Source organism: Heterocephalus glaber, unplaced genomic scaffold (genome assembly GCF_053883595.1).
Source record: "Heterocephalus glaber isolate CG9 unplaced genomic scaffold, H.glaber_assembly_v1.0 deba00001444, whole genome shotgun sequence".
NCBI classification, from domain to species: domain Eukaryota; kingdom Metazoa; phylum Chordata; class Mammalia; order Rodentia; family Bathyergidae; genus Heterocephalus; species Heterocephalus glaber.
In genome coordinates, this window is record NW_028258297.1 from 21,493,735 (window position 1) to 21,637,913 (window position 144,179).

The 144,179-nt window shown below is 37.2% G+C and overlaps 1 protein-coding gene across 1 annotated transcript; it reads left to right on the forward strand.

Moving 5' to 3' along the window:
• The first annotated feature begins 23,286 nt into the window (after positions 1-23,286).
• Positions 23,287-113,468, forward strand: Slc15a5 (solute carrier family 15 member 5). The gene is made up of 9 exons (XM_004845816.3): positions 23,287-23,647; positions 28,948-29,170; positions 44,622-44,791; positions 63,599-63,816; positions 67,899-68,085; positions 83,350-83,538; positions 90,630-90,761; positions 108,091-108,199; positions 113,170-113,468. Exons 1-9 carry the CDS (start codon positions 23,287-23,289, stop codon positions 113,315-113,317), a joined length of 1,737 nt encoding a protein of 578 aa, XP_004845873.1. The 3' UTR covers positions 113,318-113,468.
• The last annotated feature ends 30,711 nt before the right edge of the window (positions 113,469-144,179 follow it).

The following is a 144,179-nucleotide window of genomic DNA, read 5'->3' on the forward strand; positions in this document are numbered from 1 at the left end:
TAGTTGCAACTTGACTACCGGCAGGACATCCATGTTCCAGCATGTGGGAAGGGGGAATGAGGTGTAAAGACAGCAATTTCCTCTGAGGAAGCAAAAGGGAGGTCATGTACATCACTTTTATTCACATTACCTTGGCAAGGATTTAATCACATGACCATTGATAGCTACAAGGATGACTGCAAAAACCTAATCTCCACTTAGGCAGCCATGTGGCTTGTTAAACTCAAGCAAGAATTCCTATTCCTACAGAGAAAAAAAAGGAAGAATTCAGACTGCATATAAAAATCTATCCTTTTCCATCCACCCTTACCTCAATTTCTTTTGCTTCCTCCTGAGAACGTTTTCCTGAGGTTAGCAATTCATATGCATTTTTCCAAGACTTTTTTGGGGGGACATAGTGGGGATTGAACCTAGGATCTTTGCCCTCAAATTTGTGATCCTCCTGCCTCAGCCTCCCACAGGGCTGGTATTATAAGCAAATGCTACCATTCCTGGCTTACTTTTTAACCCTCAAATGCATGATACCATGCTGGATCTATCATTCTGCAATTTTTTCCATTCAACTTTATGTTCTTGAGGTTTTTTTTCCCTTGTTATACCAATATCCCCACTGTATATTGTTTGTTACATAACTGTCATACAATTTTACAATTCCCCAGGTGGTAAAATTTTTGCTTCCAAGTTTTCTCCGAAGTCTGAGCTCAAACCAAAGATGTTAGTGATAGTCCAGGGTGGAGATAGCCCTGCTGTGAGCCAAGACCTATACTATTGTTATCGGATGGAGTAGGGACCAGAGTGTTTTCCCGCTTAGTGTTTGTCCCTGTCAGTGACTTGATTGGGATTATTGCTGAATGTGAAAGATTACCATTAATATTAGGGCAGAAATAAGCAAAAGGAGAAGAAGCACAAAAGAAGTGCTCAGGAAGAAAAAGGTACTTTGAAGGAAAAAGAGAAGATAACATCTTGTAAGCAGAATGGACCATGGCAAGAATGAGAGGGCAGTGGCCATGAAGCCACTTCTGGTGATCCTTTTATGTCTTCTTCGATAGTTGATCCAGGTGGTCCCACGTGATCTCATGCTAGTTGCCAGGCTCGGCGTGTTCTCTGATCAGACGTTTGGTACTGGGTGCAGGGCTCCGCTTGATCATGTGTCACATTCTGATGCTGCTGTGCCGTGCCCTTCATTAAGAAGTCTCCTCATTTAGTAGGTTGTGGCCAACTGCTCCAACCACAATGCCACACCTGAGCCTCCTACTACACGGTGACAATTTAAAAACAACAAACAAGATTTGAAAGAAGAGAAGCTTTTCTCTTTTTTTTTTGGTACTGGGGATCGAACTCCAGACCTTTTGCTTGCAAGGCAGGTGGCAGAACCACTAAGCTAAATCCCCAGCCCTTAGGGAGCTTTCTTTGAATCACCTGTACTGGTATTTCTTCCTCTTAAATATAACCCTAAGCTTTGTCCTTTTCTTTTTCTGCAGTTTCTCCTTACATAGTACCATGTGCCCCTGAAAACCACAGCACATGGCTACTATAGCAACCCAGGCTTCAGTCTTCCTTTAAGACTCAGACTCCCTCTTTGTCTCTTTTCCTCTTTCTTTCCCTTCTCTCTGCATCTCTTTAAAACCCAATTCTCCCCACCCAATTTACTCAAAAGAGCAATTCAGCTATTTTCCCCCATTACTCCTAGATTTCATTCTGGTTTTATTTTTTTTGTACTGGGGCATATCTTAAACATAAAACTGGAAAATCAGTATATGGAGGTTTGATTGAGTGCTTGACAAGTCCTCTGTATCTCCAGTCTGTGTGCATGTTTATTACTGTTGGTGATGGGATGCTGAAGTGGCTTGTGTCTAGATGTGCCCACAAAGCCTCATGCAGTCATAGGTGGGGCTTTTTGGAGGTGGCTGGATCTAGGGTGTGTGCTGCTGGGATCAAGGATGTGGTGCTGGGATGGATTCACCGGTGCTAGGATTAAGGGTGTGAGTGTTACTCACCCTAAGGGTAGCCTGGACAAGATATAAGGGACAGAAAGAGGATTGTCACTTGTTGCTTGCTGTTTGGATGCTTTGGGTGCCTTCTCCCTGCCACAAACTGCTTCTCCTCTATGATATCTCTCCGCCATACCACCCAGCTTGGAGCCAGCTGATTATGGACTAAACCCTCTACAAAATGTGAGCTGAAATCGACCTGTCTTGCTTTAACGTTGGGTGTCGGGTATTTTGTCTCAGCAAGAAAAGTATCTAAGACAGGTGGGGTAGAGGGGTGGAAATAAATGGTCACATTTCCAGCCACAAATGTGAGAGTATCTATAGGTTACATCATCCCTTGTAAATGTATGCCTGAAAACTTCTGTTGTGTGTCTTCTCTAAGCATGAATAAGCACTGACTGATATAAGTGCTTGTGTATTTCAGCTGCTTTCACGCTTTGAATTTTGGGCTTGAATATAGTTGACAGAGGTAGCACCAATTAATTAATGATATTTAATTTTGGATACCTACAGTAGAGCCTCATGGATATTAATGCAGATTTATGTAAAAATAACCAAATTAATGCTGCTCCAGCACTTCTTTTAATGGGATCAGAACCCGGTTCTGAACAGAAACAAGTTAAAGTATACACCTGACTTTAGAAACTATTTTCTTCAACCAGAGTTGATTTTGATTCTCTAGAATTGTTTAAACATATTAAAACTGTCTTGAGATATAATGTGCAATAAAAATGTAAAAGCAATGAGAATTCTTTTTCCTCCTTAGGAAAAAAATTAGCAAAAAAAAAAAAAAGATGGGATTCTTCTCATTAAATTGTGTCATAGCGTGACATACAACCCCCGTTACCGACAGCATTTTTCCAGGTAATCACACAAGATTAAAACCCACGGGCACGGCGTCCTTCCCTGAGTTTCCTACAGGACCCTGAGCGAGCTGACTTCCAGCCGCTGTGACTAGTGCTGGGCAGAAACCCACCAGGTTGTGCAGGGCCTGGGCATTCCTTCCCATGCACATACCATATGCCACCTCCGCACCCTACATCCTAGGGCTGATGGCCTTTTATTATGTGGGCATTGAAGGAGGGTATACAGTAATACAAAACAAAAATAAAGCTTTGGAGACCTCAAAAAATAAGCCTGGGGAATAACAGAAACTTGACAGATTGGATGATTTCAAATGGCAGTATGCTTCTATCACTTTTTACTTAACCTTTACATACTCACCCAAATATATACGCTTTGCTCATTTTGACAACTTCATTATATTATTATTTTTTTTTTTTTTGGTACTGGGGATCAAACTTGAGACCTTGTGCTTGCGAGGCAGGTGCCGAACTTCATTATATTATTGATCAATTAATTATAAATTAGAGAAGAGAAAAGGCCTCCAGACTACCAGAGTATAGTATGATACATTTTCATAGTTTTGATACAAACAGGCAACATTAAATGCTCCAAAGAGTATCTGAGAATATAGTTAAATACATTAAAAAACAAGTTTAAAGAGCTTGATAATTTGAGGGGATTATTAAAAAGGATATGACTGATCAGTAAGTGGATAATAATATTAGCAGTAGCAGTAGCATCTTTTTTTTTTTCCCCCAGTGGTACCTGGGATCAAACTCAGGACTTTGTGCTTGCAAGGCAGATGGCGGCACCACTGAGCTAAATCCCCAGACCAATAGCAGCTTGAACTTATACAGAATTTTCTATTTAATGCCATTCATAGTAATGTATCAATAATTAAATATAAAGTGTGCCTTGGTTTCCCATCTCTATAAAATGCATTAAATTCATCCCAGATGTTCATCTACATTTGCCAGCATGCCTTTATCAATCCATGTAGAATAGTCTTCTTAACAATAAAGAAAAGAAAACTAAATTTTATTGAGGGTTCATCCTGTGCCAAGACATGTTATATACACTACATCATTTAATCCCCACGATAATCACATGAGTATTAGAGTACCATTGCCAATTTGTAAATGAGAAATCAGAGATTTGGAAATGCCAAGTAACATTTTTAATGTTTCACAATGAGAAGGTAGGAGGATCAGTATTTAGATTGTAGTCCGTCTGGCTTCCACTCCCAGCAAACTTTCTTTCCTTTGTGTTAAAATCCTCATTAATGAGCGTTGTATGTAATTGTGAAGAGCTAGAATGGGAAAGGTTTTCCTTATCCCCCAATATGACTTTGGGGATTACCTTAATGGGGAATACTGACATCAATTACGATAGCAAAACCTGCCAGTAATAAAAGCCTCTGGGGAAACTTTGTAGACCCCTTACTACTAAGCCATTCACAGGCAAGGCCTTTCACTAAAATGCTGCTGATTGCAAGTGACTTCCAATTCCAAACAAACATTTTAAGTCTATTTAATAGATCAATACAGTAATTCGTTCCTGGGCCCTTGAAATCATTTGTTTAGACCTGAAGTCTATGTGGTCACATTAAGGTGTACACATGCAGGGAATTACACGAATAACTTGCAGTGAAAGATGTTAAACCAATTTAGATTGTGTGAAGGAGAAAGTAGTTAATTCATTTCCAAGTGACTGGGATTAAATGGATCATTATAAAGGCAATGCTTTCAATAAGCGTCACCAAGGAAAATAAACCCTTCAGCCAAAGGGTACACGCCATCATGTACAGATGCTTTGGAACTCAACTGAGCAGAGACTTGAAGGAAAACAGAGGAGAAAACCTAATATAAGTTGAGGGAGGTTTTTTTTTCCTTTTTCTTCTTTTTCTTTAAAAAAAAAATCACTTCTATTTGACAGTGAAAGAATCTCTCAGGGGAAATAGTAGAGGACCTGTTGCTTAATTCACTTCAACTCAGTGGACAAAACACCAGAGGGGAACAATTTTGCCTGAATTCCCCTGAGGAAGAGGCTCTATATGAAACTAATAATAATTTTCCATCTCTAATTTTGATGACACAAAAACCAGAGGTTCGTACTCATTTGATCCAGTGTGGATTGGGTTCCAGCAGCAACATTCCATCCCAACTGAAGCCTGCTAATTATGTGTGCTGGGATACCAGCCAAGAGACCATTACAATAGCCCAGAGGGAATAACATAAAAAGTTTTAGCATGGAGCCTTCCTTCAAGAGTACAGACTTGGCAGTATAAGGAAAATTTCATTACACCTGAGGTGTGATTCATTTGTCAAGTGTTGAAGTAAAAGAAGATTCTCCATAAGAAAAACAAAAGCGATGCCTTCAAAAAAAGTAAAAAAGAAGACCTTACGGATGGATAAATAACTTGAGTGTGCCCACACACGGAATGCTGATCACAGTGCTGTCTTATAAACAGTCATTTTTTTCATGTATTCCACTAGTCAACCAGTGTTTTATCACCAAGTATTTTGCCAGTTTCTGTTGATACAAAGGTGCAGGTCATGTATGCAAAACAGGAGATTTTGTGATGGAATATCAGGAACACAGAAAAAGCACGTTTCACCTGCCACAGACTGAAGTAAGAGACATCTTTCCAGTGGACAAGACACTGGAAATTAGTCTTAAAATGCAAATGGAACTTAGCCAGTGGGAGAGGGCAATATTCACCAAATAGCCAACAGCACAAGACAGATGTCATCAAGAACATATACAGTCTATTATATTGCTTTTCTGGTTTTTAGGTATTTTTTTAACCAGATAGCACATATTGTATGCTATATATAAAGTGCCTACATACACTTTGGATGATTAAATTTCAACCTAAATCTGCTAACCCTCACTGTGCTAGGCTTACTTTAAAGTCAGATGCCAAGCTAGTTCTATAATGCTCTTTTAGGCTGACCATTTCCTTCTCTTTAATTTTCTATCAGGGTCTCCAACATACTGAGGCACAATTGAAAGTTTCTGTCTAATCTGATCAACCTGCAGTACAATTCTGATAAGAATCAACATTTTTATTACATAAATCTCAATTTTCAGTTCAAACTACTAGAATATAAGGCATTATGTTCCCTGCCATTTGGAATCTCCAGTCATTCATAGTTTGCCTGTGAGTATGAGTTAGGAAACTGATAAGAATTGAAACATAATTTTGGTAGCTATTTGTACAGATGGAACAATGTCAACATGGCCTTTCTATTCTCATTTTTATGAATCTGTCCTACATATATATTTTTTCATTCATTTAACAAATATTTATTGTGCACTATTTGGGGGCCCTGGGAATGCTTCTATGAGGGTGGTAGAAAAAATTACTACTGTACAGAAAAATACTCAATTAAATATGTGTGTATGGGGTGGACAGGGTTGGATGAATGTAAAGAGAGAGATCATAAATATAGATAGGTAGGTAGGTAGGTAGATAGATAGATAGATAGATAGATAGATAATAGATTAAAACTTTTTTTAGGTAGACTAAGGGATATTGGACTGAGTTCAATGGAGTTCCAGAGATGAACTCTCAGTGCTAAAACCAGAAAATCCCCAGGTAAACTAAGGCACATATGTTATCCTCATGTGTGAAGTGGGGGAAATGGTAAACTATTATAAAGAAGAAGCTCATTGTAGACCTAATTGAGAAGACGGTATCAGAGTAAAGTCTTGATAGAAGTAAGGAGGTGAGTAATGTGGATCTCTGAGAGAAAAGTACTCAGGATAGAAGGGAGCTGAGGAAAGATTCTAAGTGGGGGAATGCTTGGTGTGTGTGTACATAGTGAAAGTTGTCTATTACAGATATACTCTATTTACAGGACACAAAAAAAGGTGTGAGTCAAAATAGTATTCAAAAAGAACAACAATCAAAAAATAATAATAATAATATTCAAGCCTGGATCTTCTATTTCACAATGCTCTGATATTTTTCACCTTTCCACACTCTCTAAGCGTATATTTTAAATACTGAAAAGAAAGAGATTAAATAATATTGGGTTTGTAGTGAATCAACAAACCAGAAGTTCTTGAACCCCAAATTTGTTGTACTTTTTCTTCACTACCCTCTGAGTCATTTAGACGTTGTCAATATCAATAAACTCAACACGAAACCAATCAATATAATTCTCCATCTACATATTTCTGGCACTTAGTTTCTGTTTTGCCTTAATGATAAAGTATAGGCCTAAAGAAGACTAAAACGTCCAATAAATATTTGGTGCAGCCTTAATAACCCCATCCTTAATCTGTACCAAGACTAAGTCAGCATTTCAGAGGCAAAAAAATAGATTCGTACTTGCATTTTCTCATTATTTTAATTCTTATTGGCAGCTTATTCAGATAATTCACTTCAAAAAAAATCTCTAGCTGAAAAGGACACTGTAAGAATTAGAGCTATTGTTTGAGTAAACCATTCAATTGTATTAAATTTCATATTCATTTTGCATGTTGTAGATAGTTTTCCTTTTCAGCTGAAGTGAACACCTCAAATAAAGCATTTTTACAAAGTCCTGATATTTTTTTGTGGTCATTTTCCACTCAAGGATATATTTTGGCTTACCAGGTACCAAATCACAACAGACATCCCTTTCTTTTCATTTTTTACCACATCCTAAGAAATTCCTCCAAGGACTTCCTCAGAGTTATCTGCAGATGGGAAAGGCAATTCACAATGCAATAAAATTTATAGCTCATAAAATTATGAATAAGCCAAACGTTAAAAAAGAAAAGTTAAACTAGGTTTAAAATGATTTTTATAATATCAACCACACGAATTGACACAGAAAATGAATTGCAAATGTAAGGGAATGCAGCAACTAAACGCTCTGTGTTCTCTGGGTGTTAAATGGAGACTGTCAGCACAGAGAGATCCAGGAAGCAGGCGTTGATTTCTCTCAGAAGAGGTGGTCAAAGTAAGGCCCAAAGTAGATTTTAAAGAACTCAGTGGGTGAGATTATAAGTATACAGGCCAAAAGAGAGGAGAGAAAGGAAGGAAGGGAGGGGGAGGGGGAGGGGGAGGGAGAGACAGAGAAAGAAAAAAGGAAGGTATCTAGACACTAAGCGATGAAGTGATATAAGTCCATTCTGATCATCACTGTGGTTTTTATGTAAGAAAAATCAAAATACAGCAAATAAAGAATTTTAAAACCTAAACTTTTCTTTCTCTTCTAAAAGTCGTAGAAGTTCTTTCTTAAAAGGGGTATTAGAATACAGAGTGGTGTAAAATAGCTCCCATTTTGCATTCTACTTCTGACTTATATGGTTATCCTGGGCAATGGTGTCGACAAAAAACAGATGCTGTACATCCTATCTAATTCAGAATCTTTGGGTCTCTCAGAAGGCTCTTGATGCTCTTCTTTTCTTGCTACACCTGCTGTTATGGCTTATAGCTAGATGTCCCCCCAGTGCCTCATGTACTCCTAGGTGGGGCTTTGGTGAGGTGGCTGGATCATGGGTGTGCGACATTGGATTGTGAAGGTCCTAACTGGATCAGTCCAGTTGATTTAACGTAGTTCTGGGTATTGTTCATGTGAAGGCCCACCTAGGGTGTGGGTGGCACCAACCAATAGGCTTGTAGCCTAGGTGTTGTAAAAGTGAAAAGGAAGGCTCTCTGCTTTCTGCCTCCTGCCTGCCACACCATAAACTGTTGCTCTGCCATGCTCCCCTGCTTGGGACCAGCCAACTATAGCCTGAAATCTCTACAAACTGCGAGCTATATAAACCTTTCCTCTTTTAACTTGTGGATATAGGGTATTTTGTCCCAGCAATGAGAAAATAACTAAAATACCCACGTTTCCTGAATGACCTTAGCTATACCATTGGTGGCAATGATTATCTGCACATTAATGATTCACCCAAAACATCACTATTGTCCATATTCTTATCCCCAAAGCCTGTATTTCTACTATTATCTGAATGTTTCCCATTACTTTTGACCAGTGTGTCCAAATTCATGCCTAATATCCAATCCCAACTTCCTTTTTTCCCCTAAATTCTCTATCCCCGATAAATATCATTCATCCAACTGTGTGGAGTAGGGGTGTGGGATAGTAGGAAAATGAAGTCACCATTTATAGATCCTGATGCACCCAATATTCTTAGCCCATTCCAATCAATTACCAAACATAGACAGCAACACATATGCCATGTGTATGGAGTGTATTTCCTTCTGCCCATTTCCAGTGTTAGTCCACTCCCAGCCTTTCCTTTCTTACTTGGCTGTCTGTCTCTGGGAGTCTAACTCTGCAAACTCGGTTTCTGAAGCTCCATAACCCATTGGGTTGTACTTCACTGGGATCAGTGGGTTCATACACAGAGACCTGGAGGCCTGCAAGAGAGAGGGAGGCAGGCTCTTCCTAGCCACATTAAAACCCGAATATACCGTGTTTAGGCCCTCTAGGCTTTGCCTGTGCTTTTTCTTTGGTGGAATTCATATTTTTACCATTTCTTTGACCGATTACCACTTTTTTTATGCCCAGCTCAAATATCACCCAGCTGTCTCCTTATCACAGAGGAATTAATCCCTTCCTCTTGCTGAGCACTTTGGAAACACCTTCAGGAGACCACTTAATGTATCAATGAAATTGTCCCAAAATGAAATTGTCATCAAAAATATCAATAGATACATTTGTCTCTTGTCATCTGAACGTTTTTATTATCATTTCTTTCTAAATCTGCCAGGGAATCCTACTCCTTCATTCTCATTTTTCTCCTCCATTTCCACATAAACAGCTGTTTGTGTTCTAAATATTGACAATTGCCAAGATGCTTTGTTTTGTTCTTGTTAACATTCTCCCCCTAATTGAGTAGCTTCAACTACTTTCTTGACTCCCTATACTTTCACTAAACAGATAACTCTTAATCTATATACCTGACCCAATTTTTTTCTCCTCAGTATCAGCTCTGAATATTCCAGATATCTTTCTTTATGTCCCATGGTTTCTCAAAAGCAACAGATCAAAACCTAGCTCATTCTCTCTCTCTCCCTCTCCCCCTCTGTCTCCCACTACCAATCTTCTCCATAAATCCACCTTGAGGAACAACACTGTGAAATTTCAGTCATCAGAAATCTAGGAGCCAAGATTTACTTCTCCTCCCCTAGCATAGATATTTATATCTGTCAGATTTTTTTCTCAATTTTTCCTCCTTTATGACTCACTAATCTGTAACCTGTTTTCTGTCTCCACTATCACGTCCACTAACAGGCTCTCATCACTGATCACTAAGATTAGTTCTATAATATCCAGTGTCTATAACCTTCTCTTCCCATGGCTGCTGGAAAAATACTCTTCTTTGTTTTCTAGACTGCAGTTCTGGCCGCATCAGTCCTCAGTTGGACTTTCTGCTGAGTCTAGAGTACAATTTAGACTCCTCATTATGACTTACAAGGCTGTCCTCAATGTTCTCCCTCTACCTCATCTCTCACCACACCTCCTCTTCATATTATGCTCCAGTACCAGCAGAAAGTACCTGAACTTCTCGAACTTTATTTGGTTTCATGTATCAGTGCCTTTGACTCTCTCCCCTCTGTTCCCAAATACACTCCCCTACCTTCTTGATCTTGACAATATTTCATCCCTCACACAGCCTGAGCCCAAACATGATTTCCTTTGGAAAGTAGAGTACTGTCTTATGAAGGTGTACCCCATCCAACACCCTATAGTGCCCTGTGTGAACGTCTATGACAATTGCCACTATTTTCTAACACTATTAATATGTATTTATTTCTGTCTTTGCCCTCAAGACCACAAGTTCTTTCAAGGCCAAATCTGTGTCTTTTTCTTTAGGTCTTCCCTACTTAGCATAGTGTTCTAGCATACAGTAGGTATTAAATATTTCTCAAATGAATGAAGTAATTCTATCATAACTATTTGTATACACATGACATTTCTAAAATGTATAACATTTATTGGAGTACATTGAAAATAAAAGATCAGGCCTTATTTACTTTTGAAAGCTAAGCATGTGCAGAGTGGCTGATATACAGCAGGTGCACAGTAAATGTTAAATTTTGATTGGTTCTGACTGATCTAGCTTGAGTGATTGGTGCTTGACTTTATTGGATAATCTTGCCAGCCCTCTATCTCTGACCCTATGCAAACTATTGCAAAAGTCTGTTGGTCATTTGAGGACCTATTTTGGGCAGAGCACTATGAAAAGATTAAAACTAGTATAAGCCTTGGTCTTTGCCCTCATAGAATTTTGCAGTCTATTATACACATAAATGCATAGGTAAACTTATTATCAGAGTCCATCATATGGAACAGCCTTATAAAATAGTTCACTCCCCCTCCTCTGGGTTTCCCTAGACTTAGAAGTAACACTGTCTCCTGTTGTATATGCTGCTTTATAATAATACAAATTTTTTGTATGTCAAGAGCTAGGAAAAGAATTAGAAGTAAATATCTTGGTCTATGAGATAACTTGTTCTCATTTCCTCATTAGTGAAAACAACATCATTACAAAGAATATCTGCCAACAATCTGATATAAAAAGTGTACATGCATCATGAAAAATAATTAGTGTTCAGTTACTACTGAATTATAAAGCCATTGTACAGTTGCAACAATGCAGATGCCTTGGAGGTCTGAGAAACTGCTTAGCTTAGGTAATTACATGACTTTGAAAAAGTCTCTAGGATAAAATTTGTGGAGTTTGAAGAAACAATAAAATCAGAATCACAGAGCTATTTATAACTACGTATTTTTAAATTTTCTGTTTTCTCTCATGTATAAATTTTGAAAAGCCTGGGATAATTTTTTAACTCTGTGGTCTAGGGTAGAGCAAAATGCAATAGCTTTTCCTCTCCTTTCCATCAGTGCCTCTCAAGTTCAAGGATAGTACTACAAAGATAGAAATCCATCCAGACCCACAGTAATTGTGTCTCTTCAAATAGTTAAATCTTACTTATGCCTTGTGCATAGTTTACATATATGAAAAGTAAAATTACAGGAGGGGCATTCTATTACTACTGTGGAAAAGATACACATCTTGCAAATCTCCTGAGTTTTTAGCAAGGAAAACTAGAGAACTAGGAGTCTTAAATATGATCTACTCCAAACACTCAGTCACTGCAAAAGAAACTGATGTCCTAAGAAAAAAGTACGAACTTGTTTAGGGAGTAAAAGTACAGGGTCTCAAAACAGTTCTACAAAATTACAGATTTGACCATGCATAATTTCTATCAGTCTAGCTCAATTTCTCCTTTTCAAGATATTCAAATTTAGGTCTGGGGATGTAGCTCAGTGGTGGATCCTTTCTTAGCACGTGCAAGGCTTTCTTAGCATATACAATTCCCAGTACAGTATTGAAACCAACAAAAAATCAAAATAAGCTCTAAGAGATGTTTTACCCAATTGCAAATCCTGTATAATTAAAATTGGACTGACAGCAAAGGGGCCTGAATTTTTTTATTAATTATATTGGTACACTTAAGGTATACAATATAATGACATTTATTGCAAGACAAGCTATTAATTAGTTGAGCTGACTTAGATGAGTCACTTTACCATTCATATCTTCAGTTAAAATAAGAAGCATGGTCAAAAAGCTCTCTTCCAAATCAAAAGTTGCATAAGTTTGAGATTAAAGGACAGGTGGTCTAAAATGACAAACTTAAAATCAGATGCTGCCAGTCCTAACTCTTTCCACCATCACCAAGCCTCCCTTCCCATGGTAACATGCCTTCCTTTAAGGGACATATCATTTTCAAAAAATGTCTTTTTAAAAAAATTGTATGTTTGTAGTACATGAGGTTTACAGTCATCTTAGGGAGTAGGTATAGGTACACAACACATCGTGATTCTCTTTTAATCTGCTTCCCCTTACCACCCATCTCCCTCTGTCCACCTCTCAATCTCCTTTTCCCGATTTCAGTAGCAGTAGTAGCAGCAGCAGTAATGGTAATAGTAGTACTTCATGTTCATGACAATGTTTACATCCATTGTATGTGTCCTGTATATGTACACAATACACCTTAAAATCTTTTTACTTTCCCTCTCCACCTTTCCTCACTCACAGTCTCCTTGACCCTTTCCCATTGGCAAAAGATTTATCTCTCTGTTTCCTCCTATCCATCTTTTATTTTGCCCTTGTACTTTGCCTTACTCAAAGGAGAGATACCACACAGTATTTAAGCTTATGTGTCTGATTTATTTCACTTAATATTATATTTTCTAGTGTATTAATTTTCCTACAAATGTCTCAAATGTATTCTTCTTTATAGCCAAGTAGTATTCCATTATATATAGACACATTTTCTTCCTTCATTTGTCTGTTGATATACATACAGGCTGCTTTCAGAATTTAGCTATTGTGAATTATGTTGCTATAAATATTGGCATGCATGTGTTGCTGTAACATGATTTTTTAAGCAAATAAATATTTTAAAATGAGGTTTTAGCATTCATCAATACTTTCAGTTTCCAAATGTCTGGGTATGTCACCTGGCACTGTCACTATAAACCATCAGACATGTATGGAGATAACTAGTACACACCCAGTGCTGTGCTAGATAGAAGAGAAACAGAGATGCACATGTAATTGCCCCTACTTGTGAAGAACTCATACTTAGCAAAGAAAATAGACAAGTTAATTAACTCCTGTATTATATATTTTTTAAAAGATGCACACAGTGTCTTAAGAGCACAGAGAAGATATACTTTGAGAACACTTCCTGAGGATGTTATGATACTTATGCTGAGGCTTAGAAAATGAAGAGAGGTTTCCAAGGTAAATGAATAACAGTGTCCCAAGCTGAAAAAATTAGTGTGTTAAAAAAGCACGCAGGAATTTTGTCAGAGGGGCCTTATGCGCCAGCACAAAAAAAAATTTTAACTAGATTCTGTAGTCGAAAGGAAGCATTCACAGACTTTAAGCGGAGGGACAAATTAAACAAATTCAGATTAAAATTAAAACTCTGGGGGTTTATGGAGGATTAAATAAAACCATGTTTCCCAGTATCTTGGAAACTGAAATGATTTTAAGTGACATGTGGTATGGGTATTTGGTAATGTGGAGTCCTGCAGTGAGAGTGTTTGTTTATGCATTATCTTTCAATCATTTTTATTATATTAAGGAAAAAGCATCTGCTCCGTGTAGGCACTGGCATCAGTCCACTTAAACGTAAGTCTCTGCTCTGATACTTATTAACGATCTTAAACAGGTTATTTACTTATTTACCCTTGCCTCAGTTTCCACACTGGTAAATGGAGCGCAGGAAGACAGTGTCTTCCTCATAAAGTGGTTTCAAAGACAAATGAATTCACACTTAGAGCCTGATACCCTCTCCCAAACAGCACATAGTTAATGTTAGCTATTATTTTAAATTTATATTATTTATTTGTTTTACCCTCTATTCATGGCTAATGATTCCTTCTATAGTAGTAACTTAAAATTTCCTTGCTAAATAGACATACTTGCCTATAAAAGGTAAAGTATTTTAAATAAGAATATTGAGAAAATAATATAAGAGGTGTTAAAAGTTCAGGACACTTGAAGGGACAAGATGGTATACTAGCTATGGTAAATTGATAAAAATATGTAAATGCCTGGGGTTTGACATACAAGAAAGCAATACCAGAAGCAATGATCCAAATGGGAGATGTTAAAGGGCTCAAACAAAGTGCAGGGTAGAGAAGGCAATGAACAAGAATGAATTTGTAAAATATTTAGAAAGTTTAAATGACTATAATTGCCTCACTCCAAAGACCAAGACAGTGCCAGGCACACGTTACATATTCAATTTGTTTTCTGGAAAAGGTTAAGTATAACAGAGGAAGCAATGAAGAAAAATTGTAGGACATCTCAGAGTTTTTTAACGTCAATATTTAAGTGGTTACATTTTAAGCCATAAGGAAAGTAGACAAGAGGAGAAAGATGTGAAAGAAGGTACCAAGGTAAGCTTAGGCCATGAGCTGAAAAGTCTGAGGAAGAACCTTGAAGAAGATCTCTACCATTTACCAGAAACTCAAGAGAGCTGTCTCAATTGAACATATCCATTTGGATACTGTGACGATTAAGCTGCTCTTTCTTTTCTTTCATGAGCAAACAGAAAAAAGAACAGGGGCATTATAGATAGTGCCTATATCAGTCATGGTTCTCCACAGAAAAAACCAATTTAGGCTGGCCCAGCTGGCAGACTGGATGCTCAGGAAAGAGTTGCAGTCCACTGGAAAACCAGGAGGAGCTGGATGTTACAAATGAATTGCAAGGTAGTCTGCTGAGATTTCACTCTTGCTCAACAAAGGACAACATTTTGCTGTAGTCAGGTCTTCAACTGTTGGATGAAGCAATCTGCTTTAGTCAAAATCTAGGCATTTCAATGGAGATATCATCCAAAACACCCTCACAGAAACTTTTAGAATAGTATTTGACCAAACATAGGAACACAGTTGCCCAAGGTTACACAAATTAACCATCTTAGCTTGATAATTCTGTCTTCCTTTCTTTATACAAATAGATCTTTTATGCAGAATTTAACACAATACCAAAGTTCAGCTATCTTCAGAAAAAGAAGAAAACATATCATTAGAGAAGAATTATGAGTTTAGAGAAGAATTACGAGTTTGGCACTGCACAAGGAATTATTTACTAGGAGTAATTTTCCTTCACACTGGACAGAAAAACCACAGCATATATACCATATAATTTTCAGAGCCTCTTTATAATGGAAGAGTAGAAGTTTACCCAGAGAATTCCTTTCTCATTAAAAAAAAAAATCCCAGAAGTGGTAGTCCCGGGACACTCACCGTGACATCTCCACTCCGCCCTGAGGAAGGTCTACATCCCTCACCCCAACCCCATCAAGCAGTGTGCAACTGGTTCCAGGCTGAGGTGATTAGAAAGCTGTGGGACTGATCCATGACAAGCTGTACACTACCCCCTCCTGGTGAGAGCCCCTGCAGACGCAGGTGGGAAAGTTGTGTGTGGTCTTCTTTTGTGATTAGCTTGCATGATATAATGTCAGCACACACCAGTTATAAACTCACAGAAGTGATTAGTGTGGTCAGCAATTCACGACCCCTGACTATCTCAGGCAACACCAAAGGATTCACCAGCAGATGCCAGAACCTGCAGACCTACAGGCCAGTAATAGAGAGATGTATTGTCATCCTCCTCCTAGCCTTTAGGTCAATCTCCTGTGCTCCTTATTTTGACTTCTCTCCCCAGATTGTTGGCTCTGACTACTTGTCTCTTAGGAAGGTTCAGCCATAGACAAAGACAGGGAAAGATTGGGAGGCAATTTTGAAACCCAAATGAAACTTTGGACCCAGTCAGGGATTCCTCCAGATCTCAAAATCTGTCTTGGATGTCCTGACCTGCAGCTATCTATTTTTGCCACCGTTAGCCAGATGGGAGGAGCTTTGTTTGAAAACTCTTTATCGCATGTCACTCCCCAGCCTGAAACCTGTTAGTGGTGCTCTTTGCCTGCTAGATAAAATCCAAGTTCTTTATCTTGGTCTTTTCCAGTTTTCAGGGCCCGATTGTATTAAAATCCTGAAATTATGATTAGATATGTGCTCTTGAGATGTTTCTTTGATCACTCTGCCTTGTTTCCTCCTCCAGAACGTGAGAAAAACCATATTGGCCTGTGTTATGCCATATGTACCACATCAAATCCTCTCTGGCACTTACCATCCATGCCCTAACTTCCGGTCTGCTTCTTCCCCTCACTTCCTGTCCTGTATGGAATGTCCCACCTTGCTCATGAGATGGCTGCTAGAAGCCTGGAAGTGTAGGGGAGTTAACATTCATGCAATAAAATTGTATTATTGGGAAGTAAGACACAGAAGAGAGCCAGGCAGATAAATTGTGTTTTCTTCTCTACCTTCCATGAATTTCCTTGCGCAAGATATCATTTCTCCAAAACAGGACGAAGTATGGGGAGACCCCCCAAATAGCTGGTGGACTCACACGCTATGCCTGTCAAAGTTCATCATGGAGCAGTGCTCAGCTTGGAAATGTGTCACCATGTGCGAACTCCATCCTTCCCTGCTTACTTCCATTTCTCGCTCCTAATGACTTGGGTTTGCACCTCACAAATGAAGCATCGATATTTAGTCCTTGTTTTAGTCTGTTCTCTAGTTGCTTTAGGGGCAGAAGGAAGAAGGACATTCAAAGGGTACAGAGGGAATAAGTACCACTGTAATATCTCCTCCTTTTCCTCCACCTGTCCAAGAACCTGGACCATCAAGAAGCAGCTTTTAAGGGGCCTATCCTACCTCACCATTCCTGAGGTTGAGGGGATGATGACCACTGCGGCAACTCAGCCAAGGAGTTTAGAACTCAGTTTCTAGGCTCAGCAGTCCATTTCCCTTTCCAGTAAGTTAACAATGAGAAAGGAACTTGGCTAACCTCTCAAGTGGTAGGCAGGGGAGATCTCAGTCAGGATCTGTCTGTCATACCAGTAGACCTCTTCCCTAAGAGATGGTGCCTTCTGTAGGTTTTGGACTGAACCTAGTCATGTGCTAAGAACTGCCAAGTGATGGCCACAGAGAGAGGAATCAAGTTTGCTTCCTAAACTCAAGGAACCATCTTGTTCTAAAAGCAGAAGGTCTATCTAAGTATGGTATCCATGGAGTAGAGGAGCCCCTAAACATTAAGGTCAGAAAGGCCTTCTGGAGGAAGTAATCTTTGTGCCCAGATAGAGAGTTGCATCTTGTAATCCTTTAAATGTTGAAATACACTGAGCACGTGAATGAAGAAGGAAGAATATTCTGGATAAGAGAAAACACTGTCAAGTTCTCAGGAGAGTCAGTTTGCAAACTTCCATAACACGAACAGCACCAAGACACTCTGATGAGACATGCAGAGAAAACTCAAGAATGTTTCTGGGGGAAACCAAACAAACAAAAAACTTTTCAAGGAGGTGCCTAAGTCAGACTTGAGGGGCTCATGGGAGTTCATGATCCCCCCATTTCCAGGACATATACCTGGATCATGCCTTGTGCTGAACACTGAAGACTCCGGGGTGCATAAAGGTACCCTGGCTCTGTTGTGGAGAAGAAAACTCGTGGACTAAAATTCTGAATATGCTCAGTATGGTCAAGAAGTAGAGCCAGACCCAGACCCCTGTACGCTCAGACTTATGCTGGGCCCCTGAAGAAGTGCACTGGCCTTGGCTGGGTTGGCCTCAGTCCTCACACACTACCCAGACCCCATCCTGCCACCCTGCATGACTTCTTTGGTCCATACTGCTGGTGGCTTCAGCATACCTGCAGTGGGCATCTATGCCCCCTTTATTCAAACTCAAGAGGAGTGAATGTGATGAAGAAAAAAAGAAAGAGAGACAGAAGGGGAAAATTCTTGACCTAGTCACTGGCTCCAGATATTGAGATCTCTGATGCTGAAAGTCTCTTTCATCCCCATCTGGACACCAGGTCCTTGCCATGGAGCAGGCCGTCTTAGATTCAATGGGTCACACCTGATCTCTGCCCCATGTCCCACCTCGCTCACACACAACTTTCCAGGTTAGTCCAGCAGGCCAGATTGCCTGTTGGGATGCACAGTGACAGGTCTGGTTGGAGACTCCTCACTGAGTACTGGAGATGATGAGGAACCAGGGAAAGCAAGGGTATGTCATGTGTGCTACAATGGCGGCCTGAAAGACCACTGCCTTTGTGGATGTCACAGTCCAGTGGAGGAGGCATGTTATCAGAAATAGTTTGTGCTACTATAAGTAACAGAAGAATTGATGAGCATTATTAATTAATTTTTTATTTTTATGACACCTATACATGCAAAATATTTTGTATTTATGAAATATAAAGAATGATAATAAAATAAACAGTTCTCTTCTAAATCAAGCGAGGAAAAGAATTTACTAATCCATTTGAAGTCTTTGAGTCCCCTTTCCTTGTCCCCAGAGGTAACCAGAACTGTATCCTGAATTTTGGTTAATCTTGCCTTTGCTATTTACAAAGGCAAGACATTGTCATATATGTAATGTTTTATATATTTATATATATACATATACATACACATTCCTAAACAATACAATAATTAGTTTTGCATGGTTTTGATTTTATATCTAATTTGATTGGGGCTCATTGACTTTCTTTAATGTGAAAGTTTAATCTTAGTAAAAATTGGGAAAAATTTTTAATTAAAAAATACCCAAAATGTATCTTTACCTTTCCATTTTACACTTTGAACAGTGCAGCAAAATATTTCACTATGATGTTTTACTACAACAGCCCCATGTCCTTGACAAAGTTTTCAAGTCAGCTACCAAACCTCACTGACAGTAAAATTAAACGGAATCAATAGGTTTAAAAGAATAAATGTCTTCAACTGACCTTTGTGTATACTATTTACAGAGTATTATTGAGCTAGAAAAATGTTCTTCCCTTAACAAAACTTTTGTCTTAAAAATGCTTATTAAATGCTTAGAAGAGCTCTGAAAAGTTATTTGGAAAATACATATAAGAATTGTAAAATGTTGCAGAAACACACTAAAAAATTTTAAAAGTCATTATGGCTTTTTCAAACTTTATAATCATCCTGGTGATATCTTACAGAGAAGCTTGTAAATGCTGCTATTTAAAAATAGCCTCCTTAAAATAGAAGTTTTATTTCTGACATGTTCCCCAAACAATCCTTATTAATCAATGCATGCATGTTCTGGATGGTCATCAGTAAACAACATGGATGAACATTAGTTCATCACATGAGCTTCTTACTAATTTTCTCTATTGAATTAAGAAAAGTTTCTCAATACATACATGTTTGACTTGTGAATTTACCCAATGAAGAATTCTAGTGGAATATTCCTGAAGAATGTATTATAATTAGACATTATATATTCAAAAGCCTAAAACCCTTCTTATATCCTTGTTTTGATTTTTGAGACAGGGTCTCCCTATGCAGCCCAGGCTGGCCTCAAACTCACCATCCTCCTGCCTCAGTGTGGGATTACAGGCATGTACCACCACACCTGGCCTTTTCTCACCATCTTAGAAGTGTTGCTTCTGAAAAAGTAAAACAAAACAAAAACTAGCCTAAAGATATAACCTGAGCTAGGGAAGATTGGAGGCACACATACTTATTTCAGCATTATTATAAAGGTGCTTTTTCTTTTAATTGTGAGTTCATGGTCAAAAGTTAGAGAAAGATTGGCTTATAACTGATATTAGATTTAAAAAATAACTAAACAACCATGGAAAGATATTCAGGTAAAATAGGCATAGTCATGTGTGGCTTAGCGACAGAGATTCATTCTGGGAAACACATCCATAGAGGTGTTCGTCATTGTTTGAACACCATAGAGTGTACTTATAAAGATTAAGAAGGCTATGGCATCTCTAGGTGATGTAATCCTGGGGGACCACTGTTGTACACACCCTCCGTTGGTGACTGAAATATTTTTATACAACACATGGCTGTACCTATCAATGCAACCATAAAAATTATGCTTGCAAAAAGATCATAATAGCGTGTTGAAATGCTTGCAACAGTATCTACAGAAAAGAAAATCTATTACAAAATAATTACACACTATTATATAATTTAAACATTTAAAATCTGTTAATAAAAATAATCATGAGACTACTTTCAGATGTTCATTTTAATGTTCTGGGGCATCAAAAGAAACTCAGAAACTTTCATTATTTGTTGTTTCTTCTATTTTTAGATACTTTTCAAATTGTGTCCAATGTACATATATTGCATGCATTGCTGATATAAGAATGAGAAATATCACTTCATTGCAGAGAGAAGGGGACAGGGAACAGAACTAGCCTGGGGTTGGGGGAAAGTTGCATAAAGTTAAAGTATGCATAAAGTTCTCACTCAAGGACTCAAGTTTGTTGATAAAGATAATGACATTTACTATTCCCTGACAAGTATTATCCTCAAATGGGGTTGGCGTTTGTTTCTTTGAGCTCTGAGTATGACATTGGGAATCGTAGGGAAGAGACAAAGAAGGTGTTTACCTATTGCTCCAAGTCTATTCCGCATAATTCAACCCTCCTAACCTCTGCCATTTGTGCTAGAATTTGGAGATGGTTCCATGACATTTCTCTAGGACTCATTGGTTAAAGTAGCTGGATAATGCGGTATGGGAACAATTAATAACAAAGGAATTTCCAAGTAAATCCTTGACATTTTATCAGTTATTTTCCAAACCAAGCCTCAAGAGTGCCCTTCTGTTACGAGCTTTCTTTCCTGTTTGTGTTGTGCAGTTGATATCATGGATTTATAGACACAAAGGAGCTTGCAGTAAGTAACAAAGGGGCAGGATTATAATTCAGTTATCCTGCTCCCAATTCAGTGAATGGCTTTCTTGCTAATTATTTTGTTCTTTCATAATACCATTGTCATATTTGTTTTCCCCCATATGAATAACTCAAACTTTATTTGTAAGTATATGACTCTTAAGGGTTACCACACAGCCCCTTCAAAACAGGCAAATACTGGGCTAGGGATGTAGCTCAGTGGCGCCGTGCAAGCCTGGCAAGTGCAAGGTCCTGAGTTTGAGTCCTGGTACCAAAAAAACCAAAAACCAAACAAACAAACAAAAAAACCCAACAGGCAAATGCTGTAGTTCTCACTGGCTCAACTACCTCAAGCCAGAGGCTCCTGTTACCTATTCTTAGAGCAAGAATACACAGAGCAGCCAAAGAATTCAAACCTCCTCCTCTTCCTCCTCAGACCATGGGAGAGGCATTCCTGCCCTGCTTGGGAAATGGCTCTGCAGGAGCATTTTGTCCAGACTCCCTGCTCAGCTGGCTAGAGGCCCCTTGCATCCGGGCCACACAAAAACTCAGGTACCACTTAGGGCTTTGAAAGCTTCACAGACCAACTGTGGCTGAACTGAGCAAACAGATCATGACTCCTGAAGGGTGAGAACCAGGTAGGCACCGATCCTCATGGGCAGTCCCTTCTGGGTGCTACCATCTTTACTACTAAGCTTCCAACAGGTTCATTCTGAGTCATTCCACATAAGATCAGAATTGCCGAGGAGAAAGTAAAAGGTCATTGTCAATGTCCTTGGTAAGATGAAAAATGACACTTTAACACAACCATGATCTCATGCAACTGCTGCCTGGGAGTCATTCCCCAAGGGTAGGTCAGCCTAATGTTGGAGTGTGTTCTGGACAGACCTAGTTTATAGCCACTTTTCAGAAGTAACTATAGTTAACATGTTTTTTCACTCACAAGTGTGTCCAGGTTTGGGTAGTAAGTTGGATGAACACTCTACATGAGGGAAAAATAGGATATCATTGACAAAGAGGGAATTAGTGACGTTGAGCAGGTACAAATAGTTACTGGTACAATAAGACTATTAGAAGGGGCCAAGAAAAAATATCTCGCTTCCAGTTTTTCAGAACAAAAGATAAGAATCAGGGCCTAGAGCCTTTATCAGTCTTTGGTTTGGGCACCAACATGATAATAACATTTCTATGTTCAGGTGTTCAGTTATTATGACTGTGACCCAATAGTTCGATTCCCTTGTCTTCCTATGTCCTAGCAACTAAACCTCTAAATATTACTCCTTCACTGCTACTTTTTTCAGCTTAATTGCTATCCTCCTGCTTTCCAAAATAGAACGCTAACATCCAGTCAGCCAGTTGGAGGGTCAGGGTGATTCTAGACCCAATATTCCACAAAACATGTGTAGGCTGCTTGCTGTAACTCTGCTTGCTGATTAATAATAAGCAAGTCAAATGGAGCATTTTGATTCTCATTTCCTCTGAGAGGCTGGTCTACAAGCATGAGGTCAACTTAAAGGAAGTGAGATTTTGTTTAATATTTTCTCCTTTCATTAGTGTGCTTGAATTACTTTCTTGTAAACCCTGCTTGTTACCTAAATGTAGTAGCACTTTTCTTACCTAATTAACTTTCTTATCAGAATTCCAAGCAAAAATAACAAGAAATGTAATAATGATAAGGCGTCCTGCCCCCTCAAAATAGATCTCCTTTCATGCTTTATCTCTTGGTACTGTTCTGGCTTGTTTAATTAAAATATCAGAAATTATTAGGCTCAAATTATTTCTTGATCTAGTGCTCAAATTCTCCTGAAGGAAAAAAAAAACGAAACTGCTTCTTCTACCTCAGTATTTAAACCTTTATCAATGTGAGGCAGATGAGTTTCTACATGTACGCAACTGGATTCATGTAATTCAATATAATTTCCGAGGAAGAGCCTAATTTAGTCTTTAAGTAATTAAACAAACAAATCAGATTTGGCTACACTACTTTTCAAACATGCATGTCTCTCCTGTGCTTCTGCATCACCAAAATGAACAACATTAATGTGCAAAAAAAAAAAAAAATCCTCAGGAATTTTAGCATGGAGATGTGAAATTCAAACCAACAATCTTACTTATCTTCTCATTAGAGGGGTAGGGGTAAAACATCATCAAGCCCAAACTACTAATGTAAGTTGTATTCAAGGAAGGTGGTCATGTCTGTTACAGACTTTACAATGACTGATGAGAACATAGCCGTGAAGCTCAGTATTAAGAAGGAGAAAACAACAAAACATCACGGTTGCTTTTTGTCATCATATTCCATGACAAGAATTCAAGTTGGGATCTGTTTGCTGCTGGTGGAACTGTGCGAGAGATTCATTTTCTTTGAAGTTGTTTGCAACATGCTTCCCTACTGCACCGTGAAGCTCGGCTATCGTAATTACCAAGCAGCCATTCTGAATCTGTGCTTTATTGGAACTTCAGTGCTCACCCCTGTGTTTGTGGGGCGGCTTGCCGATGTCTACCTAGGAAGAAACAAGATGGTGTGTGTTTGCTTATTTCTACATTTCCTAGGTGAGTTCCTCCCTGACTGGATTGTTTTGTAACTTAATCAAATAGATTTGTTAGAATTTTTAGTTTATGTTATTCCCTGGGTATATATGTTATATCCTGTTCTTAGCATAAAATGCAATAAATAAAATAAGAATATTATTTCAATTTATTTCATTCCATATATTATTTAGGATGCTATATGTGCATGTGTATGCGTTAGAGGATGCTTCGATACCTATAGCAGTGCATGTACTATATTTTACAGTAATTGCTTCTTTACACCAATCTTGTGTACTCCTTAGAATGCTTTTGTTTTTCCCCAAACCAAACTTGTGACAAATTCCATGTGAAACATGAAATTCATTTGCTTCACAGTTAAGATCAAATGTGCTAAAAGGGTTTTTAAAGTTCATGCAGAATAATTATGGAATACTTTTATCAAAATGTGGTCTTTTAATTAATTATATAGCAATTAACATGCCATATGAAGACATGACATGTATTTTTAAACTATGATTGCATGTTTTTAAAAATTAGTGAATTTTGGGGCCAGGGATTTAGCTCAGTGGTTTCTCTGCCTGCTGCGTATGCACAAGGACCTGAGTTTGATCCCCGGTACCAAAAAGAAAAAAAAAAGAAATACAAATTAGTGAATTCTGACACTACACTTCTTCTTTACATAGAGAAAAATAAATATATTTGAAAAGTTTTGGCAGTAAAAAGACTGAGAAATGTTGGGGGAAATCAAGATAGTTTGATAAGGGATAGAGAGGAAGTTGAATTAGTAGTCTAGAATTTTAAGCTGAAACATTCAAGTTATTCTTCATAGATAAGAAGTCACTGAAGACGTATGATGAATTAACATCCACGAAATGGTTTTTTTCTACAAACAGAATGAAAAACCACTGTGAGAGGCTAAATAGAACCAGCAAAACCTCAGAATGGTGGTCTAAGGAGTAGAGAAGTACAAATGCAGGAGAGAACATGCAGAAACGAATTTGGCCACTAAATAAACGCATAAATGCAATGGAGGAGCCAAAGCTGCCTCCAAGGTTCTGAGCACAAGATCTTGGGACCGTAGTGTGCTGTTCGCCAATGGTGAGAAGTAAGCATGTTGCCGGGGAGCAAATGAGGAATAGATGGGTAGATATCTGGTGATCTACATATCACAAGATTGCAGGCAGTGGTAAATTACCGTGTAGGAAAAGGGTAAGCCTGTGATTCACACATCTGAATCGTCATTGCTTACATTTGTGAAATACAAACTAAATTGCTGAGCTGGGCATGGTGGTGCAGGCCTGAAATCCCGGCACTCAGGAGTCTGAAGCAGGATTGTCAAGTGTCCAAGGACAGTCTGGGAGATACAGTGAGGTCAAGGCCAGCCTAAATTACACAGGGGACTGTCTCGAGAAAAAAAATACTGAGTTGCTGCAAAGGCAAATATTCATTCAACATTCAGCAAGTATTTCTTTTTTTATTGGTATATGTTTACAGTGCATAATACTTACAATCCTTGTCTGGAACTAGTACATGCACATAACACATCTTAATTCCTTTTTCCCTCCCTTTTCCCTCCCCTCCCACTACCTCTCTCCACTTCTTGATCCACTTCCCATTTGAGAAAGATCTATCTCCCTGTTTCTTATTATCTAGCCTTTATTGTGCACTTTATTTATTGATTTCTCTGTACCAGGTATTTTTCCAGGGTCTGGAAATGCAACCCATGAAACAATAGCCTGTTCCTGTTGAATTTGACTTTCAGGTGACAGGAGAGAGAATAAATGTGCGAATAGATGTTATGTCGGGGGTTAATAAGCATTATGATGAAAAGCAGAGCTGGGGAAGGGGACAGAATGGAATGGACAGGGACAGAATTGCTGTTTTCTATCAGGAAATGCTTTCTGATAAGGAGACATTTAAGCAAAGACACTAATAACTTATTCTCCTTGGCTTGGTAACAGGACACACCAGTAGTATTAGCTAACTTCTGCTTAATATCATAATTCCTATCAGTCTACATTCCAGAGTAAATCACCTTACCAGGGCAGAAATCTTTTTTTTTTTTCCTTAAATTCTTTTATTGGTACTTTTTAGGTATACAACACCATTACATTTCTCATTGGGAACTTGTACCTGTACATGATGTATCTTGGTTCTTATTTTTTCCCCATTCCTAGCCCTCCCTTCACCCCCTCCACCCTTCCCTATTTACAAAGACTTTATTTCCATTTCTCAGCATTTTTCCTTTCCCTTCTTTCCTTTCCCCTGCCCCTCCCACTACCCCTACCCCTTTGGGCCTTTTCTTCCTATTTTCCATTATCGATTATTCATTCTAATCATGGGTACATTTTAGGTATACAATATAATGACATTCATCATTGGAAATTTGCACCTTTACATAGTCTCTCTTGGTTCTTATTTTTCACCCTTGCCCAGCCCTCCCTTCAACCCCTCCAGTCCTCCCTATTTACAAAGATTTTGTTCCTATTTTTCCATTTTCTCATATTAATCCCATTCCCTTCTTTCCTTTCCCCTGGCCCTCCCACTTACCAAAGCAGAAATCTTAACTTTGGAGCTTAGCAAAGGAAAAACCAAAGTCAACTTTATATCCATTCATTTCACTAACACAAGTTACTTTTTCATATCCCACTCACAACTGCCACCAAATTCTAACTTGCCACTCAACTTCAGAGGTTCTGTCAGAAAGGAATTAGTATAAACTTAGCTCAAAAATGCAACTTTCTTCTTCTGGACCATGGGCTACTTTCCAGGCTGTAAGGTCACCCGCAGTCTGCTTATTATTCCACCAACAACATTGACTTTCTGTGAAAATAAATCTATACATTGGCTCTATTACCTAAACCCTAAAACTCAAGTTTATTCATTTATTCTGCAAGAACCTTTAAATCCACACCATGCTTCCCTCTCCAGACCCCTCTCAGTATGCAGCTCCACCATGTTGAACTTTGCCTCGACTACTTCCCTGCTTGTGTCATCTTACACATGTTCCCTCTGCCTGAAATTGTTACCTTCTCCTGTCTTTTCAACCCATATCCAAGATTATAAAAGTCGAGCTGTCCTTTCGAGACCACACAGTGTTCGCTGGCAGCTCCTCTGTGTATAACCACACCGCGATCATACCTGTATGATTGCATTTACCATTTTAATGCAATTGTCCACCCTGACAAATTTCCATGATGGATTCTTTGCCCCTGGAGAAGACCCAGGGGTCCCACCGCATACTGGGGAATATGACACAGCCTAATGCCTTATAGACAGTTGCCTTATATACAGGCATGCTAACTATGTAGGACACAGAACAAACCAAAGAAGCAACATTTTATCATATATGTCGTAGATTTGTGTTTTTATTATTACACCAATTTCACCACAGACGTGATGTTTTGATCTAACAAAATCAATATGTTACAACATTTTCTCAAAAGGTGAAAATGAAGTGCCTTTCTAACTTTTGCAAAGACACCACATAAACTAAAAGTGTTATGCCCTTAAATGGCTGCTGCAGGAAGTGGTTTCTCTGACCTAGCCAGGCTTCGCGTCACACTTCAGACTGAGTAGTAAAGAGCGAATGGTTAACTCCACATCTGGCTGGTCAGCCCTTGAGGTAAATCACCTGCTGCATAACAGTGGAGCAGATATATCTTTCACATTCTAAAAGCTACTGCAGGGAAGAGGAAATATTAGACCTCATTTTAATCTGGAAGGAACATATAGTCTATTTGACAAAACTAACCACACAAAATAACTATATAAAAAATTCATACCAAAGAATATTAATGTCAAGATAATAAAACAAAAGACAAAACTAACATGGAGAAGCCATATTTTACTAGTCAAATTGACAAAACAAAAAAATCGGTGATAACTAATATTATGAAAGCCATCTCCTAATAGTAGGAGATTAAATTGCTCCATTTCTAGGATTATTTATCAGTGGTATTAAAAACACATAAAACTATGAATGCCTTTAACTAAGAGCTTGGGCCCAGGAAATAAAGATGTGCAAAAAATGTATGTGTCAGAATATTTTTACAAAATCCATTCACAGTAACTGAAGAGGGATTTTAAAACAAATAATAATCTCACATCATCATTAGAAATCATGTTGGAAAAGAATATAATAGAAGTACTAAAAATTGTTCATATTAGTTGGTTATGTTGGAAGAGCTAATAGTGTAATCTCAATCTGCTATTTAAATAAAATCTGTTTGTAACAGTATAATTAATGGTAAAATTTATCTCTAGGTCATGAGATTATGGACTTTCATTATTTTGTGTGCTTTTCTATTAACTTTAAAATTTCCTGAATTAAGAATTATTACCTCTGTAATATTTGAGGAAAATGCTATTTCAAAAATGTTTGATGATTTGACCACAGGAGCATAAGAAAGCCAAGAAGAGGGAGAAAACATCTGAGCTGCTCTGTCACATTGGGCCAATCACTTAGCCTCACCAAATGTGTATTTTTTTTGAAAAATTAGAATACTAAAATCTACCCTCTGGCATCATACAGTTTTTCCAAGATGAAACAATGCGGTATGTGATGATGTTTTGCAAACCCTAAGTACATGAGGTTGCGCTGTTAATTGTTACCGGACAAGGAAAGTCACCAGGTGTGGGCTCTGTAAGGCAGATGTGAGAAGGATGCTCAACCATCCCTTGCCACTTTCGTCCTTTCTTCCAAATGTTGCTGTGCAACCTAAGCCATGCTCCTGTCTCCCCAGCCTTCTCACCTCCGTGTGCACACAGAAGGCTCCATCCTGTTGTGTGCGAAATGAGACTAAGAAAGGAAGTGAAGGGAGAAACAAAAGTAGAAATGGACAAAACAAGTTGTGTTTTCCTTCATCATAATGTTCTTCTTAAAAACTTTAACAAGCCTCCGAGATATTTGAGATAGTGATTTTATCACTCTACTAAGAATAAATAGCAATGCTAACAGTGATTTTTCTCTTCCACGATGGGGTGGAGATATCTTTGATTTTTACATGATGTGTTTCTTCATTGTCTCAATTTTGTGAAAATAGAAATAATTTGCTTGCACTTTCTGAGAAAAAAGATAGTTCAAGCTTTAGAGCAAGAGAAGGGGAACACAAGAACTCTGGATTTGTTAAGACATATAATGAAAGACATTTTCACACTTAGCAAAATCAAGCTATTCCCATAATTGCAATGACTAGCCTAGGTACTTTAATAAGACAAAAACACAATAATGCTACTGTCAAAGGAAAAGCCTTTACCATGTGAGTTGGTGATTCCATGGGTCTATGCTACATATATTCTCCTTTTCTTTGTACCTACAGGCAGTACTTTGTTGTCCGTGGTTGCTTTTCCCACTGAAGATTTCTACCTAGGCACTTACCACGTGGTAAACAACATACCCACAAAAGAGCAGAACAGCCTGTTTTACATGGCACTGCTGACCATCTCCCTGGGCACAGGAGGAATCAGAGCCATTGTTTGTCCACTGGGTGCTTATGGCCTTCAGGAAAGTGGATCAAAGAAACAAATGTCTTTTTTTAACTGGTAGGTAGCACTGATTAAGACAGAAAACAGATTTATGACATTCCTCTCCCTTTTGGGTTTTCTCATTGTTTGCTCCCTGGTTCATTTTGATAGCAGTTGTGGTCTTTGTTGTTGATTGGGATGGGTAAGCAATGATGTGATGCTGATTTGGTCAGTGGTCATGGGAACTGAGGAGTCAGACATGGACTGATGCAGCTTATCGGCATCTTCCTGAGACTCATTGATAAATTTATCCAAGAAGTAAAAAAATATATAATGATTTGTTATGTTGATTAGAAAATGTCTTTGAAGCCAAACAGGCCTGAGTAGAAGTCTCAACTTTACTTAATACAAGCTGAATGGTCTTAACCAAGTCATTTATTCTTCACCTACATTTACTCATTTCTGAAGGGTTTAACAGAGATAATAATATGTACACGGTTGGCAGAGAACTTGGCACATAGGCGATGTTCCAAAAAAATGGTAGCTGTTACTGTTATCTCTGCGTCTTAATAAAGTAGCCCAGCAGGGTTTATAAAATCACAGGCCAAAGCAAAGAGGTGATGACAAACTTGGAAGAGTATTTACAGTTTGTTGAACATCATCCAGTACCTCTGTTTCTCACCCACTTTACCTCAAACACCTATCATTTTTTCATGAACACCAAACTGTCTTTCTGATTCTTTATCTCTTCCAATGATTTCTTAAAGTTTGTCAGTTTATGTATTTTCTATTACTAAGTAGAAATTCAAGAAAAAGAATGAAATGTAATGCTTAAGGAAGAGAAGTTCAGAATTTACTACAGAATTTCTCTTTGGTTTTTGTTATTCACCAGTGGGTGTCAAATAGATGTGAGATATTGCTATGGTTTGGATCTGAAATACCCTCCAAAAGTCTATGTGTCCAAGGCTTGGCCTGGAGCCGTGGTCCTGTTGTGAGGAGGTGTGGCCTAGTGGGAGGAAGTTAGGTCATTGGGGGCTTGGCCTTGAAGGGGATATTGGGACCCTAACCCTTTGCTTTTCCGCTACCATGAGGTAAGCAGCTTTGCTGTACCACTTGCTCCCCACCATGATATGATGTTTTGCCACAGGCCCAAAAATGGTGAGCCAGTTGCCCATGAACAGAAGCCTCTTCAAGCATGAAGTAAAATAAAACTTTCATCCTCTTAAACTGACTGACACAGATGCATTAAGCCTTTTATTCCCTCTATTTTGTGAAATGGATTGCCAACAATTTTTTCTAAAATAGTCTGTCTTTTCATTAGTGTTAGCAATGGATAAAAGCAGTGCATAGATAGCACCAAACAAAATATTTAAAGAAAATTCATTTTGACAGTATTAAATGAAGAAAGATTTTGAGTAGCTGCTATCTTGGTATATGTAGCTATCCAAGTTTCTCTCTCTCCCTCTCTCTCTCTCTCTCTCTCTCTCTCTCATTATATTAAAATTATAAATCACTCAGACCTATTTTGGATTAAGTCCTAATGTCAGAGAACAATGCAGTTTACCAAGAGTGAAAGGGACCCTTACTTCCTTACAGCAAATTCTGCCTCCTTGACCTGCCCAAAGGAGAAAGAAAAATTCTTCTTTTTTATTCTATTCAGGGGTTTTAATCCTTAATTAGCAACATCATTTTGATTAAATAAGACTCTGGAGGATTAAGACTGGAGAGCAATCAGTTGTTCTGAAAGATAGCTCTGGAGAATTTATTGTACTATGGTCTTAGTTATTCAGAGTTGTGTTTAATCAAAGTGACATTTCTCAGTGTTGATTACAAAAGAGACATTGTATGAATGAAATATTTCCTTTGGGAAACAGGGGGACTCTCAGTGGGTTTGTGCTTCAGGGCTTTGGGAAGGAGGGTGGAGAATGGGGTGCAAATGAATGTCTGCGGCTTTGAGGAGTCAGGCCAAATTGAAGATGAACACAGTTAGATTTCCTTTGGTTTATTATTTTTTAATTTCATTTTTTGAAATCTCTGATAAAAGCAACAATGCAGTGTTTTAAAAACCTAAAGTTAAAGCATCTAGAAATGTATATGAGGAACCAGAGCGTTATTCTTTAACAAGGTAAAATACTGTTCAGACAGTGAGCTCCTTGAAGACTGAATCTACTTGTAGTTGTTTTAGCTTTTTTCCCCCTTTATTTTAAATATTAAAAGGACAATTATTATGAATATGGACTTATTGCAGTTTATAAAAATGTATGGTGAGTCTGTGCCAGAACACGGTACTGGAGGTGGGGGCAGAATGGACAGAGATCCCACTGGGCAGCCTGAGAGGAACAGCCAGGGCCAATTAGGAGTTTCATGGCCTCCAGCAAGTTCTGTCACTTCTCAGAGCCCCAGGTTCCTCAAGCACAAAACGAGAACACTGCAGAGGGCTGTTTGTTGCCCATAAATAAAGTACCATAATGCATCATAGGTGTTCAAATTATGATAGCTATTACTATTGTTAAATGATGAACAGGTCATCTGCTAAAATCATTATCTTAATGTTGGGACATTTAATGGTAAGCCATCTTTAAAATGGGCAGTCCATTAACTCACAATCTATTTCTCCACATCGAAAATGTCCCAGAAATTACAAGCCTGAAAAACATGATTTTTCAGTTATGCCTTTATAGACAACATACCACATGAATCTATAACCACTGCAGGCTGTGTTCAGTCCTATTTTCAGCACAGATGTCAGATGTTCATAGCTGAAAGACCCTTAATGAGATGTGTCGTTGCATCTATACCTCCCAAAGTTTCCCAATGATCATGTTGAGCAGTACAGACTGGAAGTCTCAGGCATTCAAAACACTACTTCCGACTCAGGCTGCCAACTGTAGGTGAGAAAACCATTCCTAGCCAATATTACCATCTGGTATTGGATCTTCTTCTTCTATGTTCTTCATGTAAAGAATGAAGCTAAACTCCCCAAAATCAAGAAGTGTAATGATCTTCAACATCCTTGTGCCATTATAGAGATCAGAACATGGCTCTTTCAACATTTTCCAAAATCTTAGGTGTACAATTGTACACCTAAGTACACACTGAAGATAATCTAGGTAAATATACCTGTGCAGATACTTTTCTGGAAGCAAAAAGATACATATGTAAGTACATAATTAAGTCTGTTTATGGCCATCATTTAAAATTCTACCATAATTAACCTCAAATCTTGTTTTGCATATCTCTACTTACTTCACCTGATAATTTGCATCCTATCTGCATATCACAATCTATTGCTACAGGGATACCAGAATGAATTATACATGATTAAAGGCCCAAATAAAATGTTGGTAAAGTTTTGAAAAACTCTAAAGCAGAACTAATTCTGTCCCAGAAACTTGGAATATCTATCTGGTATTCAAATTGACCCTATATGATATCTATCCCATACTGAAATGTTCTGATTTAATATTTACTTAAATGTAATATCCTTTATTTTAGGGAAATATTGGTTAAAAATGTTTACCCTACAGCATTTTTCCAGAAGCTGTTTTAATGTTCACCAGAGGATTATTTGAGAGCAATGATTCTCAATCCTAGATACACACAGAAGCTACCTGAGAATTCTTTTAAAATGTATACTTCTTCCTTGGTGGATGTCTTAGTTACTTGTCTCATTAATGGGACAAAATATCTGATACCCAAAGTTAAAGGAGAAAAGGTTTATTTTTGGCTTACAGTTGTAGAGGTTTCAGTCCATAATTGGCTGTCTCCAAGGCAGAGTGGATGCCAGAGGGGCATTGAAGAGGAGAAACAGTTCAAGGCAGGCAGAAGCCAGCAAAAGCAAGTACGAGACAAGCAACAAGCCTCTTTCTGTTCCTTACATCTTATCAGGCTACCCGCCCTCAGGGGAGGTAGCACTCACACCCTTAATCCTAGCTCCCCCAATCCTAGCACTGCACTATGAGTCAATCCCAGTGTCACACACTCTAGATCCAGTCACCTCTGAAAAGCCCCACCTATGACTGCATAAGGCTTTGAGGGGACATCTAGACAAAGCCATAACAATGGACCCTGCCACCGGAAGTCTTGATTAAGTTAGTTTGAGGTGGGACTCAGGGAATGGGGATTTTATTTTAAGCTTTAAGCTAAATAAATATTCAAGGTTAAGAACCAATGCTTTAATGTGATATTACTTGGTTTTAATAATTGCCTGAATGCCTTGTTAAAATCTTCCCAAATTCCACACCAAACCTCCTGGACCAGAATTTCCTAGGACAGTTGAGGAATGTATATTTGTAATAAGTATTGAATGTATATATTTAATAAATCTGTTCTGTCAGCTATAATAAATCATGATAGACTGGGTGGCTTATAAACAATAGAAATTTATTTTTCAGAGATCTAGAGACCAGGATGAAGTCTTCGAGGTGTTCCTGTAGCCAGGTTCTGGTGACAGCCGTCTGCTGGTTGCAGATCACCAATTTCTCGCTGTGTCTTCACATGATGGAAGGGCACAGGAGCTTTCTTGGACCTCTTTCACAAGGGAACTATTTCTATTCCAAAAGGTCTGTCTCCAAGACCAAAGTTCCCACCTCTTAACACCAGTGTGACAAAGGGTAAGAGCTCAAGACATAAATTTTTGGAAGACAAAACATCCAGACCAGAACAAGTACTCCAAGCAATTGAGATGATCAAGCAAATTTTGAAAACAACGTAATAGCCATAAGGAAAGGGGACTGTAAACTCATTCTAGCAAAATGGAACTAAATACAGATTGAGCACATCTACTATGTGTCAGGCTGCTTTGGAATTTTTGGAGGTGCATAGCAATTTTTGTCACATTTAGGAATCTGATTGAGAAATCCTGCATAACCCTTAAGAAGAGAAACAAAGTATATATCTATTCATATTCTGATAGTAAAAAAATCACAATTTATAAGGTTCATTTCAGCTAAGAAGATGAAAGTGATTTATAGAACAATCTTTTTAATACTCAAAATATCATTTGAATACTAATAAGTAGCCTATAAATGGCTTTGAAAAAAGTTACTCGATCTTCTAAAATTCTGTTTGCACTGGCACCAGGCACACTTCATAAATGCTACTCTTTCACCCTCAGAACAACAGGCACTTCCTTTTTTAACTAAGCTTGAAAGAAATGCACTCAGAATTTCTCTATAAACATACATAACTGTGGAAACTAAAGAATACTGAGGAAAAAAAGAAAGGGGGAAAGTTCTTTTATTTCTTGTTACTCTTATAGCCGCCTGTTTTTTCTTAAGCCCTATTTGATCTCTTTTAATCTTGATAGGTATATGTCAGAACTTATTTTATCAGTAAATTAGGCACTCAGTAGACATGTACAGGTTCAAAGCTCTTAAAGGCAAGAAATTAGAAAATTATATGTGCAAATAACCATTAAAATTGAGATTTTGGGTGGAAATAACGATCAGAGTGGTGCAGAACTGTAATCACAGCACTCTGGAAGGCTGAGGTAGTAGAATCTCAAGTTTGAGGCAAGCCTAGACTATTTAGCAAGACTCTGTCTCAAAATGAAAAATAAAAACAAGACCAGGGATGTAGTTCAGTGCTAAGGCCATGGCTTAAACCCCCACTACTGTCACAAAATTGGAGTGTTGGCAAAAGATGAGGAAGCAAGAAGAGAAGGAAATGAAAATGGGTCAACGAGCAAGAAAAAGAAGTCCTCAACATTTCTCAATTAAAAATAAAACTTCTACTTTAATCTTGCTATCCACTCATCAAGATTAATGATCTTTTATTAACCTGACTTTTCTCCCACAGCTCTGCTAAGGAAAATTTACAGATAAAAAGGAGGAACTATAAAATTTCTATTTGCTTCTTGTTTCTGCAAATACACAGCTGTCAGAATCATTGAAGTATGTCAGTGAGCCCATGGTTATGCTGGAAGAAGCAATGACCATGCACCCTGAAATCAGCACACATGTTTCTCTCACTCCTCTGAAAAGTTCAGTTTTATCCCATTGAGGAATTAACTTAATATTGTTCAACACAGAATAAAATACTCGCTCTGGAGTCTAAACTGTCCACTAAAGCTGCAAAAACCAGAAAATTTGCCTCCCAACCTTCACACATTTTCAAGTTAGGAAAGATCATTTTAAGTCATTTCTCTTAAAATTACTTAAGATAAATCTGAAGCATGTCAAGATTGGTCAGTCTAAGAAATGACAAAATACTGAAGACACCTTAAAATTATTGCCAAAGTGAATGCTTAAAATAAATAATCTTGAAAGGATTGTTGACCTTTGCAGCAACTTTTTTTCTTATTTGTATTCAACACCATAGAATCTTAAGGAAAAAAAAATTACCAATTACGTATTCCCAGTTATTTGCAGTTCCCAGTCTGTATTTAAAAGTAGACGAAAGAAACATATTTTCACTCCTGCTTTCAATTTTCCTTAATCACTGGTATTTGTTTGCTTTAGTGCTTTGCTCTCTGACTTTTTGTGTGAGAGGTGCTTTATATATTCAATTTGCTAGTGAGCTATGAGATGAAAGGAGTCGTAATGGTGAATTTGAAAACTGTGGTTGCTTCTTTTTATTTATTTTTGTCTATGGATCAACAAAGACATATACAAAACAGACCTACACTAGGTAATTTTTTTCAGAAAATTACACAATCAAATAGGTTGGTAGCATTTGTTAAAATACATTTCACAAAAAAGAAATACATTTCGCATTTTATGTGAAATCTCTTCCTATTCAGAGATACTCAGTGCTACAATTCTTCAGTTTCTAACCACCTTTCCCAAGATTTAAGTCTCAGAATAATTGTAATTTTCCTTGACCCTCTTCAGAGAAATCCAGTTCCTATCACCACATGGTATACACAAGAGCCATCTAGCATCTTCTTGAATTTTCTCAACGGTGTTCAGCACTAAAAAGGGGGTGGTAGGGCTGGGGATTTAGCTCAGTGGTTCTGCCACCTGCCTCTCAAGTGCAAGGACCTGAGTTTGATCCCAGGTACCAAAACAAACAAACAAACAAAAAAGGGGGGTGGCATAGGTCCCTCAAGATTGAAATTACTATGACATTGCTTTTACCTCCAGCTTCTCAGTTGCTACAGCTACAATTCAAGTGTACAGCATGAAAGAATAACCTGAGGCTGAGCCTAGGGACTTGATCCAATCATCCTAGAAAATTCTAACTTTGTACTTCACCTATGTTGTGATAAATAAATTTCTGTTAGTGGACTACAGTAAATCAGTTTGCCCTGTATGGCCATATTTGACATCTTATTACTGACAAGTATCAATTATTGAGTGTTTACATGTTTGACTGAATGATTATTTTATAGCAGATGCCACATTATTAATAAATTAGCTAATTACCATCCTTTATTGTTGACCTAGCATGGTGCTTGCTGCCATGGAGATAAAGAAGTAGAGATAAAGAATAAGGTTTTGTCATCAGCAAGGTTGTCATCAACAACCTACAAGTCAGAGGCAAACTAACCAATGTGAAATAGTGGGAGAATGAACATTTGCTTTAGAAGTTCAGAGGGGAAAACTAGTCTGAAAGAGCACTGAATGATAGTACAGACTTGCTATGAAACTTTGAAAGTGAGATGGAGGAAGCCAGGGAACATGAAAAGTTATAGAGACAAAAATGAGTGAACATGTTTCTGGGGCAGTGAAGAAACCAGCCTAATTTGACAAGCCTCCTTTCCAAACATGTATCACATCTCTATCCACTTTTATCCCTTTCCCTTGCTTCCACTCTGGTCACTTTCAGCTGTCATCTAGACTATTACATTAGGTATGATCAGTCCCCTTACCATGGCTACAATTCGTAGAGCTGACACAATAATCATTTTTTTCTTTTTCTCCTTAAAGATCAGATTTCATCAGGCTCCTGTTCAGTTCCTTTCAAATGGCTTCTGAATGCAAAGAAGAAAATGCAAACTCCTACCAGGAACACAAGGTCCTAAATAATCTGGACCAGAATACCTACTCTATCTTCTCTTCTACTATTTTTCACCCTTGCTTACTAGGGTCCAATGTCACTGCTCTTCCTGTTTCTGAAATCAAGACTAAAGGAAAACATACAGTGACAACATTTGCTTAGCACTCTACAGCTACAGTCTGTGTTCTGCTCTCTATTTTTATTTTTGCAAACCTTATTGAGAAGGTGTATCCTGAATATTCTGAATTCAGAGAGTGTAGGGTCATAGTTTATATGGTTACACAGTTGTGACTCCAACTCATGATTTCTGACTATTATTTCAGAGGAAGGAATATATATATATGTGTGTGTGTGTGTGTGTGTGTGTGTGTGTAATTAATGGTGTATAAAACATGAGGAAGATGAACAAAAGATAATTTCAAATGTTCAAATATAGATTAATAAGGAAATAATAATATCATAAATTTGATAACAGCAAAGACTAGGAAAGATATACAAAACAGACAACCAGCCCAGTTAGCCCTGTGTTAGGCAACTTTCAAATTGCTGGTACAAAATAACCAAAACATTCAATTTAAAAATGAGAGGTTTAATTTTGCTCAAGGTTTCAGAGGTTTCAGTCCAGAGCCAGCTGACTCCAAGGAGGACCATCATGGCTGACGGGCACTGTGTAGCAAAGCTGCTCACTTTACAGTGGCTGGAAAACAGTGCCAGAGAAGAAGGGGCCAAGGACCAGATATAGACCCCAAAAGTCACGCCTCCATGACTCACCCAGACACACCCAAAAGTGTGCAACTAATCCCCTAGGTGGACCCCAAGCCAATCAAGTTGATAGTTAAGCTCCTTACACCTGCACAGGTGGCTTCTGCTCGTGGTTCTGCAGCAGTTGTGTGAATTGTAGTCACTTCAGTTCCCCAAGTCTCAGATTGCTTCCCTTAAAAATAAGAAGAAAATTTTTGTGAGCTTGCATCTGGCAAAAATTTCTCAGATACAGGGCTAAAAGCATGACCGTGAAAGAAAAAAAAATGGATAATTCGAATTCACCAAAATTAGGAATCTCTTCTCAAAAGATGCTGCTAAGAGAATTAAAAAGAAAAGGTCCTAAATGGAAGGAAATATTTGCAATTCACATAATTGACAAAGGACTTGTATCAAGAATATATATATAAAGAACACTTAAAACTCAATAATAAAGAATTTTTTAATGGGCAAAAGGTTTAAACAGAAACTTCACCAAAGAAAATACACAGACGGCAAATAAACATAAGAAAAGATGCTGAACGTCATTGGTCATTAGGAAACTGCAAAATACAACCACAATCCAATACTAATACATAGCTATCATATAAAGTATTGACCAAGATGTAAGGAGATTAGAACTCTAATATATATATGGTAACAATGTAAAATTTCATTGCAACTTGAAAACTACTCTGAAGTTTCTTAAAATTTTAAATACATACCCATTATATTACCCAGCCATTTCAGTTCTTGAGTTTTACACAAGAAAAATGAATCCATATATATAATGTATATATCTATACAAAGTCTGATACATGAATGTTTATATTGGCATTATTTATATTGGCCATGAGCTGAAGAAAAATGTCTAACAGTAGATAAATGGATAAATAGATAGTAGTATATTTACAATGGAATACTACTTGGCAATAAGAGGGAACGTTGCTGATAATGCCAACAGAGATGAATATCAAAACAATTATGCTAAGTGAAAAAAGCCAGATAAAATATATGGATGAGGATAATTCATTTCAATAAAATCTTTGAATTGCAGTCTAATTTAGAATGACAAGAAAGCAGATGGAGATTGGGAAAATCTTCCCTGGAGATGGGGAAGAGACGGTAAGAAAAGGCAAAAGTGATTACAAAAGAAATATTTAGAAGCAATTGTTATGTGCTTTATCTTGAATGTGGTAATATTCATAGGTGCGTACATATTCAAAACTCATAAAATTGGACACTTTAAATAATGCAGTTTGTTGTATCTTATTACGTCTCAACAAAATGTAAAAACAAAAAAGAAAGTAACAAAATTCAAGACAATATAGTATTGGAACAGAATGGAGTTTGAAAATAGACCTAGATTTATATGGTCCATTGGTTTTCTTTCTTTTTTTTTTTTCTCAAGTTCTTTTATTGGTACATTTTAGGTATACAACATGTTCACATTTATCATTGGGTGCTTCTATGTGTACATGATGTATCTTGATTCTTATTTTTTCCCCATTCCCTGTGCGCCCTTCACCCCCTCCACCCTTCCCTATTTACATAGATATCACTTGCATTTTTTTAATTTTCTCATTATTTTTCCTTTCCCTTCTTTCTTTTCCCCTTCCCCTCCCTTCACCCCTACGACTTTGGACCTTTTTTCCTATTTCAAATTATCAATTATTCATTTTAATCATTTTTAACCCTTATTTACACTATCAGTTTCTCACACTAGAGAAACTATTTGGTATTTACACATGTGTGTCCTATTTATTTCACTCAAGAGTATTGCCTTGATATGCATGCATTTAGCTATAAATGACTCTAGTTTCTCTTTCTTTATGGCTGAGTAGTACTCCATTTTATTAAAAAACCACATCTTCTTTATCCAGTTTCCAGTTGTTGGGCACTTGGGCTGCTTCCAAGCTTTAGCTATTACAAACTGTGCCGCAATAAACATGGGTGCACATATATCTCTGTGGTATGATTCTTTTAATTCTTTTGGGAAGATACCCAGCAGGGGAATAGCTGGGTCAAATGGGACTTCAATCCTAGTTGTTTGATCTATCTCCATACTGATTTCCACAGTGGTTGCACCAATCTGTACTCCCACCAGCAACGGAGAAGGGTTCCTTTCTCCCCACAGCCCTGCCAGCATTTGTTATTGGTTGATTTCTTGATAGCAGCCACTCTTTCTGGGGTGAGGTGGAAACTCAGTGTTGTTTTCATCTGCATCTCTCGAATGACCAGTGATGTTGAACATTTTTTCATATATTTATTTGCTGCTTTTACTTCTTTGTCTGAGAAATGTCTGTTCATTTCAGATGCCCATTTTTGAACTAGGTCTTTGAATTTGGGGGGTCTGATTTTTTTCAATTCTTTATATATTCTCTATAGTAGACCTTTGTCTGAGGTACAGCTGCTAAAAAATTTTTCCCACATTGTAGGTTGTCTCTTAGCTCTGTTGGTGGTTTCTCTTGCAGTGCCAAGGCGTTTTCATAAGATGAGATCCCAGTTGTTGATTCTTTGTGCTAGCTCCCGTGCTACTCAGGATTTGTTCATAAAGTCTTTTCCTATGCCAATGTCTTCAAGAGTTCTACCTAACTTATCTTCCACCAAGTTTAGCTTTTCTGTCTTAATATTTAGATCTTTAATCCACTTAGATCTTAGTTTAGAGCATAGTGATAGGTATGGGTCTAGTTTTAATCTTTGGCAAGTTGAAATCCAGTTTTTCTAACACCATTTATTAAATAGGCTATCTTTTCTCCAGCGATAGTGGTTGATTCCTTTGTCAAAGATGAGGTGACTGAGTATGCCTGGAGTTGTTTCTGCATCTTCTAATCTATTGCAGTGATCCTCGGGTCTGTTCTTTTGCCAGTGTCATGCTGTTTTTATCACAGTAGCTTTGTAGTATACTTTCAAGTTGGGGATTGTGATACCCCCTGCCATGTCTCTGTTGCTTAGAATTGTTTTTGCTATTCTAGGTCTCTTCTGGTTCCAAATGAATTTTTGGATTGTTTTCTCTAGTTCTGTGAAGTATATTGTTGGAATTTCAATCAGCATTGCATTAAATCTATATAGTAGTTTTAGAAGTATGGACATTTTCACTATATTGGTTCTTCCTACCCAGGAGCAACGGATGTCTTTCCATTTTCTTATATCCTCTTCAATCTCTTTTTTCAGAGTGTTGTAGTTTTCAGTGTAGAGGTCTTTTGCTTCCTTTGTTAGATTGATTCCTAGATATTTCATTTTTTGAATGCTATTGTAAAAAGAATTGTTTCCCTAATTTCTCTCTCAGTGAGTCTGTTATTTGTGTACAAGAAGGCTATTGTTTTTTGAGTGTTGACCTTGTATCCAGCTACTCTACTGAATCTGTCAATTAAGTATAGAAGGCTTTTGGTGGAGTTTTTTGGTTCTTCTATGTAAAGTATCATATCATCAGCAAATAATGACAATTTAACCTCTTCCTTTCCTATCTTTATTCTTTTTATTTCTTTCTCTTTTCTAATTGCTGTGGCTAATGTTTCCAGAACTATATTGAACAGGAGTGGTGATAGTGGGCATTCTTGTCTTTTTCCTGATTTTAGCAGGAAGGTCCATTTGTTTTCAATGAAGATGTCAAAAAAATCAATGAGGTCAAGATTACCTTTTCAATAAGTTGTGCAAGAATATTAAATATTTCTATAGGAAACAGTCATCAATAAGTTTTTTTTTTTGGTACTGGGGATCGAACTCGGGTCCTTGTGCTTGTGAGGCAGGCAGTGGAACCACTGAGCCCTACCAAAGATTTTTTATTGTAAAATGAATTCAAAGACAACTGATCTTACATAAAATCTAAAACCATAAACTGACTTAAAATTATGGAAGAAAATACTGGTGGCTTAGAAAGCATTCTTTACTAGGCAAAAAAAAAAAAAAGAAAGAAAGAAAGAACCAAAAGAGAAAGAACAGAAAGAATGAATTTAAATTTTTTAAAATTTAAAAATTTTGCATATCAAAAGTTATTGCAATAATGAAAAAGCAAATCACAGGTAATAAGAAAGCATTTGTAGAACATATCCCTGGTAAAAGACATGCATGGAGAATATAGCAAGAACTTTTACGAATCAACAATAGGATGATGTGTTATGAAATTTTTTAAATATTAGAATTCCAGTATTGGCCAACACAGAGTAGCCCCAGCCCTTCTAGGTACTCCTTGGAGAAAAAAAAAATCCTTGGACATAACACACAAGCAGGAGAATTTTGGAAGATAAAAGAGAAGACAGCACTGCCTAGATTTCCACGGGTTCCTTTTTGGGGAGACAGAGAGCCCCCAAACCAGAAAGAGGTGGTGGATGAAGCCCCAAGAAGAGCCTGTTCCCCACTGCCCAAGTTCTAGCCTAAGGTAGCCTAATATAGAAATGACTTTTGACAATACCTGCCCATCAAATACTCTGAAAAATGCCCACCCTCTCCATCCTCCAGCAGTGGCCCCACAGCTTTAGCAAAGCTGAGTAGAGTTTAATATTTTATTTTATTTTTTTATTTGCCATTCATACATCTTCGCAGTACATGATGATTACATTCATCGTGGGGAGTTGGTCCATTTATATAACACAGCTTGATTCTTTTTATGTCACCTCCTCTTTCTCCCACCTCCATCTGTTGGTCCCCTTCCCACTGACAAAAGATAAAATCTAATATTTTATACGCACACATACACACACACACACACACACACACACACACACACCAGCACAAGAAGACAGGGACACTAATCCCCATGGACGTGGTGTTCATTTGCCAAGTGCAGAGCTGATCTTCCATCTCCTGCCAGCAGAAATAGCCCTGTACTGCATCTGCCATGCAGCATCACAGTGCACACCAAGGCTGAGCCCCTCCTGCAATCACCAAGGCAAGTAAAATGGAGTAGTATAAGGCAAGGCTCGTCTTCAATTAGCTTAGCCATCTATCTCCACACCTTGTATGACAGAGGAAACAGTCCTACTTAAAATTCAAGTTTTTACCTACTCAATTATTGTATTCCCATTGTCAAATAAGTCTGGAAAAAATTTAAAATCACGTGGACTGTGATCACATTAAGTTCATGGCCATCAAAGTGGTCCATTTCCATTGCCCAGCATTTACACAAGGTGTGATTAACATATACAGTGAATTTGAAAAGAAAACATTGCACTGAGACACATTGCCATTAATCACCCCCAAAATACTCCCACTTGCTTTGAACACACTTGTCCCATCATCTGCCACTTTCTGAAGCAGTTCTGAAAGTCCTCTTTCATGTCTTTATGAGGTATCTTCAGAAATATGGTGAATGCTGCTGAGTGCCATCTAACGGAAGGCGGGCTCATAAAAACATCACAGTGTGTCCTCATCCACCCAATCGGGCATCATGGAACTTCCGGCTCTTCTCCAAAGTCAAAATGACCATGAAAGGATGAATGTTTTGAATCAATTAAGGACAACAAGGCAGCCATGATAGCACACCTAAAGACATTCATGAAAGAGGACTTTTATAACTGTTTCAGAAGATGTCAAGAACCATGGAATAAGTGTGTTTGACATGAGGATCAGTATTTTGAGGGGGATCAGTAGCAATGTGTCTTTTACTGTAATACATTTTTAACATTTAAATAATACCCAATCTCTTGTCTCTTTTAGATGATGATTTCTAAACCTTTCCTTTCTTTTCAAATCTTCAATATCTCTTTCTCATAACCAGTTTTACCAGTTGACTTTACTTCTTTCATCTAGAGGAGGAAAAGAAGGACAGGAAAAAAAGGGAGAAAGGAAGGGAAGAGAGGGAGGAAGAGAGAAAGAAGAAAGGGAGGCAAGGAGAGGGAGGGAGAGGGGAGCAGGGAGAGAGGGAAGAAATCAGTTAAAGATGCGGTAGATTGCCATAGGGTGACCCAGGTAGACCATCCTTTTGCGTAGACTCACCCTCCTGAGCAGGAGTACAACGCGCAACCTGTGGCAAAGATGACGAATATCACTCCTCTGATTAGGTTCTCTGCCAAAAGGGAAAGGATTTTTCAGGGGTCATTAAGGTCTTTAAGCAGTTCCTTTTGAGTTAATCAAGGAGAGATTATCCCAGGGAGCAGTGATGCAATCAAGGAAGTCATTTAAACTTCAGTGATACTGTAAATGTATGAAAACATAAATCTATTGGTGTTTGCACACTATATAACTAAATGAGTAGATTGTATTGCATTTAATTTTACCCCAATAATTTTTTTTACTTTCATGTAAGATTTTAGTGACAGATGTAGACCCAATTAAAGGTTGAGAGGTACAAGTTACGTCCATCAAACTTGCAAACCAGACTGCTAGAGTGGGTGCATATGTATGATGGTAATCACTGGGAAAAGAAACTGAAGGTTTTATCCAAATGCCATTTGTTTATTTGGTTTAATACCTGAGTTCAGCCAGGTAGTCCTGAGTTTTCTGTGTTCTCCTGTACTTTAAAAACTGGAATATATGGGAATATTCCACTCTAACTGTGAGAGCTGCACTAGCTCCACAAGCATGAGTAGACATGGTCCATTCTTCTTCCACTCCACAAAGTAGTCAGGTAATTTCTACAGAGACCATTTGGCCTACAAAGCCTAAAATATCTACTATCAGACGCTTTCCAGGAATAAAAGTTTATTTATCACTGATATAGATGAAAGAAAGTGCACTCTTACTATATTTGTCGTTGCTTACTAAGAAACCTTGTAAACAATACTTGCAAAATCTGGTTCATTTAACATTCCACCAATTCGTAGCTTACATTTGAATAAAAGCATTAAAATTAGTAACTGTTATTCAAAGTAACTCAATGATATTCTTATTTTTGTCTCTCTGCATATGCCAGGTTTTATTGGCTCATGAACCTAACTGCAATTGTTGTGTTTCTGGGAATTTCTTACATCCAGCACACCGGAGCCTGGGCCTTTGTTTTACTTATTCCTTTTGTGTCAGCACTGATGGCTCTCATAACTCTTTATATGATGAACTATAAACTGATTTATCAGCCAGAAAAATGTAAGTAAATCATACTTTACATTGTTTTGGGGTTTTTTTCCTTGATATACCTCCTTCTTTCTTATTTCCCATAGCTTTGAATTCACAGAGTTTGAAGATTCTTCCAGTTATTACACTTGATAGCAATAGATTCTGCAGTAATATTTATAATCTCTATCTTCTTTTATTTATTTATTTTTTTAATTTATTGGTACTGAGGATTGAACTTGGGTCCTTGTGCTTGCAGGGCAGGCGGCAGAACCACTGAGCTAAATCCCCAGCCCTTGTTATTTTATTAATTATATTGGTATGTTTAAGGTATACAATATAATGACATTCATCATTGGAAATTTGCACCTTTACACAATCCATCTTGGTTCTTATTTTTTCCCAATTCCCCTGCCCTCCCTTCAATCCCTCCACCTCCCTATCTACAAAGACTTTGTTTCCATTTTTTCTTTTTCTCATATTAATTCCATTCCCTTCTTTCTTTTCCCCTACCTCTCCTATTTCCCCTTCCCTTTTGCACCTTTATCTTCTTCTATTTTTACTTTGTGGAGAAGTGTTTAATAATGTAATATTTCAAATGAAATGAAAAGTAGAAAAAATTCATGTATATATTCACCTATCTAGCTCTCAGCTTTGACTATCAACTTATCTCCTTTGACTCTCTCCCCATTTCATTCTGATAACTTAAAGCAAAAACTAAATATTATAGAATTTCATCTGTGTATTTAGTTATACAAATTTTAATATAATGCATATTGTATAATTTATATGCATATTATGCATATTATATTATATTATAATGCATATTATATAATTTGTTAATATGTATATATATATATAGCAGTTGAGGACTTTTATAAAACATAATCACAATATCATTATCATTCATACACATGTGTGGAGAGAATACTTTTTAATTTAAGTGAATTTTAACTTATACATAAAAACATAAAAATTTTACATGCCTGTGGTATACTATGTGATATTTCCATATACGCATACATTGTATAATGTTTAGGTTAAAGGTATTTATCTCCTTAAGCATCTATCATTCCTTTATGATAAAGGCTCTTGTAAATATGCAGTGCATTACTGTTAGCCATAGTCTCCCTACTGTGCAGCAGACACCAGGGCTTCTTGTTCCCAGGAGTAGCTTAGTATCAACTGATCAATCTTCCCCATCTCTCCCTCCCTCTACTTTCTCCAGCCTTCTGTAATTATTATTCTACTCTCAACATCTATGAGATCAGTTTTTTTAGATTCCACACATGAATGCAATCATGCAGTAGCTATCCACTTTTCCTAATCCACTTGTTGAAGAGTCTGTCCCTTCCTCATTGTGTGGTCTCGACGTACTGTTGAAAATCATTTGGCATATACGAGTGTATTTCTATGCTCTTTATTCTGTTCCGTGGGCCTATCTACCAATCTCTACAACAAAAGCACACATTTTCTATTACTCTTCCTTGCCGTATGCTTTGAAATCAGGGAATGTAAATTATCCAACTATGCTTTTTCAAGATTGCTTCTACCATTCAAAATCCCGTGGGATTTCAGATGAATTTTAGTATTTTTTTAATTTATGCAAAAATAAGCTGGTAGTATTTTGATAGGGATTGCACTGAATCTGTAAATCACTCTGGATAGTAGGAATGTGTATATATATATTTTGGTACCGGGGATCGTACTCGGGTCCTTGTGCTTGTGAGGCAAGCGGCGGAACCCCTGAGCTAAATCCCCAGCCTGGTAGTAGGAATATTTTAACAATATTAAATCTCCCAACTCACAAACATGGGATGTCTTTCCATTTATTTGTATCTAAAATTTGTTTTAGCAAATGTTTGCAGTTTCAAGTATATAAGCTTTTCACCTATTTGGCTAAGTTCATTTATAAGTATTTGTCTTTTTGATGTGATAGTAAACAGTATCTAAAAAATTTTTTTGCAGATTAATCATTGCAACTTATAGAAATGAACTTTGTTTTTGGTTGTTGATTTTGTATCCTGAAACTTTGTTAAATTCATCTATCAGTTCTGATATTGTGTGTGTGTGTGTGTGTGTGTGTGTGTGTGTGTGTGTGTGTGTGTGTTGTATGTAGTCTTTAGAATTCAGGACAAATAAGATCATGTCATCTGTGAACAAAGGTGACTTTACTTCTTATTTCTTGATTCCTATAGCTTTGTTTTGGAACTTTGAGCATGATGTTCAATAATAGATGCTAACAGGGCATCTTTGTCGTCTTATAGGAAAAGCCTTTAATCTTCATTGAGAATGTTAGCTGTAGGCCTTTTATTATGTTGTTAGTTTCCTTCTATTCCTACTATGTTAGGTGATGTTTGTCATGAAAAGATGTTGCTTTTTGTCAAATGTTTTTTCTGCATCCACCGAGATGATCACCTGATTTTGTCCTCCATTTATTAATATGATTACATTTTTTTTATTTTATGAAAAAATACAACACAATTTTATAACCAAATAGTAAGAGAATAACAATAGTTATTACACTGTATGTCCAAACCCAGAGTTTTTACAAGGAAGAAAATTACAAAGATTGGAGTTACGTTAATTTTTGTATGTTGAACCATCTTTGCCTTCTAGATATAAATTCCATTTGGTTGTTCCTTATGATCCTTTTCATGAATTTGATTTGCTGTTATTTTGTTTAGTATCTCAGCATTAATGTTCATCAGGGATATTGATCTGTAGTTTTCTTATTGTATCTTTGTATTGGGGCAATGCTGGACCTCATAAAATGTTTTGAAGTGTTCTTTCTCTTTAAATTCTTTGGAAGAATTTAAGAAAGATAGGTGTTAATTCTTCAAGTGGTAGAATTCTCCAGTGAAGTGATCTAGTCCTGGGCTTTTCTTTATTGTGAGCATTTTGATTATGCCTCAATCTTTTCACTAGTTTGGGTCTTTTCAGATTTCTTATTTCTTCACAATTCAGTTTCACTAGGCAGTATGTTTGTAGGAAAGTATCCATTTCTTCTAGTTTATACAATTTGTTGATATGTAAAGTAATTGCTTGTAATGGTCTCTTTCAATCCTTTTCATTTCTGTGACATTAATTGCAGTATCCTTTTCATTTCTAATTTTAGCTATTTGAGTATTCTCTTTTTTTTCTTAGCCTAGGTAAATGTTTGTCAATTATGTTGACCTTTTTAAAAAGCTAACATTTGATTTCATCATGTTTTTTCATTGTTTTTCCATGCTCTATTTTGTTTATCTCTTTTAATTTTACTTCCTGTTTCTATCTTGCTTTGCTTTTTGTGGTTTCTTGAGGGTCAAGTTTAAAATTTTTATTTGCAATCTTTCTTCTTTTGTCATGTAAATATTAACTGCCATAAATTCCCCTCTTAGTTCTTACTGCTTTTGTTGCATCTCATAAATTTTATTTTGTAGTTTTTTATTTGTCTCCAGATATTTCCTAAATTCCCTTATGAATTCTTTGACTCATTGCGTATGAAAAGCTTTCTTTGTAGTCTCTTTCATGACAATTTTTAGATTTTTATATTTGGGGTCTACTTTTTTTAATTTTTTTATTTTTTTGGTACTGGGGATCAAACTCAGGACCTTGCGCTTGTGAGACAGGCGGTGGCACCACCGAGCTAAATCCCTGGCCCATATTTGGGGTCTATTAATCCTTAATCTATGGTAAAATTTGCAAATATTTGCAGATTTGTAATATTTGCATATTATCATTAAATTATTCCAATGTCACTTATTTTTAAAAATCTATGTTTATCACCTTGACTTGAAAAGCAATCCTCATTGCATACTTTCACTTGCACTTATGGAATTTCTACCATTTTCTTGGTCATTCTTTGACTTGAAATATGATAACTACTTAGTCCATGTTTGTTATTGTTAATCTGAGCATAGAAATGAGACATAACTCAACTGACTTCCTTATGACCTTACAGAAAATAGTCAGAACCATAATTCAATTTTTATTTTCCTTGGCCTTGAACTTATTCTGTTACACCACATGGTGAGACTGTGAGGAACAGAAAATAGTATCCACACAAGCCCCTGCCACTGTTTCTCAGAGCTCTGTGGACTATGAGCCACCAGTTAGTGACACATGTCCTCCTGGTAATCCAAAGGAGGGGGCCAATATGCAAAAGGTCTCAACATACAAAAGGAAGGAAGACGAGAGAGAGAGAGAGAGAGAGAGAGAGAGAGAGAGAGAGATTATTTGCATTTTTGTTGAAAACCTTTTTTGCATTCTCCTGGGTGTCTAATATAATTTGGGGTTTCTTTAAGTACACATACACATTTATACACATACATACATACATATACACATGCACATATACATTATTTTTTAGATTCAAACTGTCTAAAGAACGATCCTACATTCATTCATTCGTTTTCCATATCCTCCTGAAACTATCCATCCAAATAAATTGAATTCTTCTCCAAATAATACAGACCTACATAATCTCCTCTGCTTACAGGCTACTCTCTTGAAATCTGTGTATTACATAAGTTTACCATGTGATAAGGCAAGTTTTCTCTGAACATTAACCAGAAAACAATTTACTAGCTGCAAATACAATTAGAGTAAAAAATGTTCATTGTGGCTTACTTTACACTAGGCTCTACAGTACAATGACTATTTGCAGGTGGTTTGTTTTTTGTTTGCTTTTCACTATTTCCAAATTATTACTTCACTGAACTATGGTGAAATAAAAGTCTGTCTTCCCTCCAGCAAAGCATATAATCCTTTTTTGGCTTCTTCTCTCTTGATGACTAAATTGGAAATTCTTCAAAGCTGTAATTAAAAGCCATAGGTGACCTTAAAGAAATGATTTTTTATATGCTACCTTTTATTTTAAGGTAACTTTTCAAATGTGGACTATGCATTCCATTATGTTTAGCTGTCAAGCACGGTCCTCATTTGCATTTCTTCCCACTGCTATAATTTTGAGAACTGGCAGGTGACCAAAGGAGAAAAAATGTGCATCTACCATCTAGAGTGCAACGTAGGCTTTTTTATTATAATTAAGCAGCATAGATATTCATGATTAGATCAAGGTCAGAGAAGCAGAACATCACAAGGATTTAAATATACAAAGAATAGAAAAATTGCTTCCTTAAAAGTTTTTTTAAATAGTAATAGCCACAATCTTTACGTTTTTCAATAAAACATTTAAAATAGCTCCTCTTTTATTTTAAAATGTGCATGTCTGGTGTGTTTGTCGTGCACATTTAAACCAGGGATTGAAGTCTCACATGAATTTTTTATTCCATTTTTTCCAACTTCCCATTTCTATTCCTGATGCATGAAAGCAATTTGAGAATTATAATGATGGTGGATTTTTTTAAGTCTGAGTCTACATGACACCAAAATTATTTGTATAACAGTCATGAGTTTATTAAGTCTAAAGGATTAATCTAAAGAGGAGATGTGATGTTTAAATGTAGGTGATTTCAACAGAATATCCATCCTATCATTCAATGATAACTATAATAGCATGGGACAAGAGCCACATGGCTTGGCAGACAGATTACTGTGTAGTTTCTTTTTCTTTATTAGTACACTTTGCAGTATGTAGTGATTACATTTATTGTGGGGGCTTCGTACATGTACATAACACATCTTAATTTTTTCTCTCCCTCTCCTCCCCTCCTACTCTGCATCCACCAACCTTTCTTCCCCTCCCCATTTGCAAAAATTCTAGTTCCAAAAAAAGAAACTCTAGTTCCATTTTTTCCAACTTTTAAAAAATCCCTTTTTCCCCCCTTCCCTCACTCTCTGTCCATTTCTTGACCCCCTTCTCATTTGAAAAAGATCTTCCTACTTCCTAATATCTATCTTCTTTTTTTTTTGCTCCTTACTTATACTTTGGGTTTCTCATATTAGAGAAAAAATGTGATATTTGAACTTGAGTGTCTGATTTATTTCACTTAAAATTATGGTCTTCAGATGCACCAATTTCCCTTAAAATGTCTCTATTTGCATCCCCTGTAGCTTATTAGCTTGCTTGCTTTCTAGCAGACCAATTTAAATTTATTATTTCACTGCTTTCCTGCTCTTACAGCCATTGTAGTACATTGTCTATCCCTTCTCAGTCTCTTCACTTACTTTTCTCCTTTGATAATTTCCTAACTGGTATGGAGACCAAGCATTCATTCCTTCTCTTCATTGCCCACCCTCTCCCATTAAGTAAGGTCTAGTCCAGTGGCTTTTAGTACCATCTACATACTCAGTTTCATATTGGCATCTCTCCTCACCTTGGAAGGCATATGTTCTATTTTTTGTTTGACATTTTGACTTATGCAATAATTTCTCAAGCTTAACCTAACCAAAACTCAATTCCTTACTCAGTACTTCAAACTGGCTCCATTGTTGTTTTCTCCTTCTTGGTAACTCACTACCACCCAGTTGTGTAAGATGGGGAAAATGTAGTTGTCTTCAAATATTCTCATTTCTTTATTCTCTTCCTACATCATAAAATTCCATTGGTTTTTCAGAAACATATTTGTACTGGTCAGCTTTCTTGTTGCCAGAACAAAATACCTGACACCTACAACCAAAAGCAGGAGAGGTTTATTTTGGCTCATGGTTTCAGAGGTTTTGGTCCATGGTTGATCGAATGCAAGGCAGAAACATCAGGGCAGAAGGGCATAGTGAGCAAAGCTGCTCCTTTCATGTCAGTTGGGAAGTAAAACAGATTGCCAAGAGCCAGCGAGGAAAGGGCCAGATGCCAGATATAGTTCCCAAGGTCACTCCTTGATGATCTACCTTCTCCATATAGGATTCACCTCCTAATAGCCTATTCAGCTATGAACTCATAAATAGGTTCCCCATTGATGAAGTTCATGCCCTTACAATCCAATCCTCTCTCCAGGAGTCTCTTACTCCAGTCACAATGACAATCACCATTAACTGGCACAACATACTATTCTGTTTCTCTTCATTGCTACCACTGCTCTGGTACACGTCAACACCATCTGTTGCATGTCTCCCCATTTCCCCATTTGTCCTCCAACATCCTCCTGGCTACCAGGATTCTAGAGTAACTTTTAAAAATATATACAGTATATGATATCTCTATTCTTCCTATAACTTTTTAACGGCTATCCATGGTACTGCAGACCTACTTCAAGCTCCTGACTTTGGTCTGATGGCCTGACTCCTGATCACCTCTTAGACTTCACCCTCTCACCAGTCTTCCCACTGAGCCACCACCTCATTGGCCTGTCCTCTTTCTGAGCCTCAACTAGCTCATTTCTACCCCCAGATATGCTTGGCGTATGTTTCCTCCAAGTCTCATTGCCTATTTTTAATCATTCAATCCTCAGTTCAAATGTCACATACTCCATAAGTCTCTATCATTTCAGGCCATTTTGTTTTCATCATAGAATTGCCTAGTATTTTCCTGATTGTAGTGCTACCTCAACCACAAAGAACACTTAGGAGTTGTGAATTTTGTTCTTTGCTGTAATCTCAAAATCTAGAACAGTCGTTGGCATATAATAGATACTCAATAAATACTGTGAATGAATGAATGATTATATTCACATTTCTTTTCCATCAATAATGGGCACTTGCTGGGCTATCTGGAGTTTTAGATCCCATTCATACTTGATCATTTCCTGTATCTTGACCATTTTGTTTGCACAGCTTCATAGCACCATTTCAGATAAACTTTGTTTAAATAACTTACTATTCAACTGATGGCAGTACTACACAAAGACTGGTCCACAGAGCAGTGCTGATGTATGAACTTTATTTTTAGTATTAACAAAATAAATACAGATCCCGAAAGAAAATAATACACAGAAATATTTATCTAAAATCACATTTTATTTCTGTTTAATCTCATAAAAAATATCAGAGCTTACATTTTTCTATCTTTGTTTATTTTTTAGCTATTTTTATTTTTATTATATTTCACAAACATACTGACTGTGATACTTGGGAAAATTTTAAAAGCTGATTTCAACAATTTTGAGAAGCATCGATCTAAGTTATCCCTCTATAAAAATAATATGATAACCCTGGCTTATTTAATAAGATTAACATAGATTAGGAGTAGATCCAAATTTATCTTGCAAAAAATAGCAATTTTTAATACAAAACAAGGGATTGTGTGCTCATAACCTATTCAATACGAGTCCCTGAATTTGAAAAAAGAAGTGGAGGAGTAAAAATTGGGGGAAATGGCTTTAAATATAGTCTTTCGGCAAATATTGTCCTTTAATAATAAAACCTATTTGAAAGCATAGAGTGATTTGTACCAATGCTAATAATAATTCTACTCTCCATATACTGTTTCAAAAGATTAGAGCAACAAAGGTAACTTTGTAAGGAAATGTCAGAAAGTGAGGTCTTCTAGCCCTGGTCAAATGCAGCCTCTAAATTGTTCATCAACACAATTCTCCAGTCTCATCTTGCTTAAACCTTAAGTAAATTAATTGAGAGAGGTTAGGAAAGTCCAATGATAGAGGGGTTCTTTTTGCAGTATAACAAGCTGTCCCTATTATTCCCTTTCTAAGGGACACAAATATTGGCTCCTTGGTCCTATCAGTCCCTGGACCGTCAATGTTTGGCAATGGTGACTAAAACACAATAATGACCATAGATGTGAGTCTACCTCCTCTCAGCAATTATCCCGACATACTTCCTCATGACGTAAACACACTTCACAAAGGCCACCAAAAAGCCACAACTGTAATCATTCTTGGTCGCTACCAATTTGGGCTGGATTTGATTCAGTGACTCAGAGGTGAAAGGCTCCATATTCAATTACCAGGCCCAGGGCTTCCGCAATTAATCAAAGGATGACATAATGAGTCTACTACAATGCTTCAAAGAAAGACCAGATCAAATCAATATAACCAACTTCTTAACCATAAAAAGAAACATTAATAAATACTCTTTATTTAAATACAAAAAACAATGTTCTACGGCATTTAATTACATTTATTTAGAATGTGTATTATCTAGAATTTTATTAGCAGAAATTTGAATGCCATCAAAATGAAGAACTATATATTGTTTTAAATTTGATTTTATTGGTACAATTTAGGTATACAACATAATGACATTCATCATTGGAAATTTGAACCTTTACATAATCTCTCTTGGATCTTATTTTTCCCCCATTCCCTGCCCTCCCTTCAACCTATCCATCCCTCCCTATTTACAAAGACTTTCCATTTTTTCATTTTCTCATATTAATTCCATTCCCTTCTTTCCTTTTCCCTACCCCTCCCACTTCCCCTTCCCCTTTGCCCCTTTTCTTCCTATTTCACATTATCAATTATAACTTTTAGTTCTTATTTACACTTTCAATTTCTCACACTAGAGAAACTATTTGGTATTTACACATGTGTGTCCTATTTATTTCACTTAACAGTATCACCTCAATGTGCATCTATTTAGCAATAAATGTCTCTAATTTTTCATTTTTTATAGCTCAGTAGTACTCCACTTTATTTTTAAAAACCACATTTTCTTCATCCAGTCTCCAGCTGATGGGCATTTGGGCTGTTTCCAAGTTTCAGCTATTACAAACTGTGCTGCTAGGAACACGGGTGCACATATATCACTGTGCTATGATTCTTTTAATTCTTTGGGGAAGATACCCAGCAGGGCAATAGCGGGGTCAAATGGGACTTCTACTCCTAGTTCTTTGAGGTATCTCCATACTGATTTCCACAGTGCTTGCACCAGCCTACACTCCCACCAGCAGTGGAGCAGGGTTTCTTTTTCCCCACAGCCCTGGCAACATTTGTTATTGGTTGATTTCATGATAGCAGCCATTCTTTCTGGGGTAAGGTGGAATCTTAGCTTTGTTTTCATTTGCATCTCTCCAATGACCACTGATGTTGAATATTTTTTCATATGTCTATTTGCTATTTCTACTTCTTTGTCTGAGAAATGTCTGTTCACTTCAGATGTCCGTTTTGGGATTGGGTCTTTAAATTTGGGAGGTCTGATTTTTTTAAGTTCTCTATAGATCAGAGATAGTACACCTTTGTCTGAGGAACAGCAAGTGAAAATTTTTTACCACATTGTGGGTTGTCTCTTCACACTGCTGGTGGCTTCTCTTGCTGTGCACAAGCTTTTTAGTAAGAAGAGACCTCACATGTTGATTGTTTGCGCTAGTTCATGGGCAACTGAGGTTTTGTTCATAAAATCTTTTCCTACACCAATGTCTTCAAGAGTTCTACCTAAGCTCTGTTCCAGCCAGTTCAGCATTTCTGTTTCAATATCTTTTTTTACATTAAGTTTATTGGTATATTTTAGGTATAAAATACAGTTACATACATCATTGGGATCTTGTACCATTACATGAGTATCTTGGTTCTTATTTTTTCCCCTTCCCCTGCCCTCCCTTCACCCCCTCCACCCTTCCCTATTTGCAAAAACTTTGTTTCCATTTTTTTCCTTTTCTCATATTTTTTCTTTTCCCTTCTTTCCTTTCCCCTACCCCCCCCACTTCCCCTACTCCTTTAGACCTTTTCTTCCTATTACACAATATCAATTATACATTTTTAAAATTACAATATCAAAATTTAGAGGACATTACTACAGGTTTTACAGAGTTTAAAAGGATATAGAAAGCATATTACAAAAGTGCTCTTTGAAATAAATTTGACAGCTTCTAAGAAGTACCGTGGAAGACAAATTAATGAAACTGACTCTGGAGGAAATATAAAATTTGAATAGCACCAATTAAAGAAAGTATATTCCTAGATTGAAAACCTACCATTATGACAACAGGCTCATATACATTTTAACTGATAAATTATATCAAACAATTAAAGCAGAAAAAAGAAGGAACACTTCTCCCCTCATTTTAGGAACTCAATATTGTGCTAATCCTAAAACTGGATAAAGATAATAGAAGAAAAAAGAATGAATATAGATAGAAAATTGTTTAACAAAACAAACTATTAGACCTCAGATCTGGCAGTATGTAGAAACTGGTTTTGTTATAGGGATGGCAGTGTTGGCTTAGCATTGGAAGATCCACCCCCAAAAGTCATCATTTTAACAGAGAAAAGGAAAAGGCGATATGATCCTGTCACTAGTTGGAGAAAAAGTATTGAACTAAATTCTACAGCTGTTCATGGTAAAAGCTATCAGGAGTCTAGAAGTAGAACAGAACCTTCTCAACAGATTAAAGACATGTACTCCATACTTTCAGTGAGAATGCCTTATATGAATGGAGAAGATACAATGCTTTCTCTTTAAGGTGAGGAACAAGGACAGATATGCCTAGTCTTCATCTGTCCATTAAACTTTGAAACATATGCCCAAACCAAAATGGTCTGGCAATAAAAAGACACAATTAGCATAAGATTGACAAGGTAGAAGTAAAATCTTTATATGTAGATGAAATGATCAAGTGCAGAGAAAATACTAAGAAATCTCTAGGAGCCCCTAGAACTTGTATTTGAATTTAACAGAATTAGAAAACACAAGGTATATATAAAAATTCAGGTCTATGTATACTTGCTATAAATGAAGAATTGGATATTGAAATTTAAAAGATATATAGGAGTACAAAGGGCCTAGAAAAAGGAAAAAAAACGTGTTTGAAGACATTTATTACCTAATTTTAAGACCTCCTCTAAAGCCACAGTAATCAAGGCAGTGTGGGCTTAAGGAAAGACATAGAGATCAATGGAAAAAAACAGAGAATCTAGAAGTAGAACCACACATATATGGTCCACTGAGTTTTGAAAGATTATTTAACATTAACATTTTATAGAAGAACATATACTCAATTCAAGAGCAAAGGAAAAGATAGTATTTTCAGCAAATGGTACTAGAACACCTGGTATCCATATGTAAAAAATTAACCTCAACCCTTTATTTCCATACATAAAAATAAGTTGAAAGGATCTATGAACCTAAATATGAAAGATTAAAACTATAAAATTTTAAGAAAAAATTATAAGGAAAAATGTTCATGAATTTAGGGTAGGCAAGAATTTCATAGGATACAAAAAACATGATGTATGAAAGAAAGAAATTGATAAGTGAGATTCCATCAAAATTTAGAAGTTTAAATGACATCATTAAGAAAATGAAAATTAGTCCTTAAACAGACCATACTTATAATACATATAACCTAAGATCAGAATATATATAGAACTCTTACAGCTCATTAATAGACAACCCAATTAAAAAGTAAATATAAGAAGATGATAAATAGCCAGTACAAGTATGTATTGACTTATCATTGTCATGACTTTTTCTTTTTGATGGATTCTCCCCCTTTGTGTTTAATTTCTTGTTGCGCCCAACAGATTAATTCTGCTGGGCTTCCTGGGGTTGTGATTTTCTGTCTTTTACTAGGCTATAGTCTAAAATTTTTTGGAGTGCTGGTTTAGTATTCACGAAGTTCCTAAGGTCCTCTTTGTCATGAAAGTGTCTTATTTCACCATCAATTTTGAAAGATAGTTTTGCAGAGTACATCAATCTGGGTTGGAGGCTGTTTCCTTTAGGGCTTGAAATACATCACTCGAAGCTCTTCTTGCCTTAGGGTTTGCATTGAGAAGTCTGCTGTGATTATGATGGGCTTTCCTTTGTATGTGATTTGTTTCTTTTCTCTAACTGCTTGTAGAATTTTGTTCTTTTGTTGGGTTTCTAGAATCTTAACAATTATATACCTATGTGTAGATTTTTTTTGATCAAGGCTATTTGGAGTCCTATATGCCTCACTTATCTGTATGTCAAGTTCTTTTCCCCTGCTTCAGAAGTTTTCTGCCATCACTTTTGTGAATAGTTTTTTTATGTCATCTGCACTCTCTCCTGTTTCTTCATTGACTCTGATCAGTCTTAAGTTATTATTCTTTGCATCTTTTAGTAGCTGCTGGATTGATTTCTCACGGTCCCTTAGTATTTTAAAGCAATTTTTCTTTTCCTGGTCACTAATTGCAATCTTATCTTCTATGTCTGAAATTCTGTCCTCACATTGGCTCATCCTGCTGTGCAAGCTTTCAATAAAGTTTTTAATCCCTGGAAATCTGTTTGCATCTGTTTTATGGATTCCATTTCTTTCCTATGTTGGGATTCCATCATGTTCCTCAGTTCCTCTATTTTTTTATCTGTGTCTTCTCTAGATTTATTAATCATGTCTTGCACTATGGACACAATCTCTGCTGTTATCTGAGAAATTATTTCTGATTTCATTTTTTCCAGATCCTCTTTTGTTGCCAGTTGAGGGAGTCCAGGTGGTTGCATATCAGAGTGTTCCATCTCCTTTCCCTTTGGCGTTGCTTTAGGTGATCTGGAAGTCTGGTTTTGAGTCTTATTTACATGTCTTCTCATTTTTGACTGGGGGTGTGCACAGCTCACCTCCTGTGCGCTGGGAAAGGGGGTGGTAGTTCAGCTCAGAAGCCTCCTCCTGGGTGCTAGGAGTGGCTCACCTCCTGTGTGCTGGGGGAGGGGGTGGTATTTCGGCTCAGAAGGCTCCTCCTGGGTTCTGGGAGTGGCTCACCTCCTGTGTCTGTTTTAATATTTAGATCTTTAATCCATTTTGATTTTAGTTTAGTGATGGTGAGAGACATAGGTTTAGTTTTAATGTTTGGTAAGTGAAACCCAATTTTTCCAGCACCATTTATTAAAGAGGCTATCTTTCCTTCAGTGAGGGTGTTTGGCTCCTTTGTCAAAGATGAAGTAGCTGAGTGTGTCTGGAGTTGTTTCTGCATCTTCTTATCTGTTGCACTGGTCCTCAGGTCTGTTTCTTTGCCAGTACCATGCTGTTTTTATCATGGTGGCTTTGTAGAATAGTTTCAAGTTGAGGGTTGTAATACCCCCTGGCATGTCTCTGTTACCTACAATTGCTTCCTTTGCTATTCTGGGTCTCTTCTTGTTCCAAATGAATTTTTGGGTGGTTTTCTCAAGGTTGATGAAGCATGCTGCTGGGAATTCAATTGGGATTGCATTGAATCTATATAGCAGTTTTGGAAGTATGGCCATTTTCACTATGTTGATCCTTCCTACACAGGAGCAAGGGATGTCTTTCCATTTTCTGATGTCTTCTTCAATCTCTTTTCAGAGTGCTATAATTTTCAGAGAAGAGGTCATTGATTTCTTTTGTTAGGTTGATTCCTAGGTATTTCAGTTTCTTGGATGCTATTGTGAAAGGAATTGTTTGTCATATTTCTCTCACAGTGAGTCTGTTGTTCGTGTAGAGGAAAGCTATTGATTTTTGTGTGTTGACCTTGTATCCATCTACCTTACTGAATTTGGTTATTAAGTCTAGAATACTTTTTGTGGAGTTCTTGGGGTCCTCTATATACAGTATCATGTCATCTGCAAATAATGACATTTTGACTTCTTTGTTTCCTATCTTTATTCCTTTTATTTCTTTCTCTTGTCTAATTGTTGTGGCTAATATTTCCAAAACTATATTGAACAAGAGTGGTGATAGTGGACATCCTTGTCTTGCTCCTGATTTTAGTGTGAAGGATTTCAGTTTTTGACCATTTAGTATGATACTGGCTGTTGGTTTTTCATAGATGGCTTTATTCCCCCCCCATTAAGTTTATTGGTACATTTTAGGTATAAAATACAGTTACATTCATCATTGGGATCTTGTACCATTACATGAGTATCTTGGTTCTTATTTTTTTCCCTTTCCCTGCCCTCCCTTCACCCCCTCCACCCTTCCCTATTTGCAAAGACTTTGTTTCCATTTTTTCTTTTTCTCATATTTTTTCTTTTCCCGTTTTTTCCTTTCCCCTACCCATCCCACTTCCCCTGCTCCTTTAGATATTTTTTTCCTGTTACACAATATCAATTATACATTTTTAAAATTACAATATCAAGATCTAGGAGACATTACCACAGATTTTACAGAATTTAAAAGGATATAGAAAGCATATTACAAAGATCTTTTTTGAAATAAATTTGACAACTTCTAAGAAGTAACTTGGAAGACGAATTCATGAAACTAACTCTGGAGGAAATATAAAATTTGAATAGCACCTATTAAAGAAAGTATATTCCTAGATTGAAAACCTACCTATATGAAAACAACAGGCTCATATACATTTTAACTGATAAATTATATCAAACAATTAAAGCAGAAAAAAGAAGGAACACTTCTCCCCTCATTTTAGGAACTCAACATTTTGTTAATCCTAAAACTGGATAAAGATAATAGAAGCAAAAAGTATGAACATAGATAGAAAACTGTTTAATGAAACAAACTTTTAGAAGACAGATCTAGTAGTATGTACAAACTGGCTTTGTTATACAGGTGGCAGTGCTGGTTCAGCATTGGAAGATCTACCCCCAAAAGTCATCATTTTGACAGAGGAAAGGAAAAAGCCATATGATCCTGTCACTAGTTGGAGAAAAAGTATTGGACTAAATTCTACAGATGTTCATGGTAAAAGCTATCAGGAGACTAGAAGTAGCACAGAATCTTCTCAACAGATTAAAGACATGTACTCCATACTTGCAGTGAGAATGCCTTATATGAATGGAGAAGATACAATCCTTTCTCCTTAAGGTGGGGAACAAGGGCAGATATGCTTACTCTTTACCTGTCCATTACACTTTGAAACCTAGGCCCCACCAAAATAGGCTGGCAATAAAATGACACAATTAGGATAGAATTGGCAAGGGAGAAGTAAAATCTTTATATGTAGATGAAATGATCATCTACAGAGAAAATACTAAGAAATCTCTAGGAACCCCTAAAACTTGTATTTGAATTTAGCAGGATTAGAAAATACAAGGTATATATAAAAATTCAGGTCTATGCATACTTGCTATAAATGAAGAATTGGATATTGAAATTTAAAAGTTATGTAGGAGTACAAAGGACTCAGAAAAGTTTTTTTAAAAAAAAACAAGGGCTGGGAATTTAGCTCAGTGGTTCTGCCGCCTGCTTTGCAAGCACAAGGACCAGAGTTCAATCCCCGCCACCCAAAAAAAAAAAAAAAAACACTGTTGGAAGACATTTAGTACCTAATTTGAAGATTTCTTCTAAACCTACAGTAATCAAGGCAGTGTTGGTGTAAGGAAAGACATATAGATCATTTAAATAAAACAGAGAATGTAGAAATAGAACCACACATATATGGTGCACTGCGTTTTGAAAGATTATTTAACATTAGCATTTTATAGAATATAAACTCAATTCAAGAGCCAAAGAAGAGATAGTGTTTTCAGCAAACAGTACTAGAACATCTGGTATCTGTATATAAAAATTAACCTCAACCCTTTATTTCCATATATGAAAATAACTTGAAGGGGTCTATGAACCTAAATATGAAAGCCTAAATGTATAAAACTTTAAGAAATTATGAGAGAAAATGTTTATGAATTCAGGGTAGGCAAGAACTACCTAGGATACAAAAGACATGATGTATAAAAGAAAAAAATTGATAAATGAGATTCCATCAAAATTTAGAACTTTAAATGACATCATTACAATGAAAAGTAGTCCTCAAACAGACTATATTTACAATGCATATAACCTATGACCAGAACATATAAAGAACTCTTACAGCTCATTAATAGACAACCCAATTAAAAAGTAGACATAAGAAGATGATAAATACCCAGTACAGCACAAAGAAAGGTGTGCAACTCTAGAATCAGAAAAATACTAGTCAGTACAATAATAAGATTGAATTATACACTCATTAGGGAGATGAAGTTAAAAGTTTTAAAAGCCTTGTCATGACTTTTTCTTTTTGTTGGATTCTCCCCCTTTGCGTTTAATTTGTCACCCCCAATGGATTCATTCTGCTGGGTTTCCTGGGGTTGTGATCCTCATTGTCTTTTCCTAGGGTATTGTTTAAAATGTTTTGGAGTGCTGGTTTGGTATTCATGAGGTTCCTGAGGTGCTCTTCGTCATGAAAGTATCTTATTTCTCCATGAATTTTGAAAGATAGTTTTGCAGGGTACATCAATCTGGGTTGGAGGCTGTTTTCCTTTAGGGCTTGGAAAACATCACTCCAAGCTCTTTTTGCCTTGAGCAAAGTCTGCTGTGATTCTGATGGGCTTTCCTTTGTGATTTATTTCTTTTCTCTAACTGCTTGTAGAACTTCGTTCTTCTGTTGGGTTTCTGGAATACAATAATTATATGCCTATGTGTAGATTTTTTTTTTTGACCAAGGCTAGTTGGAGTCCTATATGCTTCACTTATCTGTATGTCAAGTTCTTTTCCCCTGCTTGGGAAGTTTTCTGCCATTACTTCTGTGAACAATTTTTTTATGTCATCTGCACTCTCTCCTGTTTCTTCAACGTCTCCAATTAGTCTTATGTTATCTTCTTTGCATCATCTAGTAGCTACTGGATTGATTTCTTGTGGTCTCTTACTATTTTAAAGCAATTTTTCTTTTCCTGGTCACTAATTGCAATCTTATCTTCTATATCTGAAATTCTTTCCTCACATTGGCTCATTTTGCTGCATAGACTTTCAGTGGGTTTTAGTCTCCTGGAAATCTGTGTGCATCTGTTTTATGGATTCCATTTGTTTCCTATGTTGGGATTCTAGCATGTTCCTCCCTTCCCCTCTAGATTTATTAATCATGTCTTGCACTATGGGCACAATCTCTGCTGTTATGTGAGAAATTATTTCTTATTTCATTTTTTCCAGATCTTCTTTTGTTGCCAGTTGAAGGAGTCCAGCTGGTTGAGTATCAGAGTGTTCCATCTCCTCTCCCTTTGAGGTTGCCTTAGGTGATTTGGATGTGTGTTCTCATTTTGGCAGGGTAGGGAGGGTACTGTTGGCTCCTGCACGGGTCCCCTCCTCTGTGCTAGGAGCAGTGGCATGTTGACCTGGAAGCCTCCTCCTCTTTGCTGGGTGTGGTTTCACGTTGACCTGGAAGCCTCCTCCTCTGTTGACAAACTATATTTTAAGTGCCTATCATAACATAGACTTGTCCAGAGAAACCCAAATGTTTTTGTATTTATTATACCATTCATCCTGCAAGGTTTGGAGCCTATATAACTTGCAAAGAGATCTATGTGGTCAAAAGGAGCACTAGGCAAACCTGGAACAATCACAATGGTATAGTTGAACTGCTAAATGTGTCAGGGTCTCTTATCTGTCATGGTAGCAGAAGTTCTAATGGAGTCAAAGAAAAGGTGGCACCTGAAAGATCATAAAGGCAGCAACAGTGAGGTTACAAATCACTAACAGCAAGTGACTGGGAACAGCCAAGGAAATAAAATGTTTCTGATGTCAAAATGACAACAATATAAACCCAGAAGAAACTATTGGAAAAGTCAAATCCAACTAATCCAAGCTGAACTTTTACTAATGCTATCAACATTCATAAAGTCATTTACAGAGTTCAAAGTTTAACCTTATGTCTGAAATTCAAGAATAAAGTCAAAGAGAACAATACACTTCCCTTCATCTCTGTGTCAAAATAAGAAACCACCTTCTACCTACCATGTGAAGATTATTTATAAAGTGATTTATATTTAAAAATTAGTTCTGGCTTTTTTGTTAAGGATGTAAAATTAAGTTCAAGTTACCTTATTCACTAATGAGTTTAAGTTAAGAGACTTCTGAGAGATTGTGAAACCCTTCACTTTGGTGTTTTATTTTGTCACCTTTCTTTCCTCTTTAATGTGTTTCCATTGATCTTACCTTTTTCATTTTTTTCATCAGCTGTCAGGCAGCATACTGGGCTGGTCATCAGGATGCCAGGATACTTGTCAGGATCTTGTTCCTTTGAGTCCAATCCCTTGGGTGCTAAAACCTACTCAATCACTCCATTGCCCTTCATGCTGGTAGTTGTCATCTCTCTGACTGACATCCAGGAAAACTGAAGAGCAATTCATATACTAATATATAGTATCTCCAATTAATTGCAGGTTGCTCCCTCTTGGTAACATTGGGGGTGTTTGTTAATGCTTTGAAAACATGCTGCCTGAGTTGCCATCTGGGCAGAGACACAACAAGCTGGCTAGACCGTGCCAAGAAAAAAAATGGTGGCTGCTACAGTGAGCTCCATGTGGAAGACACAAAAGTTTTCTTCACCCTTCTCCCCCTCTTCATTTTTCAAATTCCATACAGAATGTGTGCTATGCAGGTAAGGCATGGTATTGACTACTACCCCAGAACAGTGAAGTAAATGCTTGCTAATATTATAAGTAGACCTGAACTTTCACCCCAACAAACACTTGCTCCACAAAGACTTCTCATCCTGACTTCTCATCTGATTTCAAAAATTAAGCAGAGTCAGGCAGAGATATAACTGAGGAGCCTGTGGACAGTTGCTGCTTTTGTAGAATTGTAGGAGTCTGGTGGTAGGTGTCAACAATACATCAGAATGCACAGTTATAAGCATAGAGCAGCACATGAAAATACTAGATCCATAAGCAATTACCAACCCTCCTTTTAGCCAAAGATTCTGTTTTCCTTCCTCATTAAATCTTTAAAAAGTGCTTGCTTCAGCAGCACAGATACTAAAATTAAATGATCCTTAAATATTTTAATGTAGCTATGGTCAAAAAGTAAGTTACTTATAGAAAAAATAGATGTTTATAAAAGTCTTTGAACAAACTTGGGACTTTCTCCACTGCTAACTCCCAAGTTGGAATTTAAGAGGTCAATGAGTGAGCTGTATCCATCAATCATAGAATAAAAGAGCAGTAAAGAAATTTAAAGTTTAACTTATTAGCAAATTCATTCATTAAAGAGTAAGCAAGGTCATAAAAATTAAGTGAGTTTTTGATCCCTGGTACCAAAAAAAAAAAAAATTAAGTGAGTTTTGAAGGGTAGATAGGATGGCAGGTCATAGTTAATAGTAGTGACAGGAAAAGCAGAGCAGATCCTCTAACTCTCAGAACAAGGACTGGTCCTGTATACCAGAGTGAGCACATGGCTGGCTCCAGGACAAACTCAGCCTGTGGCTTACTTCTGTATATCTGCACACTAAAAAGGATTGTGCAATTTTAGGTAGTTGGAAATAAATCAAAAGAATATACTGTGGCACATGAAAATTTCATGCAATTTAAATTTTAGTGTCCATAAATAAAGTTTTATCCAAACATTGCCACACTCTTTGATTTGTTATATCTTTTTTACGTTCATACACAAATACAACAGATTTGAGCAGCTGCCCAAAAACCCATATGTGGACATATTTACCATCTGTCCTTCACTGAAAAGTTTGCCGACCCTTGGTCTAAACAATGCATGAGAACCAGCCTGATTTAGGAGCTCCAGCCTTCCTGTGCATTTTCATAGTTCCAGGCACAAAAACAGAACACAGCTAAAATATTACCCATACTTATCAGCATTAATACAATAGCATCTTTGAATGGAAAAATTAATGTGCACAAAACTACTGTGATCCATAACTAGCCTCTGTAAATGGCACAAGTTACTAATTCCTTATCTTTCGAATGTAGCAATAAGTGATCATTCTTTTCTCTAAGTTTGAACTTTCTCTATAAATTATGATGTTTTTAATTTGAATTAAATGCAATAAGTTTTGTGAAACTGTTTTTATGCATCTTAGCAAATCTAGTTGTCCAATGTATTGCGCAGAACAAACACTAATATTTATTGACCACCTACTAGGTGTCATAGCTTCTAAAAGACAGCTTCTTAGTATCTAATTTAATCCCCAAAGCCAGTCCATGTGGCTGATATTATTATCATAAATCTGAGGCTCAGTGACTTTAAGTAACATATAACTTACTAGTGTACAGCAGAACGGTCTTCCTAACTCAGAGCCAGAATCAAAGTTCTTGCTTTGCTATTACGCATAATGTCTGTCCTGTACTGGATTAAAAATCCCTGATAAAAATGATATAGGACCCAAAATTATATACAGTAATGTTATGCTAGCAACTTCAAAGCGAATGTTAGATCATACTTCTCCAGGGAGTCAGAGGAAACCTCCACTAAAACAGGCTGAGACTAGATTTTGCCTCCAGATAAAATAATCACCAGTATAAAGGCAATCAAAGTACTAAGAATAAAGCGTCATAAAATTCCATATTTTAAATTTAGTAGCCATTATTGACCTTCAATTCCAAGACATACATTTAAAATATGTTGATATTAAAGCCAATGGGGTTGTCATTTGACATTACTGGCCACTCAAAGGTGAAAATGAATCTCTATTGACAGCAATTATTTCTGAATCCTCATAGTCTTCTGTGAAATAAAAGTATTTAAAATTTAAAAGGGGATGATTTCAGAACTTGAGGCAGAAACAGAAATGATTTCAAGCTTTCAAGACACTGGAGCCTTTTTGTAGATTAGGTAATATATTAATATTGCTTCACTAAAGATTTAATAGTACATTTGCCACATTATTAAGTTAACAGGTTGCTGTGTCTGTGATTCATGCCGACAAGAACTTTATTCCTACTAATTCTCATTTAAAATCAGTAACAGAAACTTCCCAGTTGTGCTAGGAGCCTTTTAGTCTTCAAGTTGTTCTGGTGTCAACACTTCTTTAAAAAAAAATACATCATTCATTTCCCTCTAATGGTGAGGTAAGTGCTTAATAATTTTATTAAAGAAGAACAGAACTAGTTAATATTCCCTACGCTGTGGCTATCTGTACTCCACTAAAACAATTCTTGTTTATTAGCTTTAGGATCAAATTTAAATTGAAATATAAATTGTAACCAGGACATGTCTTACGTAGATTTTTTAAAAAATGCTTAGTGAAAAGGTGGTCCTATTCCATGGCTGGCAGTTAACACAGCCAAAGACTCGTTTTACAATTGGTGAACTCTGAAGAACTGTACTGACTCTGTGACTTTGATTCTCCTTACACCCTCCAACATGTACAACTGATTAGACAGAAGGAGTTAATGAAGGTTTCAAATCAGAAGTTATGATCTGGTGTTTGAGCAGGGCTGCTCTCCCAGGATCAGTAAGTGCAAATTCTTGCACTATAAGCAAAACAGTTTGGAAAATCCACTCATAAAGAAAATGCATAGTTGCCCAAAGGAGAGAGAAACCTTCATGCCACTCAATAGCTTTGTGTGTCACCAGGAATTAAAGACACTTATGTGCAGCCAAGCAAGACAGTAAATGCCTGTAATCTCAGTACTATGGGTAGCTGAGGCAGGAGGATCATAATTCGAGCCCAAGTTGGACAACTTAGTGACTCAGCAAGACCCTGGTTCAAAATTTTAAAAATAAAATAAAATAAAAAGGGCTGGAGCTGGAGCTCAGTGTGAAGGCCCTGGAATCCCCAGCAACCCCAACCCCTCAAAAAGATATACTATGAGATATACATTTATGCTAATGTGATGATTTTATCAAAACTCATGAATTAGAAAAGTATAGAGATGCCTCTTTCACAAGACTCAGTGCCTTTCTACCAATGTCATTACCTACTGCAAGGCGTGGCATCATGAGAAGGCTCTATGTTAGCACTAGAGATTTAGTCAGATTTTGGATTTTTTCACAAACAGGGAAAAATTCTCACAATACATTGAGGGTTGGAATGGAGCAGGAGTTTTTTTAAACTTTCTTATCTGCTGCTTGATTATGCAGACTCTTTTCAAGTAGCTCCCTTTGTGATCCACTTGTGCCATACAGTCTACAGAAGGCCACAAACACAGAAAGGTTCTCTCTCTCTTTTCTTCCTGTTATGTGGCTCACATTCGAAGCAAGGCCAAACCAGGGAGCCCAGAAAGACCTAGGACAAGTACTGTGTATAATGTTCCACCTTCTTAGGAAACAAAATAGTATTCCTATTTTACTACCAAACTAGATATTATATAAAAGATCTATTCTGGCCCCCATTTTTCTCCAGCAGGGTGAAAGTAGACATCTTAATATATTTCCATTCTTTATTCTTTAATGTTTGTGAATTTTTGCTGATGTGAAAAGGGATTTGATTTCTTTGTGTTATCCTAAGTACAAAAGACCACCAATACCCTTCACAGGAAAGTTAGGAAGGTAAACTAAAAGGCAAAAGTCCTCCCTAAAGCAGCAGTGTATTGTCAATAAGCTAAACAGGGCTTCTTCTGCTTGAAGACCCTTTATCCACTAGTAATTGTGACCTTGAAGAACTGGGGAACATCCTGATCTCTGTCACACAGTACACACAAGGGACAGGACATCTGACAGCATGCACTGTCTTCAGAATTGAACCATTGTCTTTAACTGTGTGGCTGCTTCCTCTGTTGAATGCAGATTCCATCAGGATATTACCTGCAGACCGTGCATTCCAACCTCAGTTTGGATGGGCTGCTTCTGCCAATTGCAGTAATGAATGCCATCAGCACCCTGCCGTTATTAATTCTGGTTCCTTTTATGGAGTGCTTCAGCACCTGTCTATTTTCCTGTAATAGAGACGGCCCATTTCTGCCAGCATGTATTAGTAAGTACAACTTGAATTGCTTGCAACTTTTTCTAAAAATAAATAAATAAATAAATAAATATAAATAACACCTGGCTAAGATCTAAGTAGGGTCAGACTTTCCACATATTGGCTAGAAGGTGAATTTATGAGTGATAACATCCAGCTCCCCAAATCTCTACCCAGACATCAGGATCTCATCTTCCAAAAAGCCTTTTATGCCTCTTCAGAAGTCATATCTAATATAAAGAGATGGCAAAATTTCCAGCACCATTAAATGGTCTATACTTCAGTACAGCAATGCTTGCTCCCACATCAATGCTGAATATGTCCTTTAAAATGAACACAAGCCAGGCATGGTGGTGCAAACCTGCAATCCCAGTAATCTGGGAGGCTGTGGCAGGGGGATTGCAAATTCAGGCTCAATCCGGGCAACTCAGCATTTTAGCAAGAATCTGTCTCAAAGATTTAAAAAGCTCCGGGGGAAGGGTGGAATTGTAGCTCACTGTGAATGTGCTAGGTTTATTCTCAGAACCGGAAAAAATGAACACAAAGAATAAATCCCCAAATACAATTTTAATTTCTGAACCAGTAGAAAAATTTAAAAATAGTATTATGAAGCTCCAGATATACCTTAGTGGTAAAGCATTTGCCTAGTATCCATGTTGTCCTGGGTTCAATTTTTAGCATCCCCTGCAGACATCGTAATTCACAGCTTCAATATGGTACTTCGTCCAAATTACAAAGTTTACAATGATGATTTTTCAAACATTTTAAAAACTGAAACAATTTATGATGTCTTCTTTAGGACATAATCAATAAACCATAAAATAAAATGTCTCTAACTGAAATGGTAGATCACACTGTCCTCTGCCTGGCTGTCCTCTCTGAGACACCATCATGGAAGAAGAGGACAAAGAGTACAGAAAAACCAGAACCAGGGACTTAGGTCTTGGACCCTGCTTTGCTACTGAATGTTATTGGGTCACTTTGAAGAGAAAAAAAAACACTTAATCTCTCCTGTCTTTAGTTTACTTATTTTTCTTCCTCTGCAGACCATAACCTAGATAAATCTTTTATCTTCTTATTGTGCAAGACTTTTGAAAGCACTTAGGTTGACATCAGAGTCCAGAACATAGTCTTGTCCCTAGTGAAAGCTCTATAAATGCTACCCATTGTTATGAGTCATCATTTTTAGGGCACATACCTAATTGTTTGTTGAGCATAAGCAGAAAACAAAGTCAGTTTGAAACTTAGAAAACATCATGCAATCATAGCCTAAAATCTTGTCGTCCAACTGAGAAATAATTCCATTGAAACAGGCAAGATCAGGCATGTAGAAGAGTCTCTTCTGATTATCTTGTTCTACTCCCTTCTTTTTAAATACCATCTGCATGGAGACACTATGTAAGCCTCTAGTTACACATACTTCTTGCCACTTTTGGATTAGAGAAGTTTAATATATGCTTTCTGGTATTTATCAATGCCATCAATAAAATTATTCCAGATCACACCACAAATGGGTTTTTGGGGGGACTAGAACTCAAAGTGCCTAATTCACTTACTTTATTTCATTGTTTTCAATTATAGAGGCCTGTATTATATAACTTTTAAAATTTATTTCAAATCCAGTAACCTCATCTTGTAAAAAGGATTAGCAAACTATAAATCCTAAGAGGTTTTGACAATCCCTAAATTTTAAAAAGTGCTCTTTTGCCTGATCACGTAGAAATTTAAAAAGTCAATATGTATTTAGTGCAAACCTGATATTGTCTTGGGTGCTTTGAAGTAAAACATATGTATATATCCTCAGTTAACTCACTATTAAAACAAAGTGAATGTAGGACAAAATGGGGATATATTTCTTTTGCAAACTGAAAAATCTTCACAGTCTTGTACAATGCCATGAAATATCTCAAACTGAACTTCCAAATTATGATAACTACTAAAAATTTAAATATCTGGGGCTGGGGATTTAGCTCAGTGGTTCTGCCACCTGCCTCGCAAGCAGAAGTTCCCAAGTTCAATCCCCAGTACAAAAAAAAAATCTGGAGACTTTAGGAAAATATACTATACAACATAATTCTAAGAACTGGAATAGAAATCCTTCATGAAAATAAGAAGTTCTAAATTCATTTTAAATTTGAGCAACTTTCTATTAGACAGTTTTCCTCTTCTCATATTTAAAATCATACCTATTCTTAAAGAAGGGTATGTTTTTTTGCCAGATAGGGTTAGACAGAATTAGTTAGTATACTGTTTGATGCTGATGAACTAAATATTCCCCTTTAAAGTTCGTTAACAAGACCTGTTGCACAGAAAAAAAATTAATTAGATTCACTTCAAAAGAAATTAATCTATATTCCACTGGGTGCAAAACTCTGAATTCAGTTGTTTCTAGACCATACTCCATTCATTCATTCACTTGCATAATATTTTGCTATGGGAATATGAAAGTACAATGATATACACCTTTTAAGATAGGTATTTGTTTAAGTCTTCCATATTCTGGTTATGATTATGGAGGATTAACAAGTTTCATCTGGATATGAAACTACAAACCTAGGGTAATTTTTGATACTAATTTACATAATAGAATGAGTCTAATATTAAAATTTCCTTTCACTTTTAAAGGAGGGAAAGGGAAAATTATGAGAAAAGAAAAAAATGGAAACAAAGTCTAAGTAAATAGGGAAGGGTGGAGGGGGTGAAGGGAGCACAGGGAATGGGGAAAAAATAAGAACCAAGATACATCATGCACAGGTACAAACACCCAATGATAAATGTAAACGTGTTGTACACCTAAAATGTACCAATAAAAGAATTTAAGGAAAAAATTTCCTTTCACTTTTATTTTATTTTTTTTGTATCAAATTCTTTTATTGGTACATTGTAGGTATACAACACAATTACATTTCTCATTGGGAATTGTACCTTTACATAATGCATCTTGGTTCTTATTTTTTCCCCATTCCTAGCCCTCCCTTCACGCCTTCCACCCTTCCCTATTTACAAAGACTTTATTTCCATTTTTTCCATTTCTCATCATTTTGTCCTTTCCCTTCTTTCCTTTCCCCTGCGCCTCCCACTACCCCTACCCCTTTGGACCTTTTCTTCCTATTTTCCATTATCGATTATTCATTCTAATCATGGGTACATTTTAGGTATACAATATAATGACATTCATCATTGGAAATTTGCACCTTTACATAGTCTCTCTTGGTTCTTATTTTTCACCCTTGCCCAGCCCTCCCTTCAACCCCTCCATTCCTCCCTATTTACAAAGATTTTGTTCCTATTTTTCCATTTTCTCATATTAATCCCATTCCCTTCTATCCTTTCCCCTAGCCCTCCCACTTCCTTCCCCTTTGCCCCTTTTCTTCCTATTTCACATTACCTATTATACATTTAGTCCTTATTTATACTTTCAGTTTCTCACACCAGAGAAACTATTTGGTATTTACACATGTGTGTCCTATTTATTTCACTTAAGAGTATTGCCTCAACGTGCATCCACTTAGCTATAAATGTCTCTAATTTCTCATTTTTTATGGCTGAGTAGTACTCCATTTTATTAAAAAACCACGTTTTCTTTATCCAGTCTCCAGTTGATGGGCATTTGGGCTGTTTCCAAGTTTTAGCTATTGCAAACTGCGCTGCTATGAACATGGGTGCACATATATCACTGTGGTATGATTCTTTTAATTCTATGGGGAAGATCCCCAGCAGTGGAATAGTGGGGTCAAATGGGACTTCCAGTCCTAGTTCTTTGAGGTATCTCCATACTGATTTCCACAGTGGTTGCACCAGCCTACACTCCCACCAACAGTGGAGCAGGGTTCCTCTTTCCCCACAGCCCCACCAGCATTTGTTATTGGTTGATTTCATGATAGCAGCCATTCTTTCTGGAGTGAAGTAGAATCTCAGCATTGTTTTCATTTGCATCTCTTAAATGACCAGTGATGTTGAGCATTTTTTCATGTATTTATTTGCTATTTCTACTTCTTTGTCTGAGAAATGTCTGTTCATTTCAGATGCCCATTTTTGGATTGGGTCTTTAAATTTGGGAGGTCTGATGTTTTTAAGTTCTTTATAAATTCAGACCTTTGTCTGAGGAAGAACAGGTGAAGATTTTTTCCCACATTGTGGATTGTCTCTTCACACTGCTGGTGGTTTCTCTTGCTGTGCAGAAGCTTTTGAATAAGAAGAGATCCCATTTGTTGATTGTTTGTGCTAGTTCATGGGCAACTGAGGTTTTGTTCATAAAATCTTTTCCTACACCGATGTCTTCAAGGGTTCTACCTAACCTCTGTTCCAACTGGTTCAGAGTTTCTATTTTAATATTTAGATCTTTAATCCATTTTGATTTTAGTTTAGTGCATGGTGAGAGATATAGGTCTAGTTTTAATCTTTTGCAAGTTGAAACCCAATTTTTCCAGCACCATTTATTAAAGAGGCTATCTTTCCTCCAGTGAGGGTGTTTGGCCGCTTTGTCAATGATGAGGTGGCTGAGGGTGTCTGGAGTTGTTTCTGCATCTTCCAATCTGTTCCACTGGTCCTCAGGTCTGTTTCTTTGCCAATACCATGCTGTTTTTATCACAGTAGCTTTGTAGTATAGTTTCAAATTGGGAGTTGTGATACCCCCTGCCATGTCTCTGTTACCTAGAATTGCTTTTGCTATTCTGGGCCTCTTCTTGCTCCCAATGAATTTTTGGATTGTTTTCTCAAGGTCTGTGAAGTATGGTGCTGGGATCTCAATTGGAATAGCATTAAATCTATATAGCAGTTTTGGAAGTATGTCCATTTTCACTATATTAATCCTTCCTACCCAGGAGCAGGGGATGTCTGTCCATTTTCTGATATCATCTTCAATCTTTCTTTTCAGAGTGCCATAGTTTTCAGAGAAGAGGTCTTTGATTTCTTTCATTAGGATGATTCCCAGGTATTTCAGTTTTTTGGATGCTATTGTGAATTCCTTTCACTTTTAACCCAAGTGTCTGAAAATTTGGGTGAAGTATGTAAGTATATAAATTATGAATAAACATACATTTATGACTTCTTAGTTTGAACCTAGACACCTTCATATAAATATTACACTTAACCTCATGGTAAACCATTATTTAATAAACCAAGGGTCACAAAAGTAGTGTCATTTGAATTCAGTTGTTTTAATTTTAAAGCCACTGTATTATCATTACTATTATCATTATTACTATCATTCTATGCACCAGATGTACACAACTATGACACTGGGGAAGTTAAATTATCGGTGTTAATTTACAATGGTTACTGCTATTTCCAATTAGCACCACAAAGTAAATGAAAACCTCTTTTTGTCACCAAAGTGGGGGCCCCTCCTTATTCCCTCTCATGGCCTTCCACGTTCAGCCACCACTATTCCGGGGTCTGTCACCTGCACAGGAAGTGGATGCTCAAGACAGTGGCAGTGACTAATGTTTGACATACAATGTCACAGCCCAAATCATGCCTAAGAAATGGGGAAGTCTCACCTAACTGGTCAAACCAGAAATTTAACAAAGGAAAAATACAGCTCACTTTTCTTTTACTCATAAACAATGCAATGGAAAGAAAGCAATGATTCAAGCTATGACATTCTTGAGTTCATTACCTAATGAAATGAGTACATCAGAGGATCCGCCATTAAAAAAGGACTCCCCAAAAATAAACACCTCTAAACATTTCAGGACTGTGAAAGGCAACAACTTGATATACTCTGAATATTTTATCAGGATTATATTTTCCTAATATTACTCTTGTGTAGATTTATCCATTTAAAAGTCAACCTTAATTCACCAAAAACACACAATGAGTGATATCATTGTGATTTTTTCCTCCATTATAATTGATGTACTTAATTTTAGCCTTTTCCAGTTCAAAAATGTTTACACCATAAGCATTTCCTTTCCTTAGCATTAATCAAAATCCTGCAGAATGCAGCATTTAGTAGAGCTAACACACACGAGTATTAATCTGACTAAAATTAATCTAATTAAGATTGTTATTAAGTCTTACACAAAGAAGTGCACAACACAGTAGGTAGCAATTATCTTGGCTTTTAAATACCATTTAAACTGAAATGCAGATGATATATATTCAAATATCTGTATGAGTTTCTTCTCCAAAGTAAAGAAAATTCAAATTATAACTAAAAGTCTTTTATGATACACATTAGCCAAAGTTTCTTTATACATGACCAGTATCTTCTAGTAGTTCTAATAATTGGCTGTCACATAAGTTCCATTTTTGGTTGGAACAGAGGGACTTGTAAACCAAAACCTGAGTCAAAGATCCAGTTACTTTCATTGAAAGTAAGACTATCTCATGCAAAATTACTTTTTTTCTATATAATTTTCAAACATAATTCTTCCCCAAAACCATCATACTATTGCATATGCCCACTACTAAATACTCAATAGAAGGAACTTAGAAATATCTAGTAAAAAGTTTTTCATTTTAGTTTTCATTTAATTAAACCACAGTAGTGTTCTCAGCTCTTAAAGCTAATATCAAATTGGAATTTAATTTGAGATGAAGTAAATAATCTCGTATACAATCTGCATAATACTTAATCTTTAATAGAGATACATGTGTGTATCTGCTTTCTATATAAATGAGTTACCTTCCATATTCAGAAATTAAACAAATTTTCTAGTGGTCTAAAGAAAAACAAAAAAGTGTAAATTACTCAGATCAAATATAGAAATACACCACTAAAAAAGAAAAATAAAATAGAAATATATGTAATCTTTTAGTGAGCAAGAAATATCTTCTCGAAATGCAGCAAATATAGATGATAATAAAATCATAGCTGCCTCTGTAGTGTGGACCATGGACACCAGTGTGCATTTCCACATGGTTTTCTGGAATAGGAAATTTTCCAAAATCATGGATCCCAGAGGAATTTCTCAAAGACTCAGAAGAACTTCATACTTCTGGTTATGAGCTTTCATATCACAGACTCATACATCAGGCTGCCCCTAGAAACATCATAGTTTTTCAGTGAACAAATTTAGCCAATATTTAAAGAATCTTAATATATCTTTTTAATATTAGATTTTGTTTCAAGATAAAATGGCAAGTGCAACCTTAATGACTGAATGAATTCTGACTTTTATTTCATTGTGTTCTAATTTAGAAAATTATTACATAGTAGGATAATAGAATGAACTACAGGAGCTTTAAGACCCCTATAAATTTGCAAACACATAGCCAATATTGAAACATGTATTATTTATCTGAATATAATATCCCATTTGGGATCATGCTGCTTTATCTTGTAAATACCTATCTGTAAGAGATTTAAAATGTGGGCATTCTTTAAACTATTCTCTGGTTTGGATGTGTTGTGGTTTTATACAGTTAAGAATTTAAAAGTTGAGTGGATTACATTTAAGTTGGAATCTAATTTCTTTTGAATTTTTTAAAAAAGTCATTTTTCATTGGCACCAGAGTCCAAAACCAAATAAAAATCAAATATAGTTATCTAGACCCTTCAGGTACTCTACGCTTTGCCCTAAAATATCTAGGTAAATGGGTGGTATGGTTTCAACGTTTTTGTCCTATCCCTAATTCAGTTTGAACCTTAATCCCTAATGGTACAGTATTAGCAAGCATGGCCTTTGGGAGGTGATTGGGTTCTGAATGGGATTAGATGATTTCATAAAAGAGCTTGCCGGAGACAGTTTATTGCTTTTGACTTTCACCTTCTCCTAGGTGAGGACATAACTTTCCTCCCATTTGGAGGATGCAGTGTCTAAGCAGCCATCTTGGAAGCAGAAAAAATAACTTTACCAAATTAAACCTTCCAGAGCCTTGACTTGAACTTCCCAACATCCAAAATTGTGAGAAAATAAACTTCTGGTTTTATAAATTAGTCACAGGTATTTCATTTTAACAGCACAAATGAACTACATTGGACCCTTGATTTATGAACTTGATTGATTCCCAAGGGCTGGTTGTAACTGAATTTAGTTGTAAGTCAATACAGCTGAGATCTGGATGTTTACCTGAGTACATGCTATTGATAAGAATAAGCAGATGACTCTTCCATTAACCTAATTAACCCAAGTTTTTCTTATGTCAGTCTGGTGGTAACTTGAGGGCTTACTGTATACTAATGAGTTACATATGTGGGCTTTGCTTGAAATTATCTGGGCTATCTTTCATTGGATTTTGCTAGATTAAGTCTGAAAGTACTCTTTGCTAAAGCACAGAGTAATCTAGGGCTCGAGTCTAAATGCAGGTTCTGAGTCAGTTGTTCTGGGTACAAGGGAAAGCTTGAGATTTTGCACATCTAACAATCTCTTAGGTGATACCACACTACTGGATGGTCACACACTTTGAGTATCAGACAGAAAAGAGGCCAAAAAGACTGCTCTCCATGGTTCATACATGTGTACAGACAACAGGTCTACCACCTGTTTTTGTATGAACTGTAAGATAAGAATACTTTCCATAGGTGAGCATTTGTAATTCATTTGATGCTAGAGAACATTCATTTTGAATCCCAATTGTAATAAAATTTTATCACCCCTTCATGGATATTATTTGAATCTAATTCATTAAAATGTTATTTTTCTCTTATTAAATACATACAGTACCTGCATATTTTCAATTTTTCTTTTGGTCCACAAACTAAGTTTAATACTGGCTATTTACAGAAAACAAAAATTGTAGACCCTAGTCTAAGCTATTAACAAATGCTATAAATTTTTCTGGATAAAATATAAACCTTTTACAAAGCACAAGTGACACACAAAAGACATAAGTCCATGGTTTTCTTTATATAGATTACTTAAATTAGTTAAGTGAGGAGTATCTTAATAGAATTCAGATGATAAAAGATGTTTGCCCTGTTGTGAGGATCAATCCAAGGGCCTCACGTGTGCTAGACAATGTGCTCTACTACTGAGCTACACCCCCAGCCCTCAATGCTGAAAGAATTTTAAAAAGCAACTTTAATTACTATTCAGAAGTCCAGTGCTCTTCCAAGATGCCTTCTTATTTGTATACCCTGTTTTCCTAACTAACAGGCCCTCCTCTGTTTTCATGATGTTCTAAAATTTCACGCTGCTGTGCCTTGCTGAAGATCTTTCTCAACTATTATACTGTTGATCCAGAAGGACCCTTGAATCAGAAAGAAATCCTAATATTATAAAAAAAAACTTCCTCCCTTCTGTCTTCTTTGTATTTCCTTTCTTAACTCCTATTGATCAGATGTTAGACCTTCCTAACATAATCCAGTAAATTTCTTAAATTTTTGTCTTCAACTTTGTGCACTAGGCTGCTATCTTATTCTCCCCCCCCCATCTCCCTCCTCCCCTTTGGTTGTTGCTATAATTTCTTGGAGATGTCTTTGTTTTTATCCTCCGAGCAATCTACCAAGTTTTAAGTGATAGCAGCAGCCATATTTGGTTTTCAAGTTTTCTTATCATTCCTTTTTCACAGAAACTTCATATTTTGTAGATGCAATCATTTATCTCATCTCTCTGAAGACATTTACTACAGATTATCCCTATTTCCTATTTGTTTGTCTTTTTCATACTGGAAGCTCTTCTCAAATGTCAAATATTCTTCACTTGTCCATTTATCTAAGACAATAGTGTGACTGAGGATGTGTGACTATGAGGACATAATAACATCACTGTGGATGGCATATCTATGTATATAGATGGGACTTATCAAGAAGTGAGCTTCTCTGCAAAATTATCTCGCAGGGAGCCAGGCATGTTATTATGAGGAGTGTCTCTCCAGTAATAAATGGGGAGTTCTTATAAAGCAGCCATTCATCTTACTGAGAGCAGAGTCCTTCAATCTCCTAACCTCCTGTTTTGATGATATTCCCTAGTGCTATGAGTGTGGTGTGTATCTGCGTGTGTGTGTGTGTGTGTGTGTGTGTGTGTTAGGAGAAGATTCACTGTTCAGAATCCTAATTTCTAATTTTTGCTTCTCCATTTTCAGCCATACCCTTGCAAGGGAGAGACTATTCAATTGGAAAGACACTTAGCCGTTATCTATGCACTCACCCCGATTAATCATGAATTGACAAACATAATTAAGAATTTTTGTCCTTCTATATGTGTTAAAAAATAAAAATCCTCCAATGCCTTAATCTCTCAATGAAAACATTTTAAAAATTAAATCTAAATTCTGTAAACAATTTGTATCATTCATTATCCTTCTAATTGTTTATTATAATGTCAAAAGCAAAGAATAAAGTAATTCAGCTGTCCCTATGAGGAAATAAAAGGGGAGCTAAATTAACATAAGCTTCAAATCACAACTAGATCTAATTTTACCACAGACTCTCCATCTTCAGCCAAACCCATCAACAGGGATTGGTGAATATTTCCCTCTCTGTTCTCTCCATTTCATCCCTATCCACTAGCTCTGAGTCAGTAAGTGGTCTAAGTTGAAAGATAAAGGTCATATTGTATATCTCTCCTCAAATTCATTTTTCCATTCCTCAATATTTTCTGTATTCTAAAAAGTCTGAACTTTTATTGTCCTATTGAGGATTATTTTTTGTCTTTCCTTGCTATGATTGTACTTTGGGGGCTATCAATCTTTTCTCCTTTCTTACTTACTCCTGGACATTTCTGTATTATGTATTTATTCTTCCTCTTACATCTTTATTGGCTCATCTTCTCTGCAAAGAAGCAGGAAAAACTCTTCCATCTCTTATAAAACAGCTTCCTGTGATCTTTCTAACTTCTTAAACAAATTTTTATCTTTCTGTTTTGCTACACATCAAAGCTCTTCTTTCTGATACTACTTACACATACTCACTACTCATTAATACTTCAAGCCCTTGCTTTCTGATTTCATCATGAAGTTCTGTTGAATGTAAAAAGGTAACTAACAATCCATTCATCAATACAGTCAATTTATTGTATGTTTCACTGTTTTCTGTCTCTCAAAATGTTTAATTCTGTGATCGTTTAATCAGGTCTATGTATGAATGTGTGTTGCTTACAACAAATCTGAGCATTTGTCTTGACACCAAACAATTTTGGTTGCAATTCTCATGAAATTTCCAATCAACTCATTGAAATGGGAATGGTACAAATGAACACATTTCATTTCAAATTGCAGTAAGTATAGTGAAATCAATGGATTTTATGAGGAAAATAATAGGCAGGATCCACTTTAGATTATACAGTGCATATCTAACATAGAAATAGGCACCAGGCAGGGGAAAATTAAGGAAAACTGTTTCAGGCAGAAAGAAGACCCATCAAAGTCCCTAAGGCAGAATAGAGTTTAATATACTCAAGAAAGATAATGAAGATCAATGTAGCTGAAACATGGCCAGACAGGAGTATATAGCAAGCAGTTAGAGTGAAGTGACCAGGACGGGTGAGACCATCCAGGCCATAGTAAGGATTCTGGGTTTCCTTTGAACCAGGTAGAGATATACAGAAGGAATTTAAATTGAAGATTAATATTCAGTCTGCATTTACCTAGAAGCACTCTGATTGTCGAATGTTTCATAGGGAGACAAAAATGGAAACACCGTTTATTGTTATGGCTATGACTTTTACCTCAGTGCTACCTATGTGTTATATAAGACCGAGGGCCTTACCAAATGCTCCAAGGAGCTGACTGCAGTGAAGAACACCTGGGAAGGAACACACCAGACAAGTGACCTTTATTAGTCTGGCCAGACGGCACTCCCAAAGCAAAGTAGCTTAGAGAGGCAACTGGCTCAGAGTCCGAAGCTGTTTTCATAGGGGGTCTCAGGGGAAGTTGGCAAGCAGAAATACAAAAGTGGAGGAGAGAGATAAAACAGACCTTTTACAGACTGTCCTTAAGATAACATATTCAGATATGGAGTTGGGCAAGCATGACAGAACACTACGCACACAACAGACCTTCCTGGCACAACAACAAGCACATCCCTGGAACTTGATGTCTACCTGGTGATCCATAACAGAAGCAGAAAGTTGGAGCCCTGTTACAAAGATGGAGTAACTGTTGTTCAGTCTTACATGTTATTGCACATAGTCTGGGTTAAAAAGGTGAGGATGATCTATCTGGCTTAGAATTAAGGCAATGGCTATGGAGAGAAACCAGTTGGTTTATAATAATGTTGGAAATAAAATCTATAGAACAATGATATTTGGAAATAAGGTGAAAGAATGGTGTCTCATAACTCCAAATTTGAAGGAGACTGCAAAGAGGGAAAGAGAAGAATTAGAGGGAAAGATCAAAAGTACTGTTTTGTAGGTCTTACTTCTTGAAACCTTCCCTTAAACACTACCCATCTTCCTGGCCTTTCTTTCAGTACTTTAACTTTTTTTTTTTTTTTTTTTTTTTTTTTGCTATTACATAGACAGTCTCTTCTCTTCCTTCCAAATCCTCTTTTAATTTCATCTGACCCTAAACACCCACTCTAAATAGATGCTTCATTAATCATTCTCTCCTGATTCAACCAATCTCCCGAGCAGTGATTCATATTTTCAACTGTTTTATGAGTAATTCTATTTAGATGACCCATTTGAACCACTAATTCAACCCAAAATTAAATTCATGTTGTCTATATCTACACATGGATCTCATTTATATTGTTTTCCCTTCATCTTTCCAATCACCAGGGCTCATATTAACAGTACCACTGGGGGCCGGGGATTTAGCTCAGTGGTTCCTCCAACTGCCTCGCAAGTGCAAGGTTCCAAGTTCGATCCCCAGTACCAAAAAACTAAAAAAAAAAACAAAAATAGTACCATTGGCCTTTTCCTTGCTCTTTGCTTCAATTACTATGGCTTTATCAGTGAACTCTGTTGCATCTTACTTTCCTACCTTCCTTATATTGCACTGAAGTGAAATTTCTGATTGTAACTCAAGCCCCGATTATACTAAACCATTATTCTCATAACTTCCTATCTTCCTACCTCCAATGTCTTTTCCGGTCTACTGGAACACAATCTTGACAGTAATCATCCTAAATGTCAATACTAATCATTTTACATGTCTAAAATTTCAGTGATTCTGTTACCTTCAGAGTAATTTCCAAATTCCTACAAAGTATATTAAATGCCTCTTCTGATCTGACCCTAATCTGTTTTCTTCCTTGATTGCCACAAAACTTGAGCTTCTCACCCTTCAGAAAATTTGTCTGGCCCTTTCACAGCTCTATGCCTTTGCTGTGCTTTCGATGGTGCATTCACTTTTTCACACAAAACTCTTCCTTCTTTACAGCATAAAATGATGTCTCTCCCCTCTCCAACTACAGACACTTTCTTCTTTTAGTATTCCCTAATGGAACATGAGTCTGTGATGCTTGAGAACAGACTTTGCTCTTCTCTCTTCCACTGTGGCCAGCATACTGCCTTGTGTATAACAGGAACAGAGTGAACATTAAATTGGATGGACATATTGGTACTTCTTAGGGTTCGGGTCAAAAATGTCTCCTAGAAGTCTCTCGTATTCAGAGGTGAGGGTGTTGGAAAGTGATCAGATCACAGGAATACTAAGCTCATCAATGAAATAATCCATTGATGAGTTCAGTTGAATGTGCTATTAGGCAGTGAGGCCTGTTTGGAGGAAGTAGGTAACTGGGAGCACAACTTGGAAGATATATTTTTGTCCCAGTCCCTTTCTGCTTTCCTTGGCTCTTTGCAATCCTCTCTGCTTCCTGGCTGCTGTGAAGTGAGAAGCTGAACTCTACCATCCCTTTCTGCCATGTTGTTTCTGCTCCACTACCGGTCTAAAAATAATGGAGCCAACCAACCATGGATTGAAACCTCTGAAACCATAAGCCAGAATAAATCTTCTTTTTTTCATTAAGTTTATTGGTACATTGTAGGTATACATTATGATCACATTCACTATAGGTAATTTGTACTTGTACATGATATATCTTGGTTCTTATTTTTTTTCCCATTCCCCTTCCCTCCCTTAAACCCCTCCACCCTTCCCTATTTACAAAAGCTTTGTTTCCAAAATAAATCTTTTAAGTTGTTTACATCAGAGGTCATAGCAATGAAAAGCTAAATAATACCCTTTCTGATGAGTTTATAACACCCTAAATAATCAGACAGATGTACTTTTGTGATGAACTTTATTTTAAAGGCAGATTATACATGAAATTCATATTTTTATATGAGCTGCAGAGAAAACCAAAATCTCTACTTTATTATAAATGGGCTGTTATACAACTTAATTTAAAATAGCAATAGATTAAAAATTCCTCAAAATTTTGGAAAAAACCGCTTTCTGTTTCTTAGAGACATAGTAAAGAGCACCCTTTATGGATACATTTAAATGCTGAGATATAATAAAAAAATTTACCTACCAGTTCCTCTATCAACAAAAACAAATCAAAGCTATTTAAACATTAGTTTGATTTTTCTGAATTGAAACTTTGCCTTATCTGAAACTTTATTGAAGTTAGCAAAATGTGACTGTCTCTAAACTTCAAGTAAATTCCACTAAGCCAAAGTTTGTCTCTGCTCCAACAATAGGATTCCAGTAATAAGAATGATGAGTTGAGAAATGAAATGGTAGCAGTAGATATAAACTCTGTAACAAAACTCCTACTCTTCTACAACCAAAATGTCCTAGATAATTTTCTTAAAAGTAAAAGTTTGACTAATATCTGAATAATTGCTCCTTCATCTTCATCTCATTAATTTCCCTCTTTAATGATTTTTTCCTAAACAAATTTTCTAGACCTTGATTCTCTCAAGTGCCTTAATTTTGCTGAAAAAACCAGCGAAATTATAAAATCTAAAGACTGATAATATCTTTAAATAATTTCAAAATCCTTTTAAAGTAATAAACTGTATGAATATACTATTTTAATTTCTCCCAAATCATTTCTATTCAAGTGTATCTTTTAAAATATTACTCAGAAAGATCTCTTTTATCTGCAAACAAAAGATTAAAACTATTGGTTTATCTTCAATAATAATGGACATTAAGTGCTACCAGGAACTCTTATAATAATACCATAACATTATCTTATTTAAATCTCACAACCACCCTCCAAAGTAAGCAGGGTTACCCTGTCTGAGAGCTGTGAAAAGGGATAATGAGCTTAAATAACTCGGTTGAGGTCAGATAAGCAATGAGTGGAGCAACAAGAAATAGGCTCAGCCATCGGGGAGGCCACAGAATACAGTGAGTGGGCATCTGGACACCCCAAGGGCCAAAAAAAAAAAAATGTTGAGGAAACATCCCTGAATGTCAATGCCTGTGAAGTACTATCACTGGCTCTAGCTCTTCTTTTAATTTTTTTTTCTTTTGCATCCTTTCCTGTAGTTACTGGAAATCTTTCTGCTGCGCTGTCGGTGATGGTAGCTGGCTGCTTTGAAATACACAGGAAGCACTTTCCCCCCATGGAGCAGCCTCTCTCTGGCAAAGTTCTCATTGTTTCCTCCATGCCTGGCTTCCGTCTGGCTCTTCAGTACATTTTACTCGGTGTGGCTGAAACACTGGTTAATCCAGCCTGTGAGTAACTCAACTTTAACACAGAGCTCATTACCTCAACAGAAACAAAATGGTGGGGCACCTGTTCACCAGCCTGGAGATTTCCCACAGTGCTTCAGATAGACCTAAGCATCACTCTCATTTTTTAAAATGTTACATTTCTCTCCATTCCTCTACCACATATATAATTATTAATTCCTCCTGGATATAGATGGAATGAAAGCTTTACTAACCTGATTAGAGGCAACAACTTTTTGTTTAGATACAGTACAAGAAGAAAAGCACTGCTAAAACCTAGAAGACAACTCCAACACACTTAAATGAAAGCTCTCATCTCTCTTCCCTCTTTTCCTTCCTTCCCTCTCACTCATAGATAAATACATATATGAAATATACATGTATATATTTCCTCCAAAAATGGCATTTAATATACTTTGAAAGTACATGAATATGCAAATAAAATGAAAATTTGACCCAATTTTCCTGAATAACTCAATGTTTTTAAATTAAATTACACTAGATTAAATATGATCACTAGTCTTTCATAAGATAAGTTTAAAATAAGATTATCAAATATAGCAAGCATTTCTGGATTATCTAGATTGCTTATATTAACTAAACTAGCCTCTTTAAAATTTATCCCAGTGTTTTAGTAATTTCATGTAATACAATGATGTGTATATGAATTTAAGAGTGAAATGTAAAATATCTTATGATTCTACCCTCTGTATAATTTCCTGCATTGGGAGCCCTAATTGTAACTCAAGCCCACATTATACTTTGTTAAGAATATATTTGAAACCAGTATCATGCTCCTGCTAACATCTATTCCGTTCTATGAATCAGCACATAATCTTCAGAGTAATGATCCTAAATGACAACTTTAGTCATTTTACTTGTATCTAAAATCTTCAATGATTCTATTATCTTCAAAGTTATTTTCAAATTTCTTAAATATATACCTAATAAATAGATATTTACGCATATATATGATACCAAAACAATTCATTATAATAAAATTAATTAAATGTGTAATTATAATCACATATATAATAATATCAGTATGTAATCACATAGATATATATTGCATCAGACTTTTTCATTCCACATATTTTGCATGTTATTTTGTGAGATTCTATGATGAGGACATTATTGTTTAACACTTAAGGAACACAGTAAGGAATACTTAACACCATAAGGAATACAAAAGACGTGTAAACAAAGACTGCTGCTCAAGCGTTTGTGATCTTCTGTGATGTTATTTTGAGAAAATTCTTGGAAGTAGTGAATATTACATGTAGAGTAATGAGTGAACATGTAAGGAAATTCTTAGCCAGCTTAGCAGTAGTGTTTCAACATACAGAAGCCAAAAGGTACAGTCATTATCTGTTAAAAAGGCATATCGTGTAATATAAATCACTTAGTCCATCTGTTTATTCATCATGAAACTGAATGAAACCAAGTCAAATATCTGTCTGCTCTAAGGGTCAGGCGTCAAAGACCAAGACTTTCAGTTACTACCTAAGTGACTTGGAAGCTCATTTAACTGCCAAGTTTCACTTTTTTCATCTTTAAGATGGAAATAATTATCATTCCTACTTATGCCATGGCATTGGAGTAGGAGTCAATGGCAATAACGGCTTTTCCTTTAAAATCAAAGGCTATAAAATTTGACTGAGTAGTCTGAACTGTAAAAGGAGGTCTTACCCCTGTGAGGCTCTATGTAATGTTAAACTCTTTGTTTAACTCAAAGTTGGACAGACCTAGTTCTACCACTGACCAGTGTTGAGATCTTGGGAAAATTATCCTACACCTCTGAGCTTTTCTCATCACTTATGAAATGAGGAAGAGTTGTGTGAAGGATCACTGGACTTAAGCTCAATGGTGGAGAGCTTGCCTTGCATGTGTGAGGATCTGAGTTCCATCCCTAGTACCACACTCACACACACACAAAAGAAATCAAAGGACAAAGTGAAATATATTATATAAAGCAAAAAGCATAGTTCCTAAATATATATGCAGCATGTGAGTTACCGTTACATTGTCTTAATCATTTGCATGAATTATTACTATAGTGCCATGGGCACTTGCACAGTGTCTTGCTCCCTGCCTGTTATACCATGGTGTAAACACCAGGGAACTTCACACTGCAGCAGTGTGAGCAGAACTGGCTCTCTTGCATGAGTCATCCTGCATTCCTCTTTCTAATCCAACAGCACGTTTTAATCATTACTCAAATATGCTCTAAATCTGGCCACTCTTTGCCATTCTTCTTGTAATTTTCCAATTTAGAGCACCATACCTCTATCCCTGATTCTCCCTGATTGTCCTAGAGCATCCTCATTTGTCCCATTAGTCCACTCTCTTCAGAAAAGCTAGGCTGGTCTTTCCTAAATGTAAGTCCTATCACTCCCTTGCCTGTGATTCCACAATAGAGTCTTAGAGATATGAAATTCCATACCATGGTGAATAAAGCTCTACACGGTTAAGCCTGTGTATACTGTTCCAATTATATTTTCTTATATTCTGGCCCTTGAACACTTTGTTAAAAACTTAGTGTGTTTCTAAGGTGGCAAATATATTTCTAACCCAAGCACTTTGTACTTGCTTTTCTCTTCATCTGGAGCTCCATTCCCTCTGTTTGAAATACTGACTTCTCATTAAGTTTTCTCAAAGATCATCTCTTTTGGAGATGCTTCCTAGATCATCTCATCACTTTTTATTCCATTATGCGTGCTCTCTCTCTCTCTCTCTCTCTCTCTCTCTCTCTCTCTCTCTCTCTCACCCCCTCATCTATAATTTGTATGTGTTGCCTGCCTTTCACCAGAAGAATCCAGACTCCCTGTAGTCAGAATTTTGTCTCCATGCTTACCCTTAGACCCTTATATTCCTTTGTGCTTCTTCTTCCTGAAAGTGCACATACAGAGTAGGTTATCAATAAATCTGTTTTTATTTAAACAAACAAATGAAACACACATCTATTTCTATATGGCACAGCAAAAATATATTTTTCAAATTACTGACAATGTCCTATATTAATGGCATTCAATAAGAAAACAGTGGATTTCTCCACAAATTTCAGTGGACATTTTCCCTTCTAAGCCATGTTGTACATTGAAGGTGTGAGAAAAAGAAGACAAAAGTAGAAAACTTTTCAAACTATATGTTTTGTTTATTTATTTATAGTGGTATATACTTCAGCTGTCTCATAACTTGTGTTTGCTTTTTCAAAAAAATACTGTATATGTGTCTGTTGCAATGGGGGCTTTAAACATATCAGGAAAAAACAAAACAAAACAAAAGACAGGTCAGGGTGGCACACATTTGTAATCCTAGAACTTTGGAAGTCTGGGGTAAAAGGGTCACAAGTTCAAGCCCTGTCTGAGTGACTTAGTGAGATATTGTTTCAAAATTAAAAATTGTTAAAGGGCAAGAGATATAATGTAGCTCAGTGAAGAGGCCCTGGAGTTGATCTCCAGTCACACACACACATGAAACAGACCAAATTTCTGTTGTTGAAGACATTCATGGTTGACTTAAAATAGAGAGTACCTTGGAAAGCTAGAATATCATAGTCAGAAAGGGCCGTATGAAGTTGGCATTACAGAATGGTGGTAGTTATTGATGAAGAGTATCAATTGACAAATTTTTTATAAGGTTTCAGACAGTAAACAGGCTTTTACTTACTTATAAATTTCTCTCATAATTTTTCAACTATGTCCTTGATATGTAAAAGTAGCCATAGACAATCCTTAATAAATAGGAGTGGCCATGTTCCAATAAAGTTAGATGAAAATATGTGGTGGCTGGACATTTCTTGGCCATGGTTGGCACCCCTGATCTGGGTCAGAAGGTAGAGTCTGTGACCATGGGTAGATGCTAAAGCAGAAAGGAATACAAGGGCATAGGAGGTCAAGAAACAAAGAAGCTAAGGGTGGAAAGTTAGAAAGATTATCAGCATATATTTTTTAATTTACCAAGAATTAATGTAAGAGCTATATTGGAGAATGTGACAAGAAAGAATCTGCCTACTTTCAGAAACAGAGGAAAGTGGCCTGGATTAGTAGATGACAACACAAAAGAAAGGTAAATAATATAATCTGATGATAACATGAGATACTAAGGAAAGAATAATAGTCTGAAGGTGACCACAGGGTAAAGTTCCAGTTTCGGAGTTGTTCTACTTCTCCTCCACATAGTAAAATAACTTTGCATCAAACACAATAATCCTTGTTTTAATGGTTTAAGAACAACTGGAGTGAAGAGTTCCAGCAATGAGTCTCCAGAACCAGATGCTTAGGAAGTTGGTTATGGCCCTCGACTTTATAGATCCTGTCTATGCTGTGATATCCTTGCAAACAGTAACCAGCCTCTACCTGGAGGTACATTCTGAGTTCTTACTGGCGAGAAGATCAGCTTTCACAAACACTTTGAATATTTTTCATTGTGTCTTCATAGTATGATGGAAATTTCAGCATAGTGACTGACTTGTTGATAATAGCTATACTATAATGGGCTACAAGATGTATCTTATGACATAAAACATCAAGTTGACGATTGCTAAAGTTGGAAAAGATGAGAACTTACAAGTAGATGTCTGAAAAATGGAGATTTGAGGAGTTGGAAAGCTAAGTCCTATAAAGGGAAATGGAGGCTTTCAAAAAACGACTAAAATGACACCAAAGAGAGATTAACCAGCAGGCAGGGAGCTGGCAAAGTGGGTTCATGAATTATACACTGCACCAGAAGTTCTAGCAAGAGAAAAGCGTAAGATTAATAATTAACTAGCAGAGTAATAATGGGCTTGTACATTCTGCTTTTTCTCAGAGAAAGAAATAGGACTACTTACTCTTTCTGCCCATTGTTTGTCTCCTTGTATTTATGGAGAGGGACGTTCATGAGCCAGGTCCCTTTATAACTGTGAATCAATTCTTCCCTCGGCCTCTTCAGTGTTACCGCATACTCTCCTTTGGGCCTTCCTGACTATACTCGGAGGCTTGGCTTCAGGCTCCTGCTGGTGACTGGTACTACACAGAAAGGCCATGGCACCTAGCCACCAAAATTAGAAGTCCTTCTCTCCATTACCTTATTTATCATCATTATCATTACCATCTTCCTTTCCAATCAGTATTGTGGAATTGACTACCTGTTTAGCATCACTCTGTGCAATGTAACACTTCTGCTCTCTGTCCTTCCAGAGTTTAAAATCTCGGAAAGACAAACTTATACCTTTTTTGAATCCCTAGTTCGGCACTAGGCACCTTTTCTAGAGAAAAACTAGGGACTCCATTAAATGTTTACAAATAAAAACACACGGAGGACACACAGAAAGTAAAACAGAAATGCTACATGAACTCAAGAAGGAATAGTCATACATTTGCTTTATATATATTAGTAAGTTCATTTAAAAATGCTGAACAGATGCAGAATTTCCCCATGTTAAAATGTAAGTAAATCAGAAGTGAAATGTTGCTGAAAGGAAAAGGAAAAGATAATAAGATTTCTTTGTATATATAAGGAATAGAAAGAATCAGTGTTTATATTTGTTTTCAATTATCTTTTCTTTAAAATGAGCTAAAGTATTTAGAGTCTCATTGTAGAAAAATTTGCAAAGCACAAAACAGTAAGAAAATTAGAAAGCCAATAATTCAACCACTCAAAACTTAGATTGTTGATATTAATATATTTTAAATTTTTTATTGTGTGTATATAATAGAGATTATTTAAAAATAAAATCTCATGTATAGTATCCATCTTCCAGTTTCAACAATTTTCAACACATGCCTAAATTTGTCTTCTCTTTTTATTCCCTTTTCCTCCGTTATATAATTTTGAAGCAATTGCCATGTACCATACTATAACAAATACCAAATATTGCAATTTGTATCACTAAGATTGTCATGTATATTTTATCACAGTTACGTAATATGGTATGTGCAGAATTATATAGCATTATCTATGTCTTCTATTTCTACCTTCAATTTCTGATTTCAGAAAAGATTAATTTTAGTTGAAATTTTTAATAAAATCTCTCCCATGACTTCGAATTCTTTTCAAACTGCTGCCACTGTCATTACTGTTACTCCAGTGATGGCTTGAGAAAAATAGGACCATTTCAGAGACCCAAGGCTGAAGCTCTTACCTCTGTCTAAGCATTCTCTCCTTAAACAGCTTAACACATTAAGGGCCTTCCACAAGGCTTTGCACTAGTAGGAATTACTCGATTTGGTAACATTAATATTGTTAAAAATAGTTAACCATGCTGGGCACGGTGGCTCACACCTACAATCCTAGGCCGAGCCAGGAGAAACAAAACCTCAAGTCACAGCCTGGGCAGCTTAGTGACTTAGCGAGACCCTATCTCTAAATAAATATAAAAAGGGCTCAGGGTGCCACTCAGTGTGAAGGCCCTGGGTTTAATTCTTAGTGCCACAAAAACAAGCAAACTAAAAACATTCTTCACTACCTGCAACTCAGCATCACATACGAAACACTCCACATATTTATAGCAGGTAATTGGCACAGCACATCAGCAAGTGAGTAATACTATTCCCACTTCATAGAAGGGAACACCGAGGCTTGAAATGTTTCAGTACCTTACCTGAAATCACAAAGACAGTTAGTGATTCACCTGAGATTTTTAGCATATTCTTGTTTAACTCAGGGGCCCATGCTCTTAACCTCTGTACAAATTTCATATGGTCAATGTAACTTTTCTGTAAGGAGCCTAATGATTTACATAGAACCACGGAATCATAGATCTTATTGCTAGATTGTCGTAATATGGTCTAGTACAGACCTTGCCTCAATCTGAAATTTTTCAGAAACATTCAAATTGGAGTAAATTTGGGTGAATGTATTAGAGGATTCAACTGCCAAGTAATCAAATTCTCTTCAGAGTACATAAGAGTATATTTTGGCATCTTTTATTCCTTGAAGACATCTGTAAAATGTACCATCTCCTACTGTAGTAACCTCAACAAAATTCAATCCAAGTTTTGATTACATTAGTGAATTTTCTTTTGATGCATAATCAATATTAATTTGAATGCTATCTATGAAATTGTCTTAGGACGCATGTTCTAAACTCTGCCCTTCTGTTTTTCTCACAGCCTCTGTAATAGCATACAGATCTGTTCCATGCACCATCAGAAGAACTTCTATGAATTTTTTGACACTATTCAATGGATTTGGTTGTTACACAGGAGCACTGCTGGTAAAGTTGGTTTATCTCATCTCGGAAGGTAAAAATCATTTCCTAGTATGCTTATATATATTGATTACGTGACTAGGGAACTGGGAGACAAAACCTGAAGAGAGAAGCTTTGCCAGAATGGTCTTTTTTTTTTAATTGATCCACTTTTGCAATTAAGATAGAATTCAGATAGGAAATAGACTCTTGCTGTATTCATTAATTTCTGGGAATTGTTTTGCTTTTGATAGGAGGAGGTAATTACAGAATGTCGCTTCTCATGAGACCCTGTCTGCTGTCTTTCTTTCATGTGCTTTAAAACAACCCGGTCACAGCATATTCGTGTTAGGTCTTTCATGAGGCCATTGGCAATAGTTCTTCATAGCTAGCATGGAGAAGCCACGGAACCTTAGAACTGGAGCCCCCATAGGAGAGTGGGGCATCTGCACGACCTGTTTTCTTCAGGATTTGTCAGAAATCTCGTCTGTGCCACCAAAGAGAGCTCATGAGTTGAACAGGAATTGATCTTGGGAGATTTTTCCAATAGAGATTTTGGACAGAGAAAAAAAAATCTAAAAATTGTTGATACAGATGTTAAAGTTATATGTTTTAAGTTATACTTAAATTATACTACTCTTAAGTTATATGTCTGGGTGAAAAAAATCAGATAGGATGACAACAATGGCTAGCAGTTACAGCAAAATGCCTTTGGCTGCATTTTAAATCCACAGAATTTTTTAATTTGTTCTAAAATGTCACTAGAGCTTCAATTTCATTTTGATTTACATTTACTTATTTTGTGGAAAATATCACAAACTTATTCTTCTCTACTTTCAAAAATACTTATGCTGTGCATGTAAAATACTGTACAGAAAATGTTGGTTTCTGGTCTCTTATAAAAAGCACACTTAATTGCCAAGCTTAATGCCACACACCTGTAACCCTACTGCCTCAGGAGGCTGAAGCATGAATATCACAGGTACACAACCAGCTTAGGCAATTTAGCGATACCCTGTTTCAAAATAAAAAAGGGCTGGAAACTAGGAAGGCCCTGGGCTCAAACCCCACCGAAAAAAGAAAAAAAAAATTACCTGCTTTCAAACTATGAAGAAAACAACTTCCATAAATGAGAAATTTCTTTTAACACAAAGTCTCTACTCAAAAAAATATTTAGCAGGGACTCCCCTGTGTTATGTACCATACATACTGTGCACAAGAGATACCCTTGTGAGCAAAATAAACCCTCCCCTGCCTTCCAAAATTCCCAGGGGTGCAAGGAAACAAAGAAACAAACAAAAATAATTAAAAGTGGTGAATATGGTAAAGTTCTAGGAAAGAAAGCTACCAATCTTGATTGGTAGATGACAAGGGCAAGCCCTGCCCTTTTCTTAGTTATCTGAGAAAGCAAAGCAAAAGCATGTATTGAATACTTACCACGTGCCAAGTCCTGTGCTGCACAAAGCAGTGTGAGGTGTGACTGCAATCCTCAGATAACTCAAATCCATGCTGCTATAACTGTGTAAATGGAACCCGGTCATTTATCTCTGGAGATCAGATTCTTTGCATATAAACAGAAGACAAAGCACTGCCATTAAAGTTTTGTAAAATAACCTGGAAAAGTCTCACCTATATCTGTATCTAAAACATTTCAGATATTGAACATGTTTCCTTCCTTTCCATTACTCAATGAAGACATTTCTGAGATTTTTGCATTAAAATTTCTACAATCAAATCTCATTTGACATATACACAAGAAATGCACGTGTATATTCATGTTTATAACAGCAAAATTCATGATAGCTAAATCTTGGAAGTGGCCTATATGTCCATCAACAGATTAATGGATAAAGAAAATATGGTATTTATACACAATGGAGTGCTACTCTGCCATAAAAAAAGACAAACTTTCCATTTGTAGGAAAAGAGATGCACCTTGAGACCATAACATTAAGTGAAATAAATCAGACATACAAGATTAAATATTGCATGGTTTCTCTTATAGGAGCAAATTATAAATAAAGAGCAAAATAAAGGATAGATAATAGGAAATAGGATGATAGATCTTTGTCAAATGGGAAAGGGATCAAGAGATGAGAAGGATGAAAGAAGGAATTAAGCTGTGTTATGTACATGTGCCAACTCCCACAAGAAATGTAAATTTTATGTCCTGCAAGCATGTACTAATAAAAAGAAGAAATAAGAGGTAGGGATTTAGCTCACTGGTGCCATGCCTGCCTTGCAATTGCAAGGTCCTGAGTTCAATCCCTGGTACCACAAAAAAAAAGAAAAAGAAAAGAAATAATAAAAAATATATTGCTGCCAGCTTACTTGTTTTATAGAATTCTGAATTTCTTATATACATGCTTAAGCAGCTTAGCCCAAGTTAGACCAAACTTTATAGGTTAAGTTCTCTCCAAAACTGTCCTTACTGGACACAACAGCTGGGTATAAATGTGGCTTTTGCTACAGACTCCCTCAAGTTTGATAACTTGCTGGAATAATTCACAGAGTCCAAGAAAGTCCAATGCCTGTGATTATTACCTTATTATAGCAAAATAATACATTTAGAATGAACCATAGAGGACTTGGGAGGGCTCCAAAGCTGACGCCACTTTCCTTTTTTAGGGACAGTGCCATCCTCGCACATCAATGTGTGACCACAGAAGAATGTTGACTGCTAGGAAACCACACTGAACTTCAGTGGCCAGTGCTTTTGGTGGTTGGCTGGTTGGTTGGTTCGTTGGTTGGTGTTTGTTTTTGGTACTGGGGATGGAACGCAGGACCTTCACAGTGAGCTACATCCCAGTACCTTTTATTTTTTATTTTGAGACAGGGTTTCACTAAATTGCTGTGGCAGGACTATAACTTGCAATCCTCGTAGTTCCATCTCCTAAATGCTGAGATGACAGGCCTGGATATTGTCCAGAGTTTCTATGGAGGCCTTATTATCCAGGCATAACTGATTGCTTCGCTGGCCATGTGGCTGAATTCCATCTCTGGCCTTCTGCTCCTCCCTAGAAGTTGAGCTCTGTCTTCTCCAATCACCTGGTTGATTTCCTGGCTGACCACATCCCATTCTGAGTCATCTCATTAACATGAATTAATGGGGGAGGGGGATAAGTCTTAGAGGCTCATCAAAAATAACAAAAACACTCCAATCACACAGGAAATTGAAAAAATTGAGAGGTTACCTCCCAGGAACTGGGTCAGGTAAATTCTTTATTATATACAACTGTTCTTGCAAACACTTGTCATTGAAAACCTAAATTTTTATTGAGGACAGTGTAGTATAGTATAGCACAGTACAGTATGAGCTTTTGCATGCTTTATTGCATTTATCACAATATTTTTGTAGAGGTAATATTGTTATTCTTATTTTTAAATGCAATAATTGAGGGAGAAAAAATTAAGTGTTCTAGTTATTATAGCTGGCATCTGACAGAAATTTAACCCTCTCTGCCTGCTGAAACCAGTTCCAAAATTGATTTCAATACAGGCAAATATCATAAGTCCCCAAGTATAAAAGTTTTAAAAAGACATTTGTTACTTCTACAATATAATGTCCTTGGAAGGAAGTATTCACGTGAGATAATGTTGATAATATTCTAAATACAGCACAAAGATGGGTAAACAAAAATGTATATAACATTGGCAGAGTTTGATATCCATGAAGGAAAGATCACCAAGTACACATGGTGAGAATATCTTAGCAATATGAGACATGGGATGGGGACTTCCTGAATGTGTGCTCAAGGCAGCATCATTTCAATTGTTACTACCTAATTTAATTGACGTTTTAAGGCTTCTATGTTATTCATTATAATACAGTACGATATCAAATCATATCCCCAGGAACTATAATCTTATGATTGTGTGTTGCTTTAGAGTCCATCTAGCCTAACTTTGTAGTCCAAAACAGAAAATGTACTGTGTCATCTTCCTAGTGGCCGGAAAAATCCTCTATTTTGACATATAACCTTAGTCAGCCCATCTGCTGATAACAACATTCCGCAGAGTCAATCTAATTTTTATCACATAGAAATTCTACAAACATTTAGTAAGTATTCATAGAAATAATGTAGTATTGTAGCTAAAAGAATAGATTCTGGAGTAAGACCACCTCAATTTGAATCCTGATAGTCTAGCTTTTTTTGTCTTTGATAATTAAGTAATCGGTATCTATATTAAGTACTCAATGGAGATTGCAATTGTGATCCTCTTCTATTTTATAGATAAGCCACTCCATTGTTTGATATTGTATGCTTCCTGGATTCTTCACTCTTCAGGCTCCTCTATCTACTAAACAAACAACTTGTTAATATCTTTCTTAAAATACAGTTTTCAAAATTGAACTCAGTATTCAATATTGCAAGAAACAAGATAGATATGTTACTTTTATCAGTTTGGAGCCTCTCTCTGTCTCTCTCCCCAAATGCCAACAGACACTGTGTTGACTTTTCAGTAGTTGTATTACCCTTATGGTCAATTAAAACCTGAAACTTTTTATTATTATTTGCAGCTGCTCTCAGTTCAGCTCCAATCATCACAATTTTTTTCCTAATTAAATCCAGGACTTTATCTTTCTCCTTAACAAATGTCAACCCATCATCCTAAATAACAGACATTTTTGAAACTCGATTCTGTCATCCAGTGAATTACTAATATTTCCTCCTTTGCTGGCTTTGTATCGTCTGCAAATTTAGTAAGCAAGTTCCCAGACTTCTTCCAGGTAATTGATAAAATTGTTGAATTGGACAGCACTGAAAATAGAGCCTTATGGAAAATTCCTACAGATCTCATTGCAAGTTAATGACAATCAATTAATCCTCCTCTTTTGGATGTAATCAGCTCCCAATTCACCAAATTACTCTCATTCAGCCCCCACATTTGTCTATCATTCCCTAAATGACATCGGAGGAGACTCTGTCGTATGTGTTTCTGGGAGTAGGATGTGTCTATGTTTGTGACAGTCCCTTTAGCCATGATAATATCATTCCTCAAGAAAGGAAGTGCGGTTCCTTTAGGGGATTTGGTTCTCGTGCTTTTATAATGGATTAAACTGACTAATTAGCAGCCCTAAAAAAGAGTGATCCTTTGACCATAAGCATCACTTTGGATGAGCCATTATGCCTCTAAGACTGTCTCCACTTAATTAAAAGAGACAATGCACTTCCCTTTTCTAGAGATGATGAAAGGATAACATTAAATAAAGTATTTCAAAATTCCAATGCCAGATATTATTTTTAAACAGAAGATTAAGTCATACATGATAATGGCTCATTCAGCTAAAAACAAGTCTCTTCAGTCAAAGAGCCAGACTGACTTTTTTGTATGGAACTGACCATAATGAAACCAACACTCCAAGTGTATATTTAGGCACCCCTCACCCCTCGATGTTTCACTTAGCGTTTAGAGTATTTCCAGCCTTAAGGATTCGTTTCAGCCTAGCATGTGTGCTTGTGAGTGTGTGTGAATGTTCATGCATGGTTGAAAAAGAAGATCAGCTATCACAGTCCCCCAGTCTCCAAGCTGCATTAGTCATTTTTAGCACCATGATGGAGAACGGTGTGAATGCGGTAAATTCAAAAGATTTCTCAAAACTTGACGGGGCAGACAGATAACTGTTAGAGTGACATTTTCAGTACAAGTGAGAAAACTGATCCTTCTGGGATCTCTAACTCTGAGTGCTTTAAAGGAGAAGATACGAGACTAAACCCATCCTCCTACACCAATCATCTCAGGAACAGTTTATCTAAAAGTAGCAATGCTAATATAAGGGAGTGAAGAAGTCAGTCTAACTGCTTATTTCAACTATATCCCATTAGCAGCAAGATCAATTTTCTCACACTCATGAACTTACCTTTTGACAAAAATAACAAAATAGAACTCGGTGAAAATGATGTCTTCATTATGGACGTGCAGGCAGTGGGGGAAGGATCCAAAGAAAATGTCTAAGAGGAAAGGATAATTGGGCAGAATTAAGAGGTCAAGCCATATGTCTTCCTGTTCTCATAGTCCCTCCTCCTCAGAATTCAGAAAAGGTGCAAAACATTTAGCTATTTAATTCAAATCAAGAGATCTTAAATTAAAAATGAGATCTTTTAAAATTCTTATTTAAATATCTATGAGTATTGAAGCCACCACTGACAGCCAGGTCAGCATGAATCACTGAGCTGCTCTTTAAAATTGCAATAAACTTGAAAGAAGAAAATATTTATGTATCAGGAAAATAATTCAACTTGATTTCATGGGCCCATGCCTCATTTCTTAGACGTGTTTCTTGCAACTCCAATACATGACTTGGGCCCAACTTCTAATGAGTTTATATTTTTGGACTCAGAGAGGAAAGGAAGGGGCCGGCTACCCTTCAATCCACCTCTGGCCACTTCACTCATTTGCTTCCTTTGGTGCCAGTGGTCCCCAGGCTAACTGGACAGCTCACCCAGGCAATGCTCAGGACTCCTAGTCAGAATTAAATCGTGTCTTCCTCGCACAATGGTGTGATTAATTCCAGATACATTTTATCTACATCCTTTTGACCCACAGAGACCCCTGGAGCTGCAAGTAGGTTTTGGATTCATCACAGTATCAGGTTGAGACTACCTGTTAGCTTATGGAAAGTAACTACCCACTGCTATTGCTCACAAAAGGTAGAAAAGCACACAAAGCCTGAGCTTAAATTCAGCTCAGTCCTTAGTGACCTATAATATCTTGACCTTGTTATTTAATTTTTCTTAGTCTCAGTTTGTCCTTGTGTCACTCATAGCTTACCTTCCAATTTTATGAGAACTAGTAGAAATAGACGTAAATCACCAAATAACTGTGGGTACACAAAAATAATGATTCCGGTGGTGTTGCTATAACTTGAGTGAGATCTCATTGCCTTTCAAGGGGGCTAAGAGAATCATAAATAAGATCCTTTCATATGAGACTTTTATAATTCTTCAGAAAAGAATGTAATCCATAAATGCAAAGCTCAGTTTTCCTGCTCAACATTAATTCCAGGTCCAAATTGGAATGAGATAAGATAAGACAGTGCCTGAGATTCCTCATGGCCTCATGGACCTATGTCATTAATGGAGTCTCCTTTGCATGATAAATTTATGGAAGTATATAGAGTTAGAGACACAAAGGCATCTAGAAACAATGTTAAAGCTGAAACTAGAAAAATGCATGATATATAACACGGTGAGCTTAGGCATGAAGTCTTTCTGGTAGATAGCAGATATAAGAAGGTAGAGACTTCTAGGTGCATAAGAGGAACACAGAGAAGACTAAAAAGCTTTTTAAAAATCCAGAAAAGATGACAATCATATGAAGTCAAATCGGAAGATTAGGCAGAAGCAAAAATCATAGGAGATCTTTGGCTTACAGAATTTTTTTAACTTGAATATAATAGGAAATTATAAAGGCAATATATGAGTGACATTGTCTATTGATATTTTAAGATCACTGTGGATGAAAAAAAATTTGGAAGGGAAAAAGAACGGTTTAGGAAATGCAGGAAGGGGGCAAGTGTAGTAATCTAGGCAAAGCTAAGGTGGTGATGAAGTAGAGAGCAAGTGGACAAGGGGGATTCATGAAAGGAATCATATGTTCATTTTAAGATAGAATCTATTGCTGATTGTGTTTTCAATAGTCAGGAGGCAGCAGAATGCAGGAAGTAGGAGGAGGTGAGGTCAAGGATTTATCCCAGCTTCCGAGAACAACTAACTGAGTGGGCAAAGACTCCATTTACTAAATAAAGAAGACAGGGAGAACAGATTTTAAAATTTGTCTCTCATTCACTTTATAACACAGTAAGTTTGGCAGAACTGAGAAATACCTAAATAGAAATATCTGGAGCTCAGAAAAGACCTTGGTTAGCTACATTAATGTAGGAATCTTGAGCACAAAAAATAACATTTGAAGCCTTAAAAACTGAATAAAATTACATAGCATAACTACAATAAAGAGAAAAAGGAATCCACAACTTATACGTGAAAAACCCAACATTAGAGATTGGATGAGGGAGAAATAACCTGTCAAAGAAAGATAGCATCTGGGGATGGGGGTATATATTATATATATTTGTTCACAATAACATTATGTACATATATGTATATGTATGTATGCATATATCATAATAATATAAAAGATTGTTTCAAGCAGGAAATGGCAACCTGTCAAATGCTACTGTGAAATCAAGTAGGATGAAGAATGTGTTCATAACATTAAGCTACACTGTGGTCACTGGTAATTTTAACAGGAAGCATTTCAGTGGTGAGGTGGGAACACAAGCCAGATTGGAATAGGCTAAAGAATAGTTAATAAGGAAGGAAATAAAAACATCACATGTAAAGAACTCTTTTGAAGAACTTGAGACTGAAGATTTAAGAGACAAGTAACTGCTAGAAGGGGATATGAGTGGATTTGCCACATTTAACAAATAAAACTACAGGATGACCAGTTATATTCAAATTTAACATAAAAATAAATGATTATTTTTAGTATTTAAATATGTCCCATGTAATATCGGGGGCATACATACACAGAAATTATGCATGCAATATTTAAGACATGCTAAAGTCTTTATTCTGAAATTGAAATATAATTGGGAAGCCCATATTTTATTTGGGAGCCTTAGTTGTGCGTTCACGATGCTTTTTCATTTTTGAGAGATGACGCAGTGTTTTTCACTGATGAGAATACCCGCCATGGATGGAGGCGTTAAAAGTGCAAGAGGAGGAAGGGAAGATCAACGGCAGTGAGGCCTTGGAAGGGAGGTGGGGGCTCAGTCAAAAGCCAGCCCACAGGTGAACTTCCTGGGCCTGAAACAGGAGAGAAAGGAGAAGCTGGATGCAGGTGCCAACAGTTGTGCAGATATGGTATTGGAGGCTGAAACCTCCCTCCCTGTTTTCTTTATGAGATGTGCAGCAGGACACCTGAGAGAACAGAGGGAATCTGGATGGGAATATGGGAATAGGACAGCAGTGAGATATGGACTTGTTCCTCAGAGCAAGACAACATGGTTTAAAAGTCCAGGGCTGAGATCTGTGGCTGTGTTGGAAGCCCCATTGATGTTGGTGAACACAAAACTAACTAAAGCATGATGATATCGTGATACTCGGGTGCTCTGGGCAGACGAAAGGTCTAATAAATTTTACAGTGGAATGAAGACCATAAACACAGGATGAAAGGGATAAACTCTCCACTCAAAGTGATTTGGGGTGAAATGTTATCTCCCTCATCAACAAATCTAAGCCATTAGCTAACTAGATTTGCAAGTGAAGAACAGACGGTTCAAATAAGAAGGTACTGGGGAAAGTCAATTCCTGTTATATCCATCAAATTATTCAAGTCCAATATCTTACTATTTTACTTTACATAATACCACTTGAGGATTGGTTCATTAATTTGGTCCACAAATACATATTAGGTTCCTACTATGTGCAGGCACTGGCTAGATATTGAATTAATAACGACAAGGCTGATGTTTAATTAACAAGAAGAACCTTATAGAAATATTTGACACTCAAATTAATATCAGATATATTCATTTGACTAATGCTATTACAATTACAGTTCATAGCTAATGGCATTATCGGGCTATTATCACAAAGCATTACCTCTCTTCTCAAACTCATTTCCATGATAATTCATTGAAATCATCATGAGAACACGCTATCTTGATGGGTTTTCCCTCCCAGTGCTCTTCAAATGGATGAACTCTCCCTGAAAAGGCAGCTTGCTCTGCCAAATATCCACGCCTGCTCTGCTGGCTCCGCAGTTGAGGTGAACAATGCCTGTGATTTCTCTACAGTTTTGAAAGACACAGTGTCCCTTCCTGGAAACAGCAAACTGATTTCATTTTTATCCACAATCCCAAGAACTAGAAATGCAAATCAGAGTGTCAATGCAGGCATTAGGATCCAGAGCAAAGGCCTGGGTATGTATGGGTCTGGGAGTAGCCTCGGTTCATCGTTCATTCAACAAATATTCATTCTGTCTCCTTTATATGACTTTAGACAAACAGCTCAGCCGCTCTGCACCTCTGTTTCCTTGTCTGTAAATTACAGGTAATGATAATCTGAGTTCTTATTAGATAAATATGAAAAAATTGTCAAAAAGTCAAAGTTAGAATAGAGTTGTTAGGGATTATTTCCTTCAGGTATCATGAAAATTAATGTGTTTTAAAAATTAACTCAGGTAGGAGAGCTATGAATCTCAAATGAAGCATTTAAATCAGGTTACTGAAAGGAGGAAGGAAAGAAATTAACATTTATTAAGTGTCAGTTATATGCAGACCTTGCTATATGCATTTCACAAAGATATTATTTCATTAAATCTTCACAATTCTTTGGGGGTAGATATTTGCAGGCCCAACATATAGAAGAGGAAAATGAGCTCAAAGTTGCCACAATCATATAACAATAGTGGATTCCTGATTCCTGGATAAGCTCTTCCCACTGCCCTGGGTTTATTTCCCATGGTGCAGGCATAGATCCACCCTAGAGAATGACTGATACATATTTTTAATTGGACACTTCCTTGGTCTCAAGCAAAAAAAACAAAAACAAAAGCACCTAGTAAGTGAAAGATGTGCCTAAACTACAGCAAGGTATTAACCCATTTCAGTTTTGTCTCAGCAATTTTGTACATTAGCTAGATCAACAACATTGCAAAATAACTTTCTTTAAAAAGCCAATGAAACCTAGGGCCGGGGATTTAGCTCAGTGGTTTCGCTGCCTGCTATGCAAGTGTAAAGACCCGAGTTCGATCTCCGGTACCAAAAAAAAAAAAGCCAATGAAACCTGAAAAAACTTCGCTCCCTGTGTCCAATTATCATTTGATGAAATTCCAAAAGACATATGTTAAGATTTTTCAAAGTTCTATTACATTCAAAATGAAACAGTAGCTAGTAAGAAGTGGAAATGTTGCATCTTCCTCTGAAAAGAGACAGTATAAATCTGTTCTGAATCAAAAACAAAATGAAGTAACACTTGAAATAATATCATGCATACCTAAAGTATTTGATAAATCTGTGATTTTTGTAGAGTGGTATGGCCTGAAGTTAGTGAATCTGAGCATTCAGGATCAACTAGTACTTGTCATTTGGGATATCAGGATGTGTTTAGACAGTTTATAATGAAGACACAAACTACAAAGTTACAGAATCAATGCTGCTAATAACAGACCTGTTTTTCAGTACTTCAACTGCCCAAGAGTTAGTTAGTGGGGGTGTGAAGCCACTCTCTTAGTTGTGACTCAGCATTTTGATTTCATAGATGAGTTTATTTTATACAAGTTTTCCCGGTATAGGTAAGCAGATCCATCATTCTTTTCCATTGTGATTAATTTCACTTATTTATTTGCTTGGGGTTGTTTGTTTGTTTAAGGCAGGGTCTCACTATGGTAGTCCAGGCTGGCCTTGAACCCACTATGTAGCCCAGGCTGGCTTTGAACGCGCAGATCCTCCTGCCTCAACCTCCAGAGTGCTGGGATGACAGGCGTGTGCCACCACACCCAGCTTGTAATTAATTTTATTGCACTTACCTGTGAGTATGGAATCCAATAGTTTAACACTTTGAATTTAATTTTCTCTCCCAAGTTAATTTCGTATCTCAAATAAAATATTTGTTTCAAAATAACAAACATCTATAATTTAGAATATATTGTAAAAAAAATTGATTAAATCATGAATATCTCACAATTATAGGATAAATGGAATTAAATTAATCAATTAGACAAATATATATATTTGTCTTGAAACTATTTCAGGACTTTCTGCCCTGTTCCTTTCACCTGTCTCTTACTTCTAGCTTATTATCACTCTAATTTTATTTATCACAATTTTATTTTATATATTTTGTATCAGGAATTACTGACCATACTTCTCATAGTGGTTATTTTTTGTTTATTAATGCCATATTCTCTACAGTTTATACTTCCAGATGAATTTTAGAATTGTTTTATCAATTTGATCCAATCCTAAATCTGTTTTAATGAGATGAGTAAAACGTCTAGGTTAATTTTAGAAAAACTAAATTGTTAATCCTATTTTGCACTTCATCCAAGAATATAATAGTTTTTTGTTCTGTTTTGTTTTGCTTTGCTTGAAGACTTTATACAGGTAGGCAAGAACCTCCACCCACATAGCTTTTCAATTTATTCAATATTTTTAAATGCAATTCAGTAAGATTGACTCTTTTTTCTTATATATCCTGAGCATTTCCTGTTGAAGATATTATAGGAATTGTGTGGTTTTTTTCTCTTTTTGTTACTGTGAACTGAGTTATCTTCCTCATTCAATACAGCCTACTGAGATTATCACTATTATATAGTAGTGAGATTATTAATGTTTGTGTCTTCATTACATTGCTTAACTTTCCTTAGCAAATCATTAAGGGCACTTCAGTTATCTTAAGTTTTCAGCAAAATTATCTCATCTTCAAAGAAGCATATTTCTTTAAAGTGAAAACCTATGTGCCTTTAAATAAATGTGCCTCTGAGTAAAATATATATCTGTATTTCTAAATTTGTAAACGCAATCTCCTGATTTTCTAAATACTTAGATATTCTGGGTTTTATTTACTCTTTAATCAATTAGTTAATTAGTGACAGTATCTTTAATTTCTAGGAGGTTGGGTTTGTTATTGATTTATTTCAAGTTCAGTAAAAGGGCATTTTCTTTGTACTAAACAATGTAATCTTTATTCAACTATTTCAATTACAGTATTATAATTCTCCATGTAATTAACTATTTTTCCTATTTTAGCAAAAACTGACAGTGTAACATAATCATTCACAAGAATTGTTTATATATGTCTTCCCTGTATTTTCAAGACTGTTTTCATTAGTTACCATATGACCATTGTACTACTCATCAATATAAAAAAGTTTCTCAATGCCTCTTTGAAAGATTATTCCTTTGAATTCAGTTTGCCTGAAATTGGCATTTTCCGTTATTTTATTTCTTTTTCTTATGAGTTCCTCTTCTTTTATTATCATCATATTATTTTAAGCTTTATCTGTTAGGGATATTTCTTGTAAGCAACAGTTAACAATGTGTATTACAGTCACTTCACATCTTTCCCACATTGAACTTTTTCTATCATTCTTCTGAAACAAGCATTGTTTTTCAAATGAGAGTGTAAGTGGATATTTTTGCTGAAGTCTACAGTCAAACTGCCCTGTTAAAACCCAAGTTACCACAGCAAGCAGACTGCTGGACTGGAGGAATACCTTTACACCATCTTGAGCTTTCCTAACACTTGGATCAGATAGCATGATTATAGACAGTAGTGTGCGGCTCTCTGGTCTGCCTGGCACTCCTACTTATTTTTTACTTATGGGGACATTTCTTGGATGTAGTATACCTTGCCTGTCTTCTGTTCCCATTACTTCTTGTCCTGTGGTGTCATAGGGTTGCTCTCCCTGATAGAGGTCAGAAGCGGAAGGAGTATCTGGCAGGGCTCTTTCCTCCTTTACCTGTGAAGAAGGAAGGAAGGAAGGAAGGAAAGAGGGAGGGAGGAATGGGGAGAAGGGTAGAAAAAAGGAAAGAAAGAAAGAAAGAAAGAAAGAAAGAAAGAAAGAAAGAAAGAAAGAAAGAAAGAGAGAGGAAGAAAGAGAGAAAGAAGAGAGAGAGAGTAGCTACCAATATTGCACCTAGACCTGACCTTGATTTCTGTGGAGAAGCATGTTCTGATTACCTCCTATTTGTCCTATTGGTGAGGAAGGTACTCTGCACCCCCCTCCAACAACTAGTCCATAGGCTTCCACTGTCTTTTTGTCTCTACCATGACCATGGTAACTTAAGATAAATAGAAATATTTCATTTAGTATCTATAAAGTCTAATACTTCTGAGTAATTACTGTCAGCATGTCCCTTACTAATCCGTGAACTTTTTCTCATAAGTAACTTGGGATGTGCACTTCCTGGTACAAGAAAATCCACCCCCACAAATTCAAACAAACAAATAAATCAAGTTGAGCAAGAGCTATCTGGAGGAATTCTGAACAAAGTCAAATATTTTGTGACTGCTCTATTACTCCAGTGGTCTAAGGCTCATTACTGACTAGTTGGTTACAATATTAAGGTAGAAAACCAGAGCTCACTGTGTGCATTAGCAATGTCATATAATGGAGGAGCCACCAAACTCTGTAGCCGGCACATTTTCTCTCCTGTTGTTAACCTTTCTGCTTACACAAGCTGAGTTCTGGAGTTTAGTATGCCCCATTCTAGACCTAAAGCCTGCACTTTGTCTCCTTCTGCAAGGATGCTCCTGATTTCCATCGGCCACTAGAAATGTCAGATGAAAAATGGCACGAATGTGAATTACAACAATAAAAGTTTATAAGCTACTAAAATAAAGTTATAGTACCTAAGAGCTGAGTCAACTGACAATGTTAAATGAAACATTTTACAACCAGTCCTAGGATAATGATTTTTAAAAATGGCACACAGAGCATGAAGAAATATCTGACAGGAAACAAGCCCAAGATCAAGCTCAAGTGACCTGATTTTGGTGAGCTACCTCTAAAAAGGGCAGGAGGAGGTGATGATCTAATGTTTCTGCTCTGTGCCCAGCCTTTGGCAGCTATTATTTCTTTTACTTCTCATTACAATTTAGCGAGGGTGGCATCATTGTCATTATGTGGGGGGAGGAGAGACTGAGGTGCAAGTGGTCCAGTTATTTGCCCAATAACAAAACTGTTCAATAAGGGAAGCAGAATTGGACTTAAATAGTATGTCTGCCTCAAAGCCCATGTTCTTTCTAGACTTTTCTATATCAAATTTGCTCCTTTACCAAGTCAGGTAACTCTATCTGGGTCAAGCAGTTTTTAGGTTTCATGAAGAATCTCTCTGTCCAACTTGATGCTGGTATTTGTCCCATTCTATCAACTCGGGTGATGATTCTCTTTACCCTGGGGTTCACCATGTAAGTTAGCTGTACAGAAAATGTCAATTTATAGTTAAATAACGCAGAAAATATTGCATTAAAAGGAGACCAGTATTATGAAGAAAGTTGAACACTCAAAATGATATTTAAGAAGGAATACAGGGAGTTATCAGGAATTTGAATAGGTGAAAAGGCAATCTTTCATTTTATTTTTTAAATTGCCCCAATCTAATGTTTTTCATAGGCCTTCAAATTTCCACTACCTTTCTCTAACCTTTTCAGCACAACAACCCCGTTCTGTCACCTCACATCCCCACAAACCGAGTCACAGTGCTTTTCATTTGTGCTATCCACAGTATCCCCAATGACAGACACAAGAACACCGCACACCCAGGGGACCTACCGCTGTCTCCTCAAAGACTGGTATTTGCTGTAATTGCACAATCTCTTAGAAATATTATGTTTTACCTTTAAAGATCTTACAAAATTTATATTCTTCTCCCTCATCTGACTATGTTATAATATAAAGATAGTCTTTTCAATTACTTCTTATGGGCCAAAATTCATGCTGCGAGAAGAATTAATGTCATGTTAATTCTGAGGCTTCACATACTCCTTGCAAACTCCTGTTACTCTAGCAGAGAAACATGGTGATAAAATGGTATAATCGCATGACGTGCAAAGTGCTGATGTGAAATGAAAAGGACAGAAATACCATTGGGATATTAATTCAAGAAAAAAAAGAAAATAGGACTATTTGAATAGGCTTAGCAGGATGATTTAATTCTTTCTGAAAATAAGTGGGCTGTTATCCAACCTTATCTTGACCTCCATCACAATTCTCTACAGTCAAATTATAACCAAATATTTAGTTCCTATACACATACACGTAGACTACACAATATCCAGTAGACAGACAGATAGACAGACAAACAGATAGAGAAACCCTCAGTGAATCTGCTCATTTAAACTTCAGGTGAAGGCATCATGTCAACATAGCCATAAAATGAAAAATTTCCTTTGTAATATATGCAAATTAACAAAATGAGGTAGAACTTCCAAAGTATCTCTGAATTCAGTACCAACTTTTATTTATGGGTCCAAGACTACAATGGACACAAGATAATTTTCATGCTTGAGCCACAGTAATGGTTACTGGGAAGTTAAATGACAGAAGAACAGCTTCCCACGGGAAGTGGCATAATTAGTCATAGCTATCGTACTTATGCACTTGCTGACTATCAGCCTTGAACAGAGTGTTCCATTCAAACCCCACTTGAAAATATGCACGGTCAAGGGAGAAGCCAAGAAACACTTTCTAGTTCCCAAAGCAACCCACAGCCCATTTGGCTAGGATGCCACTGAAGATCAGTGCTACTGGCACAGAGTCTGAGTGCTCTGGTCCCGAATTCATCTTTACAGCCCATTGTAGGAGCTCCTCCTTGAAAAAGGCAAGAAAATGCCAAAACATTGGCATTTGAAGGTTCAGAGATGATTAGTTTCTGTTCTCATATGCATAACATTTTCTGGAAATATTCTACTCACTCAGAACTGCAGTTGAATTAAGTTCTCTCCATAAAGACATGGTTTTTTCCTTTTAAACATTCTATAATACTAGATATCTGCAGTATGTCTGGCAATACTAGATACCACCACTGTTTTTGTAGTACTGTTTAAAACTAAGGGTTGCATATATTATATACAATGCATTATAGTTTGTATAATAATTGGATCATAATACCTCAAAACCCACTGAACAAAATTGAGTATGTGTATAGATAGATGTAGATATAGATATGAAAAAAAGGAAAATCATGGAAAAGATCCAAAGAAAAAGTAAAAACTTAGGAGTGAATTAAACTGCCTTGAATCCTGAATAATTCCATCTGTCCTCAGTTTGATATCACAAGGAAATGGGGACCCTTTATTAGAGGATGTTAAATGGAATTATTCACCAGGCCAAAAGAAAATATTTATGTCAGAGATTGGAGCAATTTACCAATAGGAGCAGTGACATTATCATAAGATAACCCTGCATTTATCTAAGTTTTCAAAATAACCTAATAGCTGTCATCTACATGTATTATCTCAATTACATTGCAATTAGTATGTGCAACAGATTATCCAATGATGGAAAATATTTTTCATTCATTCAGTAACATGTTTACCAAACAACTCCCAGATTCCAGGCACTACTCTAAGTACTAGATGTATAAGAATAAATAAGACAAACATTGTTCCTACAGATTAATAGCATAATCAGGATAACTTTCACACCCAGCTGAAGTTTTTCCATCTCTAAATATTTGGGATACTTTGCTTATCGTTTTCCTGGCAATCAGAGAACTAAATGAATTTTAACAATGAAGTTTTAGATGAGCTTTTTTGCTTGGAAGACATTATTGAAGCGAATAAAGCTCTGTGAATTGGGAAATGGTAAAACAGTCACAGAAACGTATATCTCTGCTGTTGAATGACAATTACATTTGTTCCAAACAGGCAATTGGTTTCCAAACACATTAAACAAAGGCAGTTTAGAAACCTTCTTCTTTCTGCTGGCATCACTGACAATGTTGACCGTTCTGGGATTCTGGAGTGTTTCTCGAAGGTACAGAAGTGTACGGTAAGATGCACAACTTCTGAGTCCACGAAACAGTGCTCTCTGGAAACCACCACCAGTGAGCCAGCAGGAGCCCTGTATGCTGTGACTGGACCCATTAGCATATTACAGAAATTTAAAGGATTATATAGAGCAAGAAATTTCATTTTAGTCTTCACTTTTCCATTGATCCTTGTAATAAAACAGTGTTTCACTCAATTCTAAAACATGTTATAAAACAAGAGTTTTTCCCCACTATTTAGCACCCTGTAGAATTGGAAATAACCATATTGATAATAAGAATGAATGCTTTTACCATTAAAAGCAAATAACATTAAACAAATACCTAGGAATCTAATGACTCGAGATTTGGATCCCATTCAGGCTTTTAAATCAACAATGACCATTTCAAGATCAATAGAAGGCTATACACGAATCCCTTAGCCGATCACCTGAGACCATTCAGTGGGAATATGTACTATCTACCAGTCATTCATCATTAGGCCTTATTGAGTTCTCTCTCCCTGCCACCCTCCCATTGACATATTCTAAGATGGCTGTGTACTTTGAGTAAACTGCCTATCCACCCTGAGCCTCTTTTTCCACATGTTTAAAAAATAAACAATAATCCGAGCCACTTATGGGGTTGGGGAAGAATTTTGAGAAAGTGCTAAGCACAATGGCTGCTGGGAGCTAAGCAGATTTTCATTTTCCTCTTTTTACTTCATTAATTTATGTATTTAGTCATAAATCATCCCACTCATTGTCACTTCTCCCTTGCCAAAAATCTTTCTTTTATGCTTCTAACAAATCCCTCTGGTACATCAGTCATTTGATAGGTAGTATAGGAAACCAGTTTACTACAAAGGAAGTCAGCAAATGCTCAGCTTCATCTGTGTTGCTTTTCTCATGGAGCTTACGGCCCAGTATGGGAGACACTTATACCCCATGCAAGGCAAAATGGATGACAAAATTAAAAACCTTAGTAGCTCCCTAAATTTGTATACTTCTTACCCTCCAAACTATCGGAAATCAAATTGATCCTCCACAATATACAATGTCTCTAAATGCCAGCTTCATTCTTAGTTTGAAAGGAAATTAAAGAATCAGAATGTCTTGTAGAAAAAGCCAACAAGAATTTCCTTAGCTTTATAAAAAAAAAAAAAAAAAAAAAAAAACAGACAAAGCCGGGGATTTAGCTCAGTGGTTCCGGCGCCTGCCTCGCAAGTGCAAGGTCCCAAGTTCGATCCCCGGTGCCAAAAAAATTTTAAAAAACAAAAAAACCCCAATACATTCAGGAATGAAAACTGAAGCTGAAGACAAAGCAGTCTTCCCCTCCATCTACTGCATGCAAGCACAGAATTGGTGCCCATTTGCAAATTCGAAGAAATGTGTTGTGATGACTCATCTCAACTGCCAGTTTGACTGACCTGAGAGGCTATGAGATTAGTAAAGCCAACCTTGGACCAAAACTATAAACCAAGATAAACCTCTCCTCCTTTAAGCTGCAAGTATCAAGTATTCTGTCCCTACAACTGTGCTATCTCTTAGTTTATGTCTTTATCCTACTGTAAGGTTTGACCCTATCCTTCATGAAGTAGCTTAAAAGGCAGTCTCCAGAATCAGCACAGTTCAATTCAGTTCCACAGTGTATTGGCTCTATACACTTCAGCAACTGTTTAACGTTGCTAAGCCTCAGTTCACTCTTTCTTGAAAAGGAAACATTAAGAATAATACCTGGACCATATGTGTAAAGTCTCAAACACTTTAGTAATAATAATAATAATGGCCCTAGATGTGGCCTTCTGTTCTCCTTTCCTCCCTTTTACAATTCTTCTTCTAAAGTTATGCTGAGGTGTAACAAGAAGACACTAATTATGGGTTAAATTCAAGTAGAACTCGCACTGGAACTCGAATTTGTTAGCTCAGCCATTCAGCCATTCATTCATGCATTCAAACAAAATGCTAAGCATTAGTGCACGCACTAGCGGAACAAAGTTGAATCAAGCAAAATGCCAGGCTACATGGAACTAACACTGATGTTCAAATTAAACTATTCAAGTGTGAGTCTTTCTCTGTGATTGTTGAGCAAATGAGTCACTATAAACAAGTGAGAGACAGTGGTATGGGGTGCAGAGAAGAATAAAAATGTAAAAAGCATCAGAGTTTGGAGGAACCAAAGATAAGGGACTAAGTAGCCCAGGGGTTCCCAGCCCCAGGCCATAGAGCAGTACCCCTTTCTGGCCTATTAGAAACCAGGCCTCACAGCAGGAGATGAGCAGCAAGCTAGGGAAGCTTCAGCTGTGCTTCCAACCACTCCCAACACTCCTATCACCACCCAGCCCCACCTCCTGTCAGATCAGCAGCAGCCTTAGATTCTCATAGGAGCTTGAACTCTACTCTCAACTACACATGCAAGAGATGTGGATTGCACACTCTATATGAGAATCTAATCCTGAAACCACTCCCAACCCTGTCCACAAAGAAATTGTTGCCAGTTCTTGGTGTCAAAAAGCTCGAGGACCACTGATACAGGGTTTATTCAGAAATAAATCTAATTGTCCCCAAATCTTCTCCATCTCCTGTCTACTTTTTTTTTGTACATGCTTTTAGGGGGAAAAAGAGAAAGAAACAAAATGAAAAAGGAAAGAAATTAATTTTATGTATGTTGACCACCCTATTACCTTATGCAACATGTTATATACACACAATCTCAACCTACCTGTTACATAGATCTTATCACTGTATACAGAAGAAAGCTAAAGTGCAAAAGTAATTAATTAAATTAACCAAATTCACACAACTAGGATTCAAATTCAAATTTGGTCGTCTCCAAAGCCCATGCTCTTACACTGTGCTGCTTCTAAGAGCCAGGAAAGAGCCTTCTACTTACTTGCTCTGCGACAATCCTCAGCTATTTGAGAGAAAACTAGTCCCTTCGGTTAAAGTATCTACACTCATTACCACCTGTTGATCAGCAATCCCACAGGAAAAGAATGGATGTCACATATCAGAAGAGAAAATTTGCTTCCAAAGATTGAGTATCTAGAACCCACTCTATCAACACAAAGGCACACTTTGCCTTGGGGATCTACAGACCACTAGCACGGTATAGATCAGGTCAGAGAATTTAGGCCAGAGTCCTGTGGACCACAGGGAGTAAGTCTGCCTGTATTCAGGAATGCATGGTTCCAGCTTATTTTTATGCTAATTGTTATTGTCAAGTGCCAAGGAACAGTAAGTATGCAAAGAAACAGAAGAAAGCACTCATGTCCCAGAGATGGTATTATTGAAACATGTTCTTTATAAGTCAAATAGGATTTGATCTTAGTCCACATTCTGTCACAATCCAATTTTTGTCAAACCTAGATATTTTTTCACAGCCAAGATATTGTGGCAAAGTCTAAATTAGGGCGGGCTTGGCTATTCTTGTATCCAAGATTTTGAAGAAAGTGATGAAACAACACCCTTACTAATGTACAGGCAACATCAGTCTGTTGCTGCCCAAGGGCAGCAGATCCCTGAGTAATCTTAGTGTAATTGCTAGAACTGCATTAGTCATGTCAGGGTCGCTGGGACATCACCTCAAGTACAGTTAGGAATTATCCCTAAGTGCCAGACCAAACTTTCTTCATACATTAACAAACACCAGCAAAAAATCCCGCCTTTGACTCTAATGAAGTTCTCCTCAATCAAATCTGAAGTCATGCAATGGTGAGATGTCATACTCGCAGCTCTCCAATGTAAGTGCTAAAGAAGAAAGCAGATAAAATGTCTTTCCCTTGCTGAAAAGCTTAAGTAAATATATCTACAGTGTTTCATATACTTAGGTACCCCACACTGGTTATGAAAATAAAAAGAAATGATAGCTATTTCAGAGGGAAAGGCAAGAGAGGGTTGGTTTTTTATAACCACGGCACTGTCCCTCAAAGGTTGGGAAACACATCTTACAAAGTAGTTACCGCTGCCATTTATTTTTCCAAAGGTGTCAGTAATCGTCTACTCATAACCTCTAACAATTATGGAAAGCAACATAAATCAGAGACAAATGACTGGAGTTATTCAGGCAGTCTTCATTCTCTCCCAGTTACTTTTAGCAAAGAAGGCAAAATTGCCTTTCTGAAGCTTTCACAAGCCAAACATAGATGGCTGACCCCAGAGGCTTGCATCTGATAAAACTGTAAAATTGTATCAATCATATTCTTTTGTAGCTTCAACAAATATTTATTGAATATCTGCTGTACACCAGGCACTTATATAGACATTAGGAATACAGCAAGAAAAAAAAACAGTCTAAAATGCCTACCCTCCTGAGTCTTTCCCAAATATGTTTAAGAAAATAATTGTTTCTTTAGAATCAGTATATTATAATGGAAAAAAGCCAGGATTTGGAGTAACCAAGTTTTAGTTCCAAAGCCTGGCTCTACCAACTGCTATTTACCTGAACCCTAAGAAGGTTATTTAACTTTTGGAATTTCAATTTTCCAACCTGTGAAACTGGGATGATTCCATCTCACCCTAACATAGTGTCTGATAATTAAAAGACAAGGCAAGTTTTTCTTGGGTTGGGTGTGAAGGGTGAACATTCTAGAAATATAGTCATGGCCTCCTTCTTCAACAGTGGTCGTAGCACCAAATTGTCTCAGCACCAAATTTACAAACACCCAGTAAATCTGATAAGCCTCATGAGTACTGGCAACCATGAAATTTGTGAAGTCCTAGGGTTCCACATTCTCTAACTGTGGGCGTTGAGGAGTCACTGCAGGTTGTAAAAGAGCACCACCTAGAGCCTTGTATGTACTGAAACTCCTTTGTCCTATTTTAAAGAATGTTCTGGAGAGCAGGGCTCTTAAATAATCATCACTGTTGAGCCCATCATAAAAGGTAGACAAGCACAGGAAAAAGCAAATGATTTAGCAAGTCATCTACATCTGGTACTAAGAAAATCTTTTTCTTTCTCTCTTTCTTTCTTTCTTTAGATATTGTAATCTAAATCATTTTAATGCTCAGAACATCAGTGGAAGTAATCTTGAAGAAACACTTCTTCTCCATGAAAAATCTCTGAAATTTTATGGCAGTATACAGGAAATTTCTTCAAGTATTGATCTTTGGGAAACAGCCTTATGAAACTGTATTTGACCCTACCTGTCTTATGAGCACAATATTCATTGTTTTCTTCTTCAATTTAATATTTTATGCATTTTTAATAAGAATCAATATATAAAAGAGTGACTTTATGAATATAATCTGTGTATTTTATTAACAAAGATTAATTATGACCCCCCTAGCAAACTATTATGCTTTTGTACTAACATGTTATATATTAAATTAATAAAATAATTTCAATGTCTAGGTGATTATGTATACCGGTAATATTGTACAACTTTTGCAATGTTTCAACCATTGAAGACAACATAAAAAAGTTTTTTTAGAGTTTTGATAAGTCATTAGAAGGAAAGAAACACTATGCCAATACTCTTTACTATGGTAGATTTATTGAGCTTATGTTGCATCCTAAGCATTGTGACCATATGCTGTATACATATGAGTAAATATTAACAAGTAAATATGATTCTGCTATATTTGTTCTTGATGTTATATTATCAAGATATGACTTGATTAAGAAAATTTTCTCTGAAGTCTTAAGTATTACTACTAAAATAGAGGTCTTTAACAAATAATATTCACATTCTGATGAAATTGAAAAATCAATGTCAATGATGGATTTCTTGGGATTAAAGGAAAGAAGAATATTATGGCACGTCAAATGTGTACTGGGAGGAGAGTAAGTGACCAAGCAAACTAGAGATGCTTAGAGGGACCTGCAGGCTAACCCATATGACATCATTTAGTCTCCATGGCTACCAATTTAAATGTATTTTGAAAAATCATTTTCCTTTATAGGCCAAGAAATTTGTAAACTTGTTATTTTAATGAAATAAATCTAATGTCCTATATCTTTGTCACAACATTTATCAAAGTTTCATTTATGACCAGCCGCTTCAGGGGAATATTTCTTGCCCCCGTAAGGACTACTTTAACCCAAGTCTATCTGAATTGGGGTCCAGGAATTGGTGATTTTAGTTAGCAAGTCATTCTGATGTTCTGTAAAAGTTAAGAGCCAGTGCTTTCTAGGACAGTTCATGCTGGAGAGAGTAAGAAGATTTATCCCCTGATTGCAAATGATTGTGCAATTAGGCACCTTCCTTGTGTATACATAAAATATTTTAGATCTGTAAAATAAAAGATTTATTCAACTTGATTAGGTATGATATGCATTTTTAATTGCAAAAGTGCAGCTGTAAAGCACCAGGTGTTTCTTACTCAAACTGGTTTTTGTTTGCTTGTTTGTTGTGAGGACAAGTGAAAAGATGAACTCTCTTACAGGCACAAATTCTTCCCAGCAGCCTCTTCAAAGCCTTCTTTGTTTAGCATTTGTTCCTCCAACAAAATAGTGGGACAGACCCTGATATCCCTGGGAAGCCTTCCTTGCTATTAAAGGTCAAGTGCCGAGTTTGCAATTTGGGTTCATGAACCCCCCCAAAAATCAAGAAATCCTCGAACATATCATCTCAGTATGAATGTGAAGTTATAACAGTCTCTCTCACTATTAGAAATGGGACCTCCCTTATTTTCTTGCCCTCCACCCCTACACACCCTGTTGGTTTCATCTCTTTAAATTCTGGATTACAACAAAATAAAAGTGCTTCTTATGTTTTCATTATGTCTTTTGAGATGAAAGTTCTGCAGAATGATAAAGTTGACCCAAGGTGAACACCAAAAGAGCTTAGAATTCTCACCCTGGAGTTGCCACTTGTGATTAGCTAAATGGAAGAAACTACAAGTATCGGGAGCAATGCTACATAATTTTAGGGTAAAATCATTTGGTTAGCCTAATTCTCCTGCCTACAGCCCAGCTATGGCATTTCGAGACATAATTCCATTTTGGCCTCCGGTCACAACTGAGACCTCAATGATCCGGTGATGCTGTGATTCTCCAGGACAAGATTACACCAGCTGAAGACATCCTGGGAGGAACAAAATCTTCATCGACTCAGTTCCTCATTATTCTTGGATTGTTACATCTTGTTTACGTGGATGTACTGAACTCTCTGCAAGTCATTTGTTACATTTGTTTCTGCCGATGCGGTAAGCTGGGGGCTTTCGTCTTTGCTGCCCAGAGCAGCACTGATCAGACCCAAAGCTCAGCTTCTTCTCAAAGTCTCATTTTTCTACCTTTCCTGTAATTCACCTTGTGCTGCCTTGGCTCGGAGGAGACTAGGACCTACTGCAGAGGTTCTAGTAACGTCCCCTTTCCCTGTTCCCTACATGCAAGCACTGCCATTGGAACAGGATGCGTTCACACAGCAGTTGCTTCTCTAGTGCCTAGCAACATTATCATTGAGCACCTGGAATAGTTTAGGCATTAAGTGTAATTGGTTTTGCTTTACATAAATCTGTAGCTTTGTAAATAAGTGGAGCATTTCAGCTTCTATATAACACCAATTAACTTAAAGGGATGCGTTGTTTGCAGAAGCCTGCTGGGTTCCCTACTGTATTTCTCTGGTAACATGCTCAGTGACGACAAAGTTCTGTGCCCTGCAGCGTTCCATTTACTCCAGCCACTTCGTGCCAAGGGTCTATGCAGCCCCTCATTTGCTTCAGTTTTCAGTGGTGGTGAAAGGTTAGGAAAAGGCAGTCTTCCCTAAGAAGCATCCTCTCTGCCTTATTCTGTCCATGATTGAGACCTGAAAGGCAAGGTATTCGAAAATGTTTTCTACGGCCTGCAGAGCACAAGTCTGAGCCCATCAGATTCTGTCCGCAACTGACAGTAACATCTCTTTCCTCTTCCCTTTCTTCTTGTAATACTTCAATCCAGGGCAGCCAAAAGTCACTACACTGAGTCTGTATACAAAACTACAAAAAAAAACCATATATTCCTATTACTTGAATTTACAAGTGAAAATGATTCCATCACAGTGACTTTTCTTTAACAGCACACAATAATACCCAAAGATCTGTTCCTGGAAGGTGACAGATTGCTTTTTCCAAGCTCTTTGGATATTTCCCCATATTATCTCTTAATCCCTTATCTCTCATATCCCCTTCACGCAATCTTGATTTATAGTATTCATTCCACCCTGGCCAACCTCTAATTCTCTTGGTTTCCCAAAGTGTTTTATCAACAATCAGAGTAACAGTATCACCAAATAACAGCTCATGATTCTAAAACTTTCCTATTAATATTGTGCGATTTACAAATTGAAAGAGAGAGAATAATCACTTCTGAGAACTGCCAGGGTCCCTTGTTCTTTGAAAAGAAAGCCACTGCATTAGAACCCCAAATCAGCCAGCCAAGGGTCACAAAGCTCCTCCCCTGAGAGAGAAGCCAGCATACTATCACCACTCACTGACTTATGAGGAAAGCTCTCAAATAGAATCAGCAGCCAAGTGATGACAGCACACAGGTGCTGCTAAAATTCAGGTTGGCTTGTAGAGAGCATTAAAGGAATCACTAATAATAACTCATATCTATGTCACCCATCACAGCTTACAAGTTGCTGTCACACACATATTATCACATTTGATTAGCACCCACTCACTAGGAAGTAGGCACATTTTAGCAGGCCCATTTGGTAAATGAGAAATTGTAATTCTGAGACATTAAGTGATTTGTCAAGAGTTACAGAGATATTCGGTGGGACAGACAAGACTTGAATCTTGGTGTGTCTATCTCTTAAGTATCAGCTCCTTCTACAAACGTCCATAATAACACCAATATTGGATCATCCCCAGTGGCTTCGGTGGGACACTCTCTACATCATCCCAAAGTGAACAAGAATGAGAAACAAAGGTCATGTCGAGATTAGAGGCATGGTTAGCAAAATATAAGCATTTTTCTAGCATCTCTTCTGTCTCACTGAGGCCACAGCATGGAGTCCCAGGATGTTCTGCTGTGTGTCTAAGGGCATTAGATGCACCCCACTGAAAGACTCATCCAGACTAACTCCATTGGGGGAAGGAATCTCAAGCTTAAAATATTCTTTCAGTCCTCCTTTCATCAAAATGGCCTCAATGTTTGGCAGTAGGTGCCAAACAACTTTAGAAAAAAGCAATTGGAGAGAAACAAATGTGTCCCAATATACACAGTAATTGTGAAGATTCTTATACTGCTTGCTAAGTACAAGACACCGCTCTGGTTTTTTATATATTAGCTCACTTATTCATCACAATAATCCTTGAAATACAACTGTTAACCCCATCTTACAAACAAGAAACCAAAGCACAAAAGAGTTGATAACATTTTGAAGGTTATACAAGTAATATGAAAATATGGATGGAGTCAAGATGTGGACCAAGGGAATCTGGCTACAAAATCCAGGTGCTAATCCTCTCTATGTAGAAATATATGTAATGACATTTATGCAAAAGCCAAGGCAACAGCTTTATGGTTCTACAAGGGATAAAAGATTGAGAAAAAATTCAATCAAGGCCCTCGATATAGCTGTTGTCTACAATAGGCTTTTATATATTCTCTGGGGAATTCCAAGAAGGGCAGTGCCTTAGCCCAATGGATTTCAATTCTTTTCTACCAAAATACGTAAGAATACGACTCAATCCATCACCAAATACTGAATGCTCAACACCCCTGCCCCTCCTACTCCCTTTGTAATAACAATCTCTTTTTTTCCTCCCCAAAGACATGACTCCAAGAGCAGAGTTTCAGACTCTGTGGCAGTAAGTGGGTACATTTATTTAAGAATTGTTGTATGGGCATTTTTCCAGTGTCCCACAAGTCACAATTTAAGCCATCTGTTCCTCACATAAAAGTCAAAGTTACATCAAGATGGGAACAGGAGGTCAAGCAGGCTGTTTGCTCAGCATTTACACAGACTTCCTGGGATCCCTCCAGCCCTGTTCTCCACTAAGTATAAAATTATCAAGGATAGTTATAGTGCCCCCCCTCAGGTCACCAAGGTCCTCTATATTAGAATGAATTCTAGTTGACAGCCAGGAACATTTCCCCAGATGACACACTGCCGCAAACCCACTCAGAGACTTTATTAACTATTAAATAATAATAGCATCCACATCCGTATCTATCATCCATCACAGACAGTTTTGCATTAACTGGCTGTGAGTCAGGTTTTTCTTTAAACCTGCTAAGCCACAAGTGACCAAATCTCATATAAATATAGTAATGAGTCAACAGCCTGTGATAAATGATGGTTAGCATGATAGCATCTAGTCAGAAATACATGTAATGACGTTTATGCAAAAGCCAAGGCAACAACTCTATGATTCTATAAGGGATAAAAGATTGAGAAAAAAATGGAATCAATGGGAGAGAGATTTGGCAAAAATCAAGGAAGAGGCATCATGCCCACCATAAAAGATATCACCTAGAAAATACACATGTCATCACAGTTTTCATTTCCCCATAGCAATCTGTTGAGGTAAAATGAGAGAATAGAGAGGACATGGTGAACTTTAAAAGAAAGGCAAGAGTTCTCTATCAGAAATGTCAGAGGAGAATGTGCAAGCTTTGAATGTGAGAGCAGTGAGAGGTCATTGGCAAACATGACATTATGGTTTGGATCTAGAATGTCCCTTCAAAAGCCTGATTTGTTTAGAGGTGGGCTTTTGGAAAGTGAATAGATTATGGAGGTGCTATAGCAGAATTCCTGTTAGGCGGTAGGGCCCAGTCAGAAGAAGCATTTCACGAAGGGAAAAGTATATCTCCCTCTCTGAAGCAGATTCCCTTTAGTCTCTGCTTCCTGGCTGTCATAAGATGAGTGGCTGTCCTCTGCCAGACCTTCCACCATGCTGTTTCTGCCTTGGAACCAGCTGACTATGGACTGAAAATATAAGCCAAAATATACCTCTCCTCCTTTAAGTTGTGGGTGTCAGATATTGTGTCTCAGGAACAAGAAAGAAACTAAGAGATTTTAGCACTATAGAAGTGTGGTCATTGCTGTGAGTATAAGTGATCCTGTGATTTAGAAGCCTTTGGAAATGGTTTGTGGGAAGAGTTTGGAAACAAAGATGCTGACTAGAGAAGTCTAGAATGCTATTAGTTGAGCCTGTTGGGAAATACTGACCAGAGCTTCAAAGATCAGAATGCTGATATAAATGCAGGTAGTAAAGACTAGACCTAGGAGGTTTCAGTTGTGAACAAGGACTCCATTGGTAGTTGGGGCAGAGGCCATGTGTGTTACACTCTGGCACAAAATTGTCTACTCGTTCATGTCCTGAGATTTTGCAGGAGACTGAGATTAAGGGCAGGGGAATACTAGGAAGTGTCTATATTGGGGCCATGGAGAGTGCAGTTGCTGAAAACATTAGCATTAAAAATAAGCCAGTTACTTTGCATGAGAACAACAAGAAAATGACTTGAGGATACCTCAAGAATTAGTAAGACCCCACCCTTTGCAAACATGGAGGAGAAAAATGGAAAGACTTTGCTTTGATCAGAGAGCCTAGGTCATTCAGGGCCAATTAGGAAAGAGTTTCATAGAGTTCAACCACTCAGGCCTCTGAAACCATGAAGCAAGAGGGCCCAGCTACTTCTTGAGCTGGTGGCAGACTTGGCATCATCCAAGTGGTGCTGATTTTACAGGCATGTAGAATGCAAAAGTTATGGAGTCAGGGAGGCTTCCACCAGACTTCAAAAGGCCTGAGAGGCAAGGCAATAAACATCTGAGAGGGCAGTGCATAAAACTATAAGAGTGAAGCTGAAAGTGCTTTGGAAACCCCAGGAAGTTGGACAAGGCAGGACTATGAAACATCTGCTGAGGAAAGCTCACAGGCAGTGAGCAAAGCCAAGCTGCTGTAGGGGACTTTTAGCCAGATCTATGTTGAGAATCAAGAGCAGAGAGCTCAGCAGAATGATTTAAAATGTTTTGAGTTTGGCCAGAATGGAAACTCCAGTAAAGCTGTGGGCTGCAACAACAAAGCAGAGGAGATCTTGATTGCTGAGAAGCAACAGAATAGGAAAGATGGCCTGAGGGCATCACAGGAAGCAGTAAGACTCCACTGTTTGCAGTCTTAGAGTCATAAAGGTGAAAGATATTCCTTTGAGAAGAAAGCCCCAGAATGCCATGTTCCAGAATGGCAGTGGCCTAGGAAAGTTGTTCCAAAATGGCATCTTAGGGAAGTTGTTCCTCAGGATTTGGTTCATAGGCATTGGACCCCTACAGCTAAGAGAGAAGGAAGCCTGGCTACTGCTCCAGCTGGCAGCAGACCTTGGCATCATCCACATGGTGCTGGTTTTAGGTACATGCAGCATGCAAGAGTTGTGGGGTCAGGAAGGCTTCCACCTAAATTTCAGAAGGAGGCCTGGGAGGCCAGGCAGTGTGCGCCTGAGAGGGCAGCGTGTGAAGCTGTGAGTGTGAAGCCAAAGGTGCAGTGGAAGCCCCAGAAGTTTGGAGAAGCCAGGAGCATGGATAATCTGAGGAAAACTGTCAGGAGGGAGCAGAGCTGGCCCCAGAGAGAACCCATGGGAGCTACAACCACTGGAAGTCCCACAGAGGTGGAGCCAACCAAGCTCTTTAGCATTCATAACTTCCCGCAGACAGCCTCAGATGCTGCACACAGAACTACCGGACTTAATGTTTGCTCTGCTGGGTTTTGGACCTGCCCAGGTCCCATTCCATTGTATCCTCCTATTTGGACCTTTTGGAATGGTAATGTTTATCTTGTGGCTTTTAATGTTCCAAGTGTTTAACTTACTCTTCATTTATATAGGCCTTGCAGGCAGGCGTTTGCCTTAAAACTCAGAGGAGACTTTAGATTTTGGACTTTTCAGCAATGCTGAAACTGTTAGGTCTTTGGCAACTCTTAGAGATGGACTAAGTACCTTTTGTGTAAGGAAAGAACATGGTCTTTGGGAGGGCAGGGGTGGAATGTTATGGTTTGGGTCTGGATGACCCCTCAAAGCCTCATTTGGTCAGAGGTGGCTGAATCTGGAATGTGTGATGCTGAGATTAAGGGCATGTGGTTGCTAAACCACTAAATGTGAGTGAGTGGTTTAGCACCACCCTAATCGCAGCAGTCTGGATGGGATAAAAGAGGCAGTGAAGGTCCCTTGTTGCCTTTGCTACCCTGTGCACACCGTGTTGTTTCTCTTCTGTGATGCCTGTTTGCCATCCACCCTACCTTGGAGCCAACCAGTTATGGACTGAAACCTTTCTGAACTGTAAGCCAAATAAACCCCTTCCCCTCTAACTTTGGGTGTCGGATATTTTGTCTCAGAAATAAGAGAAAAGTAACTAACACATAGTGTTCTCCCTGCTGGGTTTTGGTCTTGCTTTGGTCCAATTCCTCTCTTTCTCTCTATTTTTCCCTTTTGGAATGGGCATGTTTACCCTGTGCTATTGTCTGTTGGAAATGTTGAACTTTCTTTCGGTTTTCATAGGGGCTCACTGCTAAGAGTTTCACTTGAGTCTCAGAGGACACTTCGGACTTGGACTTTTTACCCATGCTGGAACTGTGAAGACTTTGGAAACTCTTAGAGGTGGGCTAAATGCATTTTGCATAAAGAGATGATGTGAGTCTTTTGGGAGCCAGGGAAGGAATGTTATGGTTTAAATCTGTAATAACTTCCCAAAGCCGCAAGCATTCAGAGGCGGGACTTTTGGAAGGTGATTAGCTAATGGGAGCATTATAGCCGACTTGTTAGGAGCAGGGGCGCAGTTAGAAGAGAGATTTCACTGGGTGCATGAGATGCAAAGTATATCTCCCTTCTCAGCTCCGGCTTTTTCTGTCTGCTTTCTGGCTGCCATAATGTGAACAGCTTTCCTTGGCCAGAATCTTCCACCTGTTTCTGCCTTGGAGTCAGTCGACCATGGACAGAAAAGCATGAGCCAAAATAAACCTCTCCTCCTTTAAATTACGGGTGTTGGGTATTATGACTTAACAATGAGAAAGTAACTAAAACACATGGATTTCAATTTGGGCACAATCTCTCACACATAGTAGGTACCTTGATTCATATAAATTGATTATGATCCCCTTGAGCATCTCAGACTGCATTTTACCATTTCCCAAGCCTTTCTTACATGAGTTAAGCCTTCCTGACCTGTTTCCATGGCGTCTCCAAAAATGCAGACTTTTGTTCCTTATGCAGCTCGTGCAGTTCTGCCTTGTTTCATTGCAGCCAACCATGGCTAAAAGACGTGAACAATCAAGATGGACAAGTGTAGCAGTGAATGAACCATTTCACTGCAATTAGAAGTTCACGGAGAATAAATTATCCTCTAGTTCAAGCTGTCCAGCAGTAATTCTCATTAATAATAACACTTCAACAACAGCCTGCTTCCCACAAAGACAGTGAGTGCTAGAAACTTTATCATTACTCTTAATGCAGGAGTCGCATCCCAGACGGCTAGTGCAGATTGCCATATGCAACCCACAAGAAGTTTAAATTACAAAGGCGCTCAAATGTGTAACAGGCCATGAAGTTTGCTGGCTAGATGAGCAGGTAGAGAAAAGATTCAAAGGGATTCTCTCCTGCAAGCTTCCCTCTAATTCACGTTAAATAGTAAACGAATTTTCACACCAATAAATCTATCTAACAGGATACTTTCTCAAAGTCTCTCTTCTTACCTCATCTCTTTCAGGGCAGTATCCTCATTTCCTACACATGACCTCAAGGTTGTAGAGAATACTGGGTCCATGAAGGTGGAGGCTTTTGCAGAAAGATGATTGATAGATAGATAGGCAGACAGACAGACAGACAGATGTGGAAGAGAGACAGAGACAGGTTCAGCCAGCAAATGCTGGCTGTCAGTGAAGAAGCCTTTCCACAGGGACTCTTTATGTTGTTTTTCTACATGGGCTAGTTTGTGCTTCTCCAGAGCTTGGAGGCTGGTATCCATGGGCAAACATCCCAAGAAAGAAAGAAAACCTATTGGCTTCTATGCCTTAATTTAGGTCCCCACAGCTTCACAACCCTGTATTCCATTTGCTGAGGCAATCAGAAAGCTTTGTCTACATTCAAAGTAAGGAGAAACAGGATCCACTTCCTCAAAGGAATGAAGTAGCAAGATTCTAGAATTTTATCTGGGGCCAAAAATGTTGCTGTTGACTTTTACATTTAAAGATGAATAGGTATCAGCTAAGTATATAAGGACAGGGACAGCAGCATTCCAGGTAAGCTTAGGAAGTAGTGTAAGCAAAATACCAACATGTGAAAACAAATAGCCCCGCTTATTGTGGGAAGGGAAGGTCCACAAGCCTGGGGCACAAGATTCAAGGACAGAGAAGTCAGACAGATTGGTGTTTCAAAAAGATCACTCAGTCAAAAATGTAAAGAAGAAGCAAGCAGGGGCCAGTCCAGCGTTAGAAAGCCTAGTTAGCTGACTACTGTACTATAACTTGGAGATAATGAGGCTGGGGTTAAGGGGAAAGTACTTAGAATGAAGACGAGAGGAAACCCAGGAGAGATTCAAAGGTAGAATTACAGGAATAAACTATGTGTTGGATTTTCTCTATGCATCTTAATTGTCTCATGTATTTTTCTTAATAAATCTAGAGCCTTGGAATTATGTTATATATAAGGAATTGAAACACATAGATCACAAGCTACCTGCCCTAGTAGAGCCAGTACTCCAGAGTCCAACACTGCAGTTTAATCACAAGGCTGTAGTGATTGGATGGGTGGGTGACAAAAGAAAAGGAGTCCAGGAACATTATTGGTTTCTGAGTTAAGCAACTGAGTGTGAAAGCCAATTAACAAGATAAAATAGTGCCAGAGGATAGGGCAATGGAAAGGATATGAACACATTTGTACATAATACATTTGCGGTATCTGAAGGAAACTGAGTGATTCCCTATATTCTGTTAGTGATCTATGTAAGACATAACGGGCTTCGGGGTTTTTTGTTTGTTATTGTTGTTGTTTTGTGTGTTTTTGTGGTACTAAGAGTACAGAGTCTCACTAAGTTTCTAGGTTGTTCAGGCTAGGCTTAAACTTGGGGGTCCTCCTGCCTCAGCCTCCCAAAGTGCTGGGATTACAGTAGGCCTGTGTCACCACACCAGCTGCATAATGGACTTCAATCATACAGAAATGGATTGGAGTCATGAAGCATTTATACCTATAAAGAAACTTAGAAAATATCTAGCCAAGGGCCAGGGATTTAGCTCAGTGGTTTCGCTGCCCACTGTGCAAGCACAAGGACCCAAGTTCGATCCCCAGTACCAAAAAAAAAAATATCTAGCCAAATTTTAATTTTTTAATGAGGAAAACTAGGCCCAGAAAGGTAATATAACTTATCCATAAGTAAACACTTGTATAGTTGGTAAGATTTCAAGAACCTCTTTCAGTTTAGCTCAGTACAATATAAACTTCTCATATTATTATTACTGGGGGGAAATTATTATTAGAGGAAAGAATTATTAGGGGGAATTATTATTAATTATTAGGGGGGAATTATTAGGCAGAAAATAAAATTATTATTAGAATTATTAATTATTAGAGGGAAAAGAAAAGGGTGAATAGTAAATTTCTGGATTTAACAAATTTAATTTGGTTTGATTTCTGTAGGACTTCTCAGAAGCTTTATTATATGCATAGTAAATTGCTTCCCAAAGAAAGGATTTGTTATTTAAAATCTTCTAAATTCATGTGGCCATTCTTCAGCTCAGTCTTCATCAGATCCCTTGGAAGTCCTAGTAGGGCAAGAAATGCATAAGCTTAAAAATCAGATGGGACTAGATTTGAACTAAATCTCTACCTCTCAGTAGCTGGGCAGCCTTTGACATGCTATGTAATTTCACTGAGCTTTAATTTCCACATCTGCAGAATAGGAGTAAGAATGTATTTTTCAAGGTACTTTGTACATCAACATATATGTTAACACATGTAGCCAAGACTCTTCAACATGGAGATGGTCGGTGTATATTAGTCATCAACTATTTTTCCCTCTTCCTCAATCAACAAATATTTATTTGATAACTTCTGTGCTCCTAAATTATTTGTGGCTATATATTAATTAATATATTTCTCATTATTATTTCAGAAAAACTGAAGCATCTGTCTTTCCTATTTATTTTATTTCAAACAAAATTTTTTATCCACTGATAATCACTTTGATAGCAGATCCTAAATGCATCCAATTTTTAGGCTAGAAGAGATGAAGAGGCAGAAATCTTATTTATCAGAAGAAAAGTTGCTGTTGATCATCATAACACGTCTTCACTCCATGGAATTTGGACTTTCTCCAGATACACAATTAGCAGGTCTCTTTTTCCTTCCTACTCATAAATGAATTTAAATGGAGTTAGAACATCACTCAGATAATCACCATGTAAGATGCAAAGAAAAAAATAGTCTTAATTGCATTTTAAATGTTTGCATAAGAGTTGTTCCTTGGTATAGTTAACTTAATTTTTAATGAACAGCAATGAAATTCATCCTGCCCAAGCATCTTAATAAAGAGTAAAATCAGTTCTATGTATTTGCTGTGTTTGCTAATGGCTATGCCTCAAGTCAATAAACAGTATCTAGGCCATCTGCCATGGGTCCAGGTTGGGAAAGACAAGACACAGGGGATGTAAGATCCCAAACTCCCTCTAAAGTCTCTAAAAGTCTTTATTGGCACGTAGGATATTCACTAAGGAATTAAATGGAAAATAAGACACATAATCAAGCATTAGAATGTATGCTATAAAAAAGAAAGAATATTCAACATTAGATGTCATCTAATAAACACACATATTCACTGCCTGTAATGTAGATTAAGCCTCTGGCTCTACCAATTTACAGAAAACACAGGGATGTAGGAACATATTAAATGACACCACAAGGATGAAATCATCAAAATAAAGACAAGGAAACTCACAGGATGAAAAATTGAATCTTTGGCACAAAATTATTCAAGGAAAATAAGAGCAGGGTCATTTCTTGATTACATATAAGAAACCTAAAACCCCTATCAATTAACCACAATATTTGGATTAATTTACATCTCAACTCAATCAACAAATGTTTGAAAAGCAGGGTAAAGGGACCAAGGATTTAGCTCAGTGGTGCTGCCACCAGCCTTGCAAGCACAAGTTTGATCCCAAGTTCGATTCCAGGTACCAAAAAAAAAGTCGGGTAAAGAACACTACTGGCAATATTTGATAACATTAAAAATTATTGTTAATGTTTTAGTGTGATAACATGGTTTGTGATGACATGATGGTTGTATTGTTTTTAAAGAACTCTTATCTTTTAGATATTCATGGATCAAATGCCAGGATGCCTAGGATTTGCTTGAAACTAATTTTAACACATGAGGAAGTGAATATGAGTTTAGATCACTCAAAATTGGCTATGAGTTGATAAATGTTGAAGTTAGAATTTGAATGTATGGAAGTTCATTATGCCATCTTCATGACTTTGGGGTATGCTTTAAATACTCCATAATTTTAAAACTTTTTAAATATTTTTTTTTGTACTGAGGATCGAACTTGGGACCTTTCTCTTGTGAGTCAGGTGGCAGAACTACTGAGCTAAATCCCTGGCCCACTTTCTTAATATTTTAATGTGTTACAAATACTATCAGTGTGCCTGTATCATATATAGTGAATTGCTTAGCAAATAAACTAGTTTCTTCATCTAATATTTGGAAGAGAAAGAGCCAATGTCAAAATTAAGGCAAAAGGAATAACTTATTTAAAAAATTGAATGTATGTACTTGCCCCAGTGGAAAAAATGTTCCAGATATCAAAACCATAGTTAAACAATCTACCCCAAATCTAAGATTAATAGGCCAATATTCTCTAACTCCTACCCTTCCTATCAGCTCTGCCTTGCTGAAATAAAACTGCATCAAAAAAGATCAAGTACTACATTACTTAATAAATTTTTGTCTTGATTCTGAGCACAGATAGTGATGCTTTTTGTCTGGTATCTGACAAAAGAAGTCATGTGTCCCAGACTACTAGTAACTTCCTTGAATTTTATTCTTCATTCCTTAAAAAAAATTAGCTCCTATGTACATCTGACTTGGTAAGAATAAAATTTAAACAACTCAAAATAAGCATTTTGCTCACCCTTTCATGTATGTGCCAGTCATAAGCTCAGACATACTAGCTAGAAACATAATATGGAAAATAGAAAGAATTGAGAAAAGGAGGAAAGGAAAGAGGAAGGGAGGGAGGAAAGCAAAGGAGGGAGAAAAGTTGACTCTTCTCAGCAAAATGCAGAACATTTCAGTTCAGAAAGTTCAGCGCAGCTGTTCGAATAAAGCCATGGAGAATGGAACCAATTGTCCATTAAAGATTTACCAGCCATTTGTAATCTTCACTGTGCAAAGTGTGCATTGGAGAGTTCCCTATACTAGCTGGAGAGGAGTTCTCTTCCTTTCAAAGGCATTTATGCTAAGGAATCTGAACTGTAAGAAATGAGTTATTGTTATACAACCAAAAAATGTATATATGGTTACTGACTTTGTTAACTCTCAATCTGTCCCCCCAGAATGCTAACAGGATCCTACTTATGTACAAAAAAAATCGTTTTAAGAAGAAACTATCTGAAAAAATTTGATAAATGACATTTTCAAACCAGATCACCTCCCTAACTTTTCTATAGCACAATGGATATTTACTTGGAAACTATAACCTTTCCTTCTTAATCAACTGTCTCCAGGTTTGCAAAGATGCAGTGAGCACTAAGCCTGTATTTTCATTTTTCTGAGATAACTGAACTAGCAAAATCTGGAAAACACTAGTAATATTGAAAATGTCAAAATAGCCTGTCTCGGTTCAATTATTCATATTCACATGGAATATTTCCAAGATACGCATTGACTATCAGATATACCTAGTACTTTACCTAATAATACAAAGGTGATGAGGACACAAAAGCTTTAACAGAGCACATAGTCTTGGGAGGAATTAAAGTGTATGCCTTATGTGACACCTATAAGACGAGTATAATTTAACCAAATAAGGTGTAACACTTGGCAGCTTCCTCTAGTGACTACATTGCTAATATGAAATCCTCAGAGGCCTAGAACTATCATTGCAGAGTCTTTTAGAAGTAGCATCATCCTCTTTTCTACACACCCATCTCGGGATAGTTTCAAAGAGAGTGGAGAAGAAAAGAGAATCCTTACATAATTTTGGGTATTCAAAAGAAGACAAAAACCTACATTCTACTCTTCTGGAACTCTGGAAAACAGCACCTACATTCATTCAGTTGGCCAATCAATAAATATTCATAGAGATCTTGTTGTGTACCGGCCCACGTGTATCAGGTTGAGCTTTTCTTACCCATCAGTGAAGTAAGGTAGCAGTAGAGCCACATGGCTTCATGAGATGTCTGGGGCAGAGGACCCAAGTTTTCTCCAAGTCTCCAGCATCTCCAAAAGGTGTGGGAAACACATTGATCTTTCATTCTTCCCCACATTTTCATGACAGACAATTTACCTCTCAAAGCTACAGGAGAGCAACAATGAGAAAAAGAGCAAGGTAGTGTCCTCCAGTGGTCTTGTGGTCATTGACAAAGGGACATGGCATCACGGAGCAGCACAGAGGATCAGAGAGGAGAACTGTGAATGTTGGGGGAGACCAGCCTAGGACAGATAAAGACCAAGGACTGGACCCTCTTTCCCTGCTTCGCTATTGCCTGGAGAATGAAAACCTCAGCCCTGAGATTAGCCCCAGCAAGAAATGAGAAATTGTGACTCAATGGAATTGAGGCTGGGGATAGAGAAAACTCAGAATTGACTTAAATTGTGTTGTGTATAGCCATGGAATAATGGTATCTCTGAATGCATATTTAGCTGAACTATAGAAAATAGTTACATTTCTTACACAAGTAAGGCACTTGAAAATACTGCAATCTGTATACAAGTTGTGTGTGTGTGTGCATGCGCATGTGTGTGTTTTATAAACAACTGCATGTACCTGAATATTGAAGCCTCCAGAAAGAGTCCCCTTGGGAGACTCTATTGATTATTTTCTCATTGTTCAAACTCTTCTTTAAGCCATCAGCATCGTTTATAAGCCATGTAAAAACAATCAATTCCATTAGTTTATTATATTGAGTCTCCATCTTTTATTGCTAATTGTAGAAGGAGAGAAAGAAAAAGGAGGGAAAGAGAAAAGGAAGGGAGGGAGGGGGAGGCAAGGAGGAAGGCGGGCAGGCAATGGAGGCTGCATCACCCCACTTCGTGCCTCAGGGAAGTTGTCCTCTGTGATTATTGATTACCTGTACATACTATAACTGAAGTTATATCTGCCAAGATCTCAGTTTTCACATGGTAGCACTTGCGAAGGAGGAAGGGAAAGAGGGAGTAAAGGGATTCGCTTAAACTGTGGCTTGATCCACCAAATTGCCGGCTTCTGGCAATTTCCAAAACTTGAGACATTAGCTGTTCATTAGCGCTGAACACATTACAAGAACAAAGGCAATCCCAAAAAAGGTTAAACAACAGCTACAGCGTTTTAATACACATATTGTCATGGTGACTGTTTTGAATGAAAACTTTCATTTGGATTCATTAATGTATTTGTGGAAAAATAATAAACTACTCAAAGCACAGCCACATTACTTTACAGCCATGGATACCTAGGGCAGTGACAAATATGTCATCCCTCACTGGTCATTTCCCTTGGAGACCCGTGCTATCTGTCACTGCCTCCATCTCCACAGTGCCTTTAATTTCTCCGGGCATTGGAAAGAGCTTTTTCCAAAGGGACAAGGCATTGGCACTGTCAGGCAAGAAGAAAAGAGAGCGCAAGAGTACCTGGGTCGTGCAGCCTCACCGTCTTTCAAGTGGGGATCTTTGCATTTTTACAAGCATTGCTCTTAACCTCATCTTTCATTCCCATCTTGCAACTTTATGCCTTCCTATTGATCTTAGTTCTGCTGCTTAGAGACACCAATGAGAAATGCGGAGAACATTCAATAAATAAAAAATATCCACCCACCCTGTACGTGATTCCTCCTTAGAAAATAGTGCAAGTAAAACAGTGTTATTTCTGCTCCCTGAGGGTTTTTGAGACCAAAAGCTTATGCCCTGCATGTGGAATTAACTCCAGGGATGGGTAGAAGGTATTCTAAATTTCAAATCTCAATCCTGATTCGGAGCGCCATATTGCCTCAGAGAAGTTCTATAATTATTGATTAAATTATACATACTGTAATTGAAGTCACATCAACAAAGATCTCAGTTTAGATTGTAGCATTCGTGACTTTTTTTTCCTGCATGAGAAACGCATATATTTGCAGTCCTTTTGTTTTCTTTTTTAAGTTGTTTCAATAAGAACCACTTATTTTGCTAGTTTGGAATTAGCCAGGCATCTTGAAATACTAGGGCATACTTTAGTCTAGTAGTCTTTTGTTTAAAGTACACACAAAGTTAACGTGAGAGATAGTTTTTATGAAACAGGTAAATCAACTCAAGGATCAAAATTATGACCTCTATCTCGTACTATGAAAAATTGAGGTATGTACCAATGAAGTAGGACAGAAGGAATTCTGACATAGTCATTGCATGGGCATAGTCATCAGGAGCTATGAGTTCCAGTATTTGCTTCCCCAGCTATGTGAATTTAATTAAACTTCTCCAAGTCCTCATTCTACTATCTGTGAAAATGAAGGGGCTGAAACCTAATCTCTACTACCACTAATATTTTCTGAGTTTCACAGATGAATTGTAAAGATACAGTTTTCACAAGCATCTGTTTTCATTTTGTGACAACTTTATCTCTTTTCCTTCACTTCCAAGTTACTTAAGAGTGTTAAATGCAATCTGTCCATTGGTAGCAGAACACTGAGGAATAGATGCTAAGAGATTGCACTGCAAAACTGTCTCAATTAAACTCTTTCAAGTTCTAAGTGGAAAAAAACCACAACTAACCTGACATAAAGGAAAAAAGGGAATTCAACACTATTATGGGCTGAATTAGTAGCACCCTAAAATTTATAATAATCCTCCCTGATGCAGTTTCACTTCCTGTGGTTTCAATCATTTGTGGTCCAAATATATTAAATGAAATATCACAGAAATAAACAATAAATTTTAAATTAGGCCCCCAGTTTGAATAGTGTGATGAAATCTTGTGCCACCCCACTCTGTCTTAGCTGAGACAGGAATTATCCTCTAGAACATTGTATCCATGCTGTATACACTGTCCTCTTGCTAGTTCTCCTGCTAGTTACCTTGTTCTCACTCCAAGGGTCACTGAATCTGGACACATGGCAGGATTCCTGAAGTCATGTGTTCCCCGGTCATTCTGAATGCTACATGCAAATGGTGGGACAAGGCATGGCACCCGATCATATTACATGTGCTCCTCTGTTCACAGACAGGCTCCATTGTCCTATTGGACTTTACTTGCAAAACCCAACTTCAAAGATGAAATGTATTAAGATTTTCAATACAGCAACACCAGAACATTAAACCCAAGCACAGGGTCTTTTTCTTCATGAGGGCTTGTGCAACCGCATGAGAGATATGCCCACAAAGACAGTCCTGGGCCCTTGATAGGTGTTATGGGACTCTCATGAGAACACTGAAACCCAATCCTCTTTTCCTGTCACCTGCCTCAGCTCTCCCTCATGTTGGCTTTACTTTCTATTAGACTCTCCTTTCATGATCACAGCATGGCTGCATAAAATAAGCTAGATAAAACTTCTTTCTCAGAAGTTCCAGTAATTGTTTCTGTACATCTCACTGATTCTATTAGGTCACGTGCTCACCTCTGGACCAATCACTTTGCCCAAAACAACACGAATCTCTGATTAGTCAGGGCTCTATTCTACTGCCTAAGTCTGAAGCTGAAAATGAAGAGGACTCCATAAGAACAAATCAAATGTGTAGAAATCTGAGAATGGAGTAGCCTACCAGAGCAAAAATGGAGCAGAGTTGACAAAAGTAGGGTAAGACAACCAGGAAACAAAAATAAAATATATGCTGGAGGCCATTAGAGTTCCTGATCTGAAATTTCAGGTTAGAAACCTTAGTACAACTAAACAAGTCATTCACCTACGTTGACTATTTTTCCATTCCAAGCTAGGACCACCAGGTAAGGCTGTGTACCATTCCTTATATTGTGACTTTTTCTAAAAAGTTATGGTATGTATAAAAATTCTCTCCAAAATATATCATTTAAATGCTTCATTTAGCATTTTTCTTGCATTCCAGCCATTATCCCAAATTTACCATGAAATTATCCTGTATCCCCCCAAATTACTTCTATTTCTAATTTTTATATGAGTGGTTTCCAACATTGCAGTATCCAGCACTGAAACTGGGAGAGCTCTCTTCTATTCAGATCTCTCATGAGTACTCTTCGACTGTATGATTTTCAGTATATGTAAGAATGAGATGGATGTGGGAGCATTAGAAGGAGAGGAAGACTGGAAAGAGGGGATCATGTTTACAGTTATACTTTACACTAGTCTAATTTTTCTATGAACCTACTATTATGAGAAATTCTGACCTACACAACATCTCAGCCAGGGAGAACTCACAAGTTCTCACTGAAGAGCCATCCCCACCTCTTGTGGAGTACACCATTGCTGATTCACACCGCCAACACACACACACACTCACTAGAAGGGCACTCAAGAACATCTATCACAGCCATGTCATGTACCCACACTGAAACCACAAACCATAAGCATCCACTTCCCAGGGCTCTGGAGACCATCCAAGTACCATTTCTAGGTATCTTAGTCAGAGCCTCTTGGTACCTTGAATGCACTAGGCATTGTTACTCAGCTAGAGCCTTTTAGATTCTGTTTTTTGAAGCCCTCAATTTACTGAAGCCACCTTTTTATTCCATTAAAGGGCATCTTCATTTTGTGTTCATCTCTGCAAAACAAATACCAAATCAGAGTAGCCAGGCACTCTCAGGACTTGTGGAAGTATTGGTAGAAATAGAAATATGGACACCATTTTGTGTTCGAAATTCTTTCAACTACCAAAGCTAGTAGTGAGAGAAAGCTTGGGGGCCTAGCACTCCCTTCTCCAAGAATTTCTTTCCTAGACAAAGAATACATGGGGTTGACATAGCTCTTCGGCAAACAGGATCTGGATGGCTAGCCTCACCAACTTGGTTTTTCCAAAAGAAGAAATTGTGCCCAATTGTCTGAGGTGACAGCAGCTTATGCATAAACTTAGAACTCACAATCAGTAAAATTAATTCTGATGATGAGTCTGCCCAAGATAAAATACGAGCTTGAGGGCTTGTTCAGCATTGAGGAGTTTCAGGGTTACAGATCACAGAAATATCACTCTGTTTCTCACAGAAAAGTCTATCATAGAAACTTGGCTTGGATTGAATTTAGTGCTCTTGAAACATCAGAGTTGAGTTTATAGAAACAACTCTGAATTGGAATTTAAATGTCATCTAGTTCAATCCTTTCTCCTCGGCATATGGAGAAAATTTTTTTTCAGCTAGTGGGTGGCAAAGTTGGAACTAGAATCCAGATCATTATTTTTTTATGTCTCCTTAAGGAAAAATCCAAGGAGCAACAGGCAAACATTACTGACACAGATTTGGTATCGGACACATTTGCCCTGGATTATTGAAATGTGACCCTCAAACAATCCAGACCACTTGCTATTCTGTACTCTTAGCAGAAAGATTAGAGAGAAATTGTCAAAATCCTGTGAACTTTTGACTGGCATCTATTCCTTAGACATAGCCAAATTTTTACCAATGCACATCTTATTTTCCATAGCAGGTGTGAAATTCTCTCTCACTGATTCCCCTCACAGTTATAACTCTAGAAAACTAATGAACTCACATTTCTTTAAATTTCACAGCTCTCTCTAATGTTGGCCTAACTTCCAAATATAGTTCTCCAGACACATGGAAGGGCTTTTACAGAACAGAAAACTCTAAAGGTTTAGATCACTTTAATAATGAAGAAAGTAAAGTTAAGTGAGAGTCACACAAAGACACTCCAGGGACATGACTGGGATACATTTGATCTTTTCCCCAGGCTACCACACAGACCCATATATTATTCAAAGGATAACCTTGCTGGCCTGACGATCTCTGTCAATAATTAGAAAGCAATCAGATTCTCCTTGATAAAAAATATGTTTGTGTGTGTGTGTGTGTCTGCATATGCATGCCTGTGTATGTGTATTTGGCTCATGGTATTTAGTCCAAGTAAATATTGAGCTAATTCAACAAATATAATTCTCCTTGTAAACTAACTTCCTAATGTCATTCAATTCTACCTCTGTTTTCTTCATTCATGTGACTAAATCCCCTAGGTGAGACTAGTCCCCTAGGTCACCACCATGAGTGATTTAGTGGTCAGCCTTTCTACTTAAGCTGCCTACCTGGATCCCAATTAGTGCGAATTACTACAATCTTACCCAAGTGAGGAAATGTCTCCCTTGATAAAGTCTATATTACAAAAAGAGAAATTTAAATGTGCCTGCCTCTGAAACAAGCATCCACATTTTAAGTAAGCCCGATACCCAACCTCTGAGAAAAGTGAAGCAGTAAGACCCAACACGGTAGAAATGCACCCCTATGTACCAGTCATGAAGACCCAAGAGAGTCCAGGTTTGGAGCATCTCCTACATAGACAAACATTCACTGCTGTTGACAGGAATCTGTCACCATTGTTAAAGGAATCTTCCAGAAGGAAGGAGGTCGATCACCCTTGTCCCCAGCTCTGCTACTTCTCTCCAGGTTCACCAGAACTTCTGCTGGGCAGGCAACAGAGGGACATGAAGGAAACTGTCTGGACAGATAAAGTTAAACTCATTATCAAAACTGGAAAGCTAATTTCAACTGCATCTCTTTATTCCAAGTGGGCAGTATTTTTCCTGACAGTTACTGCTCTAAGGCAGGGTTCTCAACTGTTGACATTTCAGACTAAGGAATCAGTTGCTGCAGTTCATGGTCCTGTGCCTTATAGGGTATTTTACAGCATTCCTGAGCTCTACCCAACAGACACCGTAGAAATCACCTATTCGTGACAACAAAAAGTACCTCAACACATGGTCAAATTCTCGCAAAGGAGAGAGCAAAACTCCCTTTGCCTGGGCCTTCTGTGACTTCTACTAGCTACAGACAGCATAGGAGTGACCCTGGGAGACCCAGAAGACACACAATGATTTGTGTTCATTGATTTTACTTCCTATACAAAATCCTTATTGAGAGGAACAGAGCTGCCCCCAGTGCCAAGGAGGTGAACCACGTGGGCACCAGCAACACACAAACACACACACACACACACACACACACACACCCCACCCTCATTGAAATGAGTAAACAAGTCTCAAAACCAGACTTCCAGATCACCTAAAGCAACCCCAAAGAGAAACGAGATGCAACACTCTGAAACACAACCACCTAGATTCCCTGAACTGGCAACAAAAGAGGATCTGGAAGAAATGAAATCAGAAATAATTTCTCAGATAAAAGCAGAGATTGTGCTCATAGGGCAAGACATGATTAATAAATCCAGAGAGGACCTCAGGAAAAAAAATAGAGAAGCTAAGGAACATGATGGAATCCTAACATAGGAAACAAATGGAATCCATAAAACAGATGCAAACAGATTTCCAGGAGATTAAAAGCTCCACTGAAAGTTTACACAGCAGAATGAGCCAATGTGAGGACAGAATTTCAGATATAGAAGATAAGATTGCAATTAGTGACCAGGAAAAGAAAAATTGCTTTAAATAGTATAGGACCACAAGAAATCAATCCAGCAGCTGCTAGATGATGCAAAGAAGAATAACATAAGACTGATGGGAGTCAAAGAAGAGACAGGAGAGAGTATAGACAACATAAAAAAACTGTTCACAGAAGTGATGGCACAAAACTTCCTAAGCAGGAGAAAAGAGCTTGACATACAGATAAGTGAGGCATATAGAACTCCAACTAGCCTTGATCAAAAGAAAATATACACATAGGCATATAATAGTTAAGATTCCAGAAACCCAACAAAAGAACAAAATTCTACAAGCAGTTAGAGGAAAGAAAGAAATAACATACAAAGCAAAGCCCATCAGAATCACAGCAGACTTCTCAATGCAAACCCTCAATGCAAGAAGAGCTTGGAGTGATGTATTTCAAGCCCTAAAGGAAAACAGCCTCCAACCCAGACTGATGTACCCTGAAAAACTATCTTTCAAAATTGATGGGGAAATAAGATACTTTCATGACGAAGAGCACCTCAGGAACGTCTTGAATACCAAACCAACCCTCCAAAAAATTTTAGCCAATATCCTAGGAAAAGACAATGAGGATCACAAGACCAGGAAGTCCAGCAGAATGAATCCATCAGGCATAACAAGAAATTGAATGCAAAGGAGGAGAATCCAACAAAAAGAAAAAGTCATGACAATGATAAGTCAATACATATCAGTTATAACCATTAACGTTAATGGCCTAAATTCACACATAAAAAGAAAAAGACTGGCAGAATGGGTCAAGAAGCAAGATCCAACAATATGCTGCATACATGAAACACTCTTAATTCAAAAAGAAACTCATAGAGTGAAAGTTGAAGGGTGGAAAACAATACTCCATGTGACAGGAACCTGAAAAAAAGCAGCAGTAGCTATCCTCTTTGCAGATCAAGTGCATTTCAAACTGACACTGATTAAGCAAGACAAAGAAGGATACTACATCCTTGTAAAGGGAACAATTCAAGAGATGACAATCATAAAAATATCTGCTCCAAACACTAGTCTGCCCAACTATATAAAACAAACACTGACAGACATGAAGCCCAACTATATAAAACAAATACTAACAGACATGAAATATCATATAAGCACTAATACAGTAGCAGTGGGGGACCTCAATACTCCACTGTCACAAATAGGTAGATCAACTAGGCAAAAAACAAGCAACAAAATACTAGAATTCAATCAAAGTCTCAAACAAATGAACTTAACAGATGTTTACAAAGTGTTCCACCCCACAAAAGCAGAATACACATTCTTTTCAGCTGCACACAAGTCGTTCTCCAAAATAGACCACATACTCACTCATAGAGCATATTCAGGTAAGTTCAAAGGAATTGAAGTTATCCTCTGTATATTATCAGACCATAGTTCAATGAAATTGGAGATCACTAGCAAAAGAAACTGCAAAAATTTCATAAACACATGGAAGGTGAACAACACACTACTGAATAACCAATGGGTCACAGAGGAAATTAAAGAAGAAATCAGACAGTTCCTACAATTAAATGACAATGCCAATACAACATATTGAAATATATGGGACACAATGAAAGCAGTCTTATGAGGGAAATTCATAGCAGTGAATACTCATATTAGGAAAATAGAGCAAGCTCAATTACACAACCTGATGCTGAACCTCAAACTTCTAGAAAAAGAAGAGCAGGACAAACTCTAAGCCCATAGAAGGGAAAAAATTATAAAGATCAGAGAAGAAAGCAATGCAAGGGAGACTAAGAGAACAATACAAAAAATCAATGAAGCCAAGAGTTGGTTCCTCAAAAGAATAAACAAAATTGACAAACCCTTAGCCAACCTTATCAGAAAAATGAAAGAAAAGGCCCAAATCCATGCAATTAGGAATGAAACTAATGAAATTACAATAGACCCAGCAGAAATCGAGAGGATCATCAATTCCAACTTTGAGAGCCTATACACCAATAAGATGGAAAACACAGAAGAAATGGACAGATTCTTAGACATGTATAAATTACCAAAGTTGAATGAAGAATACCTAAAAATTCTGAGGAAGCTCCCTGCCTCCATCCCAGGCTCCAAGGGCAGAGAAGCTGAGCTGGTCCCAGAACCCAGAAGGAAGCTCCCCCACTGCCATCCCAAGCTCCTAGGGCAGAGAAGGTGAGCCACGTGGGTGCCAGAAGCACACCCCCGCCCCCCTGTGGAAATGACAAAACACATAAACAAGCCTCAAAAACAGAGTTCCAGATCACCTACTGCAACCCCAAAGGGAAACGAGATGGAACAATCTGATACTCAACCACCTGGACTCTCTGAACTGGCAACAAAAGAGGATCTGGGAAAAATGAAATCAGAAATAATTACTCAGATAACAGCAAAGATTGTGCTCATGGTGCAAGGCATGATTAATAAATCTAGAGAGGACACAGATTTAAAAAAATAGAGGATCTGAGGAACATGATGGAATCCCAACATGGGAAAAAAATAGAATCCATAAAACAGATACAAACAGATTTCCAAGAGATTAAAAACTTCATCGAAAGTCTGCACAGCAGAATGAACCAATGTGAGGCTAGAATTTCACATATAGAAGATAAGATTGCAATTAGTGACCAGGAAAAGAAAAATTGCTTTAAAATTGTAAGGGAACACGAAAATCAACCCAGCAGCTGCTAGACAATGCAAAGAAGAATAACATAAGACTGATTGGAGTCAATGAAGAAACAGGAGAGAGGGCAGATGACATAAAAAACTGTTCACAGAAGTGATAGCACAAAACTTCCCAAGGAGGGGAAAAGAACTTGACATACAGATAAGTGAGGCATATAGGACTCCAGCTAGCCTTGATCAAAAAAAATCTACACATAGGCATATAATAGTTAGGATTTCAGAAATCTAACAGAAGAACAAAATTCTACAAGCAGTGAGAGAAAAGAAACAAATCACACACATAGGAAAGCCCCTCAGAATCACAGCAGACTTCTCAATGCAAACCCTCAAGGCAAGAAGAGCTTGGAGTGATGTATTTCAAGCCCTAAAGGAAAACAGCCTCCAACCCGGATTGATGTACCCTGCAAAACTATCTTTCAAAATGGATGGAGAAATAAGATACTTTCATGGTAAAGAGCACCTCAGGAACTTCATGAATACCAAACTGGCACTCCAAAAAATTTTAGACAATACCCTAGGAAAAGACAATGAGGATCACAACCCCAGGAAACCCAGCAGAATGAATCCATTGGGCGTGTCAAATTATACTCAAAGGGGGAGAATCCAACAAAAAGAAAAAGTCATGACAAGGCTTTTAAAACTTTTAACTTCATCTCCCTAATGAATGTATAATTCAATCTTATTATTGTACTGATTAGTATTTTTCTGATTCTAGAGTTGCACACCATACCTTGTGCTATACTGGCTATTTATCATCTTCTTATGTCTACATTTTAATTGGGTTGTCCATTAATGAGCTCTTAAGAATTTTTTATATATTCTGGTCATAGGTTATATGCATTGTAAATATGGTCTGTTTAAGGGCTACTTTTCATTTTAATGATGTCATTTAAAGTTCTAAATTTTGATGGAATCTCATTTATCAATTTTTTCTTTTATACACTATGTTTTTTGCATCCTATGTAGTTCTTGCCTACCCTGAATTCATAAATATTTTCCCTTATAATTTCTTCTTAAAGTTTTATACTTTTAGGCTTTCTTATTTAGGTTCATAGATCCCTTCAAGTTATTTTCATGTATGGAAAAAAAAGGGTTGAGGTTAATTTTTTATATATGGATACCAGGTGTTCTAGTGCCATTTGCTGAAAACACTATCTCTTCCTCGGCTCTTGAATTGAGTTTATATTCTATAAAATGCTAATGTTAAATAATCTTTCAAAACTCAGTGGACCATATATGTGTGGTTCTACTTCTAGATTCTCTGTTTTATTCCAATGATCTATATGTCTTTCCTTACACCAACACTGCCGGGATTACTGTAGCTTTAGAAGAAGTCTTAAAATTAGGCACTAAATGTCTTCCAACACTGTTTTTGTTTTTGTTTTTGTTTTTAACTTTTCCAGGTCCTTTGTACTCCTACATAACTTTAAAATTTCAATATCCAATTCTTCATTTATAGCAAGTATACATAGACCTGAATTTTTATATATACCTTGTGTTTTCTAATCCTGCTAAATTCAAGTACATGTTCTAGGGGCTCCTAGAGGTTTCTTAGTATTTTCTCTGTAGATGATCATTTCATCTACATATAAAGATTTTGCTTCTGCCATGCCAATCCTATCCTAGTTGTGTCATTTTATTGCCAGACTATTTTGGTGGGGACTAGTTTTCAAAGTTTAATGGACAGATAAAGAGTAAGCATATCTGCCCTTGTTCCCCACCTTAAGGAGAAAGCATTTTATCTTCTCCATTTATATAAGGCATTCTCACTGCGAGTATGGAGTACATGTCTTTAATCTGTTGAGAAGATTCTGTGCTACTTCTAGTCTCCTGATAGCTTTTACCATGAACAGCTGTAGAATTTAGTCCAATACTTTTTCTCCAACTAGTGACAGGATCATATACCTTTTGCCTTTCCTCTGTTAAAATGATGACTTTTGGGGGTGGATCTTCCAATGCTGAATCAACCCTGCCACCCCTATAACAAAACCACTTTCTACATCCTGCCAGATCTGACTTCCAATAGTTTGTTTCATTAAACAGTTTTTATCTATGTTCATAATTTTTTCTTCTATTATCTTTATCCAGTTTTAGGATTAGCACAATGTTGAGTTCCTAAAATGAGGGGAGAAGTGTTCCTTCTTTTTTCTGCTTTAATTGTTTGATATAATTTATCAGTTAAAATGTATATGAGCCTGCTGTTGTCATATAGGTAGGTTTTCAAGCTAGGAATATACTTTCTTTAATTGGTGCTATTCAAATTTTGTATTTCCTCCAGAGTTAGTTTCATTAATTTGTCTTCCAAGTTACTTCTTAGAAGTTGTCAAATTTATTTCAAAAAAGATCTTTGTAATATGCTTTCTATATCCTTTTAAATTCTGTAAAATCTGTGGCAATGTCTCCTGGATCTTAATATTGTAATTTTAAAAATGTATAACTGATATTGTGTAACAGGAAGAAAAGGTCTTAAAGAGCAGGGGAATTGGGAGGGGTAGGGGAAGGGAAAAAAGGGAAAGGAAAAAATATGAGAAGAGGAAAAAAATTGAAACAAGGTCTTTGCAAATAGGGAAGGGTGGAGGAGGTGAAGGGAGGGCAAGGGAGGGGAAAAAAATAAGAACCAAGAGACTCATGTAATGGTACAAGATCCCAATGATGAATGTAACTGTATTTTATACCTAAAATGTACCAATAAGGTTAATGGGGGAAAAAGTACCTAAAAATTCTAAACAACCCAATATCAATCAATGAAATTGAAAACATAATTAAAATCTTACCAACTAAGAAAAGCCCGGGTCCTGATGGCTTCAGCGCTGAATTCTACAAGACATTTAGAGAGGAAGTACTGCCACTACTGTTTAAACTCTTCAATGAAATTGAAAGGGAAACAATACTCCCGAATTCACTCCTGGAAGCAAGCATCACCTTGATCCCCAAAGCAGAGAAAACCCCAGTCAAAAAAGAACTATAGGCCAATCTCACGAGTGAACATAGATGCAAAATTCCTTAGTAAGATGCTGGCAAATAGAATGAAGAAGATCATACACCCTGACCAAGTGGGATTCATCCCAGGGATGCAGGGATGGTTCAACATACACAAGTCAATCAATGTAATACACTGTATCAATAGAGCCAAGGACAAAAACCATACGATCATCTCAATAGATGCAGAAAAAGCATTTGACAAAATCCAACACAAATTTAGGATAAAAACCCTACAAAACATTGAAATAGACAGTCTCTACCTCAATCTGATAAAAGGCGTCTATGAAAAACGAACAGTCAATATCACACTAAATGGTCAAAAACTGAAATCCTCTACACTAAAATCAGCAACAAGGCAAAGATGTCCACTATCACCACTCCTGTTCAATATAGTTTTAGAAACATTAGCTACAGCAATTAGACAAGAGAAAGAAATAAAAGGAATAAAGATAGGAAATGAAGAAGTCAAATTGTCATTATTTGCAGATGACATGATACTCCATATAGAGGACCCCAAGAACTCCACTAAAAATCTTCTAGACTTAAAAACTAAATTCAGTAAAGTAGCTGGATACAAGGTCAACACACAAAAATCAATAGCTTTCCTCTACACGAATGACAGACTCACTGAGAGAGAAAGAGGACAAACAATTCCTTTCACAATAGCATCCAAGAAACTGAAATACCTAGGAATCAACCTAACAAAAGAAATCAAAGACCTCTTCTCTGAAAATTATAGCACTCTGAAAAGAGAAATTGAAGACAATATCAAAAAATGGAAAGACATCCCTTGGTCCTGGGTAGGATGAATCAGCACAGTGAAAATGCCCATACTTCCAAAACTGCTATATACATTCAGTGCAATTCCAATTGAAATTCCAGCAGCATACTTCACCAACCTTGAGGAAACAATCATAAATTCATTTGGAACAAGAAGAGACCCAGAATAGCAAAAGCAATTGTAGGTAACAGAGACATGGCAGGGGGTATCACAACCTCTAACTTGAAACTATACTACAAAGCCACCATGATAAAAACAGTATGGTACTGGCACAGAAACAGACCTGAGGACCAGTGCAACAGATTAGAAGATGCAGAAACAACTCCAGGTACACTCAGCCACCTTGTCTTCAACAAAGGAGCCAAATACCTTCACTGAAGGAAAGATAGGCTCTTTAATAAATGGTGCTGGAAAAATTGGGTTTCAACTTGCCAAAGATTAAAAATAGACCTACATCTCTCACCATGCACTAAATTAAAATTGAAATGGATTAAAGATCTAAATATTAAAACAGAAATGCTGAGCCAGCTGGAACAGAGCTTAGGTAGAACTCTTGAAGACATTGGTGTAGGAAAAGATTTTATGAACAAAACTTCAGTTGCCCATGAACTAGCACAAACAATCAATGAGTGGGATCTCTTCTTATTAAAAAGCTTCTGCACAGCAAGAGAAACCACCAGCAGTGCAAAGAGACAACCCACAATGTGGGAAAAAATATTCACCTGCTTTTCCTCAGACAAAGGTCTACTATCCAGAATCTATAAAGAACTTAAAAAGATCAGACCTCCCAAATTTAAAGACCCAATCCCAAAATGGGCATCTGAAATGAACAGACATTCCTCAGACAAAGAAGCAGAAATAGCAAATAAATATATGAAATGATGTTCAACATTACTGGTCATTGGAGAGATGCAAATGAAAACAAAGCTGAGATTCCACCTTACCCCAGAAAGAATGGCTGCTATCATGAAATCAATGAATAACAAATGCTGGCGGGGCTGTGTGGAAAAAGGAATCCTGCTCCACTGCTGAAGGGAGTGTAGACTGGTGCAACCACTGTGGAAATCAGTATGGAGATACCTCAAAAAACTAGGAGTGGAAGTCCCATTTGACCCAGCTATTCCCCTGCTGGGTATCTTCCCCAAAGAATTATAAGAATCATACCACAGTGATATATGTGTACCCATGTTCATAGCACCCCAATTTGTAATAGCTAAAACTTGGAGGCAGCCCAACTGCCCATCGACTGGAGACTGGATAAAGAAAATGTGGGTTTTTTTAAATAAAGTGGAGTACTACTCAGCCATAACAAATGAAAAATTAGAGAAAGTTATAGCTAAATGGATGCACATTGAGGCAATACTCTTTTTCTTGGGGGGGGGGGGTTGTTACCAGGGATTGAACTCAGGTCCTTGGGCTTTTGATGCAGGTGGCAGAACCACTAAGCTAAATCCCCAGCCCCTGAGGCAATATTCTTAAGTGAAATAAATAGGACACACATGTGTAAATACCATACAGTTTCTCTAGTGTGAGAAACTGAAAGTGTAACTAAGGACTAAAAGTTATAATAGATAATGTGAAATAGGAAGAAAAGGGGCAAAGGGGAAAGCAAAGAGGGAGGGGGAGGGGAAAGGAAAGAAGGGAATGGAATTAATATGAGAAAATGAAAAAATGGAAACAAAGTCTTTGCAAATAGGGAGGCATGGAGGGGTTGAACGGAGGCAGGGGAAGAGGGAAAAAATAAGAGCAAGAGAGATTATGTAAAGGTGCACAATTCCAATGATTAATGTCATTATATTGTATAACTAAAATGTACCAATAAAATTAATTTTTTAAAAACTGCCCTTGGCTGAATACAGCACTCATCTGGGGCCACAGAAAGTGGATTCAGGAAAAGGGTCAGAAAATCCAG

What these genes read in the sequence shown, in the direction of transcription:
- Slc15a5 (XM_004845816.3), top strand. Translation starts at nt 23,287, where the DNA reads ATGTCTGTTACAGACTTTACAATGACTGATGAGAACATAGCCGTGAAG. An exon ending in CTTATTTCTACATTTCCTAG is followed by an intron (nt 23,648 to 28,947) that starts GTGAGTTCCTCC and finishes TTGTACCTACAG; the next exon opens with GCAGTACTTTGTTGTCCGTG. An exon ending in CAAATGTCTTTTTTTAACTG is followed by an intron (nt 29,171 to 44,621) that starts GTAGGTAGCACT and finishes TGCATATGCCAG; the next exon opens with GTTTTATTGGCTCATGAACC.